Source organism: Amblyraja radiata, chromosome 4 (assembly GCF_010909765.2).
Source record: "Amblyraja radiata isolate CabotCenter1 chromosome 4, sAmbRad1.1.pri, whole genome shotgun sequence".
Lineage (NCBI taxonomy): Eukaryota > Metazoa > Chordata > Chondrichthyes > Rajiformes > Rajidae > Amblyraja > Amblyraja radiata.
In genome coordinates, this window is record NC_045959.1 from 78,777,205 (window position 1) to 78,921,383 (window position 144,179).

Below are 144,179 nucleotides of genomic sequence, written 5' to 3' on the forward strand. Positions count from 1 at the left end.
ATACGGTCTCTGCGGAAGGCGGAAAGGGGTGTAGATGGAAAATATGGCTAAGTGGCGGGATCCCGTTGGAGATGGAGACATTTTGGAAGATTATGTGTTGTATGCGAAGGAGTGAGGGGCCACATCTGATAGGATAGGTGAACCCCCGTTCCCTAAAGAATGAGGACATCTCTGATGACCTGGTGTGGAAACACCTCATCTTAGGCGCGGATGCGTCGTAGACGGAGGAATTGGAGTAGGAGATAGAGTCTTTGCCAGAAGCAGGGTGGGAAGAAGTGTAGTCGAGATAGTTGTGGGAGTCAGTGGGTTTATAATAGACATCAGTCAATAGTCTATTTCCTATGATAGTGACTGTGAGATCAAGAAAGGGGAGTGAGGTGTCAGAGATGGTCCAAGTAATTTGAGTGCAGATTGAAAATTGGTGGTGAAGTTGATGAAGTCCATGAGTTCCACATGGGTGCAAGATGTAGCACCGATGCAGTCATCAATGTAACAGAGATAGAGTGCGGGAATAGGGCCAGTGTAAGCCTGGAACATGGACTTGTTCAACGTACCCTACGAAGAGGCAAGCATAGAGCTGGGGCCCATGAGGGTGACCATAGCCACGCCTTGGGACTTGGAGAAAGTGGGAGGAGTCATGGAGAAGAGAAAGTAAGCAAGCAGGTACTGCAGGCAGTGAAGAAAGCTAATGGCAGGTTGGCCTTCATAACAAGAGTTGTCATAACATGTTCCTGTTGTTGGGGGAGTCCAGAACCAGGGTCCACAGTTTAAGAATAAGGGGGTAGGCCATTTAGAACGGGGACGAGGAAAAACTTTTTCTTCCAGAGAGTTGTGAATCTGTGGAATTCTCAGAAGGCCAGTGGAGGCCAATTCTTTGGATGCTTTCAAGAGAGAGTTAGATAGAGCTCTTATAGATAGCGGAGTCAAGGGATATGGAGAGAAGGCAGGAACAGGGCATTGATTGTGGATGATCAGCCATGATCACAGTGAATGACGGTGCTGGCTCATAGGGTCAAATGGCCTACTCCTGCACCTATTATCTATTGTTGTGGACAAGGACCAGCTCCGCTAGGCAGAGTAGAATGTTAGTAGAGGGAAATTGGATGGTTTCTGGCGGTCGAGGAAGAAATGGAGGGACTTTAAGGCCTTTCTGGTGGATGGAGGTGTAGAGTGACTGAACGTCCATAGAAAAGATGAGGGTGTGGGGGCTCGGAAAGCGAACATCATTAAAGAGACGAAGGGCATGTGAGGTATCTTGGACATAGGTAAAAAAAGATTGGTACAGGGGGTTAAGATGTAGGCCGAGGTACGTGGAAATCATTTCCGTGGGGCAGGAGCAGGCAGAAACAATGGGTCTCCCAGGGCAGTTGCGTTTGTGGATTTTGGGGAAAAGGAAAACTGGGCTGTGTGGGTAACCCTCACTAAACAGACAACTGCAGACACTGGAAATATGCAACTATGAAAGCGAAACAAATGACCTTTCATCAGAAAAATTGAACATTATCAACTTGCCAGAGAAGGAGGAGGGATAGTTAGGACAAAGAAAAGTCTGTTATAAAGTATTATCAGGAATTGCTGGAATTTGTTTTGCTCAACAGGCAATGTTGGGATTTTAATTTGTGTTTCCGGATATTTCGTTTAGGCAAGAGTGATTCTATTCCAATAATTTAACCACTAGATTTAGGGTCTTTGTTTAATCTTTAGAAAGCTGCCACTTTATTTTAATCCTCATAGTATGCTAGGATTATTTTGGAATGTATTGATTGTTGCCATGGTGTTTGATCTTGGCAGCCAACTAGATAGATATAATAGTAAGATTAAACGAGAACTTACCAGTTTGAAGTTTGATCTTTATTTTATGAGGAGTTATGTTGAGGGACTACGTGAAGAAGGCCCGTCCAGGCGCACATGCGTCAATCTTCAAAGCAGCGGTGTGAAATCACAGATGATAGATTATGAGGATAATAGTAAGCTACGTGATACCAACTTAACTTACTTTTGATCTTTATTAGGGTGGGAGCGGAGGGCACGTAGTCCCTCAAAGTAACTCCTCATAATATAAAGTTCAAACTCCAAACTGGTAAGTTCTCGTTTAATCTTACTTTTTACTTCGGAGTCATGCGAGTGACTACGTGAAGGTTTTTAAAGCTTCTGTGATTTCAGGCCGTAGATTCAATTCCGGCGTATCACTGCATTTGATTGACTCTATGAGTGAAAGACAGTATGCAACCATAACATTTATGTAATCAGTTAATGGTTTATTTATGATAAACATTTTGTGTCCCCTTTAATCACTGGGAACATTTAATACTGAATCCAAAACAGTACCACCAAATACACCAGGGTCTGCAATCTCTTTGTGGTAATACTTGTAAAACATCCTTTCATTGCCCATCCTGCGGCCGCGAGGATATGGTCTATTGGAACGTCCAAATCCTTGGCCGCAATGTTGCCGCCACCCTGGTGGAATGAGATTTAAATTTGTCAGTATCAATTCCTGCATCCAATAGCACCTGCTTCAGCCATCTGGAAATTGTTGTGTTGACACTTTTTGTGTGTTTTTTTATGGCTGATAATAATGTGGATTCTACACCTCTAGGTGCTTGGTGGCCTCAATGTAGTGTTTCAAATATGTCACTACACAAAGTCTTTGATCTGTAGGATATGCTGTAAAGACCAATTTACATCCGTGACTCCTGGTCTGCTCTGTTTTAGCAAGTCATAGACATAGAATGTAATTTCCACTGTTGTCATTCCCATTCTGTCTATACGTAATTTGTGTAATGTCTGTACTCTTTGTGCTGAAACTAATGCCATTAACATGACTACTTTCATGGTAATTTTGTCTAAAGACAAATTTGAGATGGGACACCAATCCCGAAGTGACATGAGTACATCCCTCACATTCCAGATTTCCGTATATCTCGGTCTGGGAGGTTCAGCATTAAAGATACCCTTCATGTATCTACAAACCAAGGGGTGTGATCCTAGAACCTGTTGTTCAGATGCACTCCATAAATATGCAGTGAGGGCACTCCTTGCAGTGTTGATCGCACCATAGCTTAAATTTGCATCAAAATGTAATGTTGACAAAAATTCTACAACATCTGAAGTGTCTGCAGTGTGGTATAAAATGTTTTGTCTTGCACAAACTCCTCCCATTTCTTAATGTAAGAAATGTACTGCTTCTGGGTACTATCCCTCCAGGATCCTGCAATTACATCCATAGTGCGATCTGATAGTCTTCTTCCGACATATGGCCTTTTTAGAATCTGCAAATCAACAAATCAATATGATCATGTAAAGGATGAAAATCACCAGTTACAGGGTGCACGAGTAGGTTTTCTTGTCTTGAGATATGCATTAAAGGTTCTGTCACCATTTTTAACACTAGTGGATACCATGGTTGTGTGGGCCAATCTGGGACAACCAATAATCCTGAAGCATTATCTTGTTTGATCTTTTGTAGACATCTACTGATAAGACAAAAGGGAGGAAATGCATATAAAAACATTCCACCCCAATTTAACGAGAATGCATCTACCCCTGTTGCACCTGGGTCTGGTTCACATGAAACATATTGAGGTAACTGATGGTTCAGTCTGGATGCAAACAAGTCAATTTCTGGTTTTCCAAATTTTTGAACAATGTTATGGAAAATGTCACGATTTAACATCCATTCTGTATTGTCATTAAATTTCCATGACCTAGTGTCTGCAATTATATTGAATTTACCTGGGAGGTAAATTGCAGAAAGCCAAATGTTTCTCGTAATGCACCAGTGCCAGATCATGTTTGCCAATCTGTTACATGCTTCTGACTTGATTCCATATGCTACTGCCGTAGTGTTGTCAATCTGAACCTGCACATGCAAGTTTTGCACCTTAGCGCAAAGGGCTTTAAGCCCATGAAATTAATAATAAGTACTTAATAATTCAAGATAGTTAATGCCATGTGCCTCGAGCAAAGGTTCTTCCTCCGCATTCCATCTACCTCCACAGCTCGAGATGGTATCAGCAGCTCCCCAACCTAGTGCGCTTGCATCGGTTTGTAGAATGATAGCTGGTGATTCAACCAGAATTTTTCTGTAAGAATAATGAACATTCTTAATCCACCATTGTGTATCATCAATTGCTGTTTTTGGTAGTTGCATGGGTCTATCAAAATGCCCGGAATGTCTTTTCAGTGCTTGGACCTTTGCTCGCTGCAGTTGTTGGTAATGCAGTAGACCAAACTGAACAGCTGGAAAAGAAGCAATTAGTTTGCCATACTTGGCTTGCCACTTGCCTGATTGATGGTTGTTGATCTGAAATTAGTTTGTTACAACCTTCAATTCGCTGCTACTTTTTGTCCTTGGGTAAGGTCACTGTCATGTGCTCTGAATTAATAGTGAACCACAAGTAATTAATTGTTTTATTAGGTGACAGTCTAGATTTATCTGGATGGATAAGAAAGCCCAGATTTTGAAATGTTAGTTTGACTTCTAAAACTGATGCTTTTGTTGTGGCTTCAGTGTCTCCCACAATTAAATGTCATCCAAATAAGCCATATCAAATGGCCCTGGGCTCTTAACAATGTTAAAATTGGTTTTAGCAGTTTTGTAAACAATCTAGGGGCTGAGGTTAACTCATAGGCAATGCTTTGAATTGCCACAATTGATTCATCCAGATAAATTTCAAATATCTACGATCGTTAACATGCACGGCCACAGAGTAATATGCATCTTGGAGATCTATGCTTGCCATATAGCATTCTGTTGAAATTAGATGCAAATCATTAGTAAATGTCTCCATTTTGAAATGTTTATACTGTACAAAAGGGTTGAGACTTGTTAAATCTAAAATGATTCTACAGCCCCATCCTTTTTTGGTCTAGAAAAAATACTAGATATAAATTGGTGGTTTTGATAAACTGTTTTCTCAATCACCCCTTTTTTACTCAATATGTCAAGTTCTACTTGAATGATTCTATTCTCTTCTTTAGAGAAAGAATGTATTCGGTTCGGGATATGTTGAGTAGGGGGATTTTCATGTTGGTAGAATTAAATTCTAAACCCCATTATACTGCACAGTATATAAGCGTCAGATGTTATTTTACGCCATTCTTTTAGGAAGAATTGTAACCTTCCCCCAATTTGTGAATATGAAACATCTGATATGTTTCTATCAGAACCAGTACCACCTACCTCAGGGTTGCTGGTGTCACCTTTTGTACCTTGCCCCTTGTGGGAATACCATGTCCTCCACGTCCTGGGGTCGTGTGCCAATAGCGCGTATACGGGTACGAGCGACTTGTTCCTTCACCAGCTCCAGCCACCCTTCGGTATGGGATATTGCCTTCGAACTGTTCTGCCAAACATCGGTGGTTTTATCATACCCATGTTTTTTGCTTCTTCGTTAAAACTTTCAGCTTTTTGGCAAGATCTTCTCGAAAGAGTAAGTTCGGCAATTGTATATTCGATGGTTTACAGAGCCCTGCAAACTTAGGATGTATGTTAGGTCTTATCGCAGTTTTAACGAATAGTTTATTTCCAATTGTGCATTACACATCATCCCCATAACATCCTGTTGTGACGTTGTCACATTTCCTTCTTCCAGGTCGCTGGCAAACGCTGTAATGCTTGACCCCATTAATCTTAGTACCCGCTGTAACCTCATTTCTTGTGCGCGTACTGCGGTGCCCATATAAGCCCATATTTCACTGTTTAGTGCTGGGACTGCAAGCAGAGCGCAATTCTGCGGGATTTCGTATTTGTTCACAATCTCATCCATCGTTGGTTCTTCCAAATGATGGGAAAGCAGGTAATTTATATTTTCTGCTATATCCTCTGGCAGAGGTTGTCCCTTGTGCCTGGGACTATAGAATTTTTGGGCCAGACCTGGTACTTTGCGTTGTATTGGGCTCTGGTCTTCATATGATTCATTGTCAGAATCTTCTGGATATTCCTTCTCATAATGGGGTTCACCTGGCATTTTTTCTTCAGGTATTTCATGCGCTGGCTCTCTGATAGGTCTACGCTTAGTCAACCCTTTTTTGGGTATCTCAGGCTTTTCCATAGAACCATATTCTGGCAGCCCTCTTTTTGATGCTGCTTCATACGCTGGCTCTCCTGTAGACCAACGTCTGTATTGTCTTTCAGACATTTCAGTTGCTGGCTCTCTGCTAGGCCAACATACATATTCATCATCATCAGGCATTTCAGTCGCTGACTCACTTCTAGGCCAACGTTTCCCAGGACCTCTCCTGGGTGTTCCATACGCTGGCTCTCCTGTAGGCCCACGTTTTTTATACTCCTTCTGGAGTTTGCCTTTGTATATCATTTTCCCCATGAGGAATTCCAATTGTGAAACTCGGTCTGACATAACCTCTGGTTCTGACTCGTCCGAGTCCACTGGCCTGTTTGTTTTCTTTTTGGCCTTACCCCCGGTGGGTGTTTCAACGGGGCTTTTTTAATAAGCGCAACGCACATAAGCGCTCTAGCTTCTCATTTTCACCCTACAAACAACTTAAAAGGCCTTTAAGAATGAACTGCAGATGCTGGAAAATCGAAGGTAGACAAAAGTGCTGGAGAAACTCAGCGGGTGCAGCAGCATCTATGGAGTGAAGGAAATAGGCAACGTTTCGGGCCAAAACCCTGCCTCAGTCTGAAGAAGGGATTCGGCCCGAAACGTTGCCTATTTCCTTCGCTCCATAGATGCTGCTGCACCCGCTGAGTTTCTCCAGCACTTTTGTCCAACTTACAAGGCCTAATTCCTTTATCATTGTAACCTATTTGCATATTTTTCAGTCATTGTTCTTTATCTCTCCACTTCACCATTTATATCACTTGTTTCCCTTATCCAGTCGAAGAACGGTCTCGACCTGAAACGTCACCCATTTCTTCCCTCCAGAGATGCTGCCTGTCCTGCTGAGTTACTCCAGCTTTTTTCTCCCGTTTTAGAAGTTGCTGGTTTTTCTACCGCCGACTTTTTCGTCGGGCATCCGCTAATCTGACATTCTGTCCTCTTGAGTTCTTACTGCGGTGTGCTTTCCCTTATTTCTCCCACTTTTCTCCATAATAAGACTTGCCTGTGTTCTCTGCACGCAGTCTCCACAGAGGAAAAGCAGTCTGAAAGTGAAAGTAAAAGTACTTACCTTCAGGTTTTTCTTTCACTCACCGCTTGGAGGGTTCTGCACCTCCTACCGCGGTCGCGGCCGCTATGCGTCTGACGATATGACGCATGTGCGCCTGGACGGGCCTTCTTCACGTAGTCACTCACGTGACTCCGAAGTAAAATCTGTTTATATCAGGAGATGCACTGCTGACTGGAATATCATTCACTGACAATGTTCACATGCACCTCCTCCAACCTCATCTAGTAAGGGTGACTGTATCTGTTGTTCAAGATGTGGACTCTTATACATTGGCGAGACCAAACGCAGACTAGGCGTTCGTTTCGCTGAACACCTTCGCTCAGCCCGCTTGAACCCATCTGATCTCCCGGTTGCTGGACACTATTTCTCCTTCCCATTCCAACACAGACCTTTCTGTCCTAGGTCTCCACCATTGTCAGAGTGAGGGTAAACACAAATTGGGGGAACAGCATCTCATATTTCGCCTGGGCAGCTTACAGCCCAGTGGTATGAATATTGATTTCTCTCACTTCAGGTAGCCCCAGCATTCCCTCTCTCTCTCTATCCCTTCTCCACCCAAGTAATAATAATAATATCTTTTATTGTCATTGCACATAAGCGCAACGCACATAAGCGCTCTAGCTTCTCATTTTCACCCTACAAACAACTTAAAAGGCCTTTAAGAAGGAACTGCAGATGCTGGAAAATCGAAGGTAGACAAAAGTGCTGGAGAAACTCAGCGGGTGCAGCAGCGTCTATGGAGCGAAGGAAATAGGCGACGTTTTGGGCCAAAACCCTGCCTCAGTCTCAAGGTCTAATTCCTTTATCATTGTAACCTATTTGCATATTTTTCAGTCATTGTTCTTTATCTCTCCACTTCACCATCTATATCACTTGTTTCCCTTATCCAGTCTGAAGAATGGTCTCGACCCGAAACGTCACCCATTTCTTCCCTCCAGAGATGCTGCCCGTCCTGCTGAGTTACTCCAGCTTTTTGTACCTATCTTCGGTTTAAACCATCTGAAGTTCCCTCTTACACACCGACAATTCACCTGGATATTCATTCTCACTTAAAACATATATTATGCTGTATATTAAGCTCAGAACTTTGCTGCATCTGCTTCATTGTGACTAATTCATATGGATTTCCCACTAGGGTAGTCTGGATGTGGACATCTTGAGCAGAACACCATCTGTCCCCATTCTGTATCAGCCATGTTCACCCAGCTGAACTCGTCTCAAAATGAATTTTGCCCTTTCTTCATTTCATTAAATAAAAAGCATTGCTATGGGAACATGCGTGGAGAAGTGTGTTCCCAGGAAAACCATCTGCGTGTTCACAACCAGAAGCTTTGGATGTATCAGAAGCTCTGCAATCTTCTTAGGACCAAAGCTCTGGCCTTCAAGTCTGGCTATGCAGATTCATATAAGAAGTTTAGATACAACCTTCGTTTAGATAGCCATCAACTGAGCCTCAATGAGTATAGGATTATTACGATTTACCCACCTCAGAATGAATCCCCCTTCATTTTAGTCCAAATCACCTTCCCTAAGGGAAGGGACATCACCCAAACGGCCACGAGTAGAAAGGGTGTTTTCATTAAAGGTAGATGCAAACATTACTGTGTTAACCACCTCCAGTTTAAATTCCATTTGGAATATTTTGGGGGACCAAGAAACCAAGAACCAAGAACTACTGAATATATACACTGAGAAGGTATGATAAGTTTTTGTCCCGTTTTGTTTCAGATATATTTCTATTCTGAATAAAGCTTTTTTTTTTTAAATTAAAAAAGAGACATCTGTCCTGTCAAGTCCTCTTTAGATATTTATATATTTTGATGGAGGCACTTCTCATTCTTCTAAATCAGTTGGTAACCTTGTTCTGCATAGGGACCAGGACGCATCTATCACATGTCCACATGGATCCCGCCCTCATCCTGCCCCAGATGGCAGGCATCAAATCACCGTGTATACATGGATCCCGCCCCTTCGAGGACGCCACCCCGAGCACTGGCCCCTAGTTACGGGCACTCAGGAACATGATGAACCTACGGACCATTGCCTTGGCTCTGTCCTGAAGGCGGTGGCTCAAATACTCACACTCACTTGTCCCGGCCTATTGACAACCCAGATCCCAACACAGAAGGTGCGCGACCATGCCGGCGGCTTTGCGCAGTATGCGGTACAGCCAGAGATCGGTGGCTCCTCGCTGCTCGGCGGCTCCTCGCTGCTCGGCGGCTCCTCGCTGCTCGGCGGCTCCTCGCTGCTCGGCGGCTCCTCGCTGCTCGGCGGCTCCTCGCTGCTCGGCGGCTCCTCGCTGCTCGGCGGCCTCCTCGCTGCTCCTCGCTGCTCGGCGGCTCCTCGCTGCTCCTCGCTGCTCGGCGGCTCCTCGCTGCTCGGCGGCTCCTCGCTGCTCGGCAGCTCCTCGCTGCTCGGCAGCTCCGCCATTGTAGACGCCAGCGCAGGCCTCCTTGCATCCTCGCGTAACTGTATCTGGGCGCAGCGGCCTCGGGAGGTACCGGAGATGACAGAAGTCTGCGGGCAGGATAATTACGTGAATAAAAAATACGCCCGCGGGCTGGGTGATTTCGGGTTGCCGACCCCTGTTCTAAATTCTAGAGTTTAGAGGGTTCGCCTGTTTAGTAGAAATATGGAACTGCAGATACTGGTTTACAAACAGAGGTTCACGTTGCACCTCCTATAACCTCACCGACTGCATCCGTTTTTCCAAAGTGGCCTCCTGTAGCAATGTTACAAAATTTTGAGATTTTAAAAATCAAGTCTGCAATTTATCCCATCAGATAAAGCATAAAAAGAAGTTTAATTTGACACATAATTCACTTTCATATCTTCAGTATTAAAAATGTTATGGCCATTTTCATACTCGGAAATTAGCATCTTGTTCCCTATTGCTTTTCCATTGACTTAACACAAAAGCTGTGATCAAGGACAGTCAAATGGCCAAACTTTTTTTTAAATTAAGAGAACTGAAAGAAATTTTCAGTTATTATGGATTAAAGTATTCTGAAACAAATATTAAACAATCTTACTTGGATGACCTGAAATTAAAGCATATAATTAGTTAGTTACCCAATTGTAGCTAATTCCAAAATTCAATTACTAGATCTAAACATCTATCCATTCCTTAAGAAAAGATTTACATTTTTAAATAGCCTAAATGTCCAAATAACATTCACACAAGAATTCACAATATAACATGATTTTAAAATCTCATAGTCATAAATTTATAGGCCAAATGGAAGGAATTTAGTGTTTAATTGCTGTAAATTAATGGCCATTTAAATCATCTTGCGAATGGGATTTTGTGGAACGCGCTGGTTTGGAACATTGCGGTTGCAGTGAATTTGAAGCACATGTCGGCACGAAAAATACTGCCGGTTCGGATGGGCTCCAAGTCACCTTCTTGCAACTTAAAATTTTGAATAAAGGCATCTTAAGAAGTACTTTTTATGTAAAAATAACAGCCTACCTTGCCTTGTCCCCTACGTGAGATCCGTCCCGTTGTCGGCGTTCACGGCTTTAATTTACTCTATAACAATTAAATTATCCAGCGCTAATTTTAATAAACTTAATAAAATGGCAGTCGAAGCGATTTTTCTTTAGCAACTAAACAGCCTAACAGAGATCGATATGAATAGGCTGCAGAAAAATCGCATTTTAAACCCGCCCCCCTCTCAAAGGCGCTAAAGTCGCACACACGGGCAGCGGCAGAACTGCAGCGCCGCTGAAGGTAAGTTTTGTAACATATCTACCTCCTGTACATTGGCGAGACCAAGCATAAACTCGGCAACTGATTCTACTAACAATTGCACTCGATCCGCCAAGGCTTACCGGATCTCCCGGTTTCTATCCATTTTGACTCCACCTCAAATTCCCATACTGTCCTGGGCCACATCCATTGCCAGAGCGAGGCCACATGCAAACTAGAGGAACAACACCTCATACTCCTTGGGTGGCTTACAACCTAATGGCATGAACATTCTCTAAATTCTCCAATTTTAGGTACCTATTAAACTCTCACTTCTTCCCCCACCCTTATTTTACATGCTGCCCCCCCCCCCCCCCCCCCCCCCAATTCTCCCGTGCCACACCTGGACACACATATTTATCTCATCTCTCCCCCCCTCCATTCCTTCCTCTATCTTCACAATTCACAACTCTTAAATCCTTATACTACAAGCATTCTGTCTTTTAATCTCTGGCCTTTGGCCAACCATTTACCTATCAAAAATCCCTCTCACCAGTATCAGCCTTACTTCCCAGGCTTTGTCCTACATCTCCTCTCTTCCTGCTTTCTTTCCCCCCCTCCCCACCACAATCAATCTAAAGGGTACTGACACAAAACGTCACTTATCCATGTTCTCCAGAGCTGCTGCCTGACCCGCTGAATGACTACAACTCTGTGTCTTTTTTGACTACTTAGTTTCTCCTCATATAACAGATCTGCCATTCATACGTTCAAAAGTGATCGGTGCTGAATTAAGCCATTTGGCTACTCCGCCATTCAATCATGGCTGATCTATCTTTCCCTCTTAATCCCATTCTCCTGCCTTCTCCCCATAACCCCTGACACCCTTACTAATCATAAAACTATCTACCTCTGCCGTAAAAATATCCATTGACGGCCTCCATAGCCTTCTGTGGCAATAAATTCCACAGATTAAACACCATCTGACTACAAAAATTCCCTCGTCCTCTCCTTCCTAAAGGAACGTCCTTTTATTCTGAGGCTATGATATCTGGTCCTAGACTCTCCCACTAATGGAAACATCCTCTCCATCCAGGCCTTTCAATATTCAGCATGTTTCATTGATGGACCCCTCATCCTTCTAAACTCCAGTGAGTTGAGGCCCAGTGCCATCAAACACCCATCATATGTTAACCCAGAAAGCAGTCTGATGAAGCTTTATTGTGTTTCCTCAGTAGCAAGTTCATCTCACTTTAGGTAATGTGGCCAAAATTATATCTAATTCTCCAGATTTGGTTTCACCGTGGTCCTATGTAATTATAACAATACATCCTTAATTTTTGGGCTGAGGCCGTTTCTTCCAAAACATCACCTATCCACGTTTTCCTGAGATGCTGAGTCATTCCAGCACTCTGTGTTTTCCTCAAGACTCCAGCATCTGCAGAATTCCTTTTCACTATGTAAAGAAATCCACGTTCTGTTCTTTATATCGTATATATTCTTGATGAATGAAATTCATTGTTGGAAATTTAAAAAAGCCTTTACATAGAAACATAGAACATAGGTGCAGGAGTAGGCCATTCGGCCCTTCGAGCCTGCACCGCCATTCAATATAACCATATAACAATTACAGCACGGAAACAGGCCATCTCGACCCTTCTAGTCCGTGCCGAACACATAATCTCCCCTAGTCCCATATACCTGCGCTCAGACCATAACCCTCCATTCCTTTCCCATCCATATAACTATCCAATTTATTTTTAAATGATAAAAACGAACCTGCCTCCACTACCTTCACTGGAAGCTCATTCCACACAGCTACCACTCTCTGAGTAAAGAAGTTCCCCCTCATGTTACCCCTAAACTCCATAGCCTTCTGTGGCAATAAATTCCACAGATTAAACACCATCTGACTACAAAAATTCCCTCGTCCTCTCCTTCCTAAAGGAACGTCCTTTTATTCTGAGGCTATGATATCTGGTCCTAGACTCTCCCACTAATGGAAACATCCTCTCCATCCAGGCCTTTCAATATTCAGCATGTTTCATTGATGGACCCCTCATCCTTCTAAACTCCAGTGAGTTGAGGCCCAGTGCCATCAATCACCCATCATATGTTAAGCCAGAAAGCAGTCTGATGAAGCTTTATTTTGTTTCCTCAGTAGCAAGTTCATCTCACTTTAGGTAATGTGGCCAAAATTATATCTAATTCTCCAGATTTGGTTTCACCGTGGTCCTATGTAATTATAACAATGTACATCCTTAATTTTTGGGCTGAGGCCGTTTCTTCCAAAACATCACCTATCCACGTTTTCCTGAGATGCTGAGTCATTCCAGCACTCTGTGTTTTCCTCAAGACTCCAGCATCTGCAGAATTCCTTTTCACTATGTAAAGAAATCCACGTTCTGTTCTTTATATCGTATATATTCTTGATGAATGAAATTCATTGTTGGAAATTTAAAAAAGCCTTTACATAGAAACATAGAACATAGGTGCAGGAGTAGGCCATTCGGCCCTTCGAGCCTGCACCGTCATTCAATATAACCATATAACCATATAACAATTACAGCACGGAAACAGGCCATCTCGACCCTTCTAGTCCGTGCCGAACACATAATCTCCCCTAGTCCCATATACCTGCGCTCAGACCATAACCCTCCATTCCTTTCCCATCCATATAACTATCCAATTTATTTTTAAATGATAAAAACGAACCTGCCTCCACCACCTTCACTGGAAGCTCATTCCACACAGCTACCACTCTCTGAGTAAAGAAGTTCCCCCTCATGTTACCCCTAAACTTCAGTCCCTTAATTCTCAAGTCATGTCCCCTTGTTAGAATCTTCCCTACTCTCAGTGGGAAAAGCTTTTCCACGTCAACCCTGTCTATCCCTCTCATCATTTTAAAAACCTCTATCAAGTCCCCCCTTAACCTTCTGCGCTCCAAAGAATAAAGCCCTAACTTGTTCAACCTTTCTCTGTAACTTAGTTGCTGAAACCCAGGCAACATTCTAGTAAATCTCCTCTGTACTCTCTCTATTTTGTTGACATCCTTCCTATAATTAGGCGACCAAAATTGTACACCATACTCCAGAATTGGTCTCACCAATGCCTTGTACAATTTTAACATTACATCCCAACTTCTATACTCAATGCTCTGATTTATAAAGGCCAGCACACCAAAAGCTTTCTTTACCACCCTATCTACATGAGATTCCACTTTCAGGGAACTGTGCACAGTTATTCCCAGATCCCTCTGTTCACCTACATTCTTCAATTCCCTACCATTTACCATGTACGTACTATTTTGATTTGTCCTGCCAAGATGTAGCACCTCACACTTATCAGCATTAAACTCAATCTGCCATCTTTCAGCCCACTCTTCCAACTGGCATAAATCTCTCTGTAGACTTTGAAACTCTACTTCATTACCCGCAACCCCACCTATCTTAGTATCATCTGCATACTTACTAATCCAATTTACCACACCATCGTCCAGATCATTGATGTACATGACAAACAACAGTGGACCCAACACAGATCCCTGTGGCACCCCACTCGTCATTGGCCTCCAACCTGACAAACAACCATCCACCATTACTCTCTGGCATCTCCCATTCAGCCACTGTTGAATCCATCTTGCTACTCCACCATTAATACCCAACCATTGAACCTTCTTAACCAACCTTCCATGAGGAACCTTGTCAAAGGCCTTACTGAAGTCCATATACACAACATCCACTGCTTTACCCTCATCAATTTCCCGAGTAACATCTTCAAAAAATTCAAGAAGATTAGTTAAACATGACCTTCCAGGCACAAATCCATGTTGACTGTTCCTAATCAGACCCTGTTTATCCAGATGCTTATATATATTATCTCTAAGTATTCTTTCCATTAATTTGCCCACCACTGACGTCAAACTAACAGGTCTATAATTGCTAGGTTTACTCTTAGACCCCTTTTTAAACAATGGAACAACATGCGCAGTACGCCAATCCTCCGGCACTATTCCCGTTTCTAATGACATTTGAAATATTTCTGCCATAGCCCCTGCTATTTCTACACTAACTTCACTCAATGTCCTAGGGAATATCCTGTCCGGACCTGGAGACTTATCCACTTTTATATTTCTCAAAAGTGTCAGTACTTCCTCTTCTTTGATCCTCATAGTTTCCATAGCTACTCTACTTGTTTCCCTTACCTCACATAATTCAATATCCTTCTCCTTGGTGAATACCGAAGAAAAGAAACTGTTCAATATCTCCCCCATCTCTTTTGGCCACTCTGACTCTCTAATGGACCAATTTTATCCCTCGTTATCCTTTTGCTATTAATATAGCGGTAGAAACCCTTCGGATTTACTTTTACCTTACTTGCCAAAGCAACCTCATATCTTCTTTTAGCTTTTCTAATTTCTTTCTTAAGATTCTTTTTACATTCTTTATACTCCTCAAGCACCTCATTTACTCCATGCTGCCTATAACTATTGTATATCTCCCTCTTTTTCCGAACCAAGTGTCCAATTTCCCTTGAAAACCATGGCTCTTTACAATTTTACGATTTCCTTTCAACCGAACAGGGACATAAAGATTCTGTACTCTTAAAATTTCACCTTTAAATGTACTCCATTTCTCTTCCACATCTTTCCCATAAAACAAACTGTCCCAATTTACTCCTTTTAAATCCTTTCGCATCTCCTCAAAGTTAGCCTTTCTCCAATCAAAAATCTCAACCCTAGGTCCAGTTTTGTCCCTCTCCATAATTATATTGAAACTAATGGTATTGTGATCACTGGACCCGAACTGTTCCCCAACGCATACCTCTGCCACCTGACCCGTCTCATTTCCTAACAGGAGGTCCAGTACCGCCCCTTCTCTAGTAGGTACTTCTATGTATTGTTGCAAAAAACTATCCTGCACACATTTTACAAACTCCAACCCATCCAGCCCATTTACAGAATGTGTTTCCCAGTCTATGTGTGGAAAATTGAAATCTCCCACAATCACTACCTTGTGCTTACTACTAATATCTGCAATCTCCTTACATATTTGCTCTTCCAATTCTCGCTCCCCATTTGGCGGTCTATAATACACCCCTACAAGTGTTGCTACCCCTTTCCCATTTCTCAGTTCCACCCAAATAGCCTCCCTAGACGAGCCCTCTTAACTATCCTGCCAAAGCACTGCTGTAATATCTTCCCTGATAAGCAATGCAACACCTCCACCTCTTGCCCCTCCAATTCTATCACACCTGAAGCAACGAAATCCTGGAATATTTAGTTTCCAATCACAGCCCTCCTGCAACCATGTTTCACTGATCGCCACAACATCATACTTCCAGGTGTCAATCCAGGCTCTAAGTTCATCCACTTTTCTTACAATGCTCCTAGCATTAAAATATACACATTTAAGAAACCCACCCTCTCTTATTCTCTGATTATTTTCTTTTTCTTCTCTCTCCCCTACATTTTGGGTCAGAGTGCTACCATTCTCTGCCCGCTGCTTCACACACTGACTGCTAGCTTTCCCAATTTGAGTCCCTCCCCCCAACCATACTAGTTTAAAGTCTCCCCAGTAGCCTTTGCAAATCTCCCCGCCAGGATATTGGTCCCCCTTGAGTTCAAGTGCAACCCGCCCTTTCTGTACAGGTCGCACCTTCCCCAAAAGAGGTCCCAATGATCCAGAAACTTGAATCCATACCCACTGCACCAGTCCCTCATCCACGCATTTATCCTCCACCTCGCTCCAATATGATCATGGCTGATCTTCCAACTCAGTATCCCGTACCTGCCTTCTCTCCATACCCCCTGATCCCTTTAGCCACAAGGGCCACATCTAACTCCCTCTTAAATATAGCCAATGAACTGGCCTCAACTACCTTCTGTGGCAGAGAGTTCCAGAGATTCACCACTCTCTGTGTGAAAAATGTTTTTCTCATCTCGGTCCTAAAGGATTTCCCCTCTATCCTTAAGCTGTGACCTCTTGTTCTGGACTTCCCCAACATCGGGAACAATCTTCCTAGCCTGTCCAACCCCTTAAGAATTTTGTAAGTTTCTATAAGATCCCCCCTCAATCTCCTAAATTCTAGCGAGAACTCTCACAAAATCTCCTCATGGTATTCCTACTTTCTCTCGTTCTCTCTCTTACGAGTTTTGCAACATCCTCTCACTGCACCCACTCTATGATTCCTCCAGGTCTCCAACTATTCGCCCACGTTTTAGCCCAGACTCGCTGCCACAGCCACGTGTACTTTATCATCGTTACTTTCATTCATTTGTTGTATATCTCTCTATATCACCGTCTATATCTCTGGTTTCCCTTTCCCGATTCTCAGTCTGAAGAATCTCGACCCCAAACTTCACCTATTCCATTTCTCCAGAAATGCTGCTTGACTCGCTGAGTTACTCCAGTTTTTGTTTTGTGTCTGTCTTCGACCTCAACACTTGAATGAAGTTCATTGTTGAAAATAACAAAAAGCCTTTGATGAAATCTCCTCATGGTATTCCTACATTGTAGTTCTCTCTCTCCAAGGAGAGTTCTGCAACATCCTCTCTCATTTCACTCAAAGATTTTGCTCTACTATCTTTGATTGCACTTGTCTTCCCACAGATGGCAATGTTTGGGAGCAGGACCTCTGTCTAGCCAGTTATGGATGGAGGCAGGTACACAAAAATGCTGGAGAAACTCAGCGGGTGCAGCAGCATCTATGGAGCGAAGGAAATAGGCGACGTTTCAGGCCAAAACCCTTCTTCAGACTGATGGGGGGTGGGGGGGAGAAGGAAGGAAAAAGGGAGGAGGAGGAGCCCGAGGGCGGGGGGGATGGGAGGAGACAGCTCGAGGGTTAAGGAAGGGGAGGAGACAGCAAGGGCTAGTACAATTGGGAGAATTCAACGTTCATGCCATCCGGACGCAAGCAACCCAGGCGGATGGAGGCAGGCAGGCCGCCTTCCCCGTGTAGCGGCGCTCTCGTCCGGAGGACCACACGGCACCCAGATCTCTCCTCCTCTTGCTCCTCGGGTTGTCCTTCTCACATTGACGTCAGATGCCGGAAGGTCAGAGGCTGTGAGCGGAAGTGGGTGCAGGAGCGCTCCGCCATTGTGTTCGAGAGAAGTAGTAATCGTACATCTATAGACACGTACACACAGGCAGCAGTCGCGGCCGCCACCACCGGAGTGAGAGGCCGGGCCCCGAGAGGAAAGCCGCCGACAGACAAACAACCGCCCGCCCGCCCGCTGCTCCGCCTCCTGGTATCTACCGTCACTGGCTTGGGCCGCTGCGCGATCCACTGGGAGCACGATTTTTTCTTAAAGTCGGCGGAGCCTGAGGCCGAGGCCGAGCGCCTGCTTGCTGTTGTTTAATGAAGAATGTCTGCGACCAGCGTGGAGCAGGTAATGCGCTGGCTGTTGGCTGGGGAGTGAGTGCTCGAGTCCGGGCCGCCGCCGCCGCCTTCTCGCAGGCCATGACTCGTTCCCTCTCTCCCTTGGACATATCCTGTCGCGTAGTCTCTTGCAACAAGGTTGATTTATTACTTTAAAAATTAGATGACTTGATATTGAATTTCGAATTTCCATAAGGTACTGACGGGTGTTTTCTTTTTGTTGTTGTTTTTTTTTGTTGCATTTTTGCTTTCTATTAAACGCGATACTACATCAGCGATCGAAAGGACAGGGAAGTAAAGGTGAGTTGGTCCGTAACTCATTGTTAGTTTCACAAATTGACTGTTTTTACTTGTGTGTTTTTTTACTAAAGTGTTTTTAACTAGAAGCTTTTCCTAACGTCAGCTTTTATTTCAGTGCTCATTTATGTTCGAAACTATTATTTACATTTAATGTTCATATTGCAGAGCATATTTTCTAATTTGGGGCATTTTGTCAAAATCTAAATTCATTGACGCAAGTTTCAGATTACTTCTATTGACGGCATATATGAATATAATTATTTAGTCTTGCGTTCGTGCTTTGCTGTTTATATCACTTGTTTGATCTTTTAAGTGTTAGCTTGTAGCCTTTAAAATTAATGTACTTTGATTCTAGTTCTGAAAATGAAATTAAGATATTGAAGTAAACAAAACCTTGCTGATACTGGAAATCTGAAACAAAATATGCTTGCAATGTTTGTAACCCTAATGGTTTGCTGTTTACTCTGAAAACAGCAGTATTTACTTTTTTTATATACAAATTTTGCAATGGCAAGTTTCACTTAGTAGCTACCTGATTCATTCCGTTACTATTGTACATATTTTAGGAACCTAAAAACATTTTACATTCAAGTCCTCTCAAGCAACAATAAAAACAGAAAGTCTAGGGATTCTATACTTATAATAATAGTTAATAAATGTGACAAGTTTAGTTTCTATCTGAAATGCAAGTGCAGCAGTTTTGTGTTATTTAATGAATTTCAATTGTGAGACACGAAACAAAGTTTTGTGAAGCTGAAGGGGAAACAGCATAAACCAGCCAACAATACTTGAATATCAGAGCTAAATGACTATTGGCCTCTGAATTGAAGTTGATATGCCTTTTGTTTAAACAATAGAAACTATCATTCATCTTGGGTTATATTTAAAGTAAATGTTTGGCCTGGTCTGTGTGAACTTGTAATTTGTTAATTTAGAATCATGTAGTTATCACAATTTTCTGGGGAAATGTAGGAAATCCAGTGCCTGGGCTATGTTCATATTCAATAAAATTGGCTTAAGTGTGTAAGAATGTACCATGCTTTGACTTCACTTCCTGTTTATGCCTATTTGCTGAGCCCAACTAATTGTAGTGTGCATAGTTTACTATTGATGGAATCTTAAGTGGTTGAATTGTTCATATTTCGATCTGTTGATGGACTGATTTCAAATGACCATGATCTGAAATAATTCATTTCGGCTACAAAGATTCTTGCATTTAATGCCGTTTGAACTTCCATATGTAAATGTTTGATATTTCAAATGGAAGAGAGCTTGCATTGTTTGATTTGCCATATGGCCACTGAGAGTTATGTTGCAGAAACAAAATTAGCAACACAGACAATTTTATTTTCTCTCCCAGCTGACGAAGGAATGCAATGTCAGAAAAAACAAGATAATTTAAAGAGTATCTTGAGAACAATTCAATTCTATAGGGTGATTTCACGAAAGGTCACTGGATCATAGATCCTTACCCACGTGGACGCAAAATTTAACTGGGGTACAAACGTCACTTCCGGTACATGTTATTGATGCTAGAAACGCGTACTTTCACACCCTTTAAAAACCGCGAAAACGGCCCGTTTTTGAGCTGTAAATAACTGTGCCAGTCGGGGTGACCGTGAGGCACAGTTATCTTACTTTACAGTCCAGAAGATAAAGAAAAACGAAGGTAAAGACAAGAGGGAGCTGAAGGGGCAACAACAGCGGAAGTGTTTAGCAAACATTGGCCGTGGAGATATAAAGATAGAAAATATCGGGAATTATCGCGTTTGCTCACTGCATTTCATCAAAAGTAAGGCATTATGTTTTATCTTTATTAATTTGTTATATAAAAAGTTTTAAAAGTGAAAAATCCATAATTAAAATTGCAAAATCTTCCATGGTTCTCAGGTGGGTTTTAACATGCAAAAAGAAAATGCTTCTGAAGCTACATTTACCATTTAAATAATCGTAAACCATAAATGCGTTTCCATGAAATGAATTTTACTCAGATGCAAGCTAAGGAATGGGATAATTGTCAGCTGTTAATTGGATAATAATAATAAAATGTCCTGATTTTGTCCAATTAACAGCTGCCAATTATCCCATTCCTTAGCTTGCATCTGAGTAAAATTCATTTCAAAACGCATTTATGGTTTACGATTATTTAAATGGTAAATGTAGCTTCAAAACCATTTTATTTTTGCATGTTAAAACCCACCCGAGAACCATGGAAGATTTTGCAATTTAAATGATGGATTTTTCACTTTTAAAACTTTTTATATAACAAATTAATAAAGATAAAACATAATGCCTTACTTTTGATGAAATGCAGTGAGCAAACGCGATAATTCCCGATATTTTCTATCTATATCTCCACGGCCAATGTTTGCTAAACACTTCCGCTGTTGTTGCCCCTTCAGCTCCCTCTTGTCTTTACCTTCGTTTTTCTTTATCTTCTGGACTGTAAAGTAAGATAACTGCCTCACGGTCACCCCGACTGGCACAGTTATTTACAGCTCAAAAACGGGCCGTTTTCGCGGTTTTTAACGGTTGTGAAAGTACGCGTTTCTAGCATCAATAACATGTACCGGAAGTGACGTTTGTACCCCAGTTAAATTTTGCGTCCACGTGGGTGAGGATCTATGATCCAGTGACCTTTCGTGAAATCACCCTATTACTAAATATACGTGGTCTACTGTAGTTTTATTTTTAAAGTTAAACAAGATCTAATAAAATTACCATATGTACAGTGCACTAGCTCAAAAATAGAACAGATCTTTTGCCCAAAAAAAACAAAATAAGCTACCACCTATTGTGCAATGGGCCAATCAAATATTTTGGTGCCAAGCATATGCAATGCAGATCATGTGGTTGTGTCACTTTTCACCATGTGAACTAATTTTACCAGAAAATATTCTTGCGATTCAGGTGAATGTACTGCATACATTTATTCACTTATGTCACAATAAAAAATGCATGAACAAAATAGTTGCCCTATATGCTTTTCATTCTTTCCATTTAACTGCTAAAATGTTACAGCCATATTTACCAATTTACTTAATTACAACTATAATTGGCCACATCTTCATTCCCAGCTGGCCATAAAATGTCTTTCCTTTCAAATAAATGTGGGATAAACAGCCATTGAAAACTAATAGCAAGTTTTCCTGTTCATTTATAAATAGCAGCTTCTTAATTGATCTGAGACAATCCATTGTTTAATACCGACTCCAACGTGACATTCAGACAGGCAAGAGTTTATCATTAGAGTGAATACAATATGCAATTCAGGATTTCCATGTAGCATACCTCTTTATTTAATGTAAACTGGATTGAGGAATATGAAAACTTGTGTATGTCTTCTGGTCACACTTGTATTGCAGTCTGCACTACAATTTTCTGTGTCACGTGAGATTGTTTTTAAAAAATGTGAATTCACCAGTGTATGAAATTGCCAAGCAATTAATAATAAATAGTCTTTGTAAGTGCATCTGTACTTGAATAGTGACATACTATAAACTTGTTGTTTTAGCAAATGGTTTATCTTTATGTTAACATAGCCATGGGTGGCATGTTAATTTTTAAATTAAAAGAACATGAAATGTATAGACCTGTTGTACTGCAATTAATGTAAAACAACCCCTTTGCGAAAAAAGAAAGAAAATTAGTACTGAGCAAATATGATCAAGAGAAATTGTGACCACTATTTTTACAATCTGCACAGATATTAATATGTATGTTTAATTTAATTAGAGATATCGCGCGGAAACATGTCATTCGACCCACCGAGTCTATGCAACCAGCGATCTCTGTACACTAGCACTATCTATAAACTAGGGACAATTTACAATTTTTACCCCACCAAGTCTATGCAACCAGCGATCTCTGTACACTAGCACTGTCTATAAACTAGAGACAATTTACAATTTTTACAAAGCCAAATGTGGAAGGAAACCGGAGCACCCAGGGAAAGCCCACGCAATCACGAGGAGAACACAAAAACTCCATACAGATAGCACCCGCAGTCAGGATCAATCCTGGATCTCTGGCGCTGTAAGGCAGCAACTCTACTGCTGCGCCAATCTTCCATTGACTTTAGCGTCAATGCTTCAAGACAACGGTTTAGAAATTGTATGAGCATATGATACTCTACATATGTAGATAATATTAAAACACAATGTTACAATTTCCAATTCACAGTTCACTGAATAAATAATAAAACTTTGACCTGATAATTTTTACTTTTATAGTTTGATTTTTGATTGGTACAGACTTATTTTGGCTTTAAGCAGTAGATTGATATATAGCACAAGATTCAATGCTCGTGCATTATATCTTATGTTTTTCAGAGACTAATTTTGAAGTTGTCTTTATTTTGCCAAGTTGACTTGTTTAGATGTTGGTAATAATTGCTAATGGTTCTTGTTTACATGGCATGCAGATATACTGATCATGTTGCCATATAATTAACTTAGCTATGTTTTGCATTCATATTATCCTTAACTGCTCTAAATCTTGTTTTGTGGTAATGTGGGAATTAAACTTTAAAAAAAAAAAAGTGCAATTTAGAAACTTGGTTAAATATGCCGTATACATCCACACGGGATATCCTGAAACTGTTTATTAACATTAACATTTCATGGGACACCTGTTCTTTTTACTATTGATTTTGTTACGTTCAGTTATTATGGTCAGTGTTAAACTAGCCTATATTAAGGAAACCATGGAAGTCTTTTTAAAGATGGTTCCATTGGTTCAGAGCACCTACTAATGGAATATTTTTAATTGCAGTTCAGAACGGTTCGATGCATCAAAAAGACACAGTGAATGATGATGATTTTGAACCTTATTTAACAAGCCAGGCAAATCAGGTAAGTACTTAATTATCACAAAGTTTTCAATGCGTGTTGACAAACATTATATGCGTTACTATTTCTTAAAACAAATATTAATTCACAATAGTGGAATATTACTTTCACTTTATCATGTTTTGATTTGCTGAAGGCTGATAATACTGTAGTAAGCACAGAGCAGGATTTAACAACATTGATTTAACAACTATCATTTCTTATGTTTTGGGTCAGGAGAAATGTTTAAATTAAATTTAGATTAATTAATCACAACAAGTTGCAAGGAAGTTCCAACGATGATTTTTATCAGGGAAGCCAACAGCTTAAAGGACATCGAAGGTAGACAAAAGTGCTGGAGAAACTCAGCGGGTGCAGCAGCATCTATGGAGCGAAGGAAATAGGCAACGTTTCGGGCTGAACCCCTTCTTCAGACATCATGAATGCATTTACGAGAGGTCTACAGATTTTAAACCAAAATGATCAGTTGCCATTTCTAATTGCTGCTGGTGTTATGTTGCTGCCTAAGCTCCATAGGGTGCATGATATCTTGAAATCTGGCTTTGCATTATCTCTTTTAAGATTTCACTCTTTTTGAATTTCGGGTTGGTAGCAGCTTTGCTGACATATAAGTACGTCAGCATTTTAGGCACTTGTTATACAGCTGCCAGCACAATCACTTTAATTCTAAGGACTTTAGCTGTTTTGATCTACTCTGAAATAAATAAATCCCAAAGATTATTGTTGGTGCACTAGTGAGGGAAAAAAAGGTATTGGGAGAGGGGTTGTACTGGACCTGGTTTGGAAAATAGAAACATAGAAAAACAGGTACAGTAGGCCATTCGGCCTTTGGAGCTAGCACCACCATTCAATTTGGACCCCAGTTATTTAGATTTAGACGAGGGAAATGTGACATATCCAAATTTGCGGATGACACAAAGCTGGGTGGCAGTGTGAGCTGCAATGAGGATGCTATGAGGCTGTAGAGTGCCTTGGATGGGTTGGGTGAGTGGGCAGATGCAGTACAATGTGGATAAATGTGAGGTCATCTACTTTGGTGGCAAGAACAGGAAGGCAGATTATTATCTGAATGGTGTCAGATTAGGAAAAGGGGAGATGCAGTGAGACCTGGGTGTCCTTGTACATCAGTCTCTGAAAGTAAGCATGCAGGTACAGCAGGCAGTGAAGAAAGCTAATGGCATGTTGGCCTTCATTACAGTTTAGGAGCAAGGTTCTACTGCAGTTGTACAGGGCCTTGGTGATACCGCACCTGGGGTATTGTGTGCAATTTTGGTCTCTTAATTTGAGGAGGGACTTTATTGCTATTGAGGGAATGCAGCGTACGTTCACCAGGTTAATTCCCAGGATGGCAGGACTGACATATGATGAAAGAATGGGTCGACTGGGCTTGTTCGCACTGGAATTTAGAAGGATGAGAAGGTATCTTATAGAAGCATGTAAAATCTTAAAGGATTGGCCAGGCTAGATGCAGGAAAAAATTCTCATGTTGGGTGAGTCCAGAACCAGGGGTCACAGTTTAAGAATAAGGGGTAGGCCATTTAGGATTGAGATGAGGAAAAACTTCACCCAGAGGATTGTGAATCAGTGGAATTCTATGCTACAGAAGGCAGTGGAGGCCAATTCACTGGATATTTTCAAGAGAATTAGATTTAGCTTTTGGGGCTAAAGGAATCGGGGGATATAGGGGGGAAAGCAGGAACGGTGTACTGATTTTAGATGATTAGCCATGATCATATGGACTAATTTTCTGGATTTTTTTGAGGATGTAGCTAGGAAAATGGACAAGAAGAGCCGGTGGCTGTAGTGTACCAGGACTTTCAGAAAACATTTGATAAGGTCCCATATAGGAAATTAGTGGGCAAAATTAGAGCACATGGTATTGAGCGTAGGGTAAACTGACATGGATAGAAAATTGGTTGGCAGACAGGAAACAGAGTAGGGATTAACAGATCCCTTTCAAAATGACAGGCAGTGACTAATGGGGTACCGCAAGGCTCAGTGCTGGGACTGCAGCTATTTACAATATACATTAATGATTTAAATGAAGGGATTAAAAGTAACATTAGCAAATTTGCAGATGGCACAAAGCTGGGTGGCAGTGTGAACTGATGAGGATGCAGGGTGACTTGGACAGGTTGGGAGTGTGAGCAGATGCAGTTTAATGTGGATAAATGTGAGGTTATCCACTTTGGTGGCAAAACAGGAAGGCAGATTATTATCTGAATGGTGTCAAGTTGGGAAAAGGGGAAGCACAATGAGATCTGGGGGTCCATGTTCATCAGTTGCTGAAAGTAAGCATGCAGATATAGAAGGCAGTGAACAAAGCGAATGGCATGTTGGCCTTCATAACAAGAGGAGTTGAGTATAGGAGCAAATAGGTCCTTCTGCAGTTGTGCAGGGCTCTAGTGAGACCACACCTGGAGTATTGTGTGCAGTTTTGGTCTCCACATTTGAGGAAGGACATTCTTGCTATTGAGGGAGTGCAGCGTAGGATCACCAGGTTAATTCCCAGGACGGCAGGACAGTCATATGTTGTGGCTTGTATACTCTGGAATTTAGAAAGATGAGAGGGGATCTTATTTAAACATATAAGATTATTAAGTGTTTGGACGCTAGACACAGAAAACATGTCGCCGATGTTGGGGGAGTCTAAGGAGAATAAGGGGTAAGCCGTTTAGAATGGAGATGAGGAAAAAGCTTTTCACACAGAGGGTTGTGAATCTGTGGAATTCTCTGTCTCAGAAGGCAGTGGAGGCCAATTCTCTGTATGCTTTCAAGAGAGAGTTGGATAGAGATCTTATAGATAGCGGAGTCAGGAGATATGGGGAAAAGGCAGGAACAGGGTACTGATTGTGGATGATAAGCCATGATCACAGTGAATGGCGTTGCTGGCTCGAAGGGCCGAATGGCCTACTCCTGCACCTATTTTGGTATGTTTCTATGTAAGATCATAGGTCAAGAATCTTGTCCTAAAAGTGCTAGAGAAATATAATCTTGAAAATAAACTAAAAAGTTCATTTCATTCTTGACTAGGACCTGAGGGGAAAAGCTGTAGTTTTTGTCCCATTTCTTTTCACCCCTTCCACCATTCAGTACATTAATTTGTGGTAAACATAGTTTGTGGGTGAAAAGGCACACAACTACAGATGATCACATTACTGTTCCTGTGTGATGGATCAAGTCATAATCCAAACTCAAGATTATGTCAAAAGCAGATATTCTCAATCTGAACATCAAATGACTTTGTATGATCAGGGCTCGAAATTAGCGGTTGCCCGGGTGCCAATAGTCACCTAAAATGTCGCCGGGCAACCTAAATGCCGAGTCATTTTGCCCGGTTTGGCACTGCAGATACTGGTTTATACCAAAGATAGATCCTAAAAAACTGGAGTAACTCAGCGGGTCAGGCAGCATCTCTGGAGAAAAGGAACGTATCGTTTCGTGTCGGCGGCGACTGTCATGCGGGGCAAAGATACGAGGTGCGGGGTGACGGAGGTTCGGAGCGAAAGACGGGCCCCGCACAGCGGTAGCGGCTCCAACTCCCCCACCCGCCATGATAGCGGCCGCTGTGTGCCACTCCGCAAACAGCGATAAACGCTTTCAAAACAAACCCGCCCGCACGCCAAGGCCGGGAGGAAGGAGGAGGAGGCCCCCTTCTGGTGTCTGAAGCAAAAATCTTATATCATCTGCGCCGCTCGGCCCCACACCTTACTGTCGGCTGGCGGAGCAGGGGAGGCGGTGGTGAGGCCGCCCCCTTTGGGGGCGGCACTTGGCGGTGGACAGGGACGGTCTGGCATTGTCTGCATATGCGTATATGAACATAGCTTCAACGCGATTCAAGAAGCTAGACATCCTCTAGCACATTCCATTCTTCATTGTAACTTAAGCCACTTCGAAAGCTGTTCCACAAAACTTGAAATTTCCTGCCTGTTGAACAGTTCTCCCAGTATTTTCTTCACATGACTGCGATGTGGCAAAAAAGATAGTGCCTCATTACCCCTTTTCATTTTTCCCAGTGAATCTGACATCTCCAAGTTTATAAGGCTTTGCTTTTCCCAACTCTGATTTCCCACACAACTTGTATTATTTTCTAAACATTTGTTGTATCCATTGTGAACCAGACCCAATTTTCAAGAATTTCTTCTTGAGCCTCTGAGTTTTCTCTAAGACATTTTCTAAAAATTGTTTATTAGGCCAAGCTAATATTTAGGGGCAGGGTTTTGTCATCAGTCAAAGCTGCTGGGGGATTTTCATAGTGGAGATTTTTTTAAATCATTTGCCCAAGTTACTGAGGCCAGTAAAGGGGCTGTCCCACTGCGCAACCTAATTGGACAGTTTAGAAGGGTTTAGGAGAGATTGGAAAAAATGTCATGTTGAAGACCTACGACTATGTAGAAGACCTCCTTCGACTATGTTGAAGACTAGCCTTGACTAGCTTCAGGAAAATTGGACACCGAATAGTGGAGAGTGAAGACGACCTCCTTCGATCTCCTACGACCTCCCTTCGACAATGTTGAAGACTGTCTACGACTATCTTCGAATACCCCCGATTACCTACGAAAAGCATGCCGACCTTCTGACCTACTTCAACTAAACCTTCGAGTAAAAAAGGTGTCGATTTTTTTCCATGGCGACCTTTTTTTACGTTTAAAAATACGCCGCGACCTAGCTGAGGCCTTGAGTACGCGGGGACTGCTCTCGAGCATGAAGGAGAGTTACAAAGACATCCTAGGAACTCGTGTCGACCATGCTGCGAGTATGAGTCGAGGGCAAACTCGCCAGAACACGTGGATTAGGTCGCCGCGGTGGGACAGCCCCTTAAGGTAAAACCTTGGCATCCATGTTGTGAGCAATTGCAGAGGATGAGTCATTATTGAATTTGGGGCCTTTAATTTTTCTTTCATTCCTTTTAAATTATCTACAATTAGAAATGCATTGTAAAATCATAGATGCAGTTACATGACCATACACAAAGGACTAATTATCAACTATATGTTGCCATGGAAGATCAATCTACTGAGCATCTGATATGAGCTGCACTTCTTTGAAAGATTGGATTGCTACAATGATTAGCGCTGATTTTTTCCCCCCACTGCATCAGTGTATCAAGAAGTCATTTTGTTGAGCAGGCAGCCAGCCTTAAAGATGCTTAAAAATCAACTACTAATTTTAGATCTCAAGCACGATTAATTGTATAACTCATTTCTTATCTTTCAGCATTGATTTTCTTATTAAATCACATTCCTATGTTAGTTACTTCACTTAATTCATGTGGAGTTGTTTGGCTTGATTATATTCATGTATAGTATCTAATTTGATAATGCACAACAAGCATTTCACTGAGCCTCTGTATATGTGACAATAAATCTAAACCTAGTAGAAAAGATGTACAGCTTCATAATTTAGCTTTTCTTTTGTGGAGTGAACTGGACTTTATTGTTTATTAAAAACAAAGGAGCAGTGCATGTGGTAAATTATCTGTTACTGGTTTATACCAAAGATCGACACAATGCTGGTGTCAGAAAAAAAATAAGCCTGAAGAAGGGTTCCGACCCGAAACGTCCCCTATCCATGTTCTCCACAGATGCTGCCTGATCCACAGAATTACTCCATTTTGTATCTAGCATTGTTGGACATCTTTGTTTGCTGTTGAAGTAATTAACTAAAATAACGTAGTTATATAATGTATTTTACTGCCAAATTGCATCCCACTTTACAGTCAGTAACATTTATTTTGTAGTTAGTATGTGCTCATTTGGAAGAAATGTGATGACCAATGAAAAGATAGTCCTGTTTACACTTTTCATACTGTGATTTAGCAGCAACAGGACAGAATTATTAATCGTGCTGTTCTTCCAAATTGTGTTTTCTTGTCTTCTTGAAAGAACAGATGACACCTTGGTACATCACTTTGATAACCACTTCAATAGCACAACCCCTAGTTTCACCAATAGGTGTCAGCTCTGTGATGGGGCTTTCACCCCAGCCTAAGTCTAGGTTGACAATCCAGTACCAAACCAAGAGTATGCTGCACTGTCAACCTAGACTTAGGCTGGGGTGAAAGCGCTGACACCTATTGATGTGAAACGAGGGGTTGTGCTATTGAAGTAGTTTGAGCAGGTGATAGAAACATAGGTGGAGGAGGAGGCCATTCGGCCCTTCGAGCCAGCACCGCCATTCATTGTGATCATGGTTGATCGTCCCCCATCAATAACCCATGCCTGCCTTCTCCCCATATCCCTTGACTCCACTAGCCCCTAGAGCTCTATCTAACTCTCTATTAAATCCATCCAGTGATTTGGCCTCCACTGCCCTCTGTGGCAGGGAATTCCATAAATTCACCACTCTCTGGGTGAAAATGTTTTTTCTCACCTCAGTCTTAAATAACCTCTCCTTTATTCTAAGAATATGGCCCCTGGTTCTGGACTCTCCCAACATTGGGAACATTTTTCCTGCATCTAGCTTGTCCAGTCCTTTTATAATTGTATATGTTTCTATAAGATCTCCCCTCATCCTTCTAAACTCCAGTGAATACAAGCCTAGTCTTTTCAATCTTTCCTCATATGACAGTCCCGCCATCCCAGGGATCAATCTCGTGAACCTACGCTGCACTGCCTCAATCACAAGGATGTCCTTCCTCAAATTAGGAGACCAAAACTGTACACAATACTCCAGATGTGGTCTCACCAGAGCCCTATACAACTGCAGAAGAACCTCTTTACTCCTATACTGAAATCATCTTGTTATGAACTTGCTAGTGTTGCTCCTAATTCCCTCTTCCAAATCATTAATATATATGGTAAACAGTTGCGGCCCCAACACCGAGCCTTGCGGCACTCCACTCGCCACTGCCTGCCATTCTGAAAAGGACCCGTTCACTCCTACTCTTTGCTTCCGGTCTGTCAACCAATTTTCTATCCATGTCAACACCCTACCCCCAATACCATGTGCTCTAATTTTAGTCATCAGTCTCCCGTGCGGGACCTTATCAAGGGCTTTCTGAAAGTCTAGATACACTACATCCACTAGCACCCTTCATCTATTTTACTTGTCACATCCTCAAAAAATTCCAGAAGATTAGTCAAGCATGATTTACCTTTCATAAACCCATGTTGACTTGGACTAATCCTTTTACTGCTATCCAAATGCCCCATTATTACCTCTTTAATAATTGACTTCAGCATCTTTCCCACCACCGAAGTCAGGCTAACTGGTCTGTAATTCCCCGTTTTCTCTCTCACTCCGTTCTTAAAAAGTGGGATAACATTAGCTATCCTCCAATCCACAGGAACTGATCCTGAATCTATTGAACATTGGAAAATGATCACCCATGCGTCCACTATTTCTAGAGCCACCTCCCTGAGGACCCTGGGATGCAGACCATCAGGCCCAGGGGATTTATCATCCTTCAGTCCCATTAGCCTACCCAATACTATATCTCGCCTAATTAAAATTTCTTTCAGTTCCTCTACCCCCTTAGATCCTCTGTCCTCCAGTACATCTGGGAGATTGTTTGTGTCTTCCTTAGTGAAGTCAGATCCGAAGTACCCATTCAACTCTTCTGCCATTTCCTCGTTGCCCATTATAATTTCACCCGTGTCTTCCTTCAAGGGACCCACATTTGACTTTGTTTCTCTTATTCCCTTAACATATCTAAAGAATCTTTTACTGTCCTTTATATTCCTGGCCAGCTTCCCCTCGTACTTCATCTTTTGTTGCCCGTTTTGTTTCCTTCTGTTGTCCTATGAAAGTTTCCCAATCCTCTGGCTTCCGGCTACTCTTTGCTGTGTTATATATCTTTTCTTTTAGTTTTCTTTTAGTTTTCTTTTAGTTTAGTTCTATCCCTAACTTCTTTTGTCAGCCACAGTTGGCACCTACTTCCCTTAGAATCTTTCTTCCTTTTTGGAATGAAATGATCCTGCGTCTCCTGGATTATGCCCAGAAATTCCTGCCATTGCTGTTTCACCGTCATTCCTGCTAGGATCCCTTTCCAGTCTACTTTGGCCAGCTCCCTTCTCATGCCTTCATAGTCCCCTTTGTTCAACTGCATCACTGTCACTTCCGATTTAACGTTCTCCTTCTCAAATTGCAGATTAAAACTAATCATATTATGATCACTACCTCCAGCGGTTCCTTTCCCTCCAGTTCTCTTATCATATCTGGTTCATTGGACAACACTAAATCCAGAATTGCCTTTTCTCTGGTCGGCTCCATTATATGCTGCTCTAAGAATCCATCTCGGAGGCATTCTACAAACTCTCTTTCTTGGGGTCCTGAACCAACCTGATTTTCCCAGTCTATCTGCATATTGAAATCCCCCATCACCACAGTGGCATTACCTTTGTTACATGCCAGTTTTAACTCCTGCTGCAACTTACACCCTACATCCGGGCTACTATTTGGGGGTCTGTAAATAACACCAATTAGTGTCGTCTTGCCTTTACAATTCCTCAACTCAATCCACAGTGACTCTACCTCGTCAGTCTCTATGCCTTCCCTCGCAAGGGACTGAATTCCATCCCTCACCAGCAGAGCTACCCCCCCCCCCCCCTCCTCTGCCAACCTGCCTGTCCTTTCTATATGATGTATAACCCTGAATATTAAGTTCCCAGGCCCGATCCTCCTGCAGCCACGTCTCAGTAATCCCCACATTGATATTGTGTAAATGTTGGGGAAATGCCATCACCATTTGGCGAGGATAAATTCCCAGAGGATTCAAAATCGTGAAACTTGGTAGTTATCTTTGTGACGTTTCAATGTCTATTCAGAAAAGGATACTGTTTTGCTTTAAAAATATTCCATTAATTTGTGGTGGGATAGTACAGCAGATTGAGCAGTCCGTTTAATCCTGATCTTTGGTGCTGTGTGGGCAATGTTTGTGCATTCCCCCTTTACAGGGTTTCTTCTGGTGCCACATCTTAAACAATACTGAGTTAACCAGCCACAGTAAATTGGGGCTAGATGGACTGCTCCTCTGGGAGTTGAGAGGGACCCCAATGGGCTGAATAGCTTTCTGCTGTATATTAAAATAGCATGCGCAGGGCACCAACCCTCAGATACTTCCATGTCCCCTATGTTTCATGTGCTAAGAATACTCAACTGAAATGGCAAACTTTGTCCTGCCTGGTGACATCAGCTATCTGCATAAAGCTTGTGAGGTAGTGATCCTGATATAAGGCTGCATTTAAATTTGGGTTGTAAGGAAGAGTAGTAATTTATCAAGGACAGCTTACTCGCTATTTTATCGTAAATTTGTTTCCTGCACAAATGTTGAAGTCTTCATTTAAAAAAAAACGTCTTGTGTAGTATTTATACATTTATTAGATGTATATTTGAACTAAACTTTAAGCAAAGAGAAATGTTAATGGCTTACCAGATGACCTGGGGAGTTGGGATTTGGAGGTAGAAAGGACTAACTTGAAAAGCTGATTATTGCAAACAAGGATCAAGCTTGATTGCCAGTCTCAGGCAGTTATTCGTTGCTGAGATGAAGGAAAAGACTTAAGTTGGCATTGTTCGAAGAGCAGGGAGGTTCTACTGCAGTTGTACAGGGTCTTGGTGAGACCACACCTGGGGTATTGTGTACAGTTTGGGTCTTCTAATCTGAGGAAAGACATTCTTGCCATAGAGGGAGTACAGAGAAGGTTCACCAGACTGATTCCTGGGATGTCAGGACTTTCATATGAAGAAAGACTGGATAGACCTGGTTTGTACTCGCTAGAATTTAGAAGATTGAGGGGGGATCTTATAGAAACGTACAAAATTCTTAAGGGGTTGGACAGGCTAGATGCAGGAAGATTGTTCCCGATGTTGGGGAAATCCAGAACGAGGGGTCACAGTTTAAGGATAAGGGGGAAGTCTTTTAGGACCGAGATGCAAAAAACATTTTTCACAAAGAGCGTGGTGAATCTGTGGAATTCTCTGCCACAGAAGGTAGTTGAGGCCAGTTCATTGGCTATATTTAAGAGGGAGTTAGATGTGGCCCTTGTGGCTAAAGGGATCAGGGGGTATGGAGAGAAGGCAGGTACAGGATACTGAGTTGGATGATCAGCCATGATCATATTGAATGGCGGTGCAGGCTCGAAGGGCCGAATGGCCTACTCCTGCACCTATTTTCTATGTTTCTATGAAAGGCGGCATTTGCATCTGAGTGGGAGGGTTTTTGGTTTAGAGCATTTTGAGTAAAGGCATTTGCTTAAGACATTTTGAGTACCTTTCAAGCAGATGGTCTTCGGGTTTGTGTACTTTGAGGTTGTATGTTTCAGTTATCTAACACCAGAGGGCTGGGTTTAAGGTGAAAAGCAACATTTAAAGGGGTCCTGAGGGACAGATTGTTTGGACAGGCTGGTGGGTATACGGAATGAGTTCCCATCATTGAGGATGTGCCAGAGAAACAATTATGACATTTATTCCAGTGAATAGGGGCACAGTTTAACACAAGAGATCAGTGTGCAAAATTAGAGCACATGGTATTGGGGTAGGTTATTGACATGGATAGAGAACTGGTTGGCAGACAGGAAACAAAGAGTAGGAATTAATGGGTCATTTTGAGAATGGCAGGCAGTGACTAGTGATGTGCTGCAAGGCTCAGTGCTGGGACCCCAGTTATTTACAACATATATGAACGATTTAGACAAATGTGAGGTTATCCACTTTAGTGGCAAGAACAAGAAGGCAGATTATTATCTGAATAGTATCAGATTAGGAAAAGAGGTGCAACGAGACATGGGTGTCCTTGTATATCAGTCACTGAAAGTAAGCATGCAGGTACAGCATTGGACGACAGATGGCACAATGGGCTAAGTGTTCGGCTGGCGGTCGGAAGGTAGCCGGTTCGAATCCCGCTTGGAGTGCATACTGTCGTTGTGTCCTTGGGCAAGATACTTCACCCACCTTTGCCTGTGTGTGAATGTGTGTGAGTGATTGGTGGTGGTCGGAGGGGCCGTAGGCGCAGATTGGCAGCCACGCTTCCGTCAGTCTGCCCCAGGGCAGCTGTGGCTACAGAAGTAGCTCACCACCACCGAGTATGACTGAGGAGTGAATGAATAATGCGATGTAAAGCGCCTTGAGTATTAGAAAGGCGCTATATAAATCCCATCCATTATTATTATTACAGCAGGCAGTGAAGAAAGCAAATGGCATGTTGGCCTTCATAGCGAGAGGATTTGAATATAGGAGCAAGGAGGTCCTACTGCAGTTGAACAGGACCTTGGTGAGACAGTACCTGGAGTATTGTGTGTAGTATTGGTCTCCTAATTTAAGGAAGGACATTCTTGCTATTGAGGGAGTACAGCTGAGGTTCACCAGGTTATTTCCCGGGATGGCGGGACTGATATATGATGAAAGAATGGGTTGTCTGAACTTGTATTAACTGGTATTTAGAAGGATGAGAGGGAATTTTATAGAACCATATAACATTATTAAGGGGTTGGTTAGGCTAGATGCAGGAAACATGTTCCCATGTTTCCAGAACCAGCGGTCACAGTTTAACACTAACGGGTAGGCCATTTAGGGTTGTGATGCCTAAATAATTTTCAGCCAGAGAGTTGTGAATATGTGGAATTCTCTTCCACAGATGGTAGAGGAGGCCAATTCAATGGATGTATTCAAGAGAGTTGGATATAGTTCTTAGGGCTAATGGGATCAAGAGTTATGGGGAGAAGGCAGGAACTGATTCTGGATGTTCCGTCGTGATCATATTGAATGGTGGAGAAGACTCAAAGGGCCGAATGGCCTACTCCTATTTTTCAATGTTTCTATGTTAACATTTTAAATTAATTTGGACAGGTACTTAGGAAGACTTTAGAGGGATATGGGCCAATTACAGGTAAATATGACTAGCTCAGGAAGCTTGATTTGACATGGGCAAGATGGGCCAGGGTCCCTGTTTCCATGCTGTAATTCTGACTGATACTTGAAATAAAGGATTGGAAAGCCTCATTCAGAGAAATATCATGGGAGTATTTTTAGTATTGCATATTTAATATTTATAACTCGCAACTTGAAATTAGTTGGTTGAATTAAATTCACATAGAAGAGGATATGTAATTTCAATACAGCATTTATGGACAGAAAGAAAAGCAATGAATTAGTCATCAGCCTTAAAGTGAAACATATTGTTTTAGCACAATTGTTTGAACTGCACAAAGGTTAATTACCATAATGTTCCTCATGATGGTAATAATACTGATTCTATTTATATAATTAAACTTAGCATCTATTTAGCTGGAAATGTATTATATTCAGTGATTGCCAGAGAATGATATTGAACTGAAGTTTTAGAAATATTTGTAGCTCAGCAAGTTTGAGATGTACATTTTGGCTGACATCATGTTACAGATCATTCCTGAGTTGTGAACATCCAACATACGGACAAGGAACATATGAACAAGCTTTTGGGAGACCAAAAGGATCGATTTGCCAGCTGCTGTGGCACTGCAGGCATCTTCTGCCAGGTGGAAATGGGGACTGGGTACATGTAAAGTGCAATCTCCCTATACACTTTCTGAATGTTCCGGCTACTTTTAAATATCTACAGTGGAAAAAACTTTAAATTACTTGGGCTGTGGGCCGAGCATCAAAAAAGTGTCTAGAAATCAGTTTTCGTGACCCAAGTCACCAAACTACATGAAACTTTCCACAGATTTAGATGAAATATAATTGAGAAGGAAGTCATAATTCGTCATTGCCGAAAGTTGCACTTTAAATAATTAAACTAATTAGAAAATGAGATCGGGAAAGTAAGCGCCATCTAGTGGCCAATGCCCATATTACATGAAAATCAAGCCTATTTCCGTGTTGCAGTCCATTTAAACTATATATCATTATACCTATATATATTCCAGATAGGAATATAGGTATAATAATATAAGATATTATACCTATATATATTCCAGATAGTAATATAGGTATAATCATATTATAATTAGGTATAGTAATATATTATATATTATTATACCTATATATATTCCAGATAGTGATATAGGTATAATAATATAATATAAATATAATATATTATTATAACTATATATATTCCAGATAGTTATATAGGTATAATAATATAATATATATTATTATACCTATATTCCAGATAGTAATATTCACTGAACTATTAGATACACTGGACTAATTAGACATTAAGTCATTCATCAGTGGTCCCATACCAGCAGTTGACAGGGGAATAAAAACATTCAGTCGGCTACTTGCACTGAATACATGGCTTTCCAGAGTGCAATGAAAGAGGAAGTAGCTTTATTGACAACTTTAACTTGTTTTGGGGGCGCAAATATCTTTTCAGAGCAGATGGTGTACACCCAAACAGGTTCGGCTCAAGACTGTTAAGGGACAATCTTCTCTTCTCGCTCTCCCACAAATCTACCCTGCCACGGTCTGACACAGGCCACAGTCAGACCACAGGTAGAGAAGCGAGGCAACAGCCCCCCCCACACATCTACCCTGCCACTGTCTGACACACAGGCCGCAGTCAGACCACAGACCTTGAGGAGAGACAACAGCCCCCCTCACCCACCCATCCCCATCGACGCGCCCTTAACCCCCCCCCCCCCCCCCCTACCATCCCCCACCGCTGATGCTGGTTTGGAGAGGTACGGCCACCACCCTCCTCTGCACTCCCCTATCGACGATGACCTCCACCCTCATCTCTCCCATAGCCATAACAACACCAGCTCCACTGTACTCCCAATATGATTTTCCATATGAATTGAAGAAACAGGAAAAAGATGGCATTAAACTTGCATCTGTGTCCATGATGCCCAGCCCACGCCCCATATCAGTACCATCGCCACGTCACGGCCGCAGGTAGATAACAACCATGCGGAGGGGCCCCCCCCTGTATTGATAGCAGTCCTGAATATTACTGAGACAAGAAAGGGTTCAGCCGTAGACACATTACGAAGGAAGTTCCGCATAATCAGCTGAACCCAAGGTCGCCTACCGTCAAAGTATGGCACCTTCTGCATTCCTGTTGTGACTACTAAGAGAGTAAACAAAGGGAAACTTAGACACACTGCTAACCTACCAAATCTAATACCTATTCCCTCCAAACCAAAACCAACCATAAAGCCTATCAATAATACCATCAGGATGGGTCTGCTTAATGTTAGGTCTCTTAATAACAAATCATTTTTAGTCAACGATTTTATTACCACCTCTAAACTGGATTTTATGTTTTTAACTGAAACATGGCTAGAACAAAATAACAGTGCAACCATTCTGATCGAGACAGCTCCTCCCAACTATAACTTTTTTGATGTATGTCGATCTGGAAAAAGAGGTGGAGGGTTGCTGCTATATTTTAAAATGTATTTCAGGGGAAACAGATGTCACTTGGTGATTTTCCATCATTCGAATACCTTTGTGCTGTATTGAAATGCTCCTCCAGAGTTCTCCTATTAATTATTTACAGGCCACCTAAATATTATGCAAATTTTTTCGATGACTTTACAGAATTATTGTCTAGCATCTCCACTGACTTTGACTGTCTAGTTATAACTGGTGATTTTAATTTTCATACTGTTGATTTGAATGACAAGGGTGCAAAATAATTTTTTACTATTTTAGACACATTTGAACTGTCTCAACATGTGAAAGAGGCTACTCATTGTAAGGGGCACACCCTGGACTTGATTATCACAAAGGGTCTCAATGTTTCTGATATTTTCGTGACTGTTCCTTCATTGTCTGACCACTTCTGTGTTTTCTTTAATATATCTTTTATTCCCGACATACAGACAAAATCAAATACTGTCAAAAAATGGTGTATAAATGAACATTCTAATGTACTCTTTAAAAATGCCATCTCCTTGTTACCACCTCTAAACCCATGTTCTGCTGATGATCTTGTAGATAACTTTAATTCCGAAATTATGAAAGTTATAGATGTCATTGCACCTGTTACGGTTAAAACGATTTCTGGTAAGCAAAAGGCACCCTGGAGAAAAGCTGCTTTTGTAACAGCCCAGAAAAGAGAATGCCGGAAAGCTGAACGCATCTGGCGGAAAACAAAACTTCATATTCACCATGACATCTATAAAGAGAGCCTCCGTGCCTACAATTTAGACTTAAAACGTGCTAGAGAAACATTTTTCTCCAATATCATTAACAACACTAAGGCAAAAACCCTATTTGCAACTGTTGACAGACTGACCAAACCCCCCAACACAAATACCACCTGAACTCCATTCCACGCAGAAATGCAATGAGTTTGCATTCTTTTATACTGATAAAATTGAAGGCATCAGGCGTGCCATCAATATCTCCGCTTCAAACAAAAATGTTGGATCACCGCCCTATTTAGGCAATGATGACATGCTTTAGTGTCATCTATCTATTCTATCTATCTTCTATCTATCTATTATATAAAACTGTGTGCAGACGCAGAATCGCCGAGATCTTTTCCATTCCAGTAGAGATTTCACTTTTCTTTCTAAGTATCCACTCCTGATTAAATTTTGTCGTGTTTATGTACATATTTTTAATCAAATCCTTCTCCTCCCCCCCCCCCCAATATTTAAAAAAAAAAAAAACTGGCTTCTCACCCATAGAAGCAGCCCCAGCCCCTGGTGAACGTTCCATCGTGTGATGTCACAATGCCCGATGCTCACAGATGTCCAATCGGAATGGATCATTTACATATGCCTTTGCAGGAGCCCCAGCCCATGGTGAACGTTCCATTGTGTGATGTCACAATGCCCGATGCTCACAGATGTCCAATCGGAATGGATCATTTACATATGCGTTTGCAGGCGCCCCAGCCCCTGGTGAACGTTCCATCGTGTGATGTCACAATGCCCAATGCTCAAAGACATTCTTGCCATAGAGGGAGTACAGAGAAGGTTCACCAGACTGATTCCTGGGATGTCAGTACTTTCTTATGAATAAAGACTGGATAGACTCGGCTTGTACTCGCTAGATTTTAGAAGATTGAGGGGATATCTTATAGAAACTTACAAAATTCTTAAGTGGTTGGACGGGCTAGATGCAGGAAGATTGTTCCAGATGTTGGGGAAGTCCAGAACAAGGGGTCACAGTTTAAGGATAAGGGGTAAATCTTTTAGGACCGAGATGAGAAAAACATTTTTCACACAGAGTGGTGAATCTCTGGAATTCACTGGCACAGAAGGTAGTTGAGGCCAGTTCATTGGCTATATTTAAGAGGGAGTTAGATGTGGCCCTTGTGGCTAATGGGATCAGGGGGTATGGAGAGAAGGCAGGTACAGGATACCGAGTTGGATGATCAGCCATGATCATATTGAATGGTAGTGCAGGCTCGAAGGGCCGAATGGCCTACTCCTTCACTTAATTACTATGTTTCTATGTTTCCCTCTCTGCACCCCTCTCCCTCTCCCACCCTTCCCTCTCTCCCCCACCCTCCTTCCCTCTCTCCCCCACCCCCCTTCCCTCTCTCCCCCACCCCCCTTCCCTCTCTCCCCACCCCCCTTCCCTCTCTCCCCCACCCCCCTTCCCTCTCTCCCCCACCCCCCTTCCCTCTCTCCCCCAACCCACCTTCCCTCTCTCCCCCCCCCCCCCTCTCCCCTCCCCCCACCCCTCCCTCTCCCCCCCCCCCCCCGCTCTCCCCCACCCCCTTCCCTCTCCCCCCCCCCCCTTCCCTCTCTCCCCCACCCTCTTCCCTCTCCCCCTCCCCCCCTTCCCTCCGCCCCCCCCCCCCTTCCCTCTCTCCCCCCCCCCCCTTCCCTCTCTCCCCCCCCCCCTTCCCTCTCTACCCCACCCCCTTCCCTCTCTACCCCACCCCACTTCCCTCTCTACCCCACCCCCCTTCCCTCTCTCCCCCTCCCCCTTCCCTCTCCTAACCCCCGCCCCCTTATCCCTCTCTTCCACCCGCCCCCTTCCTCCTACCCCTCTTGTCCCTCTTCCATCACTACCCCCTCCCCTCCGCCGCCTCCTTCCCTGCCTTCCCTCCCCATCCACCCGAGACTCCCCCACATCTCTCTCCCCATCCCCCTCTCTCACCCCCTACCCCCCTCTCTCCTTTCCTCCCAAATCTGTCCCTTTTCCTCCTCCTCCTCTCGCCCTCCCTCCCCTCTTCTCAACCCCCCTCCCCCCCCCCCCCATCTGTGTGTTTGGGGGTGGTTAATGTGGGTGTGATGCCTCAGCCCCGCCCCCCCAGCAAACGCCGTTGGGGAAACAGACCCAACGGGTCTGCACTTGGTCTAGTAGACTCTAAAACTCTTGTGGAAACGGTGACACAACTAAGGCCATCCACCTGCTGCCTTGATGCTTTACCTACCAACTGCTTTACGAATGTTTTTGACTGCCTAGCAATAGACATACTGCAAATAGATAACAGCTCTCTTCAATCAGGCAATTTCCCAAAAGCCTTGAAAACTGCAGTTATTAAACCCCTTATAAAAAAGCGGAGCCTAGATGCCTCTATTATTAACAACTATAGACCAATATCAAACCTATCTTTCATAAGTAAAATCATTGAGAAAGTTGTCCTCCAGCAACTTAATCACTTCCTGGCTTCAACTGGCTGCTACGACAACTTCCAATCAGGATTTTGACCTCTTCATAGCACCGAGACCGCCCTTATTAAAGTTGTAAACGACATCCGTCTTAACACAGACTCTGGCAAAGTTTCAATATTAATGCTATTAGACCTCAGTGCTGCATTCGACACTGTTGATCACTCAATACTTTTGGACAGTTTGGTAAAATGGGTGGGGCTTTCAGGCACAGTTTTAAGTTGGTTCAGGTGATATCTACAAGATAGGAACTATTTTGTTTCCATTGGCGACTTTGTATCAGAACCAACCAACTTGTGGAGTCCCGCAAGGTTCGATCTTAGGGCCCTCTTTATTCAACATCTACATGCTCCCACTAGGGCAAATCATGCGAAATAATAATATTGACCACCACTGCTATGCCGATGACACTCAAATCTATGTAGCGCTATCACCAAATGACTATCGCCCCATAGATCTGCTGTGTCAGTGCATTGAGCAAGTCAAAGACTGGATGTGCCAAAATTTCCTCCAACTAAATAAGGACAAAACAGAGATAATTGTTTTTGGTGCTAAAAAAAGAAAGGCTTAAAGTAACCCAACACCTTCACTCTCTGTCCCTGAAAACTTCAAACATAGAAAGTAGGCGCGAGAGTAGACCACCAGGTCCATCGAGCCCGCACCGCCACTCGCTCATGGCTGAACACTAAACAGACACACTTACCCACAAACAGTAGACACAAGACACAGAACACAAGACACTACCCTCCCCTTTATACCGCTATCACCCCTCTCCACCCCAAAAACCTCGTGATCTCCTGGGGGAGGCAAAAAACCGGATAAAAACCCAGGTCCAATTCGGGAAAAAAATCCGGGAAATTCCTCTCCGACCCCAATCTAGGCGATCGACACTTGTCCAGGAGATCACTCAGGTCTTACTATACTAACCATACCTAGGTCCATATCCCTGCCCTCTCCCCGTAGCCCCTTATCCCCTTGGCAGCTAAAAAACCATCTATTTTAGTCTTAAATATATTTAAAGTTTCTGCTTCCACTGCTCCCTGGGGCAGTGAATTCCATAAATTAACCACCCTCTGGGTGAAGAAGTTCTTCCTCATCTCAGTTTTAAAAGAGCCCCCCCTTATTCTGCAACTATGTCCCCTAGTTCTAGTTTCCCCGATCATTGGGAACATCCTCGGTGCATCCACCCGATCAAGGCCCCTCACGATCTTATATGTTTCAATGAGATCGCCTCTCATTCTTCTAAACTCCAAAGAGTAGAGTTCCAGCCTACTTAACCTTTCCTCATATGTCAATCCCCTCATTGCAGGAATTAATCTTGTAAACCTTCGCTGCACTGCCTCCAGGGCTAGTACATCCTTTCTTAAGTATGGACCCCAGAACTGTACACAGTATTCCAAATGTGGTCTCACTAATACTGTGTACAGCTGCAGCAAGACCTCCGTGTTTTTATACTCAATCCCCCTAGCAATAAAGGCCAAAACTCCATTGGCCTTCCTGATTGCTTGCTGCACCTGCATACTAACTTTTAGTGATTCATGTACTAATACCCCTAGATCCCTTTGCGTTGCATTACAACGCAGCTCCTCCTCATTTAGAAAATAACTTGCCCTATCATTTTTTTTCCCAAAGTGAATGACTTCACATTTATTAGTATTAAACTTCATCTGCCAAGTTGTTGCCCACTCACCTAGCTTATCTATATCCTTTTGCAGACTCTTCTTATCCTCCTCATCCCCTACTTTTCCTCCCATTTTTGTATCGTCCGCAAATTTTGATATATTACACTTGGTTCCCTCCTCCAAATCATTTATATAAATTGTGAACAACTGGGGTCCCAGCACCGACCCTTGCGGAACCCCGCTAGTTACCGGTTGCCATCCCGAGTATGAACCATTTATCCCCACTCTCTGCTTCCTATTTGTTAGCCAATCCTCTACCCATGCTAATATATTACCCCCAATTCCATAATTTTTTATTTTTAGCAATAGTCTCTTATGTGGCACCTTGTCAAAAGCCTTTTGGAAGTCCAAGTATACCACATCCACCGGTTCCCCTTTATCCACCCGGGTTGTTACTTCCTCAAAGAATTCGAGCAAATTCGTTAAACAGGACTTCCCCTTCACAAAACCATGCTGGTTCTGTCCGATGAAGTCATGTTTATCCAAGTGCCCCGTTAGTGTTTCTTTAATAATTGTCTCTAACATTTTACCCACCACCGATGTTAGACTAACCGGTCTATAGTTACCCGCTTTCTGTTTACTTCCTTTTTTAAATATAGGTGTTACATTGGCCATTTTCCAATCCACTGGGACCGTTCCTGCCTCCAGGGAGTTTTGGAAAATTATCACCAATGCATCCACAATCCCCACCGCTATCTCCCTCAAGACCCTTGGATGTAATCCATCAGGCCCAGGGGATTTATCCTCCTTCAGTCTCATTAATTTCCCTAATACCACCTCCTTGGTGATCTTAATAGTATTTAGCTCCTCCATTCCTACCGCCCCCTGTTTATCCAACGTTGGAATATTTTTTGTGTCTTCTATGGTGAAGACTGATACAAAATACTCGTTTAATGCCTTTGCCATTTCCATGTTCCCCACCAACAACTCTCCAGTCTCACCCTCCAATGGACCAACGTTCACCTTAGCCACCCTTTTTCTTTTTATATAGCTATAAAAACTCTTACTATTAGTTTTTATGTTGTTTGCTAAATTCCTTTCATAGTCTATTTTCCCCGTCTTAATTAATCTCTTAGTTATTTTTTGCTGACCTTTAAATGCTTCCCAATCCTCTACCCTCCCACTATCTCTGGCTACCTTATATGCCCTTGCCTTCAGCCGAAAACTATCCTTTATAGTTTTACTGAGCCATGGCTGACTGTTCTTACCCTTACCCCTTTTTTTCTTCATAGGAATAAATTTTTCTTGAAGGTTATACAGTAGACCCTTAAACGTACACCACTGCTCATGTACCGTCTTATTCTTGAGTCTGCTATCCCAGTCAACTTTGATCAGCTCAGTCCTCATACCTTCATAATCCCCCTTATTTAGACTAAGCACCCTAGCCTGAGTTTCAACCTGCTCCCCTTCTATTTGAATATGGAATTCGACCATATTGTGGTCACTTGTTCCCAACGAGTCCCTAACTATGACATTTTTAATTAATCCTGCTTCATTACACAGGACCAGATCCAAGATTGCCTCCCCCCTTGTCGGTTCTGTGACATACTGTTCTAGGAACCCGTCTCTAATACATTCTATAAATTCTTCCTCTAGTCTACCCTGCCCAGTTTGGTTTGCCCAATTAATATGAAAATTGAAGTCCCCCATGATTACAGCAGTTCCCTGAAGCCAGAAATCTCGGGGTTATTATGGATTCATATTTACATTTCGACAGTCACATCAAATCAGTAACAAAATCGGCCTACTATCACCTCAAAAACGTAGCAAGATTAAGAGGACTCGTGTCAGCTCAAGACATAGAAAAACTTGTACATGCCTTTATTACTAGTAGGCTAGATTATTGTAACGGTCTCCTTGCAGGTCTTCCGAAAAAAAACTGTCAGGCAGCTACAGCTTGTTCAGAACGCTGTTGCTGGAGTTCTAACAAAGACCAAAAAATTTGAACACATTACACCAATCCTTAAATCCTTACATTGGCTCCCTGTATGTCAGAATTGATTTCAAAATCCTGCTGCTCATCTATAAATCACTACATGGTTTAGGGCCAAAGTATATCACTGACATGCTTCCACTATATAAGCCTTCTAGACCGCTAAGATCTTCTGAGACCAATCTGTTAGTGATTCCCAGAGTAAATACAAAACATGGGGAAGCAGGATTTAGTTACTATGCAACAAATAGCTGGAATAAACTTCCTGAAGATTTAAGACTTGCCTCAACTTTGACCACTTTTAAAACAAGCCTGAAACTTTTATGTTTACTTTAGCTTTCAGCTAAATCTTAACTACATTGCACTTTTAACTTTTGCACTTTTTATAATGCATTTTTAACTTTGGTTTTCTTTTCTTTTAATTCTTCTATTTTATTTCATTTTATTATTTCATTTTATTGTATGACATGTATTTATGTGAAGCACTTTGAGTCTGCTTGGTGTATGAAATGTGCTATATAAATAAAGTTGCCTTGCCTTGCCTAATATAGGTATAATAATAATATAATATTATTATACCTATATATATTCCAGATAGATATATTCCTCTGTTTTCCTGGAAACTGCCGCTACGGACGGCACTATGTACACCCCCCCCCCCCCAGGCCCGCGGAGAAGATCAGCGGCTCCGCGTTGGCGATCCGGCCGCTTTTTAATTGAGACCGCGGCTTCACTGTTAAATACATAGGCCCCGCGATCGGAGCACCTTTTCCCGGTAAGTTATCGCAGGCAGCTCCGAGATTAGATGATTAAGACTTGTTACTCTACAACAAGCTGGCATTAGTGAAAATGTTTAATTTACCTTGTTATTGATGCATATAGTTTAGGCCCTCAACTTCATGAATGAGTGAAGGAGTGAGTGAGTGAATGTACAGCCTCCAAATCTCATCTTTTCTCATTATAAACGGTATGATAATTAAAATACTTGTTGCAATTAAAATTTGACAGAATAGAGGGTGTCTATCCAAGAAAGGTTTTGGTTATTTGTCTTAATTGAGCTGAGTTCGCTGCTCTAGACTGATCTATAAGATTATTCATTAGGCCCCTACATTCCAGGAATAAAACCGTGGCCTGCCCAACTTCTCCCTATAGCTCAGGCCCTCGTACTGTTATCTGATGATTATAGATGAAGAACAAATAAAATTAAGCAGGTAACCAGTCTTGTATGCTAGCCATCTGCTCACTAATAAAAATTATTTCTGGTTATTTTCTTATGTGTCACATCTGTTCTTCCAAGTAGTTGTCCAATGGTCGTATTGGACGGAATTTGAGAGGTTACTCATAATAAGGCAAATGGCAGAATTGAAAATTAGTTCTGATGGTATTTCAAAGACAAACTGAAGTATTTGGTTATTTCACAGCTTTATTATTGCAAAAACCAGTTTGATTTAATGTGGGTTCAGTCCACTAGAATACTTGAAGGAGGTTGCATTTACATGGTCTTGCAGACAGTCATAGAGGACAGAAACAAGACCTTCAACCCAACTTGCCCAAGCCGACCAGGTTGCCCCTGCAAGTTGTCCTATTCCCTTGCTTTTTGTCCGTATTCCTCCATGATGGATCCCATAGAAGAAGCATTCCGACCCGAAACGTCACCTATCTGTGTTTCCGTTAAAATATCTGTTTGTATCTGCCTTAATGACTTCAGCAGCTCATTCCATATACCTACCATCCTCTGTCAAAATGTTTCCCCTCTGGTTCTGGTGAAATCTTTCTTCCCATACCCTAAACCTATACCCATTTAGTTCTTGATTTCCCTTTGTGCATTCACTCTTATCTATTTCCCTCGTGATTTTATACACCTATAAGATCACCCCTCAGCCCCCTGTGCTCTAAGGAATAAAGTCCTTGCCTGCACAGCCTCTCCTTTTAGTTCAGGTCCTCAAGCCTGTAATAGTCTCTGCAGTCTTTATGGCATATTTGCTGTAGCAAAGTGGCAACATTGAACTATGTGGGCTTGCCAATGTCTTGTGCTACTATGACTTGACATCCCACCTTCTCTGATTGCTGATTGCATGCCAAAGGATGCCTTCAACACCCATTGCAACATTTGCAATGTCATTTTCAACCAACTTTGTACTTGTACTCCTAGATTCCTTTATTCAACAACATTCTCCAGGGCCCTATCATTCACCGCTGAGATCCTGCCCTGGTTTGACTTCCCACGTCACACCTATCTGAATTAAACTCTATTATCTTCATAGGGAGAGGATTTGAGTATAGGAGCAAGGAGGTCCTACTACAGTTGTACAGGGACCTGGTGAGACCACACCTGGAGTATTGTGTGCAGTTTTGGTCTCCTAATTTGAGGAAGGACATTCTTGCTATCGAGGGAATGCATCGTAGGTTCACCAGGTTAATTCCTGGTATGGTGGGACTGACATATGATGAAAGAATGTAGTCTTGTAATCACTGGCATTTAGAAGGATGGGATCTTATAGAAACATATAAAATTCTTAGGATTGAACAGGCTGGATGCAGGAAAAATGTTCTCTGCTGGGGGAGTCGAGAACCAAGAGTCACAGTTTAAGAATAAGGGGTAGGCCATTTAGGACTGAGATGAGGAAAACCATTTTCACCCAGAGTGTTGTGAATCTGTGGAATTCTCTGCCACAGAAGGCATTGGATGCCAATTCACTGGATATTTTCATGAGTGTTAGATTTCTTTCTTGGGGCCAACTGAATCAAGGGATATGGGGGAAAAAGCAGGAAACGGGATGCTGGTTTTAGATGATCAGCAATGATCATGTTGAATGACAATGCTGGCTCGAAGGGCCAAATGGCCTACTCCTGCACCTATTTTCTATGTCTATGTTTCTAACCACTCTTCGACCCACCTGCCCAGCTGATCAAGATCCTACTGTAATTCTTGTGGGTTAACATATGATGAGCGTTTGACGGCATTGGTCCTGTACTCGTTGGCGTTCTGAAGAATGAGGGGGACCTCATTGAAACGTACCAAATAGTGAAAGGCTTGGATAGAGTGGGTGTGGAGAGGATGTTTCCATAAGTGGGAGAGTCTAGGGCTCAAGGTCATATGCTCAGAATTAAAGAACTTTCCTTTAGGAAGGAGATAAGGAATTTCTTTAGTCAGAGGGTGGTGAATCTGTGAAATTATTTGCCACAGAAGGCTGTGGAGGCTGTCAATGGATATTTTTAAGGCAGAGATAGATAGATTTTTGATTAGTACAGGTGTCGGGTTTAGCTTAGAGATACGGCACGGAAACAGGCTCACCGACCCGCCGACCAGCGATCCCCGCACATTAACACCATCCTACACCCACTGGGGAAAGTTTTTTTGCATTTACCAAGCCAAGCCTACAAACCTGTATGTCTTTGGAGTGTGGGAGGAAACCGATGGGGAGAACGTACAAACTCTGTACAGACTGCATCTGGTTTGAACCCGGGTCTCTGGCGCTGCATTCGCTGTAAGGCAACACTTCTACTGCTGCCTCACCATGACCGCCACAGTAATGGGGAGAAGGCAGGAGAATGGGGTTAGGAGGGAGAGGTGGATCAGCCATGTTTGAATGGCGAGGTAGACTTGATGGGCTGAATGGCCTAATTCTGCTCCTATTATAGTGACATATTGGCTAATAATTAAAGTAAAATAAAATGCTTTTTTTAATCTGAATGTTGATGACTACAGTGGGACCATGCTAAATGTATAAAGTTGAGGTCTCTCTACCGTGTTTCTGGCCCCTTGTGTTCGTAAGATTAAAAACAGTCCCTGGTTTGACTGGGGACTTCAGGGACACCACGGGAAGCTATTTGCGCTGGCATCTGACCCCCAGGTGTAGATGTCTGAAATTTGTGTGTGTGTTTTTCTATAGAAACATTGGATACTCATCCACACAGTGTAGCCCAATAAATCATTTTTTTAAATTCTGTTTTATTGTGTAGTGATGTTGCATATCTTGCAGGTGCCCTAACTAATTTTCTGTAACTTGGTCTCAGATGAGCATTTGAAATTAACCAGCTATCGTTTAAAATAAGCAACTAAAAAAAAATCCATACAATTCATATTTGCTCGGTAATAAATTTATTGGGTCATAAAAATTGCCAATGGAACAGTACACTGTTTGCATGAAAATTATAATAATCACACAAACTATTGTCTCATCTTATAGACAAATCCTGTGTGGCAAACCTAAAAAAATAAAATCGCCTCTATGCTTGTAGAGAAACCTTCCCATATGCTGAAGATGGTTACAAATTGAATAATTAGTTTTAAAATGTAATGTTTTAATTTGCTGCATGGTGTTAATTGAAGTCCTAGTTTTTATGACCAGAAGATGCAATTCCAGGGTGAATTAAAGGGGCCCTATTTAAATCCATTTGATTTTTAGTAATTGCTGATGTCACGATATGACAGCATGTAAGCTGCTATGGAATGAGCAGCATTGCTGGTTTGATGGAATGTAGTAATTTTGCAGTGTTTATAAATTACATTTTGTTCTTTCTTGCAGAGCAACAGCTACCCACCAATGTCAGACCCATACATGCCCAGTTATTATGCTCCTTCCATTGGATTTCCATATTCTCTTGGTGAAGCTCCCTGGTCAACAGGGGGAGATCCTCCAATGCCATACCTAACAACATATGGACAGATGAGCAATGGCGAGCATCACTTTATACCAGATGGTGTATTTAATCAACCAGGGGCCTTGGGGAGCACCCCACCATTTTTGAATCAACATGGATTTAACTTTTTTCCTGGGAATGCGGACTTTTCTACTTGGGGAGCAAGTGGATCTCAAGGACAGTCAACACAAAGCTCTGCATACAACAACAGTTATGGATACCCACCCAGTTCTCTTGGAAGAGCCATAGCTGATGGACAAGCTGGATTTGGAAATGACTCTTTGAGCAAAGTGCCTGGCATAAATAGCATTGAGCAAGGCATGACTGGACTGAAGATTGGAGGAGATATGACGACAGCTGTCACAAAAACTGTAGGTTCAGCTCTTAGTAGCACAGGTATGTGCAGTAGCATTGTTGCTAATAGCATTCCAGCAACCACATCAGCACCTAAGCCAACATCATGGGCTGCTATTGCCAGGAAACCTGCAAAACCTCAGCCCAAGCTAAAGCCCAAGACTAATGTGGGATTAGGTGGATCTGCAGTGCCACCTCCACCTATAAAACACAACATGAATATTGGAACTTGGGAAGACAAAGGTAATGTGCACAAAGCCCCACCTACACAGCAAGTTCTGCCTCCTCAAGTAGTTATCCAGCAACATCAGCTTCCACCGCAACCAATCGCTATTCAGACTCAACCAACACATCAACAACCACAGCATCTAGGGCCTCAACAACCTCAGGGTCAGCAGCAGTTACAAAACCGCTGGGTGGCTCCTCGTAATCGGGGAGCTGGCTTCAATCAGAACAGTGGTACTAATAGTGAGAGTTTTGTGTTGGGTATGGCCTCTTTAAGCACTTCACCACCTGGAGGAGAAGTACATCCTGTATTGGAAAAATTAAAAGGCATTCACAACTACAACCCCAAAGATTTTGACTGGAGTCTGAAGACGGGACGTGTATTTATAATTAAAAGTTACTCTGAGGATGATATACACCGTTCCATCAAATATTCTATTTGGTGCAGTACTGAGCATGGTAATAAACGTTTGGATGCTGCTTTCCGCTCTTTGAACGGTAAAGGGCCACTCTATTTACTCTTTAGTGTGAATGGAAGTGGACATTTTTGTGGAGTGGCTGAGATGAAATCAGCTGTGGACTACAATGCTTATGCTGGAGTGTGGTCACAGGATAAATGGAAGGGCAAGTTTGAAGTGAAGTGGTTCTTTGTGAAAGATGTACCGAATAACCAGCTGCGGCATATTCGTTTGGAAAACAATGATAACAAACCGGTTACCAACTCAAGGGACACACAGGAGGTGCCCCTAGAAAAAGCCAAGCAAGTGCTTAAAATAATTGCTACTTACAAGCATACCACTTCAATCTTTGATGATTTTGCACATTATGAAAAGCGTCAAGAGGAGGAGGAAGCCATACGTAGGGTAAGTGTGGAACAGATGATATCGGTTGTTTACACTTAAGCCAAAGTTTTTTAAGTTACTGATATTTTATGTACAACCATGAATCAGGTAACTGCCTAATATTGGTATTCAAGAATTATCAGAAATCTTTCATGGCAAACTTCTGAAGGTATAACTAATTCTCAAAGGTCTTAGATCCTTGAAATATTTAAAACTTTGGCTAATGATGTACAGTGTGTGAATTAAACGGGCCTATTTGTGCAAGTTAATGTAAACCAATATATCAGAAACTCATGTTTAGTAGCCCATCAAGGATTGGTGCTGGTTCCATTGGGTTGGATAAACGTCCTGCAGTTTTTCCACTCATTCCTTGACATTTTTCAATAGTGCTAAATACAAAAACAAAGAAAAATGTGCAACAAACTCCCGTTACAATGCAAAAAGAATAGGAAAACTGGTTCCTATACTGCAGAATCTCTCACCCCTTGCATACAGAAAGTCAAGTCATACAGTACTTAAATGTGCCCTTCGGCCCAACTTGTCCATACCGACCAAGATTCCAATCTAAGATAATCCGATTTGCCTGAGTTTGCCTATATCTATCCGAACCTTTCCTATCCATGTACGTCCAAATGATATTTCAATGTTGTTATACCTTCCTCGACCACTTCCTCTGCTAGCTCTTTCCATACAAGCAGCTGTGTTTGGGGGAAAAAAAGTTGCCCTTCGGGAAATCTTTTCACTTTCACTTTAAACCTATCCCCTTTTTCTTGCTTTCTGAAACCTAAGAAAAAAGACTTAAGCATTCACCATATCAATGCCATTCATTATTTTATATACATCTATAAGATCATCCCTTGGTCTCCCATGCTTCAAAGAGTAAAGTCTTATCCTGTCCAACCTCTGAAGAACAGTGTGCCAAAAGACCTCCATCATCCTACCTGTGGTGACACTTTCAGGGAACTATGGACTTGTTCTTCTAGGTCTCTGGCCTACACCACTTCCCAGGATCCTACTGTTCATTGTAAAAGTGCTATCCTGGTCTCACTTCCCAAAATGCCTTGCACTTATCTGAATTTTTCCATTTCTTGACCCACTTCCCAGCTGATTAAGATCCTATTATAAATAACCATGTCTTGTACGTTCTCACCCATATCATACGTAGCGATCTATAACTTATGATTCGGATTGGAACCTGTGACCATGAAACGGCTATTGGCCTCTGGATTAATGCCTGTGTTTTTAGCGAAGAATATTAGGGGGAATATTTGTTACGAGAGAAAAAAGATTGGAATGAGTTCCAACAATATGAGTAGTGTCCACTGTTGGAGGTTATAAGGAGCAGTGGAGTTAGGAGGCAGCATGAACTGGAAATTTAAGAGAAAATGAGATTGAGCTAGGATAAAATGATTGAAATAACCGGTAAAGAAATATTAGAGGAGAAAAGGAAATTAAGGATATTTTTGTATTTAAAGATATTTTGGTAGTAGGGGGTAAAGAACAGTTTTAGCAGATATTGCCTCGTGCTGGACAACCTGTGAACTTTGGCTTTTATTTTGGCATTCTGAAAGTGTGTACTAGATCATCTCGTACAAACCAGAGTTCAGGGTATACTAGAAATGTGTTAATCTGGCATATATTAGTGTTAACAAAAAAATTTTGCATTAAAAAAAAAAAAAGGGCAATGTTTTGAGTTAGGATACTTCAGATTGATTTTCAGACTCATTTTTATATTGTAGGCTATCAGTAGAGAGGTGACAAACTGGAAAATTCACAGGTATTTTTTGAACAATGTAGAGGAAAAGGAATCTGAAATACAAGTTTTGGAACTTTTCCTCAATATTGTGGATACATTTGGAATCGTGAACTCTGATTTTTTTTAAAAGTTCTTTGAATCTGATACTGACTGAATACTCTTGGAAAACACTTTGTTCAGTTCTATTATTCAATAACTTTATCCTCATTTAATGTTGTTCACACGTGCTTCTGGTTTTCATGTTATTGGTCTGCTAAGCAGTGCCCCATAATGCCAGGCTGTGACCATCCCTCTGGAAATTTAGCTACCTCTTCATACTGCCATCAATGAATTCTCCATCATTAACGTCATTAACGTCTGCACCAGTGTGCAGAAACTTCATTGGATTGCACACATCAAAAGCATCAAATGATGCGAAGACTTTCCACAATTTGTTTGTATATATATTATACTGAAAAAGACAAGTGTGATACAGGAAAGAAAAATAGCATGCTTGTTTGACATGCAGGCACCACAGTAAACATTTACACTTCCACCACAATGCACTGATTTGGGTGTACAGCAGTGTCGACTAGATATAGAACTTCTACCAACGAGAAGGAAAAGGAATTAAGCACGTAGGGACACTGGGGTCTATCTGCAAGTTTGTTCCAAAATAGTGCATTAACCTGGCTTCTAAATAAGCTATTTAGGTATAAGAAGGGTTTCGGCCCGAAACGTCGCCTATTTCCTTCGCTCCATAGATGCTGCTGCACCCGCTGAGTTCCCCCAGCAATTTTGTGTACCTTCTAAATAAGCTATTATTGGATCACTGCAATATGTTTAAATTCATGCAATTCATTAACTGGGTGAACTGGCCATTTTTACTGCAGCAGGCCACAAAAGAGGTTCACTATTACTTAAGGCAAATTGGGTGCAAATAACAAATTCTGGTTTTGTTAACTGTATTCATGTTCATAAATTAATGGGGGGTAATGCATCATACGTTTACTGTGTGCCATTTTTCCACTTGTTTTTCTGGCTCCAAGATATGCAAGGAAAAATAATGTGAGTTTAATGCCAATCTGTGGGGTAAAAAACACAGCTTTACAATTTGTCAAGTGAAACAGGAATGTTGATTAAGAAATGGAAAGTTGATAAGAGGTAAGGTGCAGTTTGGAATATGAAAATTCTGATTATAAGTGATAGATAGTGTGTAATTTGAAAGTACATGAAAGGACTGAAAAAATAGTTTCAATGAAATTCTGGCCTGCGACTAATGAGCTGTACAAATCAGTGGAGTCAAGTGTCATTCATAAGATGATTAAAGGAGATAATGTTTTAATCCTTGTAGACGCCCAACTGTTGTGCAAATCCTTTTACAAACATTCTCAGTCACAAGCCTTGGCTGTGAAATTATCTATGAATTACTGGCCATTAAAAATCATAATTTTCCTCCGAGATCATAATTTTCCTCCGAGAGGAAGGGAATTGATGGTAGTAAGTACATTGGTTTTTTTTTAAAGATACTTGCATAATCCTCAGGCACCCATATTGCATCAAGAGGAGGTAAAATATTATAATCAGCAATATTTGTCTAACAGTACATTATAATATTGATTTTTCTGTCCAACAGACCATCTACATGTCGATGCTTCAAGGGTGTCTATTTTGGTGCATTTGTCAAAGAGGTCTTTTGCAGGATGCACTGCCTCTTTGTCAAATACAAGTAAATTGCTGAAATAATTTGGATCACTGACACTCGTGTTACAGTCGCTTGGGTTATAGAGATTTAGCCTTGCAACATTTGCAAGTCACTGCTCAGAAATGTGTGAAACAGGATAAATTGCACTCAGAATTTATACGAGGGAAAAATAAACACGATGTTTGTAAGAAACAATAAAAGTTGTAAATGTTTGCTTTGTTGCACAATACAGTGGGGCAGTAAAAATTTGGATTGAACGTCACCTTGTCACTTAGATCACCACTGATTTCCTCCTTTGCCATGTCTCTCCAGTCTGCTAAACAGGCAAACAGACATTTCAGAATACAGCACTACTGTTCTCCACCTGCAATGCATTTTCCTTGCCATTGAATTATAGGTAGCAGTAGCAGCCTTGGTAGACTCCTTAAAGTAATCCCTTTGCCTTTACTCCCCCAAAATCATCACACTTTAAACCATTAATCCCTTGAACTATTTACCGTGCCCTCCATGCTGATTGGCACAAAGACCCATCATTTATTTATTTGCATCTGTACTTCACAATTTGAGATTTGTAATCGAAAACGTCACATGCAGTTAAAGTGCACATTGTCAGATTTTATTAAAGGGTATTTTAATACATTTTGGTTTCACCATGTAGAAATTACAGCTGTTTATACATAGTCCTCCCCCATCTCAGGGCACCATAATGTTTGGGACTCATGGCTTCATGGTGTTTGTAATTGCTCAGGTGTGTTTAATTGCCTCCTTAATGCAGGAATAAGAGAGCTCTCAACACCTAGTCTTTCCTCCAACCTTTCCATCACATTTGGAAGCTTTTATTGTTGTTTATCAACATGAGGAACAAAGTTGTGCCAATGAAAGTCAATAAAGGCATTATGAGATTGAGAAACAAGAATAAAACTGTTGGGGACATCAGCCAAACCTTGGGCTTACCAAAATCAACTGTTTGGAACATCACTAAGAAGAAAGAGAGCACTGGTGAGCTTACTAATTGCAAATGGACTGGCAGGCCAAGGAAGACCTCCATAGCTGATGACAGAAGAATTCTCTGTAATAAGGAAAAATCCCCAAACCTGTCCGACAGATCAGAAACACTCTTCAGGAGTAAAGCGTGGATTTGTCATTGACCACTGTACGCAGAAGAATTCATGAACAGAAATACAGAGGCTACACTGCAAGATGCAAACCACTGGTTAGATGCAAAAATGGAATTGCCAGGTTACAGTTTGCCAAGAAGCACTTAAAAGAGCAAGCACAGTTCTGGGAAAAGGTCTTATGGACATATGTGATGAAGATTAACATATCAGAGTGATGGCAAGAGCAAAGTATGGCAGAGAGAAGGAACTGCCCAAGATCCAAAGCATACCACCTCATCTGTGAAACACGGAGGTGGGGGTGTTATGGCCTGGGCATGTATGGCTGCTGAAGGTATTGGCTCACTTATCTTCATTGATGATACAACTGCTGATGGTAGTAGCATAATTAATTCTGAAGTGTATAGACACATCCTATCTGCTCACGTTCAAACAGATGCCTCAAAACTTGCGGTTCATTCTACAGCAAGACACTGATCCCAAACATACTGCTAAAGCAACAAAGGAGTTTTTCAAAGCTAAAAAATGGTTAATTCTTGAGTGGCCAAGTCAGTCACCCAATCTGAACCTAATTGAGCATGCTTTTTATATGCTGAAGGGAAAACTGAAGGGGACTAGTCCCCAAAACAAATATACGCTAAAGATGGCTGCAATACAGGCCTGGCAGCGCATCATCAGAGAAGACACCCAGCAACTGGTGATATCCATGGATTGCAGACTTCAAGCAGTCTTTGCATGCAAAGGATATGCAACAAAATACTAAACATGACTTATTTCAATTACATGACACTGCTGTGTCCCAAACATTATGGTGCCCTGAAATGGGGGGAGCTATGTATAAACACTGCTGCAATTTCCACATGGTTAAACCAAAATGTGTAAAAATGGTCTTTATCTGGCAATGTGCACTTGAACTGCATGTGTTTTTTTTTTTTCTATTACAAATCTCAAATTGTTGGATTACAGAGGCAAATAAATAAACAATGAGTCTTTGTCCCAAACATTATGGAGGGCACTGTATCTTCTATGAACCCTGATCGTTGATTCCCTCCCCTTTACCTGATATCCTTACTTTCCCAATTCAGAGAAAATGCCTCGCAGAAGAGGAGAGCAACAGTTCACACTTTCTCACACAGGAGAGATCTGTGACTGCCAATCCAATCAAAGAAGTGACATCGTGTCCAAATCTCATTGCCCACAATATTGTTTACCTATAAATTGTTGAATGGAAACATTTGTTTCTTTTGCATGGGCCTTGTCAATACTCTTGTCAATAAACAATAAAAAGTTGGCCTTTTTGTCATTGACTATAAGAACAACATCCTGTAGGAATGCATCTCTGCTCCAACATGGGATTCAATGGGAAAAGAGGGTTCTCATTTTAGAAACTTGGGATGTGGACAGTTTTCTGAGAATGTAATCATTCTATAATGTGGGGATTACCTATCCATTGAGTCACAAAGATGATACTAATTGAAAATCCAGGTGTATTTTTAATAAAATGTAATGTTGGAAGCATTTTGTAATTACTTTGAACATGTTGGCGCTGAAAGTATTGATCATAAACTGGTTATATTAATACTGCTGGACACTTAATAAAACATTATTTCTGTAATTAAAACCAGAGTAATATATCCACTGTTAAATAGTTAATTATGTATCAAGTTTTAATATCTGCAGATACAATGTAAAGAAATTGCAGTCTACTGGGATTGCTCTGGAATATGCCTGAACATTTTTTCTCGTTATTTTTAAATGTCGAAATTTATGTTTAAAATTGAGTTATTTATTGGTTATGGGTAAAGCCAACAAATTTTAATTAAGGTCTATAAAGAAAAATCATAGTTGGGTAATACTGAGTTAGAGTCCGCTCCTTTTGCATGCATCCTTCAAATATTGATGACTACAATAGAAAAAAGCGCATTGCAATGGGGATATTTGGATTCTGCAACAGGGTTATGGTGAGTGAGTTGGCAAATGGAGTTTAATGTGGCAGGAATCAAAAGATAGACTGTTATCCAAAATGATGAAACTGCGAATTGGGTGCCGTACAGTGAGATCTAACAATTCTTGTATATGAACTGTGCAAAGGTTAGCCAGCAGGTGCAGCAAATAGTTATGAAAGCAAAGGGCAAAGGTGGTTTGAGTTTAAAAATGGGGAAGTATTGTTAATTGCACAGGGTGTGGGTGAGGTGGCACCTATGAAGTACTGTGCATAGTTTTGACACATTTAAAAGAGGATATTTAACAATGGAGGCTGTCCAAAAGAGAGAAAATACCTTGATTGACGAGGTTTCCGTCAAACAAGCAGCTAAAGTTGAATCTGTGTTACTGGGAATTTCAAAGGATGATGGTGATCTTTGTGAAACCTACGATCCTAAAGGGACATGGCAGGATAGTGTTGATTCAACCAATCAACGGTGGTACAGTCTTAATGAGGGGAGATATTTCCAAGGTAAGGAATGGTCAACTGAGTACATTGAGCATTTGTCTCACATGGAAGGGCGAGAGGAGGAGGAAGGATGAGTCTGGAAATCTCCACCCTGGTGAATTATGGCAGTTACATTATTGGAGGTATTTAAAGAAGTAGATAGTTTTTTTTGAAAGCTTGTTAATAAGCCAGTTCGGTCTACAGAAAAACGCAAGGGATCAGGTTATTCGAGAATTTAAAAAAAAAGTGAACAGGGTGCCTGGTAGCGGGGGAGAGCAGGGTGTAACAGCGAGAGAGAGGGGGCAGGTGCGAATGGGAGACGGTGAGAGAGAGGTTTCAGTTAGACAGACAACCACTGGTAAAGCCATGGTTCGTTGCTTCTAGGAGAGTCGAGAAAATGTCCTCAATCGATAGAATGCAACTTCAGAACCCCCTCGTCTCGACCGCGCTGGATATTTCCGCAGGCGCAAGGAACAAATGACCTAAAGTGTGCGTTGAGTGAACTGAATGTTCTTACCGTCCTCGTCGTACACCGGCGTTTTATGAGAGTGGTTGGATCCCGGGCTCGAGGAGTCAGCGCCCGATAGGTGAGCGGCCCGCGGTAGCTAGTGCCTCTCCGCTCGCCGCTGGAAGAACTGACACCTACTCCCCGGGTCGGGCGTGGCTCCTTGAACCCGCTGCTTTGCGGCGGCCGACTAGGATTCCAGAGCATCGCCGATCCCTCGCCGCCTGTCCATATAATGTGACCGACATTGGTTGTGCTGAAGCTAGGATCCAATCACTCACAAAACGTACGGCGAGGACGTTAAGAACATTCAGTTCACTCAACGCAAACTTTAGGTCATTTGTTCCATGGGAAATCTCCACTCCCATCCATCCCAACCACAGCGCTGCTCCCGCCTGCCCTGTCCCTTCCCCTCGGACTGGACACTCGGGAGGGGACGGGGACAGGGACGGATGGGGAAGGCCCAGTGGCGGCTGTTTAGAGACGAGACGCAGGTCGGCACACGCAACGGAATGGCCGCCGAAAGTGTTTATCCCGAGCGACCCATGACCTGTGCATGCGCAGTCGGAATACCGAACTGGCTTATTCAGGGCTATGAGGAATTAGCCAGAAGTTGAGATAGTCATATTGCATGGCGGGGCAGGCTTGAAGAACCAGGTACCTTTCTCCCCGGTTTTCATATCATCTTGTTCAACAAAAGATAAATATGCCCCATGATGTCCTATTATTAACATCTACTAATAAACGCATCAATTAGAATTAAAGAAACATTTGGGTGTCCAGAATTGTAAATGAAATGAGCCTTTACTGAATCTCTCTCTGGTGTCAAAAACCTTAATTCTGACAAATGTAGTTATGCTCATAGGCCCATTTGTCCATTGATAGCTGTTCTTAGCCACGACATTTCACACCTCTCTTTAGTGCATTGCTCAACATATTTATACAGTTCTAGATCACTTAAGTGGCTGTCTGACATGTTTGACACAGCGACCTGTGAGACTTCAAAACCAATCACTGGTTCCAACCATCAATAAATTAATTGGAAATAGATTGAAGCCTGGTTCTTGCTTAATGTTTCTATGTTAACTATAACGCATTATGGGAAGGGGGGGGGGGGGTTTAAACAAATGTTAGGGCATATTTGAAAGCAAACCAATAGATATCAAATGAACAGATAATAAACTGCTTTTTAATCTTTATTTTACCTTTTTAATCTTTATTACCAGTCAGATAGACTTGTTCCCTCCTAATATAATGCCTCGTTGAGCTCTATCTTTTATTTTGTGGCACTATCTTTTTCTGATGTGGAAATAAATTTGCCTAAAAACTCTCATTGGTTAAGAAGGTATATTTGCCCATTCGTGCCAGGGACGTTTTTACAAGGTGTTGCTTCCTTTCACCATTCTATCAATTTATAGCTGCAAAAAGGAAGTAACCAATAACTGGCATGCCAATTAGAAGGACAAATGTTAAGTGTCCACTGACAATCCCATATCAGTGTGAATTAGATTTTGCAGATCCTTACATTTAATGTGGTTGCACGTGTGATCCTTTTTTAAAGTAATAAATGCTCAATATTTCTCTGATATTTGCAGGAGCGGAACAGAAGCAAGTAGTAACTGAATGGAGATGCTCTATCAGATTCACAACACTAATGATACAATCCTTGGAAATGCCTGGTATCTTCAAGGAACATGATTATTGGAACTTCACTGCTCATGGCAACCTCTACAGAACACTTGAACACAAAATTGGCTTTTCCGTGTTGGTTCTCATTACTGCATTTGCCCTTATACTCTTGTCTCAAAAAGCATTTGAGCGCTATAACTTTGTCAAGCACTTTCTGCCATCCTAAACTTTTATCAGTAATTCCGGTCTTTCTAAGTCACCCTCTTAGATGAATTACAGAAATTGAGTGAAAGTGAGAAACCAATAACCTTTTATTTGAATTTGTTTAATACTAATAATTAATGAGTGTAGTTTGGTCATTGATCTGAGATTTCAAAATGCTTGGCTCTTCAGAATCTTTTCTGTTTTTAGGATTTATTTTAAGTTAATTTTAGCTATTTTTGAACAATTGGGATATCATGTAATTTTTAGTTCAAACCGATAAATCCATTATAATGCCTTTGTGAAAATTATTGTACTCATTAAAGCAAATACATTGAATTAATATTTTGCCAAATGTGAAACAAACCGGAAGGTATGCAAATTTCTTACCCAAATTATTCTTGACTTTTTGAAATATAATTTAAAAAAATGTATGTGCAACCATTTGAATGCAATGCTCCTTTTTTTGTACACTGTATTACATAGGCTTCAGAAAAGTGCATTGGTCAAGGAAGGAGATGCTAGATGTTTGATACGACCATTTATGAAACTGTCCTAAGTAAATATACTTCAGTTTGATTTACATTTTTAGATCTGTAATATCTTTTAAATATAATTTCCTCACTTTGAATGTTTGCCCTTCTGGCAAGAAACTATCATGGAAGTGATTTTTATTCCCTCTTAAATGACTCATTAGCTTAATAAATCCAGTACTTCTTTAGCAAGTGTTATGGCATGAATTAATTTATGATGTGGTTTCACATTTTCATTTTTTCTGAGTACTACTTTACAGGAAATCAACCAATTTAGGAGATACTGAGCCCATAGTCTCCTGTTTACATATACCACATATATTGAGTCTCAGTGATGTAATTGCCTTAATTTATAATGTGCATTTTCAATAGGTACCAATAGCCTAATAGAAACAAAATGGACTTTTTATAAGCACAGTACTTAAATCACTGTTCATACCTTGAAGGCTATTTAATTTATTTTAGCACACTGTTTTCAATGTATTTAAATTTGGCAGTCTCCTAATGTGATCCTATAGTTGTCATGTGTTTATAATGTCCACGGTCATTTAAAATCTATGACGTTGATAGGGGTGCATATTTAGAGTTTAAAGTGCCCAGGTTGTTTAAAAGTGCATTGTGTACATGAAATCATTATCATAAATAATTTCATTGCTTCGTTCTTGCATATGTTGAAATTAAATTAACTAGTATGAAGACATCGAGTGTGAATTAGCATCGATATGTATAACTTCTATGCATTTACATCATGAAGTTCCCTGATTAAAATGTAGTAGTTCTGTTTTTTTCTTCTAGTAACCCAACTATTATACTGGCATCAGTTGGTGCAGTACTTGGTGAAATTAGTAATGCAAAAATAGAAAGTTTAGCGGACTTTGGAGCTATTTCTTGGTCACCTGACCTTTTACTTTCTAAATTGTTCTTAATTCTCCTTTGATTTAATCTTTGTATGTTGTTTACATGTTGTCCCAAATACCAATTTACACCTGTCATGGGTAGTGGTGTGATACTATATGTAAATTCCTGATTCCACTCATTTGAAAATATTTTAAGATTAGATCAGTAGCCTTAATATCCACACGACATTGCATGTATTTTTGTCTCTAGTTCAGTATGTTGTATGAAATCATACATATTTTGCAGACCTCTACAGAGTCACTACCAATACAGATGTATTTTAATGATTGACCTAAAAAAAATCAGCTGGAAGATTTAACTCTTTCTTCCCATGTTTCAAATATAATGGAATGTTCTCGGTCAGAAAAATTCAATGTGGTTAATTTATTTTATGTTCTGATTCTGGGGTAGTGAAAGAAAAATGTTCATTATTAGAGGCATATGTATTAAGGAAGTGAAAGCATTGCATGAATGCAAAATTACATGTCTTTGATTTAGAAAGTTCAGTTTTTATTGCTGACATTGTAGAAATGTCAGGCTAGGGTACTCTAATCCTAATTTGGAGCCCTTATTCTAATACAGTGCTAATATAATTTTTTGTTTAGTAAAGGTTATTTTGGAATGGCTTTGCAAACTGAACTTTTATTATTCAGATAGTTATCCAAGGAATAGAACATTGCAATCATAAATTTTAAAAAGGTCTATTCTTTCTCATAGTCATTAATATTCCCATACCTTTATATGCACCTCAATAAAATGCTTATTGTTCTATTATTCTTTAAAAAGAAATTGCTGTTTTATGCCTGCGCTAATATCCCACAAATTACTTTATCCTCCCATGCACCATCGGTCCTGCCTCTATCACAAAATTTGAATTGCTGTTTCATGTATAATTAAAGGTTAAAAGATCAAATTGTCTCATTTCATTAATTTGCGTATTTGATGTTTTCACTTTCTCTGCAGGCATATTTCCGCATTGTGCTGTGAATTGAATGAATTGTCTCTATTTAAACAGCATGTTTAATGAATGATTTCCTCATATCTTGTTTTTTTGAGGAAAAATCAGTCTCAAGAACATGCTCCTGTGGTCAATTTGTACAATAATGCATTCTGCTGTCGAGTGCTTAATTTTTGTACCTTCTCTCAACAGATGATAAATTGTTGCGTAGTGTTATCAGATTTCACCAGTAATGCGGTATTAGAGATCTCAAAAGGGTTGGTCAGAGGTAGAGTCAAAGAAAGATAATGGAATGTATGTGGAATCAATGGGACAGACATGACAAAAAGGACAGAGTAAAATTCAGCAATATGTGAGAATTTAAAGCAAGAGGGCACTCCAGTTGTAAACATACCATCATAGTTCATAAAATATATTTTGGTTGAATCGGAATGTTTTAATATAGACTTTATTGAATATGTTAAAGTAATTATCTTTGTTGATCATCACCCGAGGTGAGAATTCCAAGAGCCGTAGCTCCTGTTGCCTAAGCTATTTTACCAGAGCAATTTTGAAATCTCTCGAGAAACTAGTTGATTGATAATCCCTTGTTTTAAACTGATGTAGCATAGAGATGCAGATATAAATTCCATTAATCTCGGGGTAATCTTAAATATTTGAATATAGAGGTGTTTTTAAATCAACACGCACTTCAATACTAAGATGATCCTGTGATCTATTGGATCTGTGATCCTTTTAGCTCTTCATATTAAATTTTTGTTAGTTTTGGAAGACTGCAAAATAAATTTAGCATCAGGATTTGAATGCAGCGGCTGACTAACTTTCTACATTTGGTTTCCAAAACAGAGTCACCCATTTGTATAAATTAGTTTTTTCTTGACATGCTTTGGAACTGAAGGTGGGTATCTGAAGAAAAAACGATTGCTGGTTTGAAAGTGTAAGAAGAAATGGAACAACATTTGGAAAGTATTGTTTCAATTTCTTGGAACAGACCTGTGAGCAACTGACAGAATCACAATGGAAAAACTGAGGCTTTGGAAGACACTGATCGATCTACTCAAAGGCGTAGCAGGCACATAGTTTTCTAGGGTTGGAATTGCCAAAAGTATTGAAGCTGGCAAAATGCAGAGAACCCAAGGAGGCCAGGTGGTGAGTGTCAGTCATCTCTGGGCTTTGTTAGGGTTGAATGTTAGAAAACTTGGAAAAGAGCATAGGTGATACTTAAATTAAAAATCTGCCTGATATCTTCTCAATGTCTCCAGCCCCTGATTCCTACACTGCTGAAATAGATTTTTTTTTTTAAGTGTAGACATCAAATAGACAAAACAACTCGCAACCTTCAGGTGTGGAAATTTCCAAAGATTTCTCCACATTTCAGTCATAAAACCGTTTCCTTAGTACAGGGGTTGAGGAAATGGTCCCCAAGTATCTACCTTGTACATCTTGAATATCTATGTTTCACTGAAATTGCATCTTTTTAATGAGCTCCAATGAGTGTAGACAAGTTTGGCTCAATCAAATAGGATAATCACCTCATGAGGAATCAATCTATGAATCTACTTAGCAGCAAATCCTGAGACATGCATCCTTCATAGTTCAAAGCTATGCATAGTAGTCGATTTGGTCATTGCCAAGTCCCAGCAGCATCAGAAGGAATTCTTTTGTATTTTAACCTCATTGCAATAACAACCAACACACTATTTGCCTTCCGATCCTACAATTAATGGCCAAATTATTTCTGTAATTTGTGAACTAATATCAAGAATCCTTTGTACATCCACATTTACCAGTTCAAATCACTGCTGAAAACATTTTTTTTCACTCTTGCTACCAAAGTGCATATGTTTATACTTTCCTGCATTGTAATCTGACAGCTACCGCCAGCTTCATTTAACTAATCCATTTACAGATTCTTTGCATTCTCATCCATTGCTTGATTTCCTACTTACAGTGCCCTCCATAATGTTTGGGACAAAGACCCATCATTTATTTATTTGCCTCTGTACTCCACAATTTGAGATTTGTAATAGAAAATAATCACGTGGTTAACGTGCACATTGTCAGATTTTAATAAAGGGTATTATAAATTTTGGTTTCACCGTGTAAAAATTACAGCACAGCCCCCCCATTTCAGGGCACCATAATGTTTGGGACACAGCAATGTCATGTAAATGAAAGTAGTTATGTTTAGTATTGACGCCCTTCCCACCCGCACCACCCCCTCTCCGGGCACTTTCCCTTGCAACCGCAGGAAATGCTACACTTGTCTCTTTACCTCCCCCTTGATTCCATTCAAGCACCCAAGCAGTCTTTCCAGGTGTGGCAAAGGTTTACCTGCACCTCCTCCAACCTCATATATTGCATCCGCTGCTCTAGATGTCAGCTGCTCTACATCAGTAAGACCAAGCGTAGGCTTGGCGATCGCTTTGCCAAACACCTCCGCTCGGTTCGCAATAACGAACCTGATCTCCCAGTGGCTCAGCACTTCAACTCCCCCTCCCATTCCGAATCCGACCTTTCTGAACTGGGCCTCCATGGCCAGAGTGAGGACCACCGTAAATTGGAGGAGCAGCACCTCATATTTCGCTTGGGCAGTTTGCACCCCAGTGGTATGAACATAGACTTCTCTAATTTCAGGTAGCCCCTACTTTCTCCTCCCCTTCTCAACTCTCCCTTTCTTCTTCCCCCCCCAACCCTCACATCAATCTGAAGAAGGGTTTCGACCTGAAATGTTGCCTATTTCCTTCGCTCCATAGATGCTGCTTCACCCGCTGAGTTTCTCCAGCATTTTTGTCTACCTTCGATTTTCCAGCATCTGCAGTTCCTTCTTAAACACAATGTTTAGTATTTTGTTGCATATCCTTTGCATGCAATGACTGCTTTGAAGTCAGCGACTCAAAGACATCACCAGTTGCTGGGTGTCTTCTCTGGTGATGCTCTGCCAGGCCTGTATTGCAGCCATCTTTAGCTTATGCTAGTTTTGTGGGCTAGTCCCATTCAGTTTTCTCTTCAGCATATAAAAGGCATGCTCAATTGGGTTCAGATTGGGTGATTGACTTGGCCACGCAGGAATTGACCTGTGGCCAAGTCATAAATTGACATAATTTAGCTTTGAAAAACTCCTTTGTTGCTTTAGCAGTATGTTTGGGATCATTGTCTTTGGTTCTTGGTTACTTGGTCCTCCAAAATATTCCAACTGGAATTTAAACTGGAGGTGGTGAAGGGAGGGATTAAGCCAGAAAGGGTTATTGGGAAGAAAGTGCTACTTTAAATTTAGTTGCATCTGGTTGGGTAACTATAGTTTGGTGGAGATTATTCCATGCTTTAATTGTGCGTGGGAAGAACGAATTGCTGTACACATCTGTCTTGGTAGCTGGGATCACAAATTGGATCGAATGCCCTCGTCTGCTCCTAATTGGTTTGGGGTTGGTGTAGGTCTTGTGATCTATGCCTAGCTGACCATTTAACATTTTGTAAAAACAGGTCAAACGGTGAGCTTCACGTCTGTCTTGGAGAGGGTTCTACCCCAGAGAATTCAGAAGTTTGGTGACACTCGCTTCTCTCTCATAGGTGTTAGTAACAAATCGAGCGGCCTGTCTTTGGACACGTTCGATGGATGAAATGTTTTTATCTGTGTATGGGTCCCAAGCTGCAACTGCGTAGTCCAAATGAGGTCTAACGAGGGTGAAATACAGCTTCTCCTTGACAGAAGCTGAACAATGATGAAAGTTGCGCCTCAGGAAGTTTAGGACACCTGTTGTTTCGCTGTTGCATGATGAGTCTGACCATTCCAACGCAGATCATTCTGCAATTTGATGCCAAGATACTTGGTTTGTTTGGATTCTTCAAGGGTGACACCAAGTATGTTGTAGGATGTGACGCCTGGATTCCTCTTTCTGGTGACACGCATGGTTTCACATTTGGAAGGGTTGAACTGCATGCCCCATTGTTGTGACCACTCGACCATAGTATCGAGATCCTTTTGGAGAGCATCTTCATCATCAGTTGACTTAATTGGACGGTACAGCAAACAATCATCAGCGAATAGTCTGGTCGTACTTGCGACTTTTTCATGGATGTCATTTATGTAAAGCAAAAATAGATGTGGGCCAAGTACTGTGCCCTGGGGTGTACCACTCAACACTGGATGCCAATTGGAGCTCTTTCCGTTCACACACACACGCTGAAGACGTTTTGTCAGGAAACTGGAAATCCATCGTTTCGTGTTGGAACGAATACCATAGAAGTCAAGCTTCCGAAGCAGTCTCTGGTGTGGGATGACATCAAATGCTTTAGAAAAGTCCAGCACAACTAAATCCATGATGACGTTACTGTCAAGGTGCTTGGCCAGGTCATTTGTCGTCAGGATAAGCTGAGACTCGCATGATCTATGCCTCCCAAATGCATGTTGGTTGTCGGCAAGAATATTATGTTTGCTCACGTCACGCATCAGATTACTATCAATGATATGCTCCAGCAATTTGCAGCAAGTACTTGTTAGTGAAACAGGACGATAATTCGCTGGGTTGGTGGTTGAACCCTTCTTAAAGAGAGGAGTGATGTTGGCCTTCCTCCAATCCAGCTGAACATCGCCCGAGTCAAGCGATTGTTGAAAAATGAACTGCAAAACTGGAGCCAATTCTTCAGCTGCTGTAGAATTGAACAAAATCTAGAAGTCCTGCTGTAGATTGAACTGCCGGGCAATGAGTTTTGAGGCATTTGTTTGAACTTGAACAGTTAGGATGAGTCTAAACACTTCAGAATTCATTATGCTACTACCATCAGCAATTGTATTAACAATGAAGATAAGTGAGCCAATATCTTCAGCAGCAATACATGCCCAGGCCATAACATCCCCACCACCGTGTTTCACAGATGAGATGGTATGCTTTGGATCTTGGGCAGTTCCTTCTCTCCTCCATACTTTGCTCTTGCCATCACCCTGATACAAGTTAATCTTAGTTTCATCTGTCCACAAGAACATTTCCCAGAACTGTGGTTGCACTTTTAAGTACTTGGCAAACTAACCCGGCCATCCTATTTTTGTGGCTAACCAGTGGTTTGCATCTTGCAGTGTAGACTCTGTATTTCAGTTCATGGTGTCTTCTGCAGACAGTGGTCAATGCCAAATCCACACCTGACTCCTGAAGAGTGTTTCTGATCTGTCAGACAGGTGTTTGGAGATTTTACTTCATTATAGAGATAATTCTTCTGTCATCAGCAGTGGAGGTCTTCCTTGGCCTGCCAGTCCCTTTGCGATTAGTATGCTCTCCATTCCTCTCTTCTTAATGATTTTCCAAACAGTTGATTTTTGGTAAGCCTAAGGTTTGGCTGATGTCTCTAACAGATGTATTCTTGTTTCTCAGTCTCATAATGGCTTCTTTGACTTTCATTGGCACAATTTTGGTCCTCATGTAGATAAACAGCAATAACAGTTTCCAAAGGTGATCGAAAGACTAGGTGCTGAGTGATCTCTTATACCTGCATTAAGGAGGCAATTAAACACACCTGAGCAATTATAAGCACCCGTGAATCCATGTGTCTCAAACATGATGGTGCCCTGAAATGGGGGGGCTATGAATAAATGATGTGTCTTTGACCCAAACATTAATGAGGGCACTGTAGCTTTATAAGATCAGCAAAATTGGCATTATATCAGTCCTTTTCATTTAGGTGGTTATAATATCTGAGGTTTTCACGTGTGTAACCTTATTAAGGGATTTTAATCTAGAAATAATGCATTTATTTCTGCATCTCCCCCTTTAACCAATTCTCCATCTATCTATTTCCACGTGTTAGACCAGCAAGTTCTTTTTTCTGATTGTCTGAAGAAGGGCCTCGACCCGAAACATCACCCATTCCTTCTCACCAGAGATGCTGCTTGTCCTGCTGAGTTACTCCAGCTTTTTGTGTCTAATATCAGGATTTTCAAACAGCAATATACTTCATGCACTGTTTCCCCACTGGTGCTCTGCTGGCTATATTCACAAAATATTATTGGATTACAATTTTTCCATTCATAATAATCATATTGCCTATGTTTTATTGTGTGTTTGAAACATGACCATCCTGTTTTGTGTGGTAGAATGGAATAGTATGAGTTTTGCATATTAGAATAGCAAAACAAAGATTCAATGGAAGAATTGTATAGACTTCTGTAAGCACAGTTTAGACAAATTAAGGAAAAATGTACCAATGAATGTATAATGCAATATTTAAGCATCGAGAATATAGCAGAACTGGCCCTATGACCGACCATTTCTGTGCTGGCCATGATTCCAATCCAATCTGCCTGCAAAATGCAAACTCAAACTCCATGAGCAGGTTATCCGACTGAACTGGGTATTAATCTGAACACATGATCAACCTAATCCTCCAGAGGAAAAAAATAGACAGTGCTGGATTAACTCAGTGGGTCAGGCAGCATCTCTGAAGAACGTGGATAGGTGATGCTTTGGGTAAGGGCCCTCTTCAGACTGATTACGAGAGTGGGGGAGGTGCTGAGGGGAAGAAAGCTGGAAGAGAGGAGGGGTAGAACAAACCTTGGTGGCAATAGACAAGTACAGGTGAGGGGAGGGGGTTTGATCGGCAGATGTCGGGACAAAGGCCAGAGATGAAAAGACATGAGAGACAAAAGAGTTGCAAATTGTGAAGCTCGAGGAAATGTAGATGGAGTTGGTGAGAAATAGGCAAATTCAGATGAGGCACAGTGGAGTGTGGGAGGAAGGGGGGGGGGGGGGGGGGGGGGGGGGGGGGGGTTTAGTTGCCTAAAATTGAAGAACTCAATGTTCATATCATTGAGTTGAAAGCTACCCAAGTGGCCTTACTTTGAGAATGGAGGAGGCCCAGGATAGAAAGATCAGTATGGGAAGGGGAGTTAAAATGGTAAGCAACCGTGAGAGCCAGTAGGCCTTGGTGGTCCGAGCATAAGTGTTCTGTGACTGGATCCCCTGGTTGCTATCCATTTTAACTCCTATTTCCATTCTTACAGCGACATGGGTGTGATGCTTAAGTGTACCATTTGGATGTTAGATTGCAAAGTATGAGTGTGCTTGATGGGTGTCTGATGTATGCTTTGTTGCAAAATTATGATCGTTCACAGAAAGGAGGTTTTGATGATGCATTCACTAATCTTGACTGCAAGGTGATTAATATTTGTCAAGCACTTCATCAGTCTTTGAAATTTGACTTCTTGACGACTTACTTCCTCTTCATGCTACTACTTAATCATGTTCCTAGAGGTTCCGCGCAGGCAAAGGACCTCTTCACCTTATCTCTTGGGGCCTCAAGGGCTGCAGTGGAGACTGCCATCCACTCCGAATATACAATTTCAGCTGTACATGAACATGGGCCCTATATGCATCAAGGTAATAAACATCAAGTGCTGGTCAGATGATTGGTCATTGATACTGTGACAACACGGCAAGACCTACAGCTGATTGACAGGAACAGATTAATTGTGAATGCACAGTGGAAAAATGATCAATCTTTTCAGGCTACAGATATAGTTGCATCTAACTGACACTGGAGAATATCAAATTGATATTGATTTACACTTTTTATGTTAAATGTTTTTCAAAGACAATCACCATTAATTTATCTTAAAATCTGTGATGCTGCCCTGACTTGCTGCATTGCTCTAGCATTTTGTGTTTTAACCAAGATTCCAGCATCTGCAGTTCCCTGTGCGAGTTTATTTATTCACTAATCACCCTAACACATTTGATAGCTGCTCTTGTGCAATTTTTGCAGTTTCAATATATGCTTCTATAAGTTTATGTGAGTCACTCCTAAATTGGAGATGTTGGCAGGAGGGAATGAGGGCGTGGTGATGTGGAGGTTGGTGGGGGCGGTGAGGAAATATTTGAGGGAAGTGGTTTGGCCACTGCAGACAATAATTCAATGCAATTGTCTTCGTTTTCAATCTTTAGTGCACAACTGTTAATTAAATTCCAATTGACAATTATGTTTTCCTGCACTATCATTGAATTGTCACATTGAAAAGATATTGAAAATGCATTATTAGAACTTTTCACTCCATGCAGCTCATCCACACTAACTGGAAATTAATAATGCTGACACTGGGTTAAAAATTCTGGAAGAAATTACTGACTCACAAAAACAATATTTCTCACATTGAATCAAATTAAAATAATTTATATCTTGGCATCGCTCCAGGGCCAAATGTCTCTTAAATTCAATTATACTTGCTTTTCACTTAGTATAGCTGTATGGTAACTCAAATTTCACTGTACCTTAACTGGTACATGTGACAATAAACTGACCTTGAAACATGCATCAAACAATTGCTCCTGGCCCATCGTTCTGCACGTGTATATAATGTTAGGAGATTTTCCATTAGTTGCCTCTGACTTCCAAACTAAGTTATTTCGATTTTTGAGCTTTTTATTTAATTTCTTAATGTAAGTTAAATTTTAGAATAATAAATTTTAAAGTTGACCTATATGGATATGTTTTTAGCAAAATGTGTTTTCTTTGAGTGACCAGAATTTACTGGTACACAAAATTGCTGGGGGAACTCAGCGGGTGCAGCAGCATCTATGGAGCGAAGGAAATAGGCGACGTTTCGGGCCGAAACCCTTCTTCAGTGTGAAACTGTCTCCGGAGAGAGGAGGAGAACTTCTTCAAAGTAGGCATACCTTGAAGAGATATCGCAGTGGAGTAGACAAAGTGTTCAAAAGGGAACTGCAGATGCTGGAATATCGAAGGTACACAAAATTGCTGGTGTTGGGCATCTTGTGAAAGGCATGACCCAAATCTTTTTCAATGCTCCATATCTGTGCCACAAAGCACTTGCTATTACTTATAACCCTAACAACGTATAACTTATCTCCCTAACAAAATAAATTAACGAAAAGAGATGCAAATGAACTGCACCAAAGGAAATTATGTGTATTAGATAAATTAAGACAGAGTAGAGAAAAGCAATTTGATTATGAAACTGAAAACAAATAAAGAAAAATTTAGAAAAATAAGATTAAGAAAGCCTCAAACAGCTTCCCGCAGGAATGAGACATGGCTATGAGAATTACTGCTTTCTTTTTATCTCCTGGTGAAATGCGATGACATGAAATACCAGTCTGAACTTTCTAAGATTGCTTAATTCTTATTTACCTAATTAATTGTGTAATTCATTAATTTGTTGCAGGATTTTGTAGTTATTCCCATTTTGCAAGCTTCACTATAAACTTGATTATTTTTATTGATTTGTTATCTGCTCATTCAGCATGGCAGTAATCAGTTTTTATAGCAAATTCTAGGCCTGTGGTTTTGAATGCTTAATATTACACAGGTATTTTCCAACTGCCTTTTATAATGTTAAACAACAAAAAGGACAATTTTTTTCAGTTAGAATTTTATTAATAGAAGTATTAATAAAACCAGAAATGCATATGACAGTTAAATACTGACATTTTGTGCTCAAACATCCACAGTCAGATTCAGATTAGTTTATTTGTTCAGAGAAAACAGTATACATGTAATGATAAGCATTACAAAGACTAGTGCAAAGCCGCAGAATGGTACAAAAATTGCCAACGAATGGGACATCTTGGTCAGCATATGAGAGTTGGACTGAAGGGCCTGTTTTGATGCATCTATTGCAATGTGATCCGAAGTAGTGTAAAATAATAGTAGTGCACAATGAAATTACTGAATGAGGTGGTGTAAAGAGTTAAAGTACATGGTAGCACTTCCAGGAAGGAGGTGTAAAAAAGGTGATTGGTTCAGGAGTTTGAGACAAATTAAGAATCTCTTAAGACTAGACGTTTGGGCTTGAGCAGAGGTGAGGGAATGGACAGCGTGACAAGCATCCATAACAATATTTCCAGCCTTCATATATTCTATTCAAAGGTCTGCTGATATGTTACTCTCCCTCACCACCTCTCTCAACAGTTTTACTTTCCATGATTTATCTAGCTGCCTTTTCATATCCAATCCTGGACATCAGAGATTTCCAATTATTGAGAAGTCCAATGATGCCTTTCATTAACTTGGCTGCATCCAAATTTTTATTATCTCCATTCTTCCGTACTTTTGATCTTAGATTGCAAACCGTATTACCTTATTCCGATCCTTGGTTTCAAAATCCGCACTGGCCTCCCGGTGTTCCAAGGCAATGACAGGGATACCCGTAGATTGTAGCATGACTTGCTTGCTATAACAGGCTACAAAGTGAAGCTGGGTGATATCACTATCCACAATTGGTCCCTCCACAATAGATTCAACACATTCTCTGCCCACTTTGAATAGAAGGTCAGTGGTGAAATGGCAACAGTCTTGGCTGTGCCTGTGCCAGCGGTTACTGACACCTTCCAGAGGTGCTACGGTGAAGCTGAGGCTGGAGCCAATTGCACACTAACTTCAGCTCCCAGCCAGCTTTGATCTATTGCAGTTTATTTCCTGTCCTACCAGATCCACAGCAGATGCTGTCTCCCAAGCCCTAAACACACCTCCAGAAAATCTAGACAATAATGTTAAACTTTATTTATGTCCTAACTACTATTTACAATGCCCTCCGTAACAAAGACCCATCATTTATTTATTTGCCTCTGTACTCCACAATTTGAGATTTGTAAAATAATCACATGTGGTTAAAGTGCACATTGTCAGATTTTAATAAAGGCAATTTTTACTAATTTTGGCTTCACCATGTAGAAATTACAGCTGTGTTTATACATAGACCCCCCCCCCCCCCCCCCCCCCCCCCCCAATTTCAGGGCACCATAATGTTTGGAACACATGGCTTCACAGGTGTTTGTAATTGCTCAGGTGTGTTCAAAAGCCTCCTTACTAGACAACAGACAATAGGTGCAGGAGGAGGTCATTTGGCCCTTCGAGCCAGCACCGCCATTCACTGTGATCATGGCTGATCATCCTGCCTTCTCCCCATACTCTTGAAAGCATCCAGAGAATTGGCCTCCATTGCCACCAGAGGCAGAGAATTCAACAGATTCACAACTCTGGGTGAAAAAGTTTTCCTCATCTCTATTCTAAATGGCATACCCCTTATTCTTAAACTGGCTTCTGGTTCTGGACTGCCCCAACATCGGGAACATGTTTCCTGCCTCTGGCGTGTCCAATCCCTTAATAACCTTATGTTTCAATAAGATCCTCTCTCATCCTTCTAAATTCCAGTGTATACCCAGTCCCAGTCGCTCCATTCTATCAACACATGACAGTCCCGCCATCCCAGGAATTAACCTTGTGAACCTATGCTGCACTCTCTCAATAGCAAGAACGAACGCCCTGTACAACTGCAAAAGGACCTCTTTGCTCCTCTACTCAACTCCTCTTGTTATGAAGGCCAACATGTCATTCGCTTTCTTCACTGCATTCTGACTTTCAGTGACTGATGAACAAGGACCCCCAGATCTCTTTGTACTTCCCCTTTTGCCAACTTGACACCATTCAGATAATAATCTGCCTTACTGTTTTTGCCACCAAAGTGGATAACCTCACATTTATCCACATTAAATCTGCCCACTCACCCAACCTGTCCAAGGTCACCCTGCATTCTCATAGCATTCTTCTCACAGTTCACACTGCCACCCAGCTTTGTGTCATCTGCAAATTTGCTAATGTTAGTTTTAATCCCTTTATGTAAATCATTAATGTATATTGTAGCGGCACCAAATGTGGTCAGGAAAAGGCCAGACGTCGGGCAGGTTCAAACAGTAGTTTTATTCAGGTGTTACATGTAAGTTTGGTCCGCTAACGTAATTGTCAGGTGTGGATTTGTCATTGACCACTGTCTGCAGAAGACACCATGAACAGAAATACAGAGGCTACACTGCAAGTTGCAGACCACTGGTTAGCCGCAAAAATAGGATGGCCAGGTTACAGTTTGCCAAGAAGTACATAAGTGCAACCACAGTTCTGGAAAAAGTCTTGTGGACATATGAGACGAAGATTAACATATCAGAGTGATGGCAAGATCAAAGAATGGAGGAGAGAAGGAACTGCCCAAGATCCAAAACATACCACTTCATCAGTGAAACACGGTGGTGAGGGTGTTATGGCCTGGGCATGTATGGCTGCTGAAGGTACTGGCTCACTTATCTTCATTGTTGATACATCTGCTGATTGTAGCATAATGAATTCTGAAGTGTATAGTCACATCCTATGCTCAAGTTCAAACAAATACCTCAAAATTCATTGTCCGGCGATTCATTGAGACAATGATCCCAAACATACTGCTAAACTAAAAGGAGTATTTCAAAGCTAACAAATGGTCAATTCTTGAGTGTCCTAGTCAATCGTCCGATCTGAACCCAATTGAGCATGCCTTTTATATGCTGAAGCGGAAACTGGGGACTAGCCCCCAAAACAAGTACAAGCTAAAGATTGCTGCAATACAGGCCTGACAGGGCATCACCAGAGAAGACACCCAGCACCTGGTGATGTCCATGAATCACAGACCTCAAGCAGTCATTGCATGCAAAGGATATGCAACAAATTACTAAACATGACTACTTTAATTTACATGATATTGCTGTGGCCCAAACATTATGGTGCCATGAAATGGGGGGACTATGTATAAACACTGCTGTAATTTCTACATGATGAAACCAAAATCTATAAAAATGGCCTTTATTAAAATCTGACAATGTGCACTTTAACCACATGTGATTTTTTTTTTTCTTCTATTACAAATCTCAAATTGTGGAGTACAGAGGCAAATAAATAAATGATAGGTCTTTGCCCAAACATTATGGAGGGCACTGTAGCAACTGCAGCTCTGCCTTCAACACCATAATCCCATTCAAACTCATGCCCAAACGCTGGGACCTAAGAATCAGCTGTGCCCTCTGCCAATGGACCCTTGACTTTCTGACCCACCGACCCCAAACAGTGAGGATAGGTGACAACACCTCAACCACAATAACTCTCAATACCAATGTCTCCAGTGACCCTTCCAAACTTCTATAGATTCACCATAGAACACATATTGTTAGGTTGCGTCACAGCTTGGTTTGGGAATAGTTCTGCCCAAGACCACAAGAAGTTGCTGAGTTATGGATGTAGCCATGTCCATCACATAGACTAAACGTCCGACCCTTGACTCCATTTACACTTCACACTGGCTCAGAAAAGCAGCTAACATAATCAAAGACTTGTCACACCCTCATCATTCTTTCTTCTCCCTGTTCTCGTCTGGCAGAAGGTACAGAAACTTGAGCGCATAGACCACCAGACTCAGGCACAGCTTCTTCCCTTCCATTATTGAGCTTCTGAACTGTCCATTGAATTTTGTCCAAGGATCTGATGTGCTGCAATGCTGAGAACTCTCTTCTACACTTTGTATCATCCCCTTTGCTCTATCGTACTTGAATGCAACTGCTAGTTATAAGATGCAAGGTGGAGCAAGTTACTGTTGTTAATTTTACCCTTGTTAAGATATTTTCATGCAGGGCTCGTACAGTCCTTGAAAGTCCTGGAATTTGAAACACTGTTTTTCAAGGCCCTGAAAGTCCGTGGATTTATCATGGATCCTTGAAAGTCCTTGAAAATTCACTTTTTATGATAAAATAAATTAAATCATGCAGAGTGATGTGGCGTTTTTTTCATCAAGGTTATAATGTATTTTTTAATTAAAAATCAGGAAACATTGTTAGATATGTTTGCGAACAATGTTCGCTGAAGGAGGGAGGAGAGAAGCACAAGGACCCAGGAAAGTCAGACCACGTGCTGTGTTCCCTGCCCGGGGAGGTGGTGAGATTCAGCAGCCGAGACCAAAGATACAAGAGCAAGAGCAAGATGGTCCACTCGGCGAAAAAGCCATAGTAGGTCATAGGTAATTTTTTCTAGCCATCTTGGGAACTGGCTTCGCGATTACCATCATGCTCTAGTATCTTTGCCTGCAAGGACAGAGTATGCAGTGCCACGTTAGTCATGCCAGCGCCACGTTAGTCATGCCAGCGTTGCACATTAATGTTATTGTATTATATTATGGCGCATTAATGGGGGGGGGGGGCGCACTATAATCATTTTTGTTTATACACAAGTCTGCAGCCATGATTAAGTGATTCGAGTCATCTTGCACCATAGCAACAGCGTTCCTAGCTCTGTGTACTCACTGCATTATCTCTGAGGAAGTAATTTCTCCTAAGTTTGGACAATGCAATTGATTGTGCAATTTTTTTTGAATGGATTGCAATGAAAACTGCATACACTCTGGGAACAAAAATGTGGGAAGATTTCCCGATCTGTCTTTTGGTGCTTGCATTCACTCATTCACTTATTAAAAAGCACTTATCAGAGCACACAAGTAACACAACAGAAAACAAGGTCTCAATTCCAAATTCCAATAGGCATTAGGCAATAATTTGAGCTCTATCAATGGTTCATAACTTCAAAGGAACTTTGAGTTGAAAGTTGATTTTTCTGCTGTGTTCTTGCAAAACATGATTTTCAATCAAATCTGAGAGGGTGACCAGCCAACCTTCTTACTTACTATTATTTGGTACAGAATCAAATCATCCAATACCAAACAATTTATATACAAGTCTCTGATAAACCATTAATGTTTGCTGGATTTTGGTCCTTGAAAATTGGATTTTTGGACCTTGAAAGTCCTTGAATTTATAGTTCCAAGTGTACGAAATCTGTTCATGTAATCTTGATTTTCCCAATTTAGTTTTTGCTCAAGCATCGCTCCCAAAATTATCTCTAAGTAATTACTTTCCTTAATCTCAATCATTGTTCCCAGAATGAGGTTTGTTTACTATAGTTTAGCGATGCAGTGGGCAGTGGGCAGGTGCTAGAGACCTGCACGGGAAGCTAGAAGCTCCCGCCCTCATGAGTCTCGAGCAGATGGGGCTCGTCAGCCTGGGAAGGCAGTCCATCTAGGAGAGGGAAAACTCTGATTTAAAACTTCCACTGCCTTGTGGCCATAGCCAGTCATGGAATAGGCTCCAGGAGTAAACCTCAAGAAAATCTGGAGTTGGAGCCCCTAAGGCAGTTCGTCGTTATCTACAACCTCGCTCTGGCAGCTCCTGTGATGGCGCTGGTGCCAAACTGTAACAGCCCTGCTGTTCCTTTGGATCGATCAGCGACGTGGAGAGTGGGGACGTGCTGCATGGGCAACAGCCTGTCCTCCATATGACATTGCCAAGGCTTGCATCCGACTAGGATGCATCACCCATGGTCAGTCATGACCCAGGGGGGCATACTAAGAGATCTTCTTCTTATCGAGTCCACACACAAGATTAGAAGTTGTTCAGCCAGAGCTGAACACACTTCTCGGCATCTGCACAATGGTGTCTGTCTTGCGCTTCTTGTGCTTCTTGTGTGTGGTGGTGGAAAGATTGGTTGAAACAGGGCCGCGACGTGAACGCTCTTTCCTTGGCCCCTACTAAGAGATGCAGTACGGACACAGGCCTTTCGACCTACCGAGTCCATGCTGACTATCGATCACCCGTTTGCACCAGTTCCATGGTGATAGTTATAGTGTGATACACTGTGGAAACAGCCCCTTCGGCCCACACCGGCCAACAATGTCCCAGCTACACCAGTCCCAGGAAATTTACAGAGGCTAATTAACCTACAAACCCACACATCTTTGGGATGTAGGTGGAAACTGGAGTACCCGGAAGAAACCAAAGAAATTGTAGAATGGATCATTGTTAGCTAAAATAATGTGATAATGAAGCAAACAGATGAAATGTAAACAAGGACAGTCATACTAGTCAGAAAACAGGGATAGGGGAGGGATGGAGTCCTGATCGCCCAGTTGCTAAACACTAAATCTCTCTCCCACACCCCAGCGGTATGGATATTGTCTTCTCTAACTTCAAGTAACCCTTGCATTCCCTCTCTCTCCATCTCTCCCCCTCCCAGTTCTCCAACCAGTCTAACTGTCCTCGCTTTAGGTAGACAAAAATGCTGGAGAAACTCAGCAGGTGAGGCAGCATCTATGGAGCGAAGGTAATAGCCGACATTTCGGGTCGTGACCCTTCTTCAGACTGATGTGGGGGGGGGGGGGGGGGGGGGGGGGGAGCGGGGAGAAGAAAGGAAACCTTTCATCTGGCTGAGATGCTGCCTGTTACTCCGGCATTTTGTGTCTATCTTCGGTTTAAACCAGCATCTGCAGTTCCTTCCTATACACCCGGAGGAAACCTATACAGTCACACGGAGAACTTGCAAACAGGATCAAATCCAGGTTTCCCACACTGAAAGGCAGCAGCTCTATTACATAATTTAAAAAAAAAACACAAATCTTGTTGGACTTCTTTTCAGAAGAAGTCCATTCTTCTCAGAAAAGTAATTTTTTTTTTAAATCAACCATTTGGTGTCACTGTTGTCTTCCAAACATTTTAACACATAGATTAGAATACAGGAACAGGCCCTTTGGCCCACAATGTCCGCACGGTGACCCAGGTTCGATCCCGACTATGGGTGCTGCCTGCACAGAGTTCGTACGTTCTCTCTGTGACCTGCGTGGGTTTTCTCTGAGATCTTCGGTTTCCTCCCACACTCCAAAGTCGTACAGGTTTGTAGGTTAATTGACTCGGTATAAATGTAAATTGTCCCTATTGGGTGTAGGATAGTGTTGATCCACAATAGTGGGGATCATTGGTTGGCGCGGACCAGTGGGCCGAAGGGCCTTTTTCCGCGCTGTATCTTTAAACTAAACTAAACCCAATGTGATGCCAAGTTAAACTAATCTCCTCTGCCAGCATGTTATCAATACATCCATTCCCTGATGTTGTGTATTTGGTGCTTGGAACGAACTTTAAATAAAGCTCGGACACGGGAGTAACTAACAAGCTTCTTTTATTCTGAACGCCACGATGAGTCTCTCCTGCACATGCATACCATTGCGCAAGACATCAAATATGTTAATCATATTTCATACACAACACTCCTCCCCCTGTAACATGGAGGCAGGTAACACAATTTCACCTTCACGGTATATGCTCTTTACTTAAAATATAATTGATTAATACACTTGCAAAATTGTATTAATAAAGTCATCTTACAATACATCCTCATAACCGTAATAATCATATCTAAACTTAGCACGTATAATTTTTTCATTCCACCCATCTCCCTTAAACCAAATACCTTACACCTTGCTTTATGTGTTATCATTTTCAGTTCCCTTATGTGTAAATTGCGAACACTTTCTAATCGCTCGAACTCTGCCTATATCTCTGCCTCTTACTTTTTTTAATTTCCTAATCTTAGTTAAAATGTCTTCCTATTCATGATATTCTGCTAATGTTAACGTTTCATTTTCTGCTCCATTTGCTTTGTTTTCCTCTGTTTCTGTACATTATTAGTAGGTGACATCTGACACATGTCTGCAGGTTTTCGTTTTGCTAGCAGCTTCCTCTGTCGCTCAATTTCCTTGCGCTGCGTCTTTATCCGCTCATGTTGTTTAATAAGATTCTGAAATGCATAATCATCTGTCCATTGCTCAGTGAAGGAGGCTCCATACTGGACTGTAGTGAAGTGTCCTAGTCACAATCGGTCCTGTATACTTTTGTCTCGACCGGCAAGCCTCTCTTGTTTAGACTTTTCGATTCGCAGCTTTTTACTCATTGTCACACATTTGTTTAACAGTTCTTTGTATCGTTTAAACATTTTCTGAAGTTCATCTATTTGTCTTCTTAAGTCACATCTCTGGTTCTTCATCACGAAGTAGGATCTATATTGTCATTGCAATACAACAGTGACTTTGATTTGTGCTCTATATAGTTTCCTTGCTTCATAAGCACGGTAGTGAGACTGCACTACAATTGCTGTATATTTCAGTTTGCGGAAGTCTTTCCTATATCAAATCATACGGAGTACTGACTGAACTTTTACAGCAGCCCGCTTTTGCTTAACCCAATGCCGAACCACCATACCCTTGTATGCAACCATTACCATTCAGGCTTCCTACCTCATTGACTGATATTGCACAAATTGGGAATGCCCTATTTTGCATGCTTTGTACCATCTCTGGATCAAAATGACTGCTTGTCGCATAGCTCTATAGCATACCCTTGATCGGTACCCATGGAATGAAGCTTGCAGAGTGACTATAGCCGCCTTTTGAATCAAGAAATGTTTTCTTGTAATGCACATCATTAAGAATGAATTAATATGGCGTGCCTTGATTTTTTCAACCTATTCTCTGGCTTTGACTCTGCGGTAGAAGGCCTGAATACAAACCACTGCTTTTCTCAAACTATTATAATATCTCACGTGGGCATCTCTTATCTGGCAAGCTCTGTATCATTGCTGTACAGCAGTGGTGGACCAGCGTAGTTTCTTGAAATACTGGCGCTGTTTATGCATTTGATAATATGTCTGTATGACCTTGGCAGATTTGTGTTTGGCACTGCAAATGCTTTCGAACAACCATTCCTCGGTAGGCAGCCTGAAGCAGCAAAACGCTGTTGCGTAACTTCACGTATGTTTTGCGATCAGTTTTCATTTGAAGGTGTGTCCTATAATGGGTTTGTATTATTATAGCTGCCAATCTCATTGCCCTGTATGGAAGGTATACTCTGTGCATTCTAAATGCTGCTTGTATTACCATTGCTGCCTTCTGTTTGTCCCGGATCTCTCTCCGTACCTTCATACCCCTGAAGGCAGCTTGAATAGATAGGGTTGCCCTCTGGATCGCAATGTACATTTGCATTTGACTTCTGGCCAGTACATGTGCTCTGTACTGCTGTTGGTAAGCTCTAACAGCATCACACTGGCTTTTGATGTGACCCATTCCCGAGCACCTGAAGCACATACCATCTCTGAATTTACATATCGCTGGCTCTTGGCTGCCGCCACTTCTCCAGCACCTTTTAGAGTTGTGAATCTTGACTCTGGATGCTCTTGATGGACTCCATGTCTTCTTTAGTTCAGGCTCCTTCTCCCTGGATGCCCCTGGAGGTTTTGGCGAGAAATGAGCAATTAATGTCTCCTTACATTCCTTGTACGTTTTACTCATGGGCTTTGCTGGCTGGACCAACGCTACATAAGGTGTGATAACCCTTGCTTCCTAAGCCTGTAATGAACCATGCTCCTCTTCTCTGCAGTGATATCATTTGAAATGAACCACCCCTGTAAGACTTCGGTCCATTCCTCAAAATTATACCCCAAATCTAACTGGGGCACATTTCCTACAATTGAAGTAGCCATGCTACACTGTTGTTATTCAGGTACACTGCGTTCTGTTCTCTCACACAGTGTTCTCTGCACAGCACTTAATTATTTAACACACTAAGAAGTTATCCTGCCCACTGACTATTACTAATTCTTATAATAATATATTTATACTAATAAACCAACATTTAATGTTAATAGCAAACTAACATTTTAAGCCATATACCTCCTATGCACACATATTTACTTAAATCATTGATAACAGTGACCAATACATTAAATTCGTACAGTCCGGGACTCCGGAGCCTCGGCGACCTCTCGGGTTGTCCTAACGGGCTGGCTTTGCTGGTTTCCCGGGCTGGCTTTTGCTGGCTTCCCGGGCTGGCTTTTGCTGGCTTCATGGGCTGGCTTTTGCTGGCTTCCCAGGCTGGCTGGTGCTGCTTTGTTGGCTTGCTTGCTTGCTGGCTTCATGGTTGGGGGATGGCTGTGTCTCGCTGGCGAGGGCTGGCTGTGCTCGCGGCCGGGGCTGGCTGTGCTCGCGGCCGGGTTGGCTGTGCTCGCGGCCGGGCTGGCTGTGCTCGCGGCCGAGCTGGCTGTGTCTCGCTGGCGGGGGCTGGCTGTCGGAGACCCGGCTTCGTCGTCAGTGGCGGTTGCTGGACCTGTCGTGGGCTGCACGGTACTGGACACTTACCTGACGTCAGTGGCAGCTGCTGGACCTGGCCTTGGGCAGCACGGCACTGGAAAGCATTCCAGGTAAGCAGGCACCGTCGCAGTCCTGCTGGTTAGGTTTCTAGCTTCCAGCTACGCTATTCGGTGAAACTTACTGCCCCGCTTGTTTCCTTGCGCTCTTGCTTCCCATTCCGACTTTTCTTTTCTTTCTGCTTGGTGCCATTCCAATTTGTGGCACCAAATACAAACTCTTTTTTAACTTTTTTCTTTTTTGTTGGAAGTACTTGTTTTTTTATTTTCTGTTCTTTGATCCTCGTCGCCAATTGTTGTGTATTTGGTTCTTGGAATGGACTTTAAATAAGGCTCGGCCCCGGGAGTAACTATCCAGCTTCTTTTATTCTGAACACCACCATGAGTCTCTCCTGCGCATGCATACCATTGCGGAATACATCAAATATGTTAATCATATTTTATACATAACACCTCTAGTCTTTGCCATTTCCAGCCCAGGAAATATGGTCTAAATGTCTATACTATGTATGCCTTTCAGAATTCCGGAGAACGTACAAACTCCGTACATGCACCACCCGTTGTTGGGCTCATACCCGGGTCTCCAGCGCTGTAAGGCAGCAACTTTACCGCTGCACCACCGTGCTGGCCTAAAACTACTACTTTCGCTTTAAACCTATATCCTCTACTTTTACCCTGCCCTACCTATTCACCTTATACATGCCCCTCAAAACCTTTTAAAAGGTAACTCACTCCTGCGCTTCAAGAAAGAAAGACGTAGTCTATCGTGTCACTCATAACTCAAATCTCCAGACCCAGTAACATCCTTGTAAATGTTGTCCAGAGATGCTGCCTGACCCGCTGAGCTGCTCCAGCAATTTGTGTCTTTTCCCATAAATCTTTTGTGCAGTTTGATGACATCCTTCCTGAAGCAGGGCGGTTACACGGCAATACACTTTGATGCTTCATTTGTATTGTGAGACAACAGGAGTATCATAAATATCATCATACGAAGAATAAAGCAAGACTTGGAAATGTGGCCAAGCACCATGGAATATTGATCAATCTTGGAAGTACTGGATGCTCAACTGCATCATGAAACCAGGGAATCTCTGTGGCTGGTAAGTTAAGATTTATTATTGTCACATATATTAAGGTACAGTGAAAAGCTTTGTTTTAGTTGTTAATGGATATGATATAGTTGGGATTAAGGAGACATGGCTCCAGGGTGACCAAGGCTGGGAGCTCAACATGCAGGGGTATTCAATATTCAGGAAGCATAGAAAGGAAGAGGTGGGGTGACATTGCTGGTTACAGAGGAGATTAATGTAATGGAAAGGAGAGACATTAGCTCGAATGCTGTAGAATCTGATGGGTAGAACTGCGAAATAGGCAAGGGCAGAAAATGCTTGTTGGAGTTGTGTGCAGACCACCAAACAGCAGTAGTGAGGTTGGGGACAGCAGCAAACAGGAAATTAGGGCTGCATGTAGCAAAGGTACAGCAGCTATCATGGGTGACTTTAATCTACATATAGTAGCAATGTTACAACATTTTGAGATTTTAAAAATCAAGTCTGTAATTTATCCCATCGGATAAAGCATAAAAAGAAGTTTAATTTGACACCTAATTCACTTTCATATCTTCAGTATTAAATAAGTTATGGTCATTTTCATACTCGGAAATTAGCATCTTGTTCCCTATTGCTTTTCGATCGACTTAACACAAAAGCTGTGATCGAGGAGTCAAATGGCCATAACTTTCTTAAAAATTAAGAGAACTGAAATAAATTTTCAGTTATTATAGATTGAAGCATTTTGAAGCAAATATGAAACAACCTTACTTAGATGACTTGAAATTAAAGCATATAATTAGTTAGTTACCTAATTGTAGCTAATTACAAAATTCAATTACTAGATCTAAACATCTATCAATTTCTTAAGAATAGATTAACATTTTTTAAATAGCCTAAGTGTCCAAATAACATTCACACAAGAATTCACAATATAACATAATTTTTAAATCTCATTGTCATGGATTTATATGCCAAATGGAAGGAATTTAATGTTTAATACCTGTAAATTAATGGCCATTTAAATCATCTTGCGAGTGGGTTTTTCTGGAACGCGATTATTTGGAACGTTGCGGTTTGCGGTGATTTAGACCCCCATATCGGCATGAAAAATATTGCCGGTTCGTATGGGGACTAAATCACCGTTTCGCAACTTAAAATGTGAACTAAAGGCATCTTATGGACCACTTTTATACATAAAATAAACGGCTTCCGTTTACCTGTCCCCTACATGAAATCCGTCCCCATTGTCGGCGTTGACGGCTTTAGAAGCTGATTTTAAAATGACTCCAGCGCTGAACTAGTCGGGCGATTTAAAAAAAAAAAAAAGACACAGAACGCTCGTCGGAACGATTCTTCAGCAAAAGCTTGCACTCCAACCAAATATAATCCAGGACAAGGTAGGAAAAAAACTGTGTTTTAACACCCCCCCCCCCCCTCACCCTCAAAGGTGCCAAAATCGCGCACACGGCCAGTTGCAGAATTGCAGCGCCGCTGAAGGTAAGTATTGTAACATACCTACATATAGATTGGGGTAATCAAATTGGTAAGAACATTGAGGAGGAGGATTTCCTGGAGTGTATACGGATGGTTTTCTAAGCCAATATGTAGAAGAACCAACTAGAGGGCAGGCCATCCTAGACTAGGTATTGTGCAATGAGGAAGGATTAATTAGCAAACTTGTTGTGGAAAGCCCCTTGGGCAACAGTGACCATAATATGGTAGAATTCTGCATTGAGGTGGAGAGTGACACGGTTAATGCAAACACTAGGGTCCTGAAATTATACTTAAAGGGTTGATGGTGGATAAATTTAAAGATCGCATGGATGAATTACAACAATTGTTCATCCCTGTCTAAAAATAAAACAGGGAAGGCGGCTCAACCGTGGCTAACGAGGGAAATTAGGGATAGTATTAAATAGAAACATAGGTGCAGGAGTAGGCCATTCGGCGCTTCGAGTCAGCACCGCCATTCAATACGATCATGGCTGATCATCTAAAATCAGTACCCTGTTCCTGCTTTTTCCCCACAACCCTTGATTCCTTTAGCCCTAAGAGCTAAATCTAACTCTCCCTTGAAAACATCCAGTGAATTGGCCTTCACTGCCTTCTGTGGCAGAGAATTCCACAGATTCACAAATATCTGGGTAAAAACGTTTTTTCTCATCTCAGTCCTAAATGGCCTACCCCTTATTCTTGAACTGTGACACCTGGTTGTGGAGTACCCTAACATCGGGAATATTTTTCCTGTATCTAGCCTGTCCAATTGTTTAAGAATTGTATGTTTCTATAAGATATCCTCTCATCCTTCTAATTTCCAGTGAATACAAGCCCAGTTGACCAAGGAGGGGGCATATAAATTGGCCAGATGAAGCAGCAAGCCAGAGGACTGGGATAAATTCGGAATTCAACAGAGCAGGACAAAGGGGTTAATTATGAGGAGGAAAATAGAGCAATAGAGAAAGCTGGCGGGGAAAATAAAAAACTGACTGTAAAAGCTTCTATAGATATGTGAAGAGGAAAAGATTAGTGAAGACAAATGTAGGTACCTACAGTCAGAATCAGGTGAATATATAATGGAGAACAAGGAAATGGCAGACCAGTTAAACAAATACTTTGGTTCTGTCTTCACTAAGGAAGACACAAACAATCTCCCAGAAATACTAGGGGACTGAGGATCTAGTGGGAGGGAGGAACTTAAAGGAATCCACATTAGTCAGGAAATTGGGTGAGGTAAACTGTTGGGACTGAAGGCAGATAAATCCCCAGGGCCTGATGGTCTGCATCCCAGATTACTCAAGGAGGTGGCCCTAGAAATCGTGGATGCATTGGTAATCTTTTTCCAATGGTCTATAACTCTGGATCAGTTCCTGTGGACTGGAGGATCGCTAATGTTACCTGAATTTTAAAAAAAGGAGGGAGAGAGAAAACTGAATTATTGACCAGTTAGCCTGACATCGTAGTGGGGAAGATGCTTGAGTCGATTATTAAAGATGTAATAGCTGTGCATTTGCAAAGCAGTTACGAGATTGATTGAAGTCAGCATGGATTTATGAAAGGGAAATAATGCTTGACTAATCTTCTGGAATTTTTGGAGGATGTAACAAGTAGAATGGATAAGGGAGAGCCAGTGGATGTGATAATATTGGCCAAATTAGTGTGTCACAAAATGGAGGATCTCTGCATTTGCAAAGCCTGCTTGTCATCTTTCTGTGAAAAGCTGCAAAACTCATGGCTCCAGGGTGTCTGGACGTGGGAGGAAGTCAAGCACAGAGTGATGTCCAGATGTCTCCTCTATTGTTAATATGTATGAGGGTTTTGCAGAAAGAGTTGAGCTGCATTGCAAATGCATGATCAGGATTGGTTATAGAATGGGGTGTTGTAAAGTATTGTTAATTATGTGGCAGAGTATTTGCACTGTTATCTTGTGATTGGTCAAAGTATGGAGCCTTTCTTAAATTGTTTATATTATCTGGGGAATGTTTCTTTACTTTAGTGAACTGTCTTCCAACTAGATCCTTCTGTGGAAACAATGTAATGGGATAATTTGTGATTGTGTTAGGGAACTGTCAATAAATGTATTATATTATCTTTATTTGTGATTGGCTTGTAGGGGTTGCCCCCTGCCCCCATGTATTTTCATGCCATGGGTCCGTTTTACAGTATAAAAGAGGGGACACCACATGAATCTGAGTCGATCTTCTGGAAGTGCACTTGGTACTGTGTTGACTGTCTGAAGGTGTCTATTCGCACAAGGCTGAAGGGCGTGGACGACTAGAGACAAGGAGCGGACCTGTGGTGTTGGTTAGGTATCGTATAGGAAGTTTGTTTGTGAGTGAGAATAAAGAGTTAGTTGATCCAGTGCTTGACTCAGTATTTTACTGAACTAGACCAACGGGGTAAGCTTTAGGAGCATAATTACATTGGGGGCTCGTCCGGGATCTCAACGGATCCCCAGACAGAAGTTTGCGATCAGGGAGTTGAGTCATTCCAGATTGCGAGGGGAGAAATCGATGCCACGGTGTGGTTTTCGCATCAATTTTCCCCACTTCGCTGATCGGGACGTATCGATTATTTGCGCGCTTGTGTTGGGGATCCCAACGAGATCAGAGAACAGTAGTCTAGGAAGCACTGAGGGTAAGGAGAGATAGAGAGTCTTTGCCTAAGGGTGTGGTGGGGATTAGGCTCACAAGGCTTTTCTCTAGAGTGTTAAAGTCCCCACACCTAGTTAATCAATAACTGTTGCGGTCGGGTACCATTGAGTTGGCCTGACACCAAAGAGAGATTTCAGGGGAAGAAGACGATTTTTTGGAAGATTCGAAAAGACTTAGAATTAGGAGAAGTTTGCAGCCTCCACCTTATTCCTCTTGCGTTCCCCTTACTCCATCCATACATTGTACAGCTTGCGCACACAACAGACACTCTGAGCCTGCAGCACCTTTAACACCACATGCAGATTCCACAATGAAGCCTGCTTTACAAACAGCAGCAAAACTAGTGCAGGATTCTTGGACTCCAACCACTCCACTATTGGCAGATAGTTCAGCAGCACATGGTACCAGGAGTAAAACGAAGAAGATAGCTCCCATATTTAAGGAGAGAGATGTTATTAGGGACATAGTACAACCCCCAGAATATTTTTGTGAGCCCAAGCCTAGACGGATTAGACGAAGTAGTGAGAGATCAGAGGGGTTCCTTTAAGAAGTACCATAATCCCCCTAGTGAAGAGGAAGACATATTTGGAGGGTGAGACAATTTCAGGGGACACTGAGGGAGATCCCGATATGGTCAATATCATGAGAGCAGAACAAATATCTCGTAGGCAGTTCCCATTCAGGGAAATGCCTAATCCACCCCTTGATCCAGCTAGTGCAGTGGGTGCAAATAATCCCTGAACTATTGATGTATATACCCCATGGAAACATAATGAAATGATGGCAGTACTGAGTGAAATACCTGACCGAAAGAAATCACCTGTTTCCTTTGTGGATTACCTTAGAACCACTATGCGTGTGTATCACGCTGACTCCCGAGATTTATGCGCTGTGATACAGCAGATCATTACTCCGACAGAGCATACCAGATTCTTAGCAACCTTAGGACACCCAACTCATGAAGCACTGGTTAATGTGATTGCTTACAATAGTGCAAGATAAGATGCAGTTTTAACTGCCCTTGCAAATACTCTTCTGAAGCCGATAGATATTGCTAGGATTTTGGATGTGAGACCAAAGAAAGGAGAGGGAGCAGATGAGGTTTTAGAAAGATTCTCGTAGTTATACATGGATCAGTCAGGAGATGAGAATTTTCAGAATGGGGCAAATTCTCCTCAGTACTGCGCAATATTATTGAACTGCCTTCCAATTAATGTTAAATTTAATGTTAAATTAAAACAATCAACATGGACTGGTCGTAAAACAATTCTAGTGAGATGGCTCAGGCAGTGAGGTATCACTGGAAGGATATCAAAAGCAGGAAAGTCAGCCTGCAGTTAAATCGAAAACAGAATATGTAATTAAGAAGGAGGTGCCAAAATCTGATTTAGGACCGTGGAGTCCTAAAATATTAGAGAAGTATGGAATGAAAGATTGGACAAGGGTCCCAGAATATCCAGATCATTTTTATGATGGTATGCCTGCCTTAGAGCCAATTTCCCCGAGACCAAATTGGAGAAGAAATAATAAAATACTGGAACCAGATCAATGCTATACTTGTGGTGGGACAGGACATTGGAGTAGAGCATGCCCGACTAGGGGACGAAGTGCAGGAGGGGGTCAAAGAAGAGACTCTTGGGATCAAAGGGACTCAAGATCCTAGAGATTACAGGAATTCTCGAGATCCTAGAGATTACAGGATTTTTCGAGATCCTAGAGACTTCAGAGATCAGAGTGATCAGAGAAAGCAGAGAGTAAGCTGGCTCAGAAGGGAAGTAGAGAGAATCCAGGAGTAACAAACCAGAGAGCCTCCTGTCAATTATAGGGAAGCTATTGGAGAGCAGCCTTCAGGATAGGATTTACTCCTATTTGGAAGAGAATGGCTAATTAGAGACAGTTCGCTTTGCTTACGATGAGACACATTGCTTACAATGAGACAAATTTTACTGACTTGATCGGGTATTTTGTGGAGGTGACAAAGGTGATCAATGACTATAGAGCAGTGGATGCCATCGACATGGATTTTAGTTAAGCATTTGATAAAGATTCCCATGGTAGGCAAATTCAGAAGATTAGGATGCATGGGATTAACAGTGACTTGGCAATATGGATTCATAAGTGGCTTACTGGTAGAAGGCAGAGTGCCGTGGTGGAAGGACAATATTCTGTCTGGAGGTCTGTGATCATTGGAGCTCCACAGGGATCTGTGCTGGGACCGCTGCTGTTTGCAATATAAATAAATGACTTGGACGTAAACGTAGATTGGTTGGTTGGTAAGTTTGCAAATGACACCAAGATTGCTGGATGGCGGATCTTGAGAAAAGCTGTGAAAGTATACAGCAGGGTATAGACTAGCGACACAGATGGTTGGAAAAATGGCAGATGGAGTTTAATTCGAGCAAGTGTGAGGTCATGCACTTTGAGAGGTTGAATGTAAAGGGAAAATATACAGTTAATGGCAGGACCCTTAATAGCATTGGGGTTATGGGGTCCATGTCCAGACCTGAAAGAGGCAACACTAATCAGGAATGTTACAACATTTTGACATTTGAAAAATCAAGCCTGTAATGTATCCCATCAGATAAAGCATAAAAAGAACTTTAATATGATACCTAATTCACTTTCATATCTCAGTATTAAAAATGTTATGGTCATTTCATACTCGGAAATTAGCATCTTGTTCCCTATTGCTTTTCCATTGACTTAACACAAAAGTTGTGATCGAGGACAGTCAAAAGCCCATAACTTTCTTAAAAATTAAGAGAACTGAATGAAATTTTCAGTTATTATTGATTGAAGCATTCTGAAACAAATATGAAACATCTTACTTGGATGACCTGAAATTAAAGCATATAATTAGTTAGTTATCTAATTGTAGCTAATTACAAAATTGACTGTTGTGACGGAAATAGTAATAAACAGCCAGACTGCCTTGAAAATTCAAAAATGTGATATTCTCAAGAGCTGAACTTTAATATTACTGTATTATATGCTGTAAGTCCGTAACAGAGGTAAAGAAATTACAATTTCTAGCAAAAGACCAAGTCTTTATGGAGAAGATCAGTTGCTAGCTGGTACATTGGCATACTGACGACAGATGGCACAATAGGCTAAGTGTTCGGCTGGCAACCGGAAGGTAGCTGGTTCGAATCCCGCTTGGAGTGCATACTGTCGTTGTGTCCTTGGGCAAGACACTTCACCCACCTTTGCCTGTGTGTGTCCTTGGGCAAGACAATTCACCCACCTTTGCCTGTCTGTATGGAAGTAATTGTGTGAAGCACTTTGGGGTCAATGCAAGTTGACTAAAAATGTGCTATATAAATAAAGACATTATTATTATTATTATATCCTAATCAGTAGCATCATCATACTTAGAAACAGAAAATAGGTGCAGGAGTAGGCCATTCGGCCCTTCGAGCCTGCACCGCCATTCAATATGATCATGGCTGATCATCCAACTCAGAATCCCGTACCTGCCTTCTCTCCATACCCCCTGATCCCCTTAGCCACAAGGGCCACATCTAACTCCCTCTTAAATATAGCCAATGAACTGGCCTCAACTACCTTCTGTGGCAGAGAATTCCACAGATTCAACACTCTCTGTGTGAAAAATGTTTTTTGCACCTTGTTCTGGACTTCCCGAACATCGGGAACAATCTTCCTCCATCTAGCCTGTCCAACCCCTTAAGAATTTTGTAAGTTTCTATATGATTCCCCCCTCAATCTTCTATGAAAGTACAAGCCAAGTCTATCCAGTCTTTCTTCATATGAATGTCCTGACATCCCAGGAATCAGTCTGGTGAACCTTCTTTGTACTCCCTCTATGGCAAGAATGTCTTTACTCAGATTAGGAGACCAAAACTGTACGCAATACTCCAGGTGTGGTCTCACCAAGACCCTGTACAACTGCAGTAGAACCTCCCTGCTCCTATACTCAAATCCCTTTGCTATGAATGCTAACATACTATTCACTTTCTTCACTGCCTGCTGCACCTGCATGCCTACTTTCAATGACTGGTGTACCATGACACCAGGTCTCGTTGCATCTCCCCTTTTCCTAATCGGCCACCATTCAGATAATAGTCTACTTTCCTGTTTTTGCCACCAAAGTAGATAACCTCACATTTATCCACATTTCCTGCATCTGCCATGCATTTGCCCACCCACCCAATCTATCCAAGTCACCTTGCAGCCTCCTAGCATCCTCCTCACAGCTAATACTGCCCCCCAGCTTCGTGTCATCCGCAAACTTGGAGATATTGCATTCAATTCCCTCGTCCAAATCATTAATATATGTTGTAAATAGCTGGGATCCCAGCACCGAGTCTTGCGGTACCCCACTAGTCACTGCCTGCCATTCTGAAAAGGACCCGATTAATCTAATTAATCTAAATTCAATTACTAGATCTAAACATCTATCGATTTCTTAAGAAAAGGCTAAGTATACAAATAACAAACTGATCCCGTTCACACAAGAATCCCCAATATAACATGATTTTTAAATCTCACTTTGTCATGGACTTATATGCCAAATGGAAGGAATTTAATATTTAATTCCCATAAATTAATCCAGAAACTCTCAAGATAATCAAAATCATTATTTTTTGCACAATACATCTGACTAAAACTGTACTGTGGATATTTAGTATGAAAATATTGATCATGGATAGACAATAACACAAAATATAGATGATTTAAATGTGCCTATGACATGATTGTGAAAAAAAATAAAGAATTTGATTATCTTGAGAGTGGATGTTTCTGGAATGTGATCGATTGGAATGTTGCCATTGCCATAAAATTTAAGCCCATATCGGCAAGCAAGACATGGCCGATTATTAAAATGCCTAAATAACAGTTTTCATATCATAAGATTAAAATGAAGCCGCACCAAAAAGCAAGATAATATGGTAAATAGACGACATACCTATAGTTTTGTCCTGATTTGCGATCCGTGATGTTGAAGGCGTTGAAAGCGTTTTTAGTCATGTTTAAATTATATCCAGAGACGCAATCGTCCAGCAATTTTTTATTTAAAAAACCCGGGAACAGAGGCGCGAACGATTTTTCTTCATCAGCTAGCAGCTCGAGGAAATCCCTCTCTGACAACGAATACAAACCTGCGTTTTAATTCCCCCCCCCCCCCCCCCCCCCCCCCAAAGCCTCCGGAATCGCACGCACAGGCAGTGGCAGATCTGCAGCGCCGCTGATGGTTGGTTTTGTAACAACTAGTCGATAGAGTGGTAAAGAAGTCATATGGTATGCTTACGGTCGGCCATTGCGTATGAGAGTCAGAAAGTCATGATTAAGCATTATAGGACTTTGCTTTGGCCACATTTGAAATATTGTGCGTTGTTCCGGTTGCCCCAATACTGGAAGGATGTGGAGGCTTTGGAAAGGTTTACCAGAATGATGCCTTGATTAGGGAGTATTAGCCACAGAGAGAGGTTGGACACTTGGATTGTTTTTTCTGCAATGCCAGAAGTTGTGAGGACACCTCATAGAAGTATATACCATTTTTAGAGGCATAGATAGGATTGACATTTTTCCAAGGATGGAAATGTCAAACACTAATGGGGTAGACAACACAGAGAGGGGGGGTGGGCATTAGTGGGCAGCACTTTAAGGTGAGACAGGCAAAGTTCAAAAGATGTGTGTGGTATGCTTTTTTATAGAGAGGGTGGTGAGTACCTGGAATGCGCTGCTAGAGGATGGTCGGTGTGGCAGGTACGATAGTGGAATTTTTGATTGGCACATAGGGAATGGAGAGATATGGATTATGTGCAGAGTGATAATTGCTCGTTTCTAAGCTTCCCTCCGGTCTAGTTTCAGTAAAAACACTGAATCAAGCACTTAAAACAACTAAATTTTATTTTACCAAAAGCGCGTCATAATTCAAAAACTGTACCTATCCCACCGCAGGTTCGATCCTCGCGTCTGCATGTTCAAGCCCTCTAGGCCTCGCTCAGACAGAGGCATTCCAGAAGTTCATGCAATCCCGAGCACTCTTCCAGAAGATCGACGCTGAGCCTCATGATCGCAGACTTTTATATGTCCCGGGACCTTGAAGGGCTGAATCACATGGGGTGGTCTCTCAATAACCCAATTACAGATATCGATTGACCCCATACATAACGGGCATTTCCCTAACCCAATAATACAACAGCTCATACATTGTATAAGAAAGAAAGCTCTTGAAGGAAGCTAACAAGAACATACATTGAAACATGTGCCCTGGGAATCAAACAATTTCTCCAAGGCTCAACAGTTCAACCAATCATCAATTAACAGAAAGCAACATTATGTACACTGTTTTATAATGCTTTTGCAGTAGCCCATTAGAAATGATGCATTTAAGGTTAGTATGCAAAACCACTAAACATGTTATCAATTTAAGAGAAACATGGAGAACACCTGGACCCCTTACCAACCTGCATATCAGTCTGAGCCTAGACTGGCTGGCGCCAATCAAAGCCTGTAAAGTTCAGCTGACAAGGGTTAAGCAATTCTGACAAGTGCAGGGATCCTCCATTGTATGGTGTCTTTAATTTAGCCAATATTAACATTCCCCCCATTTTATCATTCATGATAGCCCTCATCATAACTGATAATTCCAGAATACAATGATGACCGCTAAACTTTAACAGTGTTCCAACAAGAAGATGTTGATGTTGCTTCTCAGAATCTTGTCAAGCATCCTGAGTTTTCATGGGCATGACTTCACAAGTTCTGTCTGAGGAGTCTTCACCTCCCAAGTTTTCGTGGACGCAAATTCCCTCCATCCGTCTTAATAGTCCTTTGGTCCTTGATTAGAATTCCTAAGAAAACCTGGGTGAAAACAAGTTACCTACTGATATCTTCACTAATACTTTTACAATGATGAAGACGCACTCAGGCATTCCTTCCTTCTACCTTTACTGCGGTCGGAGTTATTAAAAGAACTTGGTACGGTCCTTCCCATCGAACTTCTGATCCTTTCCTTACCCAATTCTTTACTAAGACATAGTTTCCAGGTTTTACTGTAATGGGAGTTACTAGTGAAGGCATATCCTCATAGGCAGCTCTCACTCTACAATGTAAAACTGTACACAATACTCCAGGTGTGGTCTCACCAAGACCCTGTACAACTGCAGTAGAACCTCCCTGCTCCTATACTCAAATCCCTTTGCTATGAATGCTAACATACCATTCGCTTTCTTCACTGCCTGCTGCACCTGCATGCCTACTTTCAATGACTGGTGTACCATGACACCCAGGTCTTGTTGCATCTCCCCTTTTCCTAATCGGCCACCATTCAGATAATAGTCTACTTTCCTGTTTTTGCCACCAAAGTGGATAACCTCACATTTATCCACATTATACTGCATCTGCCATGCATCTGCCCACTCACCCAACTTGTCCAAGTTACCCTGCATCCTCATGGCATCCTCTTCACAGTTCACACTGCCACCCAGCTTTGTGTCATCTGCAAAGTTGTTAATGTTACTTTTAATTCCTTAATATAGATCATTAATATATATTGTAAATAGCTGCGGTCCCAGCACCGAGTCTTGTGGCACCCCACTAGTCACTGCCTGCCATTCTGAAAAGGTCCCGTTAATCCCTACTCTTTTTTTCTTGTCTGCCAACCAATTTTCTATCCATGACAGTACCCAATGCCCAATACCATGTGCTCTAATTTTGCCCACTAATCTCCTGTCTAGGACCTTATGTAAGGCTTTCTGATAGTCCGGGTACACTACATGCACTGGCTCACCCTTGCCCATTTTATTTGTTACATCCTCAAACAATTCCAGGAGATTTGTCAAGCATGATTCCCCTTCGTAAATCCATGCTGACTCGGACCGATCCTGTTACTGCTATCCAAAAATGCCGCTATTACATATATAATAATCGAGTCCAGCATTTTCCTCACCAGGCTAACTGGTATATAATTCTCTGCTTTCTCTCTCTTAAAAATTGGGATAACATTAGCTACCCTCCAATCCACAGGAACTGATCCAGAATCTATACAACATTGGAAAATGATCAACAATGCGTCCAGGATTTCTAGAGCCACCCCCTTGTGTACCCTGGGATGCAGACCATCAGGGCCTGGTGTCTACCCAACACCATTTCCTTACTAATGTGAATTTCCTTCAGTTCCTCCATCACGGTAGGTCCTCTGTCCTGGTACATCTGGGAGATTGTTTGTGTCTTCCTTAGTGAAGATAGAACCAAAGTACCTGTTCAACTCGTCTGCTATTTCCTTGTTCCCCATAATAAATTCTGCCTTCAAGGGACCCACATTCGTCTTAACTAATTTTTTCCTCTTCACATACCTAAAGAAGCTTTTACTATCCTCCTTTCTATTCTTGGCTAGCTTACCTTCATACTTCATCTTTTCTCCCCGTATTGCCTTTTTAGTTACCTTCTGTTGATCACTAAATGTCTCCCAATCCTCTGGCTTCCTGCTCATCTTTGCTATATTATACGTCTTCTCTTTTATTTTTATACCGTCCTTGACTTTCCTTGTCGCCACGGTCGCTTCTTACTCCCCTTCGATTCTTTCTTCCTCTCTGGAATGAAATGATCCTGCATCTTCTGGATTATTCCCAGAAATACCTACCATTTCTGTCCACACTCGTCCATGCTAGGGTCCCTTTTTGCAGTCAACTTTGGCCAGCTCATGCCTCCATAGTTCCCTTTGTTCAACTGCAATACTGACACATCCAATTTTACTTTCTCCCTCTCAAATTTCAAATTGCAGATTAAAACTTATCATATTATGGTCACTACTTCCTAATGGTCCCTTTACCTTGAGTTTCCTTGTAACATCCGGTTCATTACACAACACTAAATCCAGAATTGCCTACTGCCTAGTAGACTTCAGTACAAGCTCTAAGAATCCATCTCGGAGGCACTCTACAAACTCCCTTTCTTGGGGTCCAATACCAACCTGATTTACCCAGTCTACCTGCATGTTGAAATCTCCCATAACCACCGTAGCATTACCTTTGTTACATGCCAATGTTACCTCCTGATGCAACTTGCACCCCATGTCCCATTAGGGTCTTGGTATGGTGTAGGCCCTTTCTACTCCTACTGAATGTAGGCAGAACCATACTGGGAGAGACATGGAATAAAAAACCTTACTTTTCCTATAAACAGTGCAAGTGTTATTAAATGATCTTTTCATGAAAACTTCCCCTTTCATTTCAGAAAAACATAATTTCTGCACCTTTGCACTATTTTCATTCTCTGCAGAATGCTGTTTCATGAAACTGCCAATTTCAGAATAGTTTTCCCCAAACTCAAATTTCAAGACAGCTGTATCAATTTCATTTAATCAAGACAGGCATAAAATACATTTTGAGTAAACATCGATGAGATTTTCTTTGGAGTGCAGATAGGGCTGTAAATCAAAGACAAATGACCCAAAGAAATAATGTAGGGAAAAATTGTAAAAAGCCAGTTCCCAAATATATAAAGTGTTCTAATGCTTCTGGAATGGAAATTTTAATGTAACGCTTTCTACCAATTTTATTCAACTCCTTCTCAAAACACAGCTAGAAAAATGTTGCAATAAAACTCTGCATAATTTCTGGTGACCAGCAGAGGGCGCAGGAATACCTATTATACACATTAAGAGCTCGAATAGCTAATCAGAGTTTGAAGAGGGTTACCAAGTGACATTCAGTGCACACTACAAATGCTGGAAATCTAAATCAAAAACATAAAATAATTAAACATTCAATAGATCACATCGCATCTGTGGGAAGAGAAACAGTCGGACTTCAAGTTAGAATGGAGACGAGGAAACACTTTTTCTCACAGAGAGTGGTGAGTCTGTGGAATTCTCTGCCTCTTTTTGATTATACAGGTGCACAACCTTTTATCCGAAGATCCAAATAACGAAAACCTCCGAATAGCGGACATTTTTTCGGTCCTTGAAGAAAGGTCCTTGAAAACGTTCACCGAGGGCGGCCCGCAGAGGTGACGTCGGCGGCGATACCAGCAGGTCAGTGCCAGTCACCAGAGACGTCAGGACCAACGGGACACCGACCCCCAGGCCCACTGCAAGCACGGAGATCCCGGAGACCCACAGCCAGCAGCAGCCCAGCCTGTTCCAACTCCAGAGGAAAACTGCAAACTGGCCGGAGACGTCAGGACCACCAGAAGCCGTTCCCCGAGCTGCGCCCCCTCATCGGGACACCGACCCCCAGGCCCACTGCAAGCACGGAGATCCCAGAGACCCACAGCCAACAGCAGCCCAGCCCAGCCCCGCTCCAACTACAGAGGAACCTGGGTTGCGGATGACGGGGCGGGGCGCAGCTCGGGACGTCGTAGGGGCCCATCGGGGAGCGGGTTCCTGTTGGTCCTGACGTCTCCGGCCACCTGCCATCCTCCGGGAACTGTACCGCCCTTGCAGGAGAGTGGGGTTGTTTGCAGTTGCAGAGGGAGGGGGCAAGGGCGGTACAGTTCCCAGTCTCAGCTCCAGTCCAGGGGGGTGGCCGGAGACGTCAGGACCAATGGGACACTGACCCCCAGGCCCACTGCAAGCACGGAGATCCCAGAGACCCACAGTCAGCAGCAACTCCAGCCCAGCCCCGCTCCAACTCCAGAGGAACACGTAGGGGCAGAAGCTGATGGTGTGCAAGGTAGTCTTGTTCTTGGGGTGGCGGATGAGGGGGCGCAGCTCGGGCTGTGGGCAAACTGCCACTTGTCGCCGTAGCGGCCCATCGGGGAGCGGATTCCTCTGGAGTTGGAGGGGGAGGGGGTATTGTGCTGTTTGATCGCCCCCTGCTATCCCAGGGACAGGGAGACACAGCGGCTTTTTAGACTGGTGGGCAATCACTTCCAAAGTTCTGCCCACACAGTCAGTACACCTCTCCTACACTGCATTTCATACAAACATTTATTCTGCAAGAAAAAACTACATTGAAGACTCAAACTCGCGACCGAGTAACTGCCGGGATCAAGGCGCAAACTCGCGACCTTGCGGATATGAGCCGAGCACGCTACCACTGAGCCAGCCATTAAAATCTACGCTAAAGAATTTCCATTCCGAAGGCCGACAAATTCTGAATTACGAAAAGTGTCTGGTCCCAAGGCTTTCGGATAAAAGGTTGTGCACCTGTATCAGATTGTTCAAATCTGTTTGAATATTTCTTACAATTTTTCTACCCGTAACATTTTAAAACCAGTTTAAGAGCGTTTAACTATGGTGAGCTGTCAGAAGTTTGCAAGGCACTGAGTTTTAAGGTGAGAGTAACAACGTTTAAAGGAGATGTGTGGAGCATGGTTTTTTTACACACATGGAGGTTGATGTCGGGAATGCGATGCCAGAGGTGGTGGTGGAGGCAGATATGATGGGTCTGATGGAATTATGGGAAATTGAGGTATATAGATCATGTGCAGGTAGTTGAGATTAGTTTATCCTGGCATCATGTTGAGCATAGACTGTGGGCTGAAGGGGCTGTTTTGTGCTGTACTTTTCTATGTTCATTCCTGGATGGGGATTCTGGATTTGATCTTTGCGGCCAAGTTGGTGCTTGGAGTCCTCTGCAGTCATTAGGTACCTCAAAAGGGCAGAACGTTAACTCCTTGATGCCTACAAAAAAGTAATTGCAGGCATAGTGAGCAGCACATTCAGGCAATGACATGGGTAGAACTAGATTTGCTGCATTAAAACTGGAAAGTTAAACTCATTTATGTTACAGTTTTTGTCAATCGCTTTGACACTAGTTTCAGAACCTTGATGTCATTTTTCACAACTCTAGATACAAAACTCACAACCAATGATCAAAATGCACTTTTTTCAAAACTCTAACACTTTTTCCAATTTCTTGGATACAATTCACATAAACCAAAGATCATTTGTCCATTGAACTATAATCACCTGTTCAAAATGACACAACTTAACATCAAACTATAACCATTTCAAAATGCAATTCACACATTACATTTGAGATGACTGTCTATTCATTTCATTACAATAATCTAACTATCAATTGATACAACTGCTCAAAATGACAAGTAACTGTTGCATTACTCTTAAAGCATAGTCTTATGGAAACTGAGGATGAGCATGTTCAGATCATGAAAGTTTCAGGATGACGACAATGATTGACACCACCTGTGACACCAATTCGTTACTGATGATTGATCTGACCTTGTGGTATGGGTGTAAGTGGCATCCACAACAACATCTGTAGTGATACAACATGGAGCAGGCAGGTGGGCACCATAGAGGTCAAGTAGGAGAAGGAAGAGGAGGAAGAGGAGGAAGACGTGGTCAAAGGAATGGCAGGGGACAAGCACCCCTTTTGAGAGGTGGCCATGGGCCCCGTTTGAGAGGTGGCCATGGGCCCCGTTTGAGAGGTGTGGGGGAACGGGGTCGAGGACAAGGACCAAGACAGCAACGGCAAAGAGTCTCCAATGAGATTAGAGCAATGGTTGTAGATCATGTCATCAATCATGGCATGACAATGATTGAGGCAGCGAGAATGATACAACCAAATCTTAGAAGATCAACCGTGGCCTCAATCATTAGAACTTTCCGCAATGAGAACCGGTAAGTCTTCAGCATGCACTACAGTAAACATTACAGTACTGTAGGCTACTCTTACTGTAATTGTCAAATGATTGTACACTGCATGCCAATGTGCAGCACAGACTATGAAAATGTGTTCTACAGTATGATGACATGTTCTTCCTGTCATATTCCCTACAGAATTGAGACTAGACCCAATAGTGGAGGCAGAGGTAGACTCCTCACTGAGGAACAGGAACGGGCTGTGGTCAACATGGTCCGGGCCAGAAATGACATTTGGCTTAGAGAAATCAGACAGAACATCCTGGACGATGAAGATCTCTTCAGGAATGTGGAAGCCATAAGTTTGCCGACCATTGCACGTGTTCTGAAAAGGCACCAGGTGTCCCTCAAACAGTTGTACCGTGTGCCTTTTGAAAGAAATGCAGACAGAGTGAAGCAACTGAGGATTGAGTATGTTCAGGTATGTTCAGTTTCATGATGCCTGTTTGTGAAAAATTCCCCATCATTGTACTGTAATCAATACTGTACAGTAATTCTCTTTCCAACGTCTTTTTGTACATAGAGGGTGATGGCCCTGGATGCGGATGACAATCATCACAAATTTGTTTTTGTGGATGAGGCAGGCTTCAACCTGGCCAAGACAAGGAGGAGAGGGCGAAATTTAATTGGCCAGCGGGCAACCATACAAGTACCTGCACGACGTGGGGCCAACATCAGTATGTGTGCGGCGATATCAGAAGATGGTGTGGTAGGGCGTAGATCTCTGATTGGCGCATACAATGCAGAGCTCCTTGTTGCATTTCTTGATGAGCTACCTCTAGTCTGTAGAGCTGTTGGTGTAATTTATGTCATTGTGTGGGACAACGTCAGGTTCCACCACGCTCATCTGGTGCAGGCATGGTTTCAGGCCCATCCACAGTTCCTCACTGTGTACTTGCCCCCATACTCTCCTTTCCTTAACCCCATTGAGGAATCTTTCTCCACATGGAGGTGGAAAGTGTATGATCGGCATCCGCATCAACAAGTGACCCTTCTTCAGGCCATGGACAATGCCTGCGATGACATTACAGCAGACCAGTGTCAGGCCTGGATTCGCCATGCGCGAAGGTACTTTCCAAGATGTTTGGCAAACGAAAACATCTATGCGGATGTGGATGAGAACCTGTGGCCCAATCCACAAGACAGGGTTGATGGGGATGACGAGTGATTGTTGATCCTTTGTTTAGCTTTTTTTTCTTACTGTACAATAGCCAGGTGAGGAACACGGCAGTTTGTTTTGCAGGACTTTTTTTTTTGTTTTGTTACAGTAATTGTTGCTTTCATTCAACCTATGTTGTCATTTAGTTTGTATTCATCAATAAATTTCAGCTTTGTTCAATGATTCCACTGTGTCTGTGGTATTCTCTCTACTAATCCTTTTACAGTGACATTACGTGTAGCACAGGATGAAACATGTATCACATATTTTGTACTACAATATTTAATGGTTGTACGAACAACTAAAGAGTGAAACTATGTGTATGTTGTGTGTGGGTGATCTAAAGAAATGCCCCTATGGTATTTCATGATAAATGAGTTGTTTGAACCAATGATTCTGTGAGTGCAAGCTTTCTTTAAAGATATGAATACACAATGCAATGTTTTGAACGTTGGACAGCCTGTGATACAAGTGGTGACCGTTTTGAGTTTTGTATCTAGAGTTGTGAAAAATGACATCAAGGTTCTGAAACTAGTGTCAAAGCGATTGACAAAAACTGTATTATTCTGACTGTATTACTTGTGACATTAATCCCTTTACTGGGCAATTGGATGTCATAGGATGATATTAAAATTTTGCCTGCAAGTAAGACTATGGAATGGCACAGTGATACAGTCAGTAGAGCTGCTTCTTAACAGATCCATCTATCCATCTCTATAAAACAAAAACTCGTGCGTGCGTGTGCGCGTGTGTGTGCGCGTGCGTGTGCGTGTGTGTGTGTGTGTGTCTGGTTCATTCCTATTTTCATCCAAACGCTAGGCCACAGCCTTCCCATTTTCACACATTCTACTCACAATTTTCCCTTCGAGGCGATAAAAATTTTCCCGTCGCATTCCCACCTACATTTCCGAAGTTGTTAATTGTTTACTTTAAAAACAACCCGAAAACTCACCCATTTCTGCAAAAAACCCAAGTGACGTCACAACGTCTCCTGACGTCTGACACCTGACACCTGGTGGGGAGGGTGGTGCTGGAGCTGGAGTGAGGGCCGAGCCCGGGGCTTGGGATGGGGCCGTGACCGGGGCTGAGAAAGAAGCTGCCGCTGGAACGAAGGACAAGCCTGCGTCCGGGGTCAGTGACGAGCCCGGAAATGAAGTCGGGGCCTGGACTGGAGCCCAGGCGGCGGCCGAGCTGGCGGCTGAAGTCTACAGGCAGGGCCGGGCTGAGTACAAGAACCAGGCCGAGTTCCAAGCCCTGGTGCTGCTCTATGACCTGGGTAGGTCCTGGGACAGGGAATGGGAGCAGGATGAGGGAACTGAGGAGGAAGGATATGGGGTGGGGATTGGGGTGGTAGAGGGAGATGGAGGGGGGGGGGGGGGAAGTGGAGCAGGGAGATGGGGAGGGGTGGAGAAGGGAGATGCCCCTCCCTATCTACCCTCACTTCCTCCCTCCCTACCCCCCCCTCTCACTCTACCCCCTCCCTCTTTGCCCATCTCCCTCTCCACCCCCTCTACCCTCCCTCCCTACTCCCCTCCCCTCCCTCTCTACCACCCTCCCTCTCTACCACCTCCCGCCCTCTCTACCCCCTCCCTCTCTATCCACCCCCTTACTCTCTATCCCCCCCTCCCTCTCTACGCCCCCCCCACTCTCTCTCTACCCGCTCTCACTCTCTCGGGATTGAAGAGGGAGGGTGAAGAGGAGGAGGAGGAGGGAGTGCTGGGGGATGAGGAGAAACGAGCCGCGCCTGCTCAACTGGGGGCTATGCGTGAGTGGTGCAATATTGCGTTGGAAGAACGGCTTGCGTTGGAGGAATGGGTGAGTGGTTGAATCCTGCTCTGATCTTGTGCTCTTCCGGTTGCGCGTTGTTTCTATTTGCACAAAAACGGTTTGCGATAGTGCTATGATTTTTGCCAGGTTACTCACCGTTCTCCTGTGCTGCGAGTGCAACAAGTTTCTTTCCGATCGGTGATATATTGTAAAATTTATTGAGCTTTAAAAATCTTAAAAACAGCGTGTGCGCAGATTCCTTCAGTCAGTGCCACGCAGATTGGTCTCTTCTGTCAGTCAATGCCACGGCCGGGATGGTGATACCCTTTCCTGACCGCTGACAGCGGCCTGTCCCGCCTCACTCCCCTCCTCACAGTAACTTGTCTATCGTCTCCCCCAACACCGGTGTTGGGCCGCGGAGGGGGTTCAGGGGAAGCCCAGTGGAGGCCAATGGAGGCCCTGGTCCCGTCCCTCTCTCCCTCCCTCATCACTCACCCCTCTCCCCCGCCCGCCCTCTGCGGCAATGGCGGTCCCGTCTACACGTCCCCCCCCCGGGTCTGTCTCCTCCGCCGCCTCCGTTGCGGTAACTCACCCTCATGGCCTTCTCGGAGGAGATCTTCTCCACCAGCTCATCGAAACCCATGGTGCCAACCATGCCGAACACCGGCTCCATCCCCCCCCCCCTCGCGGCCCGGCCTGGTGGTGACAGCGAGCTGGCAGGTGGGCAGGGTGGGGACGGGCCGAGCGGCGGTTGAGCCAGAGTGGGTAGAGGGTTGGAGGGAGAGTCGGAGGGAGAGGGGTTGTATGGTGGCTGAGCAGTTTGTGCAGAGTTTGACACACACACACACACACACACACACACACACACACACGCACACACGCACACGCACACGCACACGCACACGCACGCACGTCAAATCACCAAGTCAACGGGATCTAAACCACAGCTAACAATGAATGACCTGTGGAGGAAGGAACTGCAGATGCTGCTTTTTATGGATGGAGGGAGGGAGAGGTGAGGGAAGGATTGGGGGAGGGGAGGAGGAGAGGGGAAAGATCCTGGGTAGGTGAGGAGGGAGAGTGGGGGGATTGAGGGTGAGGAAGGGGTAGGGAGGGAGAGGGGGAAAGTGGGGGAGGAGGGGAAATAGAGGGAGAGGAATGGCTGAGGCAGGGAGTGGGGAATAGAGGGCAGTGGGGAGGTCAGGATGGATAGTGGGGGGATAGGGGATAGGAGGGGGGTAGCGAGGCAAGAGGAGTTATGGAGGGAGGGAGTGTCTGAGGGTAGGGGAAAGGAGAGGAAGGGAGAGGTGAGGGAGAGATTAAGGAGGGGAGGAGGAGAGGGGAAAGAAGAATGAGGGTGAAGAGGAGGGGGAGTGTGTGTTGGGGGATGAGGCGAAATGAGCTGCGCCTGTGCAGTTGGGGGCTCTGCGTGAGTGGTCCAATATTGCGTTGGGGGGATGGGTTGGATTGGGGGAATGGGTGAGTGATAGATATTGAATTGGGGAACGGGTTGCGTTAGGGAACCAGACCTCCCATGTGACAGGGACCCAACAGGTCCCACTTAGTCTAGTATAGAATTAATCCTGCTCTCTGCTGATGTTGCATGGAGTTTGCACATTCATCCTGTGTGAGTGGACTTCCCCCAATGCTCTGGTTCCCTCCTAAATCCCAAAGATGCTTAGGCCATAAGACATAGGAGCAGAATTTGGCCATTCAGCCCATCGAGTCTACACCCCCATCCAGTTATAGAGTCATATAGTGATACAGTGTGGAAACAGGCCCTTTGGCCAATGCCCCAACTACACTAGTCCCACTTGCCTGCGCTTGGTCCCTATACTTCCAAACCTGTCCTATCCATATACCTGTCTAACTGTTTCTTAAACAATGGGATAGTCCCAGCCTCAACTTCTTCCTCTGGCAGAATGTTCCATACACCCACCACCCTTTGTGTGAAAACGTTACACCTGGGATTCCTATTAAATCTTTTCCCCTTCACCTTGAACCTATGTCCTCTGGTTCTCAATTTCTCCTACTTTGGGCCAGAGGCTCAGTGCATCTACCCTATCTATTCCTCTCATGATCATATAAGATCATATAAGATCATCCCTCATCCTCCTGCGCTCCATGGAATAGAGAACCAGCCTACTCAACTTCTCCCTATAGCTCACACCCTCTAGTCCTGGCAACATCCTCATAAATCTTCTCTGAACCCTTTCAAGCTTGACAATATCTTTCCTATAAAATGGTCCCCAGAACTGAACATAATATTCTAAATGCAGTCTCACCAACGTCTTATACAACTGCAACATGTCCTCCCAAATACTATACTCAATACTCTGACTGATGAAGGCCAAAGTGCCAAAAGCCTTTTTGACCAAAAATCTACTTATTGTAGCGGCACGTAGTGGTGGGGTGAAGAGGGCAGAAGCCTCTTCATTGGTCGGTGCAGTCACGTGACCGCGGGGTGTTCGATTTCGCGAGCATTTGGGGCATGTCAGTCAGTTAGTCAGCGTTCCTCCCAGCAGCAGGAGCTATTATTGTTAGTTCAGCCAGACATGCGTACTTCACGGGTTTTTGTTCGTTTTTATTGAAAATAAAAATAATTTTGCTCGGCCTGTCTGGCCTCACTGCACTGTGACTTGACCTTATGGCGATTCTTTCCCTCTCAACCCTATTCTCCTGCCTTCGCCCTGTAAACTTTGACTGTCTTTCTAATCACGAACCTATCAATCTCTACTTTAAAAATAATCAATGTCTTGGCATCCACATCTGTCCATGGCGATGAATTTCCTCAGATTCTCCACCCTTCGACTAAAGAAATTCCTTCATCTCCATCCTAAAGGTACGTATTTTTATTCTGAGGCTGTGCCCTCTGGTTCTAGACACTCCCATTACGAGAACAATCCTTTCCAAGTCCACTCTATCTAAGCCTTTCATTATCCAGTAGGTTTCAATGAGATATGTCATATGTACCGCGGTACTGTAAAAAGCTTTTTGTTGCGTGCTATCCAGTCAAAGAAAAGACTACATGATCACAATCAAACCATCCATGGTGCACAGATAAAGGGATAATTTTTCGTTCAAGATAAAGTCAGATTAAAAATAATTCAAAGGCCTCCAATGAGGCAGATGGGATGTCGGGACCGCACTCTAGCTGGTGAGAGGACAGTTGGCAGCTGGGAGGAAACTCTCCCTGCCTCTGGAGGTATGCGTTTTCAAACTTCTGTACCTCTTGCCTAATGGGAGAAGGGAAAACTGGGGTGAGACTGGTCTTTGATTATGCTGATGGCCTTGCTGAGGCAGCGCAAAGTGTGCAATGATATCCTGAATACTGTAAAAGCATGCATACATTGGTCAGTCTTTAGAACAGCTAAGGACTCAGTTCCCTGGCAGCAGAAAGACTGGGTCATCCATTATTTTTCATGGTGTTGGGTTCCCTTCAACAAGGCTGTGAAAAATGGCCTCATGAATTGTTGCAAGTTACGCAATCAATATCTTTGACTTTTTGTAATAGAGTGGACTAGCTGCAACCAATTGCCAAAAATCCTCACTAACGATGCCATAGTTTCATCTGAAGGATGTCATTCCAATGCCATTGAGTCTGGATGGGTAACTGTTGTGCATATTGTAGATGGTATATAGTTCAGTATTTGGTGGTGGAGTGAATCTCTCCTGTAGTGTTTAAGAATGAACTGCAGATGCTGGAAAAAACGAAGGTAGACAAAAAAGCTGGAGAAACTCAGCCGGTGAGGCAGCATCTATAGAGCGAAGGAATAGGCAACGTTTCGAGTCGAGACCCTTCTTCAGACTGAAGCCGGGGGGGGGGGGGGGCGACAAGTGTAGCATTTCCTGGGGTTGCAAGGGAAAGTATCAGGGGAGGGGGTGGTTTGGGTGGGAAGGAAAGAATTGACCAGGGAGTTACGGAGGGAACGGTCTCTGCGGAAAGCAGAAAGGGGAGGAGATGAAGATGTGGCCAGTGGTGGGATCCTGTTGGAGGTGGCAAAAATGTTGTGGGATTATCTGTTGTATGCAACGGCTGATAGGGTGGAAGGTGAGGACAAGGGGGACTCTGTCCTTGTTACGAGTAGGGGATGGGGAGTGAGAGCGGAGCTGTGCGATTATAGAGGAGACCCTGGTGAGAGCCTCATCTATAGTTGAAGAGGGGAACCTCCATTCCCTAAAGAATGAGGACATCTCCGATATCCTGGTTTGGAACACCTCATCCTGGGAGCAGATGCGGCATAGACAGAGGAATTGGGAGTAGGTGATAGAGTCCTTACCAGAAGCAGGGTGGGGAAAAAGTGTAGTCCAGATAGCCATAGGTGTCAGTGGGTTTGTAGTAGATGTCCTGTAGTGCACTTTATCTAGGATTGTCATTTGTTCATCTTCACTCAAATTTCCTTTTTCTACTTTTTATGCTTTTTTGGTGTGCCTTTGTATATTCATCCATTGGTAGACATTAAGTGACAATAAATCACATAAGTTAACATTTGACAAAGTGGCAATAATCTTGATTCTAAATCGGAAGATCTTGGGTTCAGGCCCCAACCCCCCTCAGGCTTTGGTGGAGTCAAAGGCATGTTTCGCTGTCTTCAAATATATATGAGTGTTGAAGATGTTTAAAAGAGTTCTGAAGGGTCCAACCCGAAATGCCGCCTATCAATTTTCTCCAGAGGTGCTGTATGAAACCGCTGAATTTCTCCAGCATTGCGTTGTTTTTGGTAAACCAGTATCTGCAGTTCCTTGTGTATACATTAAAAAAAACAATTCCAATTGATTTATACAATCAAATAGAAATTTAAAAAAATTACAAATAATTAAGATAAAATAAAAAAGATGAATGGCTCCTCAATCCTACTCAAGAACAAGGCTAATCTAATTTTGAGCTCAGTGCATTTATTGCCTGAACTCCTTCACCCCAGATTCTAATCCTAGATTAGAAATCTCTTCACCTTGGCCTTGAATGTCGCGATTAAAGATTACTAACAGGAGCTACATCTTTGCGATTAAGTGCAGTTTTATGGTTTGCGATGAATCGTGAACCTCATAAAAGTTTTATAAATTCTCCAATTTATGACCTGCATCATCGATTTGAACTCCACAATTTTCTAAGAAAATTAAAAGTATTTAAAAAAAAATCAAAGTGTGGTAAAGAAACATAAATCTACTGTAAATTATTTGCAAAAATGAATATGAAATGAAATGTAGAATAATAATCTGAACATACTCTTTTAATAAAAGCTAGAGCTCCATTCATGTAAAGGGATTATCATCTTGAGACACAGCACAAGGTCAGGTGGGAGACATCTGACCTCCAGCTGATACGTCAACATTGGAAACATGCTGAGCAGCAGGGGACAGACGGTTGCCATCACCCGTGGAATTATGTACCTGCCCGTTATCATTTTGCTTTTTGTGGGGTATTTCCCAACTGGTTTCCTACATTCAAGTACGACTCACATTAAAATAAATGAATCGGCTGTGAAATGCAGCAAAATAAATGTCAATCTTTCTTTCATTTCATACAAACTCCTACCTAAGCAGTTGCCTCACATTCTCTCAAATCATTTAATAATTAATTGCCTCCCCGCTCGCCTGTTCCTGCATATCTTTGACATTTATGTTTTTTGAGAGAATGTAACTAATAATTTCTAAGCCGACCGGGACATCACTCCAGGGTATTTGCCTTCAGGCAGTGAATATTCACCTGAGTTGCCGGTGTGATCGATGATGAGGTCAATGCTGGGTAGATCAGTAGGCCCGAGGTCAAGCTCAGCAACCCAGATATGGGCCTTAATAAAGGCCACATGTCTATTAGAGAAACCAACATCATTAATGCCACTTATCACAAAGGGCATTTCCACCTCCAGGTTTTATTTAAACCTATTAGCAGTGCAATAGTGCAGGATACAATTTGACCCAAAACTGAAAATTGTAAAATATTCATGATCATCTATTGAGTCTCACCCATCCGTGGGCTCGTAGAACAGGAACTGGTTAATTGGCCCACAATATTTGTGCCGAACATATGTGTATATATATATATGGAGATGGAGAGATATAGAGGGAGAGGGAGAGGGAGAGGGAGAGGGAGAGAGAGAGAGGGAGAGGGAGAGGGAGAGGGAGAGAGAGAGAGAGAGAGAGAGAGAGAGAGAGAGAGAGAGAGGGAGAGAGAGAGAGAGAGATAGAGAGAGAGAGAGGGAGAGAGAGAGAGAGAGAGAGGGAGAGAGAGAGAGAGAGAGAGAGACATACACACATATATATAGAGAGATGGAGACAGAGAGAGAGAGAGAGAGAGGGAGGGAGAGAGAGAGAGATGGAGAGAGAGAGACAGAGAGAGAGACAGAGAGAGATACAGAGAGAGAGAGACAGAGACAGAGACAGAGAGAGAGACAGAGAGAGAGAGAGAACACAAGAGACACACAGAGACAGAGAGAGTAGAGAGAGAGAGAGGAGACAGAGAGGATAGAGCAGAGAGAGAGAGATAAGGAGATAGAGAGGACACACAGAGAGTAGAGATAGAGATAGGATAGGATTAGAGCGAGATAGATATATATATACTAGCTAAGAGATAGGAGATGATGAAGAGAGAGACAGAGATAGATACATATACAGATAGAGATAGATGATACATAGACATATAGAGAGATACAGATACATATATATACATATATATACATATATATATATATATATACATACATATATATACATATATATATATATATATATACATATACATATATATATATACACATATATATACATATATATATATACACATATGTTCAGCACAAATATATATATACACATATACATATACATATACATATACATATACATATATATACACACTATATATACTACACTAAATGAGACCAGTTGAGCTTTCTGGAGCGCTAACATGGGTGATGTGGGTCAAGTCAAGCACAGTGAGTGCAGGGCCAACAATCCATTTCAAGTCAAGTCAATCCATTTCAAGTCAAGTCAATCCATTTCAAGTCAAGTCAAGTCAATCCATTTCAAGTCAAGTCAATTAATTTCAAGTCTAGTCAAGTCAATCCATTTCAAGTCAAGTTAAGCCATTTCAAGCACAGGGCAGGCCTAACAACTCATTGCATTGTCATTTCATTTTCAATTTTGCATTGCAGTTTTAAGCATGAGCAGGGCAGGCCAAACAACTCATGGCATTGTCATTTCATTTCCAATATTGCATTGCAGTTTCTAGCACAGGCAGGGCAGGCCAAACAACTCATGGCATTGTCATTTCATTTCCAATTTTGTATTGCAGTTTCAAGCACAGGCAAGGCAGGCCAAACAACTCATTGCATTGTCATAAAGGGCTAACAAATCACTTATTGCAAGTACATTGCAGACTCACATGGTTGTCACGCATAAGAAAGACAAAAACGAGCTCCGCGTGTGCATCAATCCAAGAGACCTAAACACTGCCATCAAGCGCCCTCACTATCCGATGAGGACTGTTGAGGATGTCGCGGCACAAATCGGGCGCGCAACAGTGTTTTCTGTACTAGACGCAAAAAGTACAGAAAACACTGTTGCGCGTTCTGGCAGATACCCCTAGATGACGAGTCCTCGAACCTCACCACGTTCGCTACACCGTTTGGCAGATTCAAATTGCTTAGAATGCCATTCGGCATCAACTCGGCCAGCGAGGTTTTTCAAAGGACCATGGAGCAGCTGTTTACAGGCCTCCTGTGTGTCATTATCGTAGATGACATCCTGGTTTATGGCAAGGACATAGCGGAGCACGACAACAACCTCAAGCTTATACTGGACAGAGCACATGAGATTAACCAAAAATTCAACTCCAAGAAATGAAAGTTCCGCGTTCCAGAGGTCACCTATGTCAGACACATATTCACATCTGATGGTCCTAAGCCTGACCCAAAGAAAACTGCAACCATCCGAGAATTGCCAGCCCCTACTGACGTGCTAAGCCTACAACGATTCCTGGGTATGGTGAACTATCTGGGAAAATTCATACCGAATCTCAGCGAACTCAGTTCACCACTGAGACAACTCACCTGCAAGGACACTGAATGGACCTGGGACCCGCAGCATCAACAGGTATTCAATTTTTTAAAACTTCAGCTGGCCAGCACTCCCACCCTGACATACTTCGACCTGAAGCGTCCTGTCACGATAACCTGTGATTCCTCACATTACGGGCTGGGCGCAGCCTGCCTTCAAACATCTGCTGATGGGACGGTACTACCTGTATCATATGCCTCCCGCACCATGACGGACACCAAACAGCGCTATGCCCAGATCGAGTAAGAGCTGCTTGCTGTGGTCTTCACTTGCTCAAAATTCAAAGATTTCATCTTTGGGAACACTTTCACAGTCGAAACCGATCACCAACCACTTGTAACCATCCTGAACAAACTTATACACGCAGCACCTGCACGATTGCAGTGCATGATGATGCAGCTCCAGCGGTTCGATTTCAGAATCGTTTACAAAAAAGGAAAGGACATGCTCGTTGCCGACACTCTCGTGCACCACGTGCATCTAGTGAACGACATCCCTATGAATGTGATGAGCTTACGGTTCTCAAGGTTGACTTCGTTCCCACAGAACGCCTGCATCGCCCTGCTGAACACACAGCCGCTGACGACACTCTACAGCTACTCTCATCCATAATCAAAAGAGGCTGGCCAGACAGACAATCCAGCACACTACTGGAGGTGCAGCCGTTCTTCCTAGTCCGTGATGAGCTGGTAATACAGGACGATGTCATTGTTAAAGGCCACAAAGTCATGATCCCATCATCCTTACAAGACGAATACTACAAAGAGGCACACAACGGTCACCCAGGTACCGAGGCCATGCTGGCCCACGCACAGAGCATGTTCTACTGGCCCGGGATGACCAAGTACATACGGGACAGAACAGCATCCTGCCCCATCTGCAACAACTTGGCACCACACCAACAGAAACAGCCTCAGCTACAACAACCCTCACCAGCACTGCCGTGGACATCGCTGGCAGCAGACAGTTTCGAATGGCACGGTAAACACTACCTAGTCCTAGTTGACTGCTACTCCAACTGGTTCGAACTCGATTTACTGCCCACCATCACATCCGACATCGTTACACAAAAGCTACAGAGACACTTTTCCATGTTCGGCGCACCAGTCCGCCTGCAAACTGACAACAGAAGACAATTTACCAGTAGATTTTGGATAGGATGAACATGAAGAAGCAGTTCTCATTAGTAGGTGGCCAAGGACCAGGAGGCACAGATTTAAAGCGATGGCAAAATATCCAATGGAGTATTATGTATACACTGTATAAGAGGGTAATAAAACCCGCTGCTAAAGGGGTTGTGGAAACAGTCAATCTAAGCTTTCATAAAGGGTTTGGATAGGTACGTGATCAGGAATAATTTGAAGATAATTTGATGAGGCTTCCTGGATTGCACCATGGGTAACAGCCATCTTGCAATGCACTGCATGGCCTCCTTCTGTACTGTAACAAACCTACAATTCAGTGTTCCTTTCTTAATTTTCCTTAGCTGGAGAACAGCAGGAAGAACAAGCATCCTGCTGAGTGAAGTCTGCTGGCTTCATCGTGGAGCAGCTGCCATTGATTGCATATCACTTTAGGGAGCTGTGTTTCAATATCGGAAGTGAAAGGAATTCCACTCCCAAAACCTTCAGCCAGTTTGTGACATACATCACGTTTTACACAGGCCCATGCACAGAATCTCAACAACGGTCTTGGTAACACAAGGAACTGCAGGTGCTAGAATCTTAAACGAAACACAAAGTGCTGGAGGGACTCAGCGGGTCAGGCAGCATCTGTGGAGGGAATGGATAAGCGACTTTTCGGTCAGGACCCTGGTGGATTTATTCTGTACCATCTGTTTCCGAGCATCAGTGACAACTGTGGAGGTGACAAGTCTGCCAAAGACTAACTGGTAAGCACATAGCTCATGCCTCCAGTGCCCAACCCATACACTGAAGATAATATGCATACTGCAACATATCATTAGGATGCAGAAGCAATATATTCCTTCATGAACTATAGTTTAGGTACATTGTTCCTTGAAGGTGGGATCATAGGTATGAATGAATGAATGAATGAATGAATAAGTTTATTGGCCAAGTATTCACATACAAGTATTCACATACAAGGTAGATAGGATGGTCAAAAAGGCTTTAGGCACATTGGCCTTCATCAGTCAGAGAATTGAGTATAGAGGTTCATATATAATGTTCCAATTATATATGACGTTGGTAAGACTGCATTTAAAGTATTGTGTTCAGTTCTGGGTACCGTGTTATAGGAAAGATGGTGTCAAGTTGGAAAGGGTACAGAGAAGATTTATCATCCTCCAACGACACTACCTTGGAGGATGTGGAATCAATATGGGTAGAGCTGTGAAACACTAAGGGGCAGAAAACGTTAGTGGGTGTTGTGTACAGGCCACCTAACAGTAGTAGTGGTGTTGGGGATGGCATCAAACAGGAAATTAGAAATGCATGCAACAAAGGTAAAACAGTTATAATGGGTGACTTCAATCTACATATAGATTGGGGGAATCAAATTGGCAGGGGGGCTGAGGAAGAGGATTTTTTAGAATGTATGCGGGATAGTTTTCTAAACCAACATGTAGAGGAACCAACGAGAGAGCAGGCTATTCGAGACTGGGTATTGAGTAATGAGGAAGGGTTAGTTAGCAGTCTTGTTGTGCGTGGCCCCTTGGGCAAGAGTGACCATAATATGATTGAGTTCTTCATTAGGATGGAGAGTGACATGGTTAATTCAGAAACAATGGTTCTGAACATAAAGAAAGGTAACTTTGAGGGTATGAGATGTGAATTGGCCAAGATTGACTGGCAATTAATTCTTAAAGGGTTGACGGTGGATATGCAATGGAAGGCATTTAAAGACTGCATGGATGAACTACAACAATTGTTCATCCCAGTTTGGCAAAAGAGTAAATCAGGGAAGGTAGTGCACCCGTGGATAACAAGGGAAATCAGGGATAGTATCAAAGCAAAAGATGAAGCGTACAAATTAGCCAGAAAAAGCAGCCTACCAGAGGTCTGGGAGAAATTCAGAGACCAGCAGAGGAGGACAAAGGGCTTAATTAGGAAAGGGAAAATAGATTATGAAAGAAAACTGGCAGGGAACATAAAAACTGACTGCAAACGTTTTTATAGATATGTGAAGAGAAAGAGAATAGTTAAAACAAATGTAGGTCCCTTGCAGTCAGAAACAGGTGAATTGGTCATGGGGAACAAGGACATGGTGGACCAATTGAATAACTACTTTGGTTCCGTCTTCACTAAGGAAGACATAAATAATCTGCCGGAAATAGCAGGGGATCGCGGGTCAAATGAGATGGAGGAACTGAGTGAAATCCAGGTTAGCCGGGAAGTGCTGTTAGATAAATTGAATGGATTAAAGGCCGATAAATCCCCAGGGCCAGATAGGCTGCATCCCAGAGTACTTAAGGAAGTAGCTCCAAAATAGTGGATGCATTAGTGATAATTTTTCAAAACTCTTTAGATTCTGGAGTAGTTCCTGAGGATTGGAGGGTAGCTAATGTAACCCCACTTTTTAAAAAGGGAGGGAGCGAGAAAACGGGGAATTACAGACTAGTTAGTCTAACATCGGTAGTGGGGAAACTGCTAGAGTCAGTTATTAAAGATGGGATAGCAGCACATTTGGAAAGTGGTGAAATCATTGGACAAAGTCAGCATGGATTTACGAAAGGTAAATCATGTCTGATGAATCTTATAGAATTTTTCGAGGATGTAACTAGTAGAGTGGATAAGGGAGAACCAGTGGATGTGTTATATCTAGACTTTCAGAAGGCTTTTGACAAGGTCCCACATAAGAGATTAGTATACAAACTTAAAAGCACACGGTATTGGGGGTTCAGTATTGATGTAGATAGAGAACTGGCTGGCAAACAGGAAGCAAAGAGTAGGAGTAAACGGGTCCTTTTCAGAATGGCAGGCAGTGACTAGTGGGGTACCGCAAGGCTCAGTGCTGGGACCCCAGCTATTTACAATATATATTAAAGAATTCTACGAGGGAATTGAATGCAACATCTCCAAGTTTGCGGATGACACTAAGCTGGGGGGCAGTGTTAGCTGTGAGGAGGATGCTAGGAGGCTGCAAGGTGACTTGGATAGGCTGGGTGAGTGGGCTAATGCATGGCAGATGCAGTATAATGTGGAAAAAAGTGAGGTTATCCACTTTGGTGGCAAAAACAGGAAAGTAGACTATTATCTAAATGGTGGCCGATTAGGAAAAGGGGAGATGCAACGAGACCTGGGTGTCATGGTACACCAGTCATTGAAAGTAGGCATGCAGGTGCAGCAGGCAGTGAAGAAAGCGAATGGCATGTTAGCATTCATAGCAAAAGGATTTGAGTATAGGAGCAGGGAGGTTCTACTGCAGTTGTACAGGTTAGACCACACCTGGAGTATTGCATACAGTTTTGGTCTCCAAATCTGAGGAAGGACATTATTGCCATCGAGGGAGTGCAGAGAAGGTTCACCAGACTGATTCCTGGGATGTCAGGACTTTCATATGAGGAAAGACTGGATAGACTCGGCTTGTACTCGCTAGAATTTAGGAGATTGAGGGGGGATCTTATAGAAACCTACAAAATTCTTAAGGGGTTGGACAGGCTAGATGCAGGAAGATTGTTCCCGATGTTGAGGAAGTCCAGGGCAAGGGGTCACAACTTAAGGATAGACGGAAAATCCTTTAGGACCAAGATGAGAAAAACATTTTTCACACAGAGAGTGGTGAATCTCTGGAACTCTCTGCCACAGAAGGTAGTTGAGGCCAGTTCATTGGCTATATTTAAGAGGGAGTTAGATGTGGCCCTTGTGGCTAAAGGGATCAGGGGATATGGAAAGAAGGCAGGTACGGGATACTGAGTTGGATGATCAGCCATGATCATATTGAATGGCGGTGCAGGCTCGAAGGGCCGAATGGCCTACTCCTGCACCTATGTTCTATGTTACAGGATTTTGCCAGGATTCAAGCATCTGAGCTTTAGAGGTTGAGCAGGCTGGGACTCTATTACTTGGAGCGCAGGAGGATGAGGTGTGATCTTAAAGAGATGTACAAAATCATGAGAGGAATAGGTCAGGTAGATGCACAGAGTAGGGGCTTCAAGAAGCAGAGGATATATGTTTAAGGTGAAGGGGGGGAAAGATTTAATAGGAATCTGAGGGATAACTTTTTTACACAAAGGGTGGTGGAGCCTGTTTCAACTGTGTGATTCTATGACTATGACTCCATGACTCTCACTAATCTCGAGGAACCCAGCCGTGCTCACCAGAGTTTATACATGCTTTATTGATGTACAGCCTCACAATTTTCAGGGAGATGAGCTCTGGGGTAGATGATGTAAGAGGAAGGAAATGGAGGAGAAAGAGAAGGAAACAAAGAGCAACCCTGAGAACCCCTTCTGCACAGAGTGCGTGTGGTCAATTCCAGACTGCACCATCAATAACCACAAAGCCAGTTCCTCATTTGACATTGTTCTCAACGTCCCTTCCCCTGGTTAATGGGAAACAGCAATTTCTTGCCCACAATGGCAAAACAAAAGTGTGCAAAATAATTCCAAACACAATTTATGAATTAAAACATACCAAATACCATATAGATGCCAGCCAATCGCCATTACAACTAAACTAAATTACCTGATCCACTGTTCCTGCTCTCCATTTTAGTTAACTCCTTCCCACAGTGTGGCTAGCAATAGGCTGCCAGCTGGAAGTGATGGAGGTGGCGGATTGACTTGGACCTCAGCAAGGAAAATGCAGAATAGATAATTGTTAGCTTGGAGACAGAAGGTGCCAACAAAACAAACAGAGATACAATAATACAATATACAATACAATACGGTATTATTTGTCACATTGCACATAAAGTGCAAGTGAAATGAATTTGCCAGCAGTGGTATAATGATAAAGAACACCCAAATCACACTAAAAATTTAAGTGATGGAGGATAAAGATAAAATGTCATCAGGGGGACAGTCAGACTGATCAGAGAACTGGGAAGGGGAGGGATGGAGAGAGAGGGAAAGCAAGGATTACTTGAAGTTAGAGAAGTCAATATTCATACTGCTGGGATGTTAGCTGCCCAGCGAAGTAGGAGTTACCTTAGCTTTTTATGTCTATCTTCAGTGTAAACCAGCATCTGCAGTTCCTTCCTACACATATGAACTACTATTCACTGTCTTTGGTGGCACTAAGGACATCAGGCTTTAGGTCGCACTAATATTGTGATTATTAATTTATTGATTTTTTTCTTTATTATATTTTATCTATGTGTTAAACTGCTGCATGTAAGAATTTCATGGTTCCGTTGTCAGTATATGTGACAATTGAAAATACTCTTGACTCAGCTTCAGACAACCAGTTTAATTATCCATCCCACTTCCATTGGACTGCTCAGATCTTGACCCCCTATAAAGTTCAACATGATCTCTTCTTGAGACTCGGCACACGACAGCCTTTTCGACTTAGCAATTTCAACAATTTCAGATAAAGGTCTTTTCCATTATTTTCATTTCTGATTTCAACGACTCGTAGTTTGTTTTTCTTCTGTAAAAATCATTTTGCTTTGCCTATTTACTCCGGACCAACCTTCTGTTGCTTGTACTAGTACTTTTCACTTTCAATCATTACCTTTTTTGTCAATTAATCTCTCCTCCTTTTCACCTTTTATATGTTTTCCCTTCTGTTTCTTCCTGTCCTCCTAATTTTTGTTCCTCTTAACACTTACCGTACTTTATCTCTATGTTATCCCAGTTCTGTTGAAAGGCCACTCACTTGAAATATCACCTCTGTTGCTCTCTCCACAGATGCCGCATCATCTGCAGAGTTTTCCCAGAGATTTTTGTTATAATTTCAGATTTCCACCATCTGCACATATTGCTTATGTAGCTTGAATTAGTGTGTGCCCTCACAAACTGGCTGCCCTGCTTGACAAAGCAAGCAAGTGTGTTTAGCAATGTCTGGATTTTGAAATCATTTTAAATAGTAGGCAGCAGCAATTTTGCCTGCATTGGTTTGAACTGGAGCTGGTTATCATTTACTGGACCTACTTTCCATTGCTATCCAGTATAAACCCCTGGGTCTTGGTATTATCTTTTCTTAATTTGATGTATTAGCATTCATTTCAAATGAAGCTTATTTTTTATATTAAAAAAAGAATGCTTTTAATTTATATTGTCTGTGCCGCACAATACCCTTGCTAAATGTGCTATGCTGCACCTGTTCAAATAAAGGTGGGTAGAAGCAATCTGTGCAGCCTGCCATCCAGGTCTTGCTTGCCTCAATATGAAAAACCATTGGGACACACCAGGCACTTTACAGCATCAGTGTTAATAGTTACTCTGCTGTTCATGAATTAGAGCTTCTAAAAGCAAAACACAATGGAGCCTGCATCACGCTGAGCAGATGCAAGGCCTTACTATCAGCACAAATTAGTTAGGATCTCTGCCCTGGCTATTTCCTGCTGGCTGATACTAATTATGCATTTAAAATTTTAATTCACCGTTGATGGGAATTGGGCATTTTCAACTAGAAATCATGTTTCACACTGGTAGTTAGATGAGCACAAATATTCAGCTGAGGGAGGTAAATTTGGGTTGATTTTTTTAAAAGGAAACTACGTGTAGAAAGCCCATGCCTAGACTCCTGATCTATTTATGTAAAAAATGCAGCTATTCATGTGCAATTTAAATGTTGAAAGGATTCTACTTCTAAGAGCAGGTTTGAAATTTACAACAGCAGGTATCAATTGTTACCAAGCTTCACCAATCAAGGTAAAATGCCCTCTGGAGTGAGAAACCCCATGGGGCTAATCAGAGAATGGTATTTAGGCCAAGGGCATTTATCACCTAGTATTAATGAACAGTAACCACATGCAAGAAAATCACTATTCTCCAGGCAAGACCAAATATCTGTCAGATCTATAATAGCTTTTAACGTACATATCTTACATGCACTACTGTGTATATATTTTTTCTGCTGCTTACATAGTACATAAATGGATAAATAATAGTAGAAACAAAGAACTGCAGGTGCTAGTTTATACCAAAGATGGACACAAAGTGCTGGAGTAACTCAACGGGTCTGGCAGCATCTCGGGAGGAAAAGAATGGGGGACATTTCAGGTCGGGACCCTTCTTCAGACTGAAAGGGGGAGGGGGAAGCTGGAGGCAAGTAAAGACCAGGACCAATCAGGGCCGGTCACAAATTGACTTGGGCAGGGCGTTACCTAGTAGGTCTATGTTGGCTAGAGAAGGTGTGATCTCAAGAGAAACAATGTGGAGAACTGTGGAACTGCTAAAACAACCGGGCAGGAGGAAGGGGGCAAAGAGGGTGGGCAGAGGAGAGGGGAGTACGAGATGAAGTTACTTAAAATGAGAGAATTCAATATTCATACCGCTGGGTTGTAAGCTACACAAGTAAAATATGAGATGCTGTTCCTCCAATGTGCGTGTGGCAATGGAGGAGGCCCAGAATAGAAAGGTCAGAATGGGAATGGGAAGGGCAGTTAAAATGGTTGGCAACCAGGCGATCCCATAGGCCTGTAAAAGTAAATAATCTTTGTTTGAACATTCATGGGGAATGCAAAGCTAACATTGTTAAGTCCAATTGACAGTGACTATGTCTTCAACATTTGCACAAACACAAAGAGTCCCAATCAGAAATGTCACCTATCCATGTTCTCCAGAGATGCTGCCAGACCCGCTGCATTACTCCAGCACTTTGTGTCCTTTCTTCAACATTTTCAATTGTATTCTGATATTAAAAATCTTCTTGCTATCGCCAATGAGGATATAGGAGAGGGTATATCTATACATAACTAAAACTCTGATCCTGTTATCTTCCGGTTAGGCGATCTTTCTATTTGCGCAAAAACGGTTCGCGATAGCACTACGATTTTCACCAGTTCACTCACCGCTCTCCTGTGCTGCGAGCGTACCAAGTTTCGTTCCGATCGGATGAATGTCGTAAAAGTTAGCGAGGTTTAAAAATCTTAAAAACCGTGCTTGCGCAGATCGATCTCTTCTCCTGCCAATCAGATTAGCCTCTTTCCCTGTCACTCCCCAGGATGGTCCGCCCCTTCCTGCACCATCGCATCTTTACTGGAGCTGAGGATGGCCGGCGGCGGTTTCCCAACCAGACACAATTTTCGGAGGGACCCGAACCAGCCCAGCCCCAAACAGCCCCGCCCCAAGCAGCCCAACGTCGGAGACCCGACCCAGCCCAGCCCAGCGTGGAAGACCCATTTCGTTGTCTCTGTACTGTACACTGACAATGACAATTAAAGTTGAATCTGAATCTGAAGACCTGACCTAGCCCAGCCCAGCGTGGGAGACCCAGTCCAGAGTCGGAGACCCAGCCCAGCCCAGCCCTGAGTCGGAGACCCAGACCAGCCCGGAGTCGGAGATGTTGCCGATGTCACCAAACGGAAAGCAGAGACCCTGATCCCGGCGGAGGAGAATGACCAGCGACCAGCGCCTGCTGTGAGTCCCCATCGCACCGCCAATTCCAGCCACTACCCCTCTGCTCCCCCTCGCTGGCTTCTCCCCCCCTCCCCCATGATGCCCCCTCTCCCCCATGGCTCTTCCCCATCTTTTCTCCGAGCTCATACCCCCCCTCCCCCTTGACCACACACCCCTCTCCCCCTACACCCCCACGCCCACACACCCCTCTCCCCCACACCGCCCTCCCCCCCCCGCCCACGCACCCCTCTCCCCCACTGTTCCCCTCCCACACATGAAGAGGAGGTGGAGGGAGTGCTCGGGGATGAGGGAAAATGAGCCGCGCTTGCGCAGTTAGGGGCTATGGGTGAGTGGTGGAATATTGCGTTGGGGAACGGTTTGCGCTGGGGGAACGGGTGAGTGGTGGAATATTGCATTGGGGAATGGGTTGCATTGGTGGACCAGACCTCCCGTGTGACTGGGACCCAACAGGTCCCACTTAGTCTGGTCCTATGTTAAAAATAGTAAAGAAGGAAAGCACGTAAACTAGGGTTGAAACATAATTGCAAAATTCTACTTTTGATGTATGTGTGATGTGTAGCTGAAAGTCAGCTTTCCTCAGCATGCTAAATGATAATGACAACTCCCAGGTTGTGTTATATCGCTCTGGAAATTCAACTCTAATTTCCTATGTCATTCCAAGTGCAATGTTCTTTTTGGAGCATTGCGGGAAATTTCCTCCATGTTTTCCTGGCAATGTTTGTCATGGAGAACACTCGGAACAATTAGGTTATAAGGCTGTGGCATTGACTCGTAAGAATGCCTTGCAATTAAAATATCTACCTTCTAATGAAAGGTCATCAATCTGAAAGACTATTTTTTTTTGCCACAGATTGCCACTGTTGAGTATTTCCATCATTTTCAGAATTTAATTTGGATATCCAGCATCTGCAGTTCTTGACCTTTTCTTTCACTTTCCTCCATTCTTGGTGACATGCCCGTACCTCTTGACACCTATCACTTACCAAATTTCAACTATCCTTTGACTTTGTGATCATCCAAGTTCCAAATCTTGAGATATGACCACCTTCCCTCCATGCTGACCCTTGAGTCGTAGATAGACACACAACGCTGGAGGAACTCAGTGGTACAGGCAGTATCTCTGGATAGAAGGAGTGGGTGATGTTTCGGGATGAGAGTTGAGGCCCTTCCTTCTGAGCCAAAACATCACCCATTCCTTCTATCCAGAGATGCTGCTTGCCCCGCTGAGTTACTCCGGCATTTTGTGTCTATCTTTGGTGTAAACCAGTATCTGCAGTTCCTTCCCACACATTTCGTCTGACCCCTGAGCCTATCTCTCCCGCATTAAGTCTCTTGCTCTCCAATATCCTCCCATTAAGTCTGCGATTTCTTGATCTTCCTATATTGGGTCATGCCCCAATAACCTTGCATTGTGTCTGTTGCATTCTTAATACTGTTGCAATAAGCCTGCCGCTGCCCAACATCCTTGCATTGAAGCTGATTCTCTCGCTCTGTTACCCTAGCATTGAATTTGCTGCTCTTTGATACTCTTTCATTAGACCTGTTGCTTTCTGATACTCTTACATTGATTCTGCTACTCCTCATTACCCTCATTGCTCCACCCCAATACCATTCACACTCCCAGCATCCAAAATACTGGTCTTTGCCTGCATCCTGTGCTTACTGACTCCATGAACACAATTTCTAATAGGAATGCTATGTGGCACAACCTAAATGGTCGTTAACTCCCTACTGATGGTATATCTATTATCTAGTACTAGAATTTGCAGGTATTTATGTACATGATTATTATTAATCACTAAGGTGCTAACCACACATGAAGAATGGAATTTTAATCTGCTGAATACCAAGTTTTCATTGTAAGTGTGGGGTTAAAACCATTGAAATTGACAACTCATCCAGTTGGCAGTTCCAACCTGCTACTTCTGTATCTCACTCAAGCTGTCAGGTTGCACCTACTTGGGAGATCCACATCGCCAATTACCGTGCTTCAAATAGAGTGATATTGATCCTCATTTTTGACTTCAATGCTGGGTTCTAATCTAAAATTCCTGAAAGTTACTAATAAGGGCAGCAGAGTGACACAGCTGGTAGAGCTGCTGCCTCACACCGCCAGTGACCCGGGTTCGAAACTGACCTCGGCTGCTGTCTAGATTTTGCATGTTCTCCCTGTGACCACGCGGGGTTCCTCTTGGTGCTCCATTTTCCTCCCACATACCATAGACGTGCAGGTTTTTGTACACTATCTAGGCCTAAGCATGAGGACACATACAGTACTGGTCACTACATTGCAGAAAAGATGAAACTGCACTGTGGAGTCAGAGGAGTTACAAAGATGCTGCAAATGAAGAGAGAGTGGATAAGTTAGAATTACTTTCTTTAGAACCACGGAGACTGGGGGCAGGGGGAGGGTGGAAGAGGTGGGGGAATGGGTCTGGTCAGGTGAAGATACTTAACTCGCATATATAAAATTCTGATGAATTAGATGGAATAAGTGCTTCCCCTAGAAGAGGAGTCAAATAGCAAAGGGCAAAGTTTTAAAGTAAACAGTACTAGGATTAGAGCATAAAATACAGTGCGTGCAACTGTGAACAACACATCAAAGGGAAATACCGTATATAAGGATCATATTAATCTTTGGTGTTTATGCATGCAGTGCCTGCACTGTTCAATGTCATATATTACACTAAAGATACGCACCTACAATTCATCAGGGATGAGGGCGATCACATTTGAAGTCTGTATTTGGAATCTTGGAGTCTCTGGGGCCTATAGGTGTAGATACATCTCCAAGTAAAGATGGTACAATGCACAATAATCAATGTAATGTATTTTCTTTTTTTAATTTGGTAAGGGAACCACACGGTCTTATTCCAATTTTAATTTTTTTTTTACTTCTTTTAAAAAAAATGTTTTACTGTTTTTCTTACTTTGTTTTATTTATGGTGATGGTGTTGCACTGTTTTGTATATATCTCTTAAAAATCAACAAAAAATGTAAGTGAAAAAAAAACAATGCACAAGACAGTGGTCCTCTTCTCTACCAAAGACAAATTTATTCTCCTGCAGGATATGTTTGTGGTTTGTGGGAGTTTAGGATGAGGAATAGGACAACTGTTGGCCTGTTCACAGTGTGGGCAGTGCAATCATCCGTACTTCATCAATAGCAAGATCAAAAAAGTTATGTTGAGCAAAGGATGGCGTTGCTTGGAATGTATTGTGTGTGAAGCATGTGGCAAAGCTTCTGATCCTGCTCATTTATTGTTGTGTAATGAATGTGATATAAGTTACTTCGCCCTCATCAGAGATCACGTATTTGACACTCTTAAGTGAAGTCTTGATTGCCTTGGCTGATCTTTGTGATGTGGTTCAAAGTTTTATTTAATACTCTCCATTTAGCGAAAAGACTACAGATCATTACATCAAGCCATCCACAGTGTACAGATACAGGAGAGAGAAAATAACTTTTAATCCAAGATAAAGGAAATCTCTCCTGGACATCTAAGTGTGAGTGAAAATCAGATGACCTTCCTTATGGTCAAACTGCCTGTCAAAGCTGATTGCCAATGGTCAATTTGTGTAAGGACCAAGGGTGGGTGACGAAGAAATCAGGCTCCTTAAAACCATGTTATTTGGTATGCCAAGCAGTTACTATAAATGGCTTTGGATTTTAGGGTGAATTGCAGATGAGGAATCTTTAGTGTAATCCATGACATTGAGCAGTGCAGATGCTGCTTGCATATACTGCAATTGTGCAAAGTTGAAAGTTTACAATTTGATGACTGGGTTTGACATCTAGCTGAGACATCATACTAAACAAATATAGAACATCTAATGGTTATCAATAGGATGGTCCCTGTACTGTTTAAGGGGATTCGCAGTGACTTGCAGGTTTATCGGAGTTGTGTCAGTTTGAAGTTAAAACCTCAAGCGGCAACAGACTAAATTAAGTGAACTAGAAAGGAATAAAAACAGAAAATACAGGAAACAGTAAGTGATGGAGCACCTTTGGAAAGAAAATCAGACTTAACCTTTCAGGACAGCGAGCTGCGAAAGAGAGATGATTTTAAGTTGCAGAGAAGCTGGTGTTGAGGGCGGGATAAAATAAAGGGAAAATCTGAGCTGGGTGAGACCAGACCAAATGGGTTAAATGGAGCAATTGGAGGCTGCTTTGTTTGTGTTATGTGTTGCTAATAGCAGGGCTGTGAGAGATACGTAATAGGCCTGGCTACACTAATTGAAATAGAAAGGCCGAGCCAATATCACAGATGGATGACCTACAGCGGAATTGGCCAGTTTCTGACACAGACGGAGAGGGAGAGTTATCTAGATTTGGAGCATTTGATACCGAGCCCAGATGGCCACAGACAGGAGATGATGTGATGTTCCTCAAGTTTGTGATAGTAGTGCAGGAGGTCACAGACAGAGAGGGCTGTGCTGGATGGAGAATTAAAGTGGCAGGCAACAGAAAGTACAGGAGATTGGAAGAAGTGCATGTGGTTCACTGCTTCATTTGGAAAGACTGGGTGTTTCTGGGTGTTGCGGTGAAAGGACAGGTTGCGTCTCTTGAGGTTGCATGGGAAAATACCGATGGGGAGGGTTGTAAGGAGAAGAGCAGATTATAGATTTACAAAGTGAACTGTCCTTTTTTTTTAGTTTATGAGATACAGTGCGTAAACAGCCCCTTCAGCCCACCGAATCCATGCCGACCAATGATCCCCAACACTCTCCTACACACTAGGGACAATTTGCAATAGATACCAAAGCCAATAAACCTACAAACCAGTGCGTCTTTGGAGCGTGGGAGGAGACTGGAGCACCCAGAGAAAATCCACGCGATCACAGGGAGAATGTACAAACCCCGTACAGACAGCACCAGTAGTCAGGATCGAACCCGGGTCTCTGGCGCTGTAAGGCAGCAACTCCACTGCTGCGTCACCATGCCACTGTGATTGTGGAAGAGGAAAGGATTGGAAGATGTGTCTGAGGTTTAAATTGTTGAAGTGGCAGAAATTACAAATGAGAAAGCAAGTTTCCTTTGCTTAACTTTATGCTGCATTTGGAGAAACAAAGAACTGCACAAAAGGGCACAAAGTGCCGGAGTAACTCAGCAAGACAGGGAGCATTTCTGGAGAATGTTCATCGGTGACATTTCTGGTCGAGACCTTCAGTTTAATTGTCATAACTTCATTCGGTCAGAGAAAATAACTTTCAAAATGGATGTTCTCCAGTAGCCATTGGCAGCTAAGGTTCTTTGTAAAAAACATAGTTAAAAACTAGATTTTCAAGATTTTAGATTTTTTTATATTACAAAAAGATTGCTAAATTAAAAAAAATAATTGTATGTATCAAATTAGGCAGTCCAGCCTTTAAACAGCACAAGCCGCTTGAAGGACAACAATCCACCATAGGAACTATATGTAGGGCATCAATAAAGCATGTACAGCATGTGAGAAATATATACAATGTAACAAAATTGCAGATTGATGCATATCGTTTGTGATACCATGGTGGGGTTAACCTTGGTTTAGTGCATACACCTGTCAGTATTTTATGGATTTAAACTCTACTCCAGAGGCTTGAACATAAAATCCTGGTTGATACAGCAGCATCCGACTGAGTCTGTGGACTAAGAGCTCTTGGATTAGAGGTTGGATAGATTTTTTTGAAAACCATGACACTAGTGAGAGAGTCTAGGACTAGAGGTCACAGACTTTGAATTAAAGGCCAAGTCAATGGATACTTTTAAGGCAGAAATAGATAGATTCTTGATTAGTATGGGGATCAGAGATTATGGGGAGAATGGGGCTAGAAGAGAGAGATAGATCAGCAATGATTGAATGGCGTAGTAGACTTGATGGGCCAAATGGCCTAATTCTGCTCCTAGCACTTATGACCTTATGACTTGCAGAAGAACAATGTATCACCTAACATCACTAAATCAGAATGGTTTTAACTTGGGAACAGAAGGAGCTGCTGATGCTGGAATCTGGAGCAAAACCTAAAGTGCTGAAGGAATTCAGCAGGTAAGGCAGCATCTTTGAAGGGAATGGACAGACGATGTAGGAGCCATTCATGCATAAGTTAGTTATTGTTAATATATTTTTGTATTTTGTCTGGATATTTCTAGCTGTACTATTTTGTACGCATGAGGGTGGGATTTTGATACATAGATGGGCGTGACTTACATTGAACTAAGCGAAACGACAGGGAGTGGTCAGATCAGACGGGAGCTAGCACTGGAGAGAAGACACCGTTTTTACCAGTTCAGATAGCAAGAATGGAAAGCTACAATTTGTATAAGAATAAAGAGCATCTGGTATGTTCACTTCTTTTAATCTAAGAATCAATTAAACTGGAAATAACAACTGGTAGATTTGTTTTTATTATCAACTGTGTAAATCCACTCCTCCCTGCCAGTGTGGTAATGGCAATTAAAAGTTGGACATTGGAAAGTTAAGAAATTGGCATTACAGATGATGTTTTGGGTCCATAAGACCACATGACATTAGATTGAGCAAAATTAAGCGATTCGGCCCATCAAGTCAATAGACAATAGACAATAGGTGCAGGAGTAGGCCATTTTGGCCCTTCGAGCTTGCACCGCCATTCAATGTGATCATGGCTGATCATCCACAATCAGTACCACGTTCCTGCCTTCTCCCATATTCCCTGACTCCGCTCTCTTTAAGAGCACTATCAGGCTCTCTCTTGAAAGTATCCAGAGAACCGGCCTGCACCGCCCTCTGAGGCAGAGAATTCCACAGACTTCATAGTCTGTCATAGTCCATATAAATAGTCCACTCCGCCATTCGGTCAAGGCTGATCATGGCTGGGGAATCAAACTTCAGTCTGAACAATTGGAGAAGACACTGCCTGACCCATTCAATTCCTCCACCACTTTCTGGTTTTTATCTTCTTGGTGTGTGAATCTTGCCATCCATTAATTATCAGTTCTTTCCTGCATTATGATAATGTCTAAACTTGAAAAGTATGCAATTGCTTGTAATGTGATTTGGAAGGCCATAAATCACACTGTATAAATGAAAGTGTTATGTTTAGTTTAAAACATGTGCTAAATTCCACACTGGCTTTATCTGATGCATTGCAGGCTGGGTTTACAAATTTCCGTATTCTCAATATACAAATTATTTCAGTGAATGGTGTCAATGTCATAGTTTCCTTGAGTCCAGAGGTCCCATGTCACTTTACTTCATAACACAGTCTTCAAATATTCAGGTACAAGATCCAGTTTGTTATGACATTTACTGATGCTCAATGAATGTTAATGGTTTTGTCATTTGCATCAATGTCTCATACAGCTCCTTTTTCACTACTGAGCCACTGAAGCTGAACCACAAAGCTATTTAACATGGCTTATTTAATTGTCATTTTTGGACAACAATAATGATAGAGGTGTAAGGCTTTGTTCTTCAACAAGAAATCAATTTTCTTTTTCTATAGTTATTGGTGCAATGTATCATTTTTAGCCCCATTTAATATATTTGGATTGTTGTCATTCAGAATTAAGCTTTTTATATTCTTGTTCTCAACTTTAATTATGATGATAAAACCTATTACTCTCGGAAATCCCTCATTCCCCTTTTATATCAGTTTAGCCCTTGTCATTCAAGCTCCAGATTTCTAATAGTAATTAATGTATGCCTGCCAACGAAATCAGCAATGGTTTCAAATGAACCTTTCTTTTTATCTTTTGATGTTGAGACTGTGTTTCAAGGGTAGTAATTATATTGTCTGAGCTTTAAATTCCACATTTTCAACCTTCTTCCATGCAGTAATTTATTGACAAATCTACTCCATTTACATAGCTCTGACAAGCTAATGGCAGGACTTTACAGAGACTGTGATTTTTTTTGGGTCCACTGATACGTAGCTAAAAATTACTTTAAAATAATTCCCTAATGACCACTACTTTTAGAATTTAAGCCAGACGGTGACCACATTTTAGCATGATGAAGAAAGCTGGATTTTAGTTTCAACATATTAATGTTTATTTTTGTGAACTGAGAGTACCAGAGGTTTGTGAAATAAAAAGAGTTGGTCAGCTCCTGTAAGGTGAAAAACCATAATGGAATTGATTTTATTCTGCAGGATCCTGGAAAAAGACTATTCTGGAAATCACAGAGTTGAAATATGTTGAAACGTTTTTTTAGTTTGATTGAGGAGAGATCTTATTGAAACCCACTGAATAATGAAAGGCCCAGATAGAGTGGATGTGGAGAGGATGTTTGCAGCAGTGGGAGAGTCTAGGACCAGAGGGTACACCTTCAGAATAAAAGGCCGTAATGTTAGAATCGAGATGATGGGGAATTTCTTTAGCCAGAGTGTTAAGGTTCGTTTCACTTCAAACAGACAAAAACGCAATAAAATTAGTAATCAAGTAGTAATATCTTTATTTTGCCAGGTGGGTTTGGCGGTCACTCTTACAGTATGTAGATACATAGTCACTCTATCCCCACACAAAGGGGTAATGTTCAATCAGATATATTTATACCCCAATAATCAGTGATTCAGCAATATTTTATCTCACAGAGCATTGTACAGCCTCTTGCTTGTTAAGATTGACAGGTATATTCAACGCTAATTTCATGCCTTTATTAAATAAACTTAATACGTTGATTAAATTTTGGAAAACACTTCCCTTATCATTATTAGGTAGAATAAATGCAATAAAAATGATCTTCCTACCACAATTACTATACCTATTTCAATCTATACCGGTATATATACCAAAATATTAAAAAAAAAAATTAGACTCTAATATTACTAATTATATTTGGGACTATAGATCACATAGAATCACAAAAAAACACTTATGTAAACCAAAAGAGGTCGGGGGACTTTCACTTCCGAATTTTATGTATTATTACTGGGCAGTGCATATTAAGAATATGATTTATTGGTTGGATAGTTCTACCCAACAGACAGAATGGATAAAAATGGAGAAGGAGGATTGCCATCCTTGTAATATAGGAACGATCCTCTTCTCCCCCAAAAAACTGAATAACACAATATATAAGAAGAACCCAATTATATATGGTACAATAAGAATTTGGAAACAAATAAAATTATCTTTAAAATTAAGAAATCTATCACTGTTAATGCCAATAGCGAATAACCCTTTATTTAAACCATCTCTTATTGATAAGACATATAACCAATGGGAAAGTCTCGGAATTAGAAGGATCGGGGATATGTATGAAATGGGAAACTTACTATCATTCCAACAACTACAATTAAAATTTAAATTGAAAAACAACCAATATTTTAAATATCTTCAGATTTGCGATTTCGTGAAAAAATATATACAAGGATATCAAAAAGTAACTCCTGACTTATTGGAAGAAGCAATGAATATTGAAGCTGACTCACAAAAATTAATATCATATTTATATAATAGTATTCTAAATATAGACCTACCATCGACAGAGGTACTTAGAGAAGAGTGGGAACGGGAACTAATGATAAAAATTACGAAGGTTAAATGGGAAAAATACCTGATATATATTCACAAATGTTCAATTAATGTAAGACATAATCTAATTCAATTTAAAATTGTACATAGATTATATTATTCAAAAACAAGATTGAACAAATTTTATCCAAATATATCCGCCACTTGTGATAAATGTCTAGCCCAAAAGGCAACTATAACACACTCCTTAGTTTCCTGCATAAAACTTTATAGATTTTGGAATTATATTTTTGAAATATTTACAAAATTATTCAAGACAAGAATGGAACCTAATACTGAAATGATTATATTTGGCGTAATGGAAGATGGGAATAAATTGAATACATCTCAAAATCTATTCCTTAACTATGGTTTAATAATAGCAAAAAAATTAATTCTTAAATTTTGGAAGGGTACATCAATACCAACGCTTAAAATGTGGATTGCAAGTATGTTGGACACCGCTCATCTTGAGGAAATGCGATTCCTCCTAATGGATAAATCAGACCAATTCATAACGAGTTGGTCTCCATTCGTCGTTTTTTTGGAATCATATGGTGCAACACTATTGTAAAAAATAACTGTTTCAGGATTGGACGAGGGTTGATCAAGACTCTAAATAATGATCTCCTTTTCTTTTTTCTTTTCTTTTCTTTTCTCTATTCTATCTCTCAACTTTCTTCATTTACTCGTTTTCTTTTTTCAAACACTATATATTTCACATCTTTCTATCCTTTATTATCTAACTTCTTTTTCTTATTCTAATCTTTTTTCAGTGTAATAAAAAAAAAAAAAGAAGTTGTACATAAAATGTATTATGAAAATATATATTAGGCACTTTGGTGCCATATGACTGTACTTACTTCTAATAAAATAAAATATTAAAAAAAAAAAAAGATTGACAGGTTCATCCGAGAGAGGAAAGGTCAGCCTATATATGGTTATGCGACAGAAGCTATTTTTCTGCAGATCAAGCATTTGGTTTTTTGACCTTGTTGATCTTTTGTTCGTACATTGCAATCAGTAGAGCAGAGGGAAAGAGCCGTTGTCTGAACAGTCTTCTGATGTGTATATCATAAAGGAAAAAAATCATGAAGTTGTGCTGTTATCTCGTTAGTGTTATGGAAGGATGGCGAAAACATCTTTGTTAGCCTTGCTAGTGTAATAGGAGAAAGGTGAAGGCATTTCTTCAATTCTTCTAATTCTACAGCTGAATCCATTTTGGAACTTTTAAATCTTTAAACTTTCTCATTCCTTCCTCTTTATCAGTTGCTAGACTAAGTGGGACCCATTGGATCCCAGTCACATGGGAGGCCCTGTTCCCCCAATGCAACCCATTCTGCAATGCAATATTCCACCACTCACCTGTTCCCCCAACGCAACCTGTTCCCCAAAGCAATATTCCACCACTTAGGGGAGGGGATGTGGGGGAGGGTGGGGTGTGGGGGATGGTTGGGGTGTGGGGGAGGGTGAGTGATCGGGGTGTTGGGGAGGATGGGTGTGAGGGAGGGGGTGTGTGTGGGGTAGGGGGGGGTGGGGGAGGGGGAGGGGAGGTGGTTGTGGGGTAGGGTGTGGGGGAGGGGGGGTGTGGGGAAAGGGGGTGGGGAAAAGGGAGGGTGGGGGAAAGGGAGGTGGGGGAAAGGGAGGTGGGGGAAGAGGGGGAATAACCTGGTCGAAGACTTTTGTCAAATTCATGTTGTGAGATTAAAAATGTAAATAGTATACTTTATGACAAAATGGTAGGGGTAAAATGAGTGGAGCTGTCAACTATCTTTATGCAGAGCTTATAAAAAATAAAGAGTAATATTTAGAATTCATACGTTTCAGGCTGTTAGCGTTAACTTATACAAATTCTCCTATTGAATTGCTTGGAAAACAGATGAAGATTTGGCAAGCCCCCCTGAAGAAGTATTCCCTACTGTGGCTTTGAAAGCTCGCCATTGAATTGCTTCATGCTATTTATCCATGACTGTGGGACCTGCAGATTCGTTTTCAGCTTCTTTAAGAGATTAACATCCATAAGTTCAAATGTTACACGATACCATGAACTAGAAGCATTATTTCAGCAGGCATCCAGTAGTTAGTTTGGGAAAGGGTTGTAGTAGAGTGTGGGCTGAGTAGAGGGGAGAGAATTAAATTACCATTCTAATGCCGCTGTCCCACTTAGGAAACCTGAACGGAAACCTCTGGAGACTTTGCGCCCCACCCAAGGTTTCCGCGCGGTTCCCGGAGGTTGCAGGTGGTTGCCGGAGGTTGCAGGTAGTGAAAGCAGGTAGGGAGACTGACAAAACCTTCCGGGAACTGCACGGAAACTTTGGGTGGGGCGTAAAGTCTCCAGAGGTTTCCATTCAGGTTTCCTAAGTGGGACAGGGGCATTAGAATGGTAATTTAATTCTCTCCCCACTACCTCATTTCCAAAGATCCTTTTACATGGCAGAACTTTACATTAATTAACTTTACATTCCCTTGTCTGACAGAGCCGTTCTGTCTACCAGAATATTTGGTTCTGTGGGGACCAATGTGCAGAATTCATAATCTACTGTGTGGGCAGTAATGTCAGCTAGGGCATTCCCCCCAGGAGACTTTGTTGTGGCCACTTGGGCATTGCACTTAATAATGGCTAGTTGGACTGGGAGGGCTAAGGCGTGCAGTAGCTGGTGCAGTAGCAAGCGCTGTTTTTAAGTTGCGAAAGTCTTCTTGTTAGAGTGAGAGAGTTAGAGAGAGAATTGCTGCAGTGCCTTGGCAGAGACACCAGCAATGAGTAGTTTAATATATCCACTGCCAGCAGAAATTAACCAAGCCCAGAAATGGGATTGGTCTGATTCCCTGTCATTCAGGGTCTTGCCGCACCTCACACTTTTTAAACTGTATGAGAGTTTTAAACTGTGCAGACTGTTGGCTGCAAAATGTTCATGTTCTTGGGGCAAAAGTGAGCAGCCTCGATTCTTGTGGGGTAGTTAAGATACAGTGTCTCGAAAGCCACCAGCTCGACATCCTGCTTTTTCCCTTTCAGTCTTTGATTTATCTGCTGTTTCTCTTTCTCTGGTGCTCTGTGTTGTTTAACTCTCTCACTGCTGGATTCATTACTGCTCTTCCTCTTCTGCCTTAAGCCCTCTCCCTTCTTCTTCCTCATCTTCCTTATCAGTTCTTCTTTCTTCTGGGATTGCCCTTCCCTGTAGGAGTACCGGAGCCCCTTCCTCTTCATGGGATCTTAGTGTCGTAGCTCCTGCTGTTAGTGACTGGTGGCCAGGCATGGGGGAGATGGTCTACACTATTTCCAATTTTGTTTTTCTCCCTGAATTTGTTCCTCATCCCCCCTCTCTCTGTAAACAGGGTTGCCATGCCAGACAAGGGGTCCACGAGGATATTTTGCTTAGGATTCCATTTTTACATACCAATTGTTTAATATTATGTTGGCCAACCATATTCTCTTTTTAAAATCAATTCATTATGTAATCTTTACGTTTTCCTGGATCCAAATAACACATATGGATCCAAATAACACATATGCTGTACCAAAACTCCCACATGTACCAAAGCTCCCACATTACTCTTATCCAGAGCCTCTCCCATTACTTGGCTCAATATCGGCTTAATACTTCAGACAGCCTGTTTAGTCTGAGTCGACAATCCCAAAAATTGTCTTACCTTGCGTTGTCTGTTCTGAAAGATCTTGGCAGGGAACCAGATCACTTCGGACAAAGGACCACAGTGTTCCCGGGCACTCTCAGGAGTTCCGACTCAAGGGGTCCGATAGTGCACTTTCTACTCCCTTCGAGATCCCGGCCAAACTGTAGCCTCTTACTCAGTCTTCAGAGTAAGAGGCTACTGTTTCACGGTGCGAGTCCACCCACGAGTGATCCCGAGTTAAAAACAAATCAAACTCGTGGTAATCACGTAAAATTAACGTAGCGGGAACGTCGGAACCCGTGGATGTAACTTAGCGACTCGTAACGCTAACGGCAGGTATTCGGGAAACTTGTTAACTCGTGAAAATTTTCAACATGTTGAAAGATTTCCACGAGTCTAATTTACTCTTGAAGGAAAAATTTGAAACTTTTAAACTCGTTGTAATACCGTAGTAGCCCGTGAGTTTACCGTGGTGACTCGTGAGTAACTCATGGGTTTGGCCTGAGTGCCAGAAGTGAAATGTTGAAGATTAGTCAGATCTTAATGGAAAATTTTCAGTGAAGGAGCAAAAAGCTCTCACCGGGGATCTGAGAAACAGTGGCAAAAAGAATGAACCATGCACTGTGGGGAAAGCCGCATTGTGAGAGTTAATTTACATAGAAACGTAGAAACATAGAAAATAGGTGCAGGAGGCCATTTGGCCCTTCGAGCCAGCACCGCCATTCATTGTGATCATGGCTGATCATCCACAATCAGTAACATGTGCCTTCTCCACATATCCCTTTATTCCGTGACAATAAACTAAACTAAACATCTGTGCACTGTGGACCGCCTGATTCTAATCATGTATAGTCTTTCTGCTGACTGGTAAAGCACAGAACAAACAAAAACTTCTCACTGTACCTCGGTTTACGTGACAATAAAATATACATCACAGGCAGCTGATGATGTGAAATCTGGCACTGTGGCCAGCGGTGGAGTTGCTGCCTACAGCACCAGAGACCCGGGTTCAATTTTGACTACTGGTGCTGTCTGTACGAGGTTTGTACGTTCTCCCTGTGACTGTGGTTTGTACATTTTCCCCGGGAGCTCCAGTTTCCTCCCACACTCCAAAGATGTACAGGTTTGTAGGTTAATTGGCTTAGTGTAATTGTAAATTGTCTCTAGCATGTGTAGGATAGTATTAGTGTGCGGGAATCGCTGGACGGCACGGACTTGCTGGGCCGAAACATCTGCTTCCACCCTGCATCTCTGTACTAAACTAAACTAAACTAAACCTCAAGAGAAAAACGTACTTTTCTTTTGTAATGGGCAGAGTCTGTGACAGTATTCACACTCTCATGTGTCTCTGTTTTGCTTTGTTTCCTTGCCTGTGAACTGGCTAGAATTTGCAAAGGTAGCAGTCAGGAAATACTGACTAAAAAAGAGGGGGGGGGGGGGATTCTGCTACCAGTCTATGATGTATGAGAGCAAGTTTCTTTGCAGATGCAACCTTCTGCCCTGAGCTAAACGCTTCAGATACTCTTTTCAAAAATTCAGGTTCATAGAAAGAAATGTGAGCAACTATGTTTAGTTTAAGGAGTGTCAAAATGAACTACAGATACCTGTTTACACTGAAGATACAAGTGGCGGCACTGTGATACAGCTGCGGCTCGCCTGCAGTCTGTCTGTTTTTACTTTTTATGTTGTTTTTTTTTGTCTAGTTTAGTACATTTTTTGGTTATTAGGTGGTGTTATGTGTGTGGGGGGAGGGTGAAACAGAGCGTTCTGTCTCTCCCTTCGGGGGAATGCGACTTTTTGTCGTATTCCCCTTCTCTTCCCCCGTCTGCGCTGAGGCCTAATGGCGGAGCTGGCGGCCTCCAACCTGCGACCGACCTCGAGGGTCCGGAGGTAGAGCCAGCCAGGACTCACCAACGCGAGGCTGGCCGTCTTCGAGCTGTGGCGACGTCCGGGTAGCGGCACGACTCGGCGCTCCGGTGAGGGCGGACGGTGCGGGGCTGAGACGCTGCCGTGCGGCCGGCACGGCTACTGGCTGGAAGGCGCTCCCGTGTGAGCAGCCTGGTGTGGGGCTGAGACGCTGCCGTGCGGGCGGACCGGCTCCCGGCTGGAAGGTGCTTCCGTGGGGGCAGCCCGGTGCGGGGCTGAGACGCTGCCTTGTGGGCGGCCCGGTGCGGAGCGGAGACGGTGCTACGGCGGCTGAGGCGGCGGCGACCTGGATCCGGGGCTCGGCCGCGGGCCAATGGAGGACAATGTCAGGAGCTCGCAGGTCACAGGCTGGTGCCTGTTTTCCGGAGCACCCGTTGCAACAGTGCGGGCAGCTTTGACTACCCCCCGGGCTGCGGAGCTTGAACCGGCCCGTTCGCGGAGCTCGGTTGAGCCGCGGGACTGACTTACCATCGCCCGGTGGGGTATCGCCTCGGCGCAGAGGGAGAAGAGGAGGGAAGAGACAGTAACTCTAAGACTTTTGCCTCCATCACAGTGAGGAGGTGTTTGGTGAACTCACTGTGGTGGATGTTAATTTGTGTTTATTGTGTTTTGTTATTATTACATGTATGGCTGCAGGCAACAGCATTTCGTTCAGACCGAAAGGTCTGAATGACAAATAAAGGATTCAATTCAAAATGTTGGAGTAACTCAGCAGGTCAGGCAGCATCTCTGGGCAAAAGGAACAGGTGATGGTGTTGGGTCTGATGAAGGTGTCTCGACCCGAAACAACACCTATTGCTTTTCTCCAGAGATGCTGCCTGACCTGCTGAATTACTCCAGCAGTTTGCATCTATTTTTTGTTTATTTTAGTTTAGTTAGTGTACAGTGAAAAGCTTTTTGTTGCGTGCTATCCAGTCAATGGGAATACTATATATGATCACAATCGAACCGTCCAGAGTGTACGGATACAGGATAAAGGGAATAACGTTTATTGAGAGGGAATTGGTGAGCTTGGCTTTCAATTTTATTTCAGCATGGAACTATTGCACGGCTTCTATGAATAATATTTATAGACTATGTTCTATATTATACCAAAGATTGCATTACGAAGTGGGTGAGCCTTGAAAGACAACAACCTTTTACTGATAACATGGCTCATAACTCACCAAAATGCTGGAGAAACTCAGCGGGTCAGGCAGCATCTCTGGAGAGCATGGGTATGTGACATTTCGGGTCGAGACCCTTCTCCAGAAATGCCTACTCAGGGCTGTTTGACCCAAAACGTCACCTTCCCACGTTCTCCAGAAATACTGCTGCCCGACCCGTTGAGTTACACCAGCACCTTGTGGTTTAGGAACTGTAGATACTGCTTTACTTAAAAAGACACAAAGTGTTGGAGTAACTCAGCAGGTCAGGCAGCAGCATCTCCGGAGAACATAGATAGACGGATGACGTTTTGGATCGGGACCGTTAACGTAGAAGATAGAACAGTTCCTTGTATCTGCATTAACCTCGGAGTTTGTTTGTGAAATGCCTTCAGGTCCCATGTAGAGAGAGGATATCTTTCCCATCTGTGCATCAATTATAATCACAGAGCTCGCTCCCTCTCGAGGGTCAATATAGTGTATCTCCCACTTCATCATCAGCTGCAGAATCAGTTTCTGCCCACTGCCTCAAAGTGCAACCAGACTACAAGTCATACAAGTTAGCTTTAACCCGTGCTCTCTCTCATTATATCATTGAAATTATAAGCCATCGATCAGCCCGCTCCGTGCTGGCTGCCTGCCCAGCCTGCGTTCTTAATGTTCTCACTGCAACAGGTCACAAGTCACCATTACTGGAGTAAACAGGCACTCTGAGCAAGCCAGGGTGTACCCTACAGCCATGGTGCATAGATTAGTGTAATTTATACACGCTTTATGTCACGACGGTGGGACGGCTGCTCTGACGGACATACTGGGTGAGTAGAGAGACACACACTGCTATCCCTCTGGTCTACGGACCTTGCAGTCGGGGAAAAAAATAACGTTAATGTTCAATTTACCTAATCTTTTTGTTAGAAGTTTACCAACGTTTTGATGAGAGATAAATTAAGGGAATAAAACAATCTTACTGGACACAAAAAGCTGAAATAACCCAGCCAAGCCAGCAGCATCTCTGGAGAGAAGGGTCAAAACGTTTTTTCAGTCTGAAGAAGGGACACGACCAGAAACGTCACCCATTCCTTCTCTCCAGAAATGCTGCATGTCCCGCTGAGTTACTCCAGCATTCTGTGTCTATCTTCGGTGTAAACCAGCATCTGCAGTTCCTCCCGACACAAAACAGCCTATGCCTTTCAATGATTGATGCCAGACCTTGAACAAATGCAGTTCAAATGGACTTTTGAATGCAATTTTGGAAGGATTGTTTCTTGAAACAAACTGCTCTAAAAGTTTGAAGGAAGGAATTGCAGATACTAGTTTAAACCAAAGATAGACACAAAATGATGGACTAACTCAGCTGGTCAGGCAGCATCTCTGGAGAAAAGAAATAGGTGATGTTTCGGGTTGAGATCGTTCTTCAGGCTGGGTCTTTTTATAGTGTAAAAAAAAACTGCATTACATCATTTTTATCATGTGATGATTTTTCCACAAGTTGGCTCAAGAGTAACTTTTGAGAGGAACTTGGTAACTCGGGAGAGGAACTTGGTACATCGCAGAAATGAGAAGTAAATGGCAAACTTAGACACATGTGGGAACTCGTTTAAACCCGTGAACATAAACTTGAAATCCCGTAGACAACCACGAGTTTGATTTTTTCTTTCACTCGGGATCAATCGTGGGTGGACTCGCACCGTGAGACAGGGCCAATAGTTTCCAGCAAGATTCTGATCGACTATGCCAATGTTAAGGTTTGTTTCACTTCAAACAGACAAAAATGCAATAAAATTAGTAATCAAGTTGTAATATCTTTATTTTGCTAGGCGGGTGTTGCTGTCACTCTTACAGTATGGAGATACAGACTATACAGAGTCACTCTATCCCCACACAAAGGGGCAATGTTCAATCAGATATATTTATACCCCAATAATCAGCGATTCAGCAATACTTTATCTTACAGAGCATTGTACATTCTCTTGACTGTTAAGATTGACAGGTTCTACCGAGGGAGGAAAGGTTAGCCCATATATGGTTATGCTACAGAAGCTATTTTTCTGCAGATCAAGCATTTGGTTTTTTGACCTTGTGGATCTATTGTTTGTACATTGCAATCAGTAAAGCAGAGGGGAAAACCGTTGTCTGAACATTCTTTTGATGTTTATATCATAAAGGAAATCATTCATGAAGTTGTGCTGTTATCTCACTAGTGTTATGGAAGGATGGCAAAAACATCTTTGTTAGCCTTGCTAGTATAACAGGAGAAAGGTGAAAGCATTTCTGCTAGCTTTGCTATTGTAATAGGGGAAAGATGAAGGCATTTCTTTATTGCTTCTGGTTCTACAGCTGAATCCATTCGCAACTTTTAAATCTTTAAACTTTCTCAGAGGGTGGTGAATCTGTGCAATTCATTGCCACAGCCATATGTGGAGGCCAAATCATTGAGTATTTTTTAAACAGAGATCGACAGGCTCTTGCTTAGTGAGGGCATCGAAGCTTTTGGGAAGAAAGAAGAAGAATGGGATTGAGGGGAAAATAAATCGGCCATGATCAGATGGGCCGAATAACCTAATTCTGCTCCAATGTCTTATGATCTAACGATTGGAGAACAGCAGTGCCAAAGGGATTTTACTAGAAATTCATTTCCCCTCAAAAAACAGTGCTAAAATGGTGGCAAAGGATTTTGATTTTGAATTACACAGATCCCCAATTGAATTTTATGTGGCTTTTGGCATTTTGCCACACAACTGTGACATTTATGCTGCAATCATTGACTGGCCCAACACAATAGGCAGACAGCACTCCCCAGGCCAGGATGCCATCTGGAGCAACAGCTAGCCTTTTCTGGCAAGAAATGGCAGCACTTACTCCAGGTACAAAATACTCTGATAGTTAGAAGCCAAGGGATCTAGACTCTAAACTTCCTACTGAGATATGATATCCTTAGCTGCAAATATGCCTTATAGAGGTAGTTGCTTGTCATGCCAAATGCTCCCTCCTAAAAGGACTGAATATATGAGCCCAGGCTAATGTGAATAGCCCATCTTATTTCAAGGGATGCTTGGTGGGCAAATAATCATCTTTGTTTAGGGCCTATCATTAGATGTCTGATGCTATGATTTATTTGGTAAGATGAATCTATTTCTAAAAAAAGTGCACAATTTGTATGATCAGGGTCCTCCATCAGGGTCAAAAATCACAGGATGTGGACAGGGCTAATTAACTAGCCTTTAGAGACAGTGAGGAAACAGGCCCTTCTGCCCACCAAGTCTACACTGACCAACAATCACCCTGTACACTAGCACTATCCTACACATTAGTGACAATTTGCAATTTTACCAAAGCCAATTAATCTACAAACCTGTATGTCTTTGGAATGTGAAATCTGGAGCACCAGGAGAAACCCCACATGGCCATAGGGAGAACCTATAAACTCTGTACAGACAGCAACCTTAGTCGGGATCAGACCCAAGTCTCTGGCATTGTAATAAGGCAGCAACTCTACCGCTGTGCTCTTGTGCCACGCTTGGGGGGGAAAGGGGGACGATTGGGGGAAAGGTGATCAGATTCATCGTGGATTTGGAACGGTTGGAACATCAGAGGGAATATGGGTTGATGCCATCGGAGGTCATATCCATGGGGGAAATTACATTCAATGCTGATGTCGCCAGGGGTCCAATATCACTCCTTGCGGTAATGAACTCCACAGAACATGCAACGTAGCCAGCAACCACCAATGGCACAATTGGTAGAGCTGCTGCCTCATGGCGCCAGAGACCCAGATTCAATCCTGACCTCGAGTGCTATTTGTGTGGAGTTGCACGTTCTCCCCGTGACTGTGTGGATTTCCTCCAGGTGATCCGGTTTCCTCCCACATACCAAAGACATGAAGGTTTGTAGGTTAATTTGTCTCTGCATAATGCTCCCGGAATGGATTTGAAAGTGGGATAACATGGCACTAATGTGAATGGGTGAACAATGATCGGCGTGGCCTCTGTGAGCTGAAGGGCCTGTTTCCATGCTGTATGTCTAAACTAACTCCTGTAGCAGAATCACTCCAGTAACAACCAACAGGAGAGACGGTAACAATAAGTTGGGACCTGCAGATCTGGGAGGGGAAGGAAGGTTGACAGAGCTCATATGGCAACCGTTAGTCAACCAATTCCATTGGCATTCCCCAATTAATGTCACTTTTTACTTAATGGCGTTGCTGACTTCAAATTGTTTGATGACAATATTTGCAAGAGACCACTCAGTCCAATGTAAATGCTAAAAGCCTGTACAAGGCCTCTCCCCAGTGATTTTTCCGAGGAGCAATGAAGGAGCAGGAGTATAAATTGGGATCAGCATGATCTCATTTCTTTTGACCAGCAATACCCGAGAGATGGTTTTTAAGACTACCGTCCATATATTAAGGGGCACATTGAAATAGTGGTCAAATTATTGAGTTAGTTAGGAACAAGGTGGGATTTGAAGGTGGGGGGACACATTCACTCTGACGGTGCCACACTTGGATTAAGTTGTTTCTCCTCTGCAAGGGTTATCCACAGGCAACTGCCCACTACCTGTGGTACCTATTTAGGTCAGCCCTGCAGGTCCGAGGAAGGTCATGCAAAAGGAGAGGAGGGGGGGATGCTGAGGGAAGAGAGAATGGGTGAGGGGCAACATCAGTGCCTTTGCATTCTGGGGAATCCTGAGGGCCACGCCGGACAACTCCACAAAACACCATTGTTGTTGTCTCCACAGACTGCAGCAGTCCTTGTAAAGGCTGCAGCTCAAGCCACGTAAGGCTCAGAATTAACCGAAGCCAGTTGCTTTGCAACTTTGGTTTTACACTAAACAGTGGTTGCAACAGTGGTTTTGTAACTGTCGGCGCTTAAAACGTGCAACACTTGTGCATTGCCTAGATGAGGTCTGCTGTATAGTTTTACCAGGTTGAATGCAAAACAAAGCATTTCACTATACTTGGGTAGATGTGACAATAAAGTATCATTGAATCATTGAAGGACATGACCCACCTAGTCCATGCACAATTTCCCATTAGAGGTTTAAGGAAGGCCCAGGACACGGACATCAACAACAAAATCAGGTGGGCGCACTGGTTACTAAATGTCACTCACTTCAATGCCAAGTGTGCCACATAAGAGCATAAAGAATATGAGCAGGTTATTTCTCATGTGGTTTCTTGAACCTGCTCCACCATTAAACAAGATCACGGCTGATCTGATTATGGCCTCAGATCCATATTCCTACCTACTACCCCAAATCTTTGATTTCCCTTTAGACCAAATGACTGTCTCGTTAGCTTTCTTGAGGAGAATTCCAATGATTTATGATCCTTTGAGGGAAGAAATTTGCCCTAATCTTCATAGTGTCATAGAGTCACAGAGCACGGAAGCAGGTCCTTTGGCTCAACTAGTCTATGTTGACCAAGATGCTCCATCTACACTAATGCAATTTGACTGCATCCTTTGGAAACCTTCCTATCCACGATCCTGTCCAATTGTCTTTTAAATGCTGTTATAGTACCTGCCTCAACTAACTCCTTTAGGGGCGGCATGGTGGCACAACGATAGATTTTCCGCCTTACAGTGCCAGAGACCCGTGTTCACCAGAGACCCGAGCCCTGCCTACGGGTGCTGTATGTATAGAGTTTGTATGTTCTCCCTGTGACCACGTGAGTTTTCTCTGGGTGCTCTGGTTTGCCCCCACACTCCAAAGATGTACAATGTAGGTTAATTGGTTCTGATTAAAAAATTGTCCATAATGTGTAGGATAGCACTAGCGTAAGGGTATCACTGGTCAGCATGGACTCGGTGGGCCGAAAGGCCTGTTTCCGAGCTATATCTATAAACTAGACTAAATTAAACACTGTGCAGGGATGAACTGCAGACACAAAATGCTAGAGTAACTCAGTGGGTCGGGCAGCATCACTGGAGGGAAGGAATAGGTAACATTTTGGGTTGAGACTTTACGACTCTAAACTCTGTCAGCTTGTTCCATATACCCTCCATCTTAAAGGTATCAATTTTTAAAGGATAACTGGATACAGGAAATTGCAGTCTGCTGTTGGACTTCATTTTTCCATTTGAAGAATGGACTCTCCCTGGGGAAGATGGAAAGCAATGACCTCATCTGCTGACTTCAGCTGATGCACCAGAGAGCAAGCTTTCAGAAAACTAGCCCAGCTATTCCTGGCACCTCCCATGTCTGCTGAGCAATAAGAAAGCTATTACAGTCACACCAATAAACATATTACTGTTACCTAGGGACACAACGGTGCATTTTCTGACAACAAAATCTATGGCAATTCATAGTAATTGTTTTCTGGGCAAAGTATTTTGAAAAGAGCTCAAAATTACAAAGTTCATATGGGATAACAGTGCTCAGGATTTTTTCCGTGATGTTTAGTAGGATCAGCAGCTGACTCGAGGCTGCGTTTTCTGTGATCTGGAGCTGTTGATATTTTTCTCAGGCTCCATTTCCCGTTCTAATTGTGACAGAGAGACAGCCTAAATACCATAATAACCATGTCCCTGTGTGCCGTGACGCTGGAGTAGCAGGAAGGGGGTAATGATCAGTCGTGGAGTTCACACTGCAAAAATAAACCGTGCTTGCACATTGCGGATGTATAATGCTCGGCTTTATCTCCTTTGCGGTTACAAAAGGCATGGTTTCAAATTTTTGTGACTTTTTGGCCATTGTCAGTGCAAATAATTACATTAATAGCACTGCAGAGTCTTATAGAAGCTGACAGGTTCTGACACATGACTCAGCCACGAGTGTATACTAATAACATACTCTAATGCTTATGTGAGATGGGGACAGTGATCAGAGCAATATTAACCAGGAGTTCCACCATTTTAGGAATCAGAGAAGGCTGCCCCTGAAAGAGATACATTTTTGAATGTTGACAAGCATGAAATTGTCCTTTGTGAGAAAAATCAAGTTTTGGTGAAACAGTTGCTTTGCTGAATTGTCTACTTCACATATATGTGGGCAGATAAACCATTATAAGCAGCGTTGGATGCCACTGTTGACTAATTATCAGGGTTCGTTCAGCTGAAAGCAGCACCTATTTCTGAAAGGGAGCACTAATAATGCTGGTAGATGCTGGAATTTGAAACAAAAACAAAAATGCTGGAAGAACTTTGTCAGTCAAGCAGCATCTGTGGAAAGGGAAAACACACAATGTTTCAGGTCAGTGACCCCTGCTTACAATTTTGGAAGACTGGAGGGTCACTGACCCGAAATATTGGATGTTTCCCTTTCAATAGATGCAGCTTCACAGGCTGAGTTTTTCCACCATTTTTGTTTACGAAATGGAACAACCCTGACTATTATGGGAATGGATCTCCTTATCGACGACAGATAGCACAATGGGCTAAGTGTTCGGCTGGCGACCGGAAGGTGGCCGGTTCGAATCCCGCTTGGAGTGCATACTGTCGTTGTGTCCTTGGGCAAGACACTTCACCCACCTTTGCCTGTGTGTGAATGTGTGTGAGTGATTGGTGGTGGTCGGAGGGGCCGTAGGCGCAGAATGGCAGCCACGCTTCCGTCAGTCTGCCCCAGGGCAGCTGTGGCTACAGAAGTAGCTTACCACCACCGAGTGTGACTGAGGAGTGAATGAATAATGCGATGTAAAGCGCCTTGAGTATTAGAAAGGCCCTATATAAATCCCATCCATTATTATTAT

The 144,179-nt window shown here is 42.4% G+C and overlaps 1 protein-coding gene and 3 long non-coding RNA genes across 5 annotated transcripts; 2 read left to right on the forward strand and 2 right to left on the reverse strand.

Annotated features, from left to right (window-relative positions):
• The first annotated feature begins 17,863 nt into the window (after positions 1-17,863).
• ythdf3 (YTH N6-methyladenosine RNA binding protein 3) lies at positions 17,864-62,203 on the forward strand. 2 transcript variants are annotated; one of them, XM_033019794.1, is made up of 5 exons: positions 17,865-18,215; positions 18,481-18,505; positions 23,279-23,358; positions 49,004-50,560; positions 59,626-62,203. In XM_033019794.1, exons 1-5 carry the CDS (start codon positions 18,192-18,194, stop codon positions 59,644-59,646), a joined length of 1,707 nt encoding a protein of 568 aa, XP_032875685.1. In that variant the 5' UTR covers positions 17,865-18,191; the 3' UTR covers positions 59,647-62,203. The 2 variants fall into 2 exon arrangements, with proteins under 2 accessions (XP_032875686.1, XP_032875685.1); XM_033019795.1 differs by lacking the exon at positions 18,481-18,505 and having other exon boundaries at positions 17,864-18,215.
• Positions 62,204-71,987: 9,784 nt separating this feature from the next.
• Positions 71,988-78,160, reverse strand: LOC116972303. Its single transcript, XR_004411766.1, has 3 exons — positions 78,148-78,160; positions 77,510-77,511; positions 71,988-72,022 (listed from the first exon to the last, which is right to left on the reverse strand). It is a non-coding gene; the product is annotated as an uncharacterized LOC116972303 (long non-coding RNA).
• Positions 78,161-83,435: 5,275 nt separating this feature from the next.
• On the forward strand, positions 83,436-98,681 carry LOC116972304. The gene is made up of 3 exons (XR_004411767.1): positions 83,436-83,556; positions 83,916-83,918; positions 98,671-98,681. It is a non-coding gene; the product is annotated as an uncharacterized LOC116972304 (long non-coding RNA).
• A 20,872-nt stretch (positions 98,682-119,553) lies between these two features.
• On the reverse strand, positions 119,554-137,463 carry LOC116972305. The gene is made up of 3 exons (XR_004411768.1): positions 137,277-137,463; positions 135,808-135,810; positions 119,554-119,563 (listed from the first exon to the last, which is right to left on the reverse strand). It is a non-coding gene; the product is annotated as an uncharacterized LOC116972305 (long non-coding RNA).
• Between the last annotated feature and the right edge of the window lie 6,716 nt (positions 137,464-144,179).

Excerpts from the sequence above, each read along its gene's own strand:
- ythdf3 (XM_033019794.1), top strand. The coding sequence starts at position 18,192 with ATGTCTGCGACCAGCGTGGAGCAG. Across the intron at positions 18,216-18,480 it reads CTGCGACCAGCGTGGAGCAG|CGATCGAAAGGACAGGGAAG; the intron begins GTAATGCGCTGG and ends ATACTACATCAG. Across the intron at positions 18,506-23,278 it reads GAAAGGACAGGGAAGTAAAG|TTCAGAACGGTTCGATGCAT; the intron begins GTGAGTTGGTCC and ends TTTTAATTGCAG.